A 122,724-nucleotide genomic window follows, 5' to 3' on the forward strand; every position below is an offset into this window, starting at 1 on the left:
GATATTGCATTATGAAAGCAGGGTGCTTCAGGAGAAGCATGCAGTGGTGATTTCCTCATCTCAAACACAACACAAAAACTGTCACTGTCTCAATAACTTGTCACACGCTTGTAAGCATCAATTGCAGCATGACAACAACATCCCATGCTGTTCACAAGTTAATTTGTTGTCTGCCAAGGCATCACAGCATCCCACTCTTCTTGAAGGGGTGAGGTACCAATGATCCATTGTTTGCTGCTTTGTGACCCATCTATTTTGCCTTTTTCCCCATCTACTTGTCAGACAGGTTGGCGGTGGACTGCCTCCCCAGGCTTTTGATGGGTTGTTCGTACAAGAGGGCAATTTCCTCTCCCATGACAATAAAGATGGTGGAATGTCAATGATGCTCAATAATTTGTACTTTTTTCTGGACCTGCTTTGGGTAGATCTGCTCAAATAATTCAGGACTGGGTCTTATCTCATTGATATCAGCCAGCCATCTGTAGCATCTGAATGAAATGGCAAATGTTAAATAACTGTAATCATCATGCCAGTACATGCTTTTCATTCCATGTTGTTGGCTTGCCATTCTGTGTTTGCACTACCACCACTGAGCCAGCCTGTCCCACATCATCGAGGCCCCAATGTTTCCTCTGGGTTGCTGGTCTGGCAGCTCCTCCTTCATCAGCTGCACCAGCGTCACTGTGCTATACTGCTCCATTTTGGATTTTCTTTCAAGACGTTCATCTCTACTGAACACATCTGCACAATTTGCTTGGGTCTGTCCCATTGGTCACTGTTTTGTTGTCGGTCCTTCTGTTGAGACGACTCTGTCGACTGCCATAGTGCACTTCGATCAGCTCCATTGCCTCACTGCACCGTCCACATTCATCACTTGGAATCCTTACGTTCACCTTGCACTTATCCAGAGGCCTCAGCCAACAGTGTGCTAAAATCATCAAACAATATGTTAGTATGATCAACCTTAGTGTCTCTTTAGATTTCCAAAAACAGAAAAGAACAGGGTCAAAGCTTTCTGCAGCAGTTCTGGTTGTCTTACATACAAGATTAAGACTGGCTCAATGGATCAAAACAGCCCATTAGCAAAATCTCAAAGGGTTAACCAGATTTTTTGATGCAGTGTAAAGGAGCTGACTTAATTGAGTGTTTTCATTGAGGGACACTCTGTAGTGGTCAGCAGTCTCTCCTCATAGCAGCAAAACCAGGCTTACATCTTCTCTTTGTGAGGGCACTGGTTTTCTCTGGGTACTCAAGTTTCCTCCACCAGTTTCTATAATGTGTGTATTTACAATTAAATGCATGTATGAATGAAGATACCAATTCAGTTTGTTCAGTCCGGTCTCTACCATAGACTCAGGAACAGTCCAAGGTGTGCACTGACTTTTGTGCATCGTAAGCTGGTATCCCCGCTCGCAGAACCCTGAGCATCGATAACTGGATTCAATAAAAACATGACAGTGTCTTTATTTTTATTTTATTCAAACATTAATATTTTGCAACATATTTATTCTCATTTCACTGAATAAATATCAGAAGTCATTGCTTACTCAAGTCCTACAGTACTGCTTTTCATTCAGAGCCAAGCTGCTAGAGGTTTTGCATAAATGTGGCATTAAAACAATTTTAGGTGAATCACAAAGATTGCTTATCGTCAAATGAAAAAGCTAATCAGAGTTCCAACAGTTTGTTTGAGAAGTCCATTCATTTTATTTCAGATAATAGCCAAAAGCTATTTGTTGACTGGTGGACAAGCTAAACACTTTGTCTTTTTGTATCCGTTTCATTCTTACATGAAATATATAAAAGTTTGGGACCCATAAAGTACAGATTTGTGGGAGATGCCACAAGCAAAGTCCAAGCATGACGGAGTAAAGTTCCCTAATTTCACAAACTGCCCCCTGCCCTTTAAATATCTTTTGCTGTTTTGTTACAAATAAGTTATTATTTTTCTCATGGTTTTCTCATTAATTCACCTAGGTATCTGAAGGAATTTTCCTTGGCATCTTGGCCCATGTATTGAGAACAATTTTACTTATCATTCAGAGTCATTGTATCTGCTTGTCCTCCGCTGAGCCAGAAAGGACCAGAATGTTATTGGACAAAGAGAGCTCAATGAACCTGTCGATTACAGACTGATATCAGTGGTTTCATACTTCAAATGTCAGGAGGAGGAAAGGAAACCGAGTACAGTTGCTTTCAGACCTGACAAGAGGACTGTCCAGTGTAAAACTGTAAAAATTATAAAGATCCAACCATCCATATTGATCTTTCACCAAATAAAATGCAAAGCCATTTGTTGTCGCTTCAGCTGAAATAAAATTAAAAGCAAAAATAAATGGTTCAAAGAGATGACCTGATTTTTGACCATTTCAGTTACACCAAGTGGTTAATGTATTTCCCCTCATATACATATTTAATTTTTCTTTTAAAAACTGTGAGGGACCGAGTGGTCACCCCATCTTGGGATGTGTTCAGCCTGGATGTTGTTTGTTGGATGACGAAAGGATGAGGTAGCAAGTCGGCATTTCAATATAATTTTTTCCAATATTTAGCCCTCTATATATCAGGCTAAACAGTGTCTGAGTGCCAGTCAGTCTCATTCTGACCTGAGCTGAGTCTATAAATAAACAGAGGAATTGGTTATCAGGAAATCAAGACTTGCAGTGTGAATGCAGCCTGAGACTGCAATGTGTTGGGAACAGCCCTGATTTCATTGTAGGGTAAATTTGTGTGCGTTTGGAGTCATCTCAGCTCTCAAAATTCAGTTTCACCACTCTGTGGCAGCATACCCAACTAGTTATTTACTTCATTCAAATCTATATATTAATATTGCAGCTATGATATCATTTTTAGTTCATCTTTTTGAATTTAAAAAAAGAATTAATGACATCCTGTTGCATGAGACGATAAAAACTGTAAAAACTGAAAATTTAATGAAAACTCACAGACGTTGATTACATTTTCTCTTTACTGTTCCAGGTTTTAATGATTATATGTTGCAGTTTTCAAAAAGTCATTTCTTGATTCATTTCCTCGAAGAAAAAAAAAATCTTCCCTGGGAGGAAAAAGTTGCAATATGTCAGTTTCACTCAGTCACTTGGTCCCATTGTTTTCTTATTGATATTGTTGTCTTCTTCATATTGTTCTATAACTTGGTCTCTGTTATTTTTTCCACTGGGGAGGATTTTCCACACACAGTGATGGCTTTAAACTCCTCCGTGATCTCCAGCATCGTCCTTCCTTTCGTCTCCGGCAGAATGAAGAAGGTGTAAAGAGAAGCCAGCAGGCACATACAGGCAAACAGCACAAAGGTGTAGGAGCCAAGAGATTTCTGTGAGAGAAAATACATCTCAAGAAAATTAACAGGTTTATTATATGAAATTTGGATTCCTGGAGGTCCTGTTTTGTGTTTTTACTCACAATAAGAAATGGAAAGACGAATCCCATGACTGCAATCGCCAACCATCTCAGCATCCCCACAATGACAGAAGCTGCCAGCCGGTCAGACTGGATGAAGATTTCACTGCAAAGTGTACCTGCTCCTGCACCTAGTTCAATAAGACAGAGGATGCAGGAAATTATACACAGAAATTCTATAGGCATAGTATCTGTTCAGCCAAATCCCGTCCCTTTTAGATGCCAGTATTTTAAGTGAAAATGCATGGTTTTTACGTTTTCAGTATGCAAAAAGTTTTGTATTTACACAGCAGCATTTTGAAAACATTAGTCTGTTTACACAGAAACTGCAGAAATGCTAAAAACAGTGTTGTTAGCATGCCAGGCCATGGGTGGGGAATGAGTGACTTGGAGCACTTTGGAAAAATTCCAACTTGTGAATCTTTTTCAAAAAGTTGCAGTTTCCCCTGTCTACAAGTAGTCAGAGCGTTTTCGAAAAGTTGTGTTCTCTATCGTTTTCACGAAGATGGAGTGGGTGCATTTTTCAAAAGTTCCACCTTGGGAACCATTTGAAAAAAGCAGTGTTTTCAGTGGCTCCGAGCACCGTTTTACTGTGAACTGACGCATGAAACTCAACTGAAGTTTTCCTTTTTCATTTGAAAACGTCGTGTGAATGGGGCCTCAGTGTGTTATGTACAAAATCACAATTAAAGTGCAAAGCACATACCAGGTCCTCCAGAGAAGAACACAATGATGAGGATGATCATGATAGCAGCAATGTATGAAACCCAGTCACTGGAGCCCTGTATGAATGACCACATATGTAAATAAATATAGTCACCACCAATCTGTCCATCCATCCATCCATCCATCCATCCATCCATCCATCCATCCATCCATCCATCCATGCATTCATTCTTTTACACCTTCCTTGTTTTCAATGTGTTTTGTCACGATAAAAAAAAGATAGAGATAGACCATAAATGGTGCATTCTGGACTACTAACTACTACATTGTGACATGCAGATTGTGCTTCTTCACAGTAATACTTTCATTTTCTCCTTGACATTTTTGCTGTTGCATCAAAAAATACTTTCTTGCTTTGTTAAAAAGTTGTCTTGTTTCTTTGAAGGTAATAGATTCTTTTCAATGGTGATGGTTTTCACTTGTACCTGTACCTGTACCTGTACCTGACTCACCTCACTCCAAACATCAATACTTGTACTTGTTTAGGCCCACTTTAGTTTCACATTCCTTCTATCTGCGCTCCTAAACTGTGCACCTGTAGACTCTGAACTCTTAAGTAGTTTCTATTATCCTCTTATTAGTTTTTAATTGAATATTCAATGCTTAATAGTTATCTGCAGGCTTCCTGTGGTTTGATCCCAAGACTTTAGAATGTCACAGTCACACATAAAACATCAAAATCAGCATTTTCACAGCAAAGAATATTTAATTCTTCAATGAAAACCATGAATGATGTGCCGATATCCAAACATGTGTCAACATTTTGTAAATGAAAAATTAGATCAATCATAGGTCCATAGATTTAGCTCAATACTGCGTGTAATACTAAACCTGAAGTCAGTTGTGAGTTGTGTACTCGTGCTATATTTTGTCTAAAAAGGATTAATTTAAGTAACATTAGTGATGGCCATTATACACATATTTTAGACGGCATTGAGCAACCCGGCTGCTATTTCTTTGGCTGTCTTTTCCAAAATTTGACCATCCAAATGACGGTTGGACAGCTCGCTGCCTAAAACCATGGTGTGTGAGCTGGACTGGCTCCGCCCACACATTCCCATCTTGGGAAGAGAAGGAAGTACTTCCTCTCCTGGTGTCATGTGACAGAGCAGAGCTGCCTCCTTGTGGGAGAGTCAAAGGGAGGAGCCTACCTTGACTGGAATTGGCTAAACCCCCGATGACACTATATAGAATTTCATTTCCGATTTGCTCATTGGAGCAACACACTTTTTAAGAATTGAAACTAGCCAGAGACAGGACAGATTCTCTTCACTTCTGGGGCATCATTCCAGGTATGGGGACAGATATTACTCTTGCAAAACCATTAGAAAGTTAATTTCGCACAATATGACCCCTTTAATTTGAACCCGGTTGCATGATAGGGTCCTCAGTCCATGCATATTGACATGGAGACCAATTTTTTAAAACAACATCATAACAGTCTGAATTACTTTTGCTGGGGTCCTGACAAGCATGTTCTTATTCATCACTCGTGATTAAGATACTCACATTTCCACAGTTTGTAGGTTCACTTAAGAAAACTTACCTTCACGTTGAGTAGAATTGTGACCACCACCCAGGTAGTGCACATTGCACCATAGCCGCCCCAGAACAATGGCCGCCTCCCAACACGCTCAATCAGAAAACTCTGAATTAGGGAAAATCAGAAGACAATGATTGCATTCTAAATACAGGCAGACTGTTGTGAGGTAAATGTTCTTGTAATAGGAAAGTCAACAATGCTGAACAGCAGGTCAGGTCTTGCTCACAGAGGACATTGAAGTGACGAGCTGGCAGAGTCCCAGGCCGAGAGTAACATAGCGGATCATGTCTTCCGGTACACCCGACTGCATAAATATGTCAAAAGAGAAAGTGGTGGCCTGAAATGGTTAAAGAAAGAATGTTGAGGTTAGCAAACACCACAAATACCAACTTCATTGATGAATGTGTTGCTGCACTAAAGGTTAGTCGACTTTGCAACAAGACAGATGAGAGGACAAAGATGAAGAAAGATGTCACATTGTCTTATCTTCCAGTATTGCATTATTTATTGCATCACATTATTCAAAGTCACATTGTGTCATACTATGTATCATGTTTCATTTCTGTGAGATATCGAATGTTTATTTTTGCTTGACTTTTCATGGCTTTATGTTATTGGATCTATATGCTATATGCGTACAGTACGTATTTTTCATAACATCCTGTATATGATCATTACTGACACTTTGAATAATACTTCCCTAACAATAGACTCACATTAGTCATTATTGTATTGGATGGCATTGTATCAGTGTGACATATTGCTCCGCTGCAGAAAATGCATCATTGCATTGGACTTCATCACATTGTAGGTTATTGAATTACGATATCAACGATCGTTTTGTATGAAACATGATAGATGTTCATATCAAGGAGTAATCTCACCGCAGACATGCCTGACAGCTGGTTGAACCAGTAGATGAGGACTATGGTGACCAGCTGCCACCGGACAGTCCTGTCCTTTAACAACTGCAATGGGCTTTTTGAGTGGGCTGCGTCAATGCTCGCCTGCTCAGTCAACATCTCATCCATTTCTTGTTTGTAGTCGCCGGGACCCCAAAGTGTCTCCAGAGCTGAAAAGAGTGTACAGACATAGATATAAAAATGAAACATACTTTGTTTGGCTTGTATGGGATATATACATTTTGTGTGATGTTACATATATTTTGTGGCATTCTGAGTGAACGCAAATGAAACACAACAGTAGTACAATTAGAGATGCACCAGTATCAGGTATGGGGTCAGACACTGCATGGAGTACTCATACTCAGAAAAAAATACTCCGTATTCCCTGTCCTATGTGTACTGTAGGCTGTAAGGTGTGCATAGCTTCGATGCGGAGACTGTGCGGAGGTGGTTGGCAGCAATGCATAGTCTTCGCAATTCATTTGCGTATGGAGCATAAATTGGGCTTTATGGCATTTGCTAAGTATCAGTACTCTGTATCTGCAATTGGCTACAGGTTAGTACTCAAACTTGTACTCATTTTACTTTTAAAAATGGTATCGGTAAATTCCTGAGTTCAATCAACAGTTTGTAACCTCATAAGTGTCTATTTGATCAGGTTCAAACAAAACTGCGTTATCCAGGAGGAACATACCAACCTTTCCTGCATGCTCCTTTATCTCTTTTCTCTATGAACAAATATCTGGGAGATTCAGGAAGAAACGGAAACACTAAAACTTGAAGCACTGAGAAGCATGCAGGGAGAGCAAGGGCTACGTTCCACAGCTCCTCACGACCGAGGATCTCACTGAAAAGCCAAAGTGAAATGTTTTGTTAAAGTGACAAGCATGTTCTTCAATGTTTAATAAGTATTTGTATCTATTGCAGAACGTTTCAGAATAGGACTGTCAGTGATGGGTTTCAGTGTTGATATAGAAGATGAAGCCACATCCCACGCATGCATAACGACATCGTAGACATACGTCAGTCCAAAAAGCTGCCCAGACAACCTCCCGAGTGACATGAAGTTTGCTGACGTCAGAGTCACTCTCCCTCTTATGTTTTTGGGTGAAATCTCAGAAAGATATATAATATGGAAACTCCATCCAAAACCTGGAGGTCAGACACAGTATGAATTATGAGTAACAGCACAAATAAAATGCCATTATCTTTGAAGTTTTGTCCCAAATATGGTGTTTTACCTGCCGAATAGCCAGCCAGGATCCTTGCCACAATGATCATCTCAAAAGATTTTGCAGGTTTACTTGCCAGCATGATCACAGCTGCAATGACTGCAATACAACCACTGCAGATGACTCCTTTTTTTCTGATCAAGAAATTACAGCATTTGATTTTTCTCTGTTGGCAGCATTACTTCTCATCAATGTCAAAGGCAATATCATCCTCACCTTCCCGTGATTCCTGCTAAAAATTTGACACACAAAGCTCCACAGAATCCACCAACAGCAAATGAGGACACAATAAGGGACCAGATGATTGTGACCGTCTGTGGAGGTGGAATCTCTTTCCATCGCTCGTACCAGCTGCTGTTGATGAAGCTATGTATGAACTGCAGGGAAGGTGCTACAATGTTAGCATCCCAAATGGAAAGTAGAACATAAACCATAAAATAAGCTCTGAATGGACAGAGTGATGTGGCTCACTGGTGTGGGCGAACTCAGTGCAGTGAAATGGTAGCCAGACTGAAAGTTTCCTCCAAATCCCAAAATGATGACGAGGAGCAAAGCTTTGCCACGAGCCTGTAATAAAGAAGAAACTGAAGGTCATTCCAATCCTCAAAGATGGACTTCTGACATCACAACGAGCCTGAAAAACGGTGAGTCCAATAAGAACAATACTGAAATTATAAGCACGTCCTTTCATCTTCTATAACACTGTAACGAGTTGAGAGGGTGATCCTAGCTGACTGTGGATGAAGACAGGTTGAACCCTGGACAGGTTCACAATCACAGGGCAAACAAAAGGAAGAGATAACCACCCACATACTCACACAGGCAGTGGAATGTAATGAAGTAGCTTTGGTTGTTGGTTGCCACAGAAACACATACGCTATAAACTTTAGCAAGGGGGAGTACAGGGACATTCATATGAACAGAAGACAAAGTTTGATTGCTGTTACGGTGACTGTCAATTATAAATGTACCAAGTCCCAGGACAATATGGACTGAGAGTCATGAGGCCATCAGAAGCCTGTACTACGACATTGGATTTTCTCTGCAAATTTGCTCTGCCTCCTGACCAGTTAAATCTCTTGGAAAATGCCCTGCTCAGTCTTAAATGATGGTAATTGATGTGCGGGTTTAGCACTGAGCAGAGATGAGAAATTTAGAATGATCATTTTTGACATAATAAAATAAATCCTGGTCACTGGGTCTTTGAAGGATGTTTTTCTTCTAGACTTGTTCCAAGTCTGTTTAGTTCCACTCGGGTTGATCTGGAATAATGAAGTCAATGATCACACCTGACAGAATTGCAGAAACATGAATTTATGTAACGCAGAACTTCTCCTGCCGTCGCGGTGGGGAATTAATATTCCAACACAAAAAACACTCACACAAGAGAATAACTGCTCCTTCAGTCATCAGTAAACTGAGCTGCAGAGTTTCTCTGTGTGTGTGACTGGTCAGACGCTGCAGACTCTGCCCCTTTTATGTAAACAAGCACGTAGGTCTGGGTCAAACCACCGATTTGATTGCCTGCTTTGTAGTAACGGTTGTCAAAATCACGAGTGTCTGGATAAGTAAACCCAGGAAACAGAGAAAGATCCTGGATATGTTTATCACGATTCGTATTACAGGCCTCTGGAGGTCGCCAATGTTATTGTTGATCTACTCTTGTCTGTGCAGAAAAACTATTCACTACAGCTGTGGTGTGCATGCACTTGCAGTGTACCCAATGTCTTCATGGAAGTGGACCCAGACCGCTCTCAGAAAAGTAGCTTTTTCCCCATTTACACGTCGACAGAGTCAGAGCATCTTCACAAAGTTCCACCCACGGAGCCATTTTCAGAAAACCACTGTCGTGGTGAAAACAGGCCCAAAATGCAATGGAAGTTTTGCATTTGCACTTGAAAACATTTTTGTTCAACCAGTATCTGACATGTAAAGAGTACAAAGAGAGATACTGAAGTTTGAAAGGAGCACTCAGACCCAGGTAATGACATTGTTCCTGCTATATAAGAAGCTTGTAAACTCAGCCTACAATATAGTGCTGACTGAAAACACACACCAGTTAAACTTTCTGATTAAATCAGCAGATTATTCTTTATGAAACTTAGAGACTATTCAAGGCAATACAGAATATGCACTGGATGAGGAAAATATGGTAGTTTTTACATTCTTACACTGATTGTTCAGTGAAATATTCAGTTAATTCAATAAATACACAATACTAAAATATCAAGAGCTTAAGAAGAGATCCATTGAGTTTCTATGTATGTATATGAAAAATGCAATGTACATTATACCAATTCAACACTCACATAAGCACTTCTTTTCCTTAAGATGTTCAGAACATTATTGTTCAAGAAACTACCAGGAAAATACCAACAGAGTGCAATGATTCAGCTGAATCAAAAAACACCTTTTGCACATGGTTTTACATAAATATCAGTTCATGTATTAAAAAACAACCACAAACCCTAAAAAACAATCAGATAATCATTCATTGAAAACCTACCAGTCGTTGAAGTAAATTCTCCATTGTGGCGCCTCAAACTAACCACATAACACTTATGACTGCCGTGCATGGAGACACTTATACCTACCGTGCTGGTTATCATTAACTTTTAAGGCTACACACCATCAAAAGGGTCGTTCACACTGCTTTTCAGACATTGACTACCTCCAGTGTGAATCATTAGGTGGAGTGACGTTGTAGTGTGTCCACTCAGTTTACAAACTGCATGCAGTTACACAAAAAAGCAGTTTCACTAACAGCTGACTGACTGTAGAGCATTGTCCGCTGTGCAATCTAATCCAGTGCTTCCATGAAGCCAGAGTCTTTGTTAAGTCCCTTGGTAGTCTTTATTTCCCATTTAGAGTCACCTTCCTTTTGAGCCTGGCGCTTCGCCATTTCTTCTCATTGTACACTGCACACAGGGTGTTTATGTTCAAAATACCCATGTCCTTGCAATATTTGAGAAGTTTTAAATCATAAAAGAATCCACTCGTAATCCAACATTTAAAGTTTGTAGTTTTTGTTGTTTTGTTTTTTTTGTCACAAAAAAGGAACTAAATTGTCACTCATCTATATTCAATACATAAAAAATAATTATATCCTTTAAAATCAAGAGGGCATCATGACCCCCCTTGAATCTTTGGAGACCCCGACGCTCATATTCTGGAGATTAATGGAATTTAAAGGACATAAACCTATTGTGACCGATAAACAAAATAGTTGAAATATGTTCAGATTAGCACATTGAAACAGACAAGATACTACTGTTTAGACAAAACAGTCAATTGAGGCTCAACTCCAGAACAAACAGACTTTAAGGATATTTCTAGAATGACAGGTTGCTCCAGAAAGAGATAAAAAAAAACAAGCCATTAGTAAAGTCAATACTGGTCATCATTACGTATCTGAATGCCACAAGATCAGACCGACCGCGTAACTTGAAACGGAGTTTTGGCACGTTGCACAAAATCAGAGGTTTAAAGACAAGATGTTTGAACTGAGTTTATTTTTCTCTGTGATGTTCAAACAAAAACAATAACAAATAAAGAGAGCTGATAATCAAGCAGAGTAACAGGTGAACCGAATAACCGTTTTCCTTTTTCCAAATAAAATGGTCTTGCTTCAATAGTTCATGAAAACAAGCATAGCTATTGAAAAGGCACAGCTACTTATTTATATTTTTGCAGATGGAATTTAGTAGTTCAAAAAAGTTTATTTTCACCTCTTTATTAATGTACTATTAAGATTAGAATGTCACAATGAACTGGTATAAAAATGAACATCTGTGTGAAAAGATGAGGAATCAAACATACATAGCAGTGTTGTTTTGAACATATTTATGCTGTTTCGATCAGAATGTTTCATAATTTGGTCTCTGTAATTTCTTCCTCTGAAAGGAATTTCCCACACACAGTGATGGCTTTAAACTCCTCCGTGATCTCCAGCATCGTCTTTCCTTTAGTCTCCGGCAGAATGAAGAAGGTATAAAGACAACCCAACAGGCATACACAAGCAAACAGCACAAAGCTGTACGAGTCGAGAGAACTCTGCAATAGAAACACACCAGAGGGAAATAATTGTTTTGATTCGTGCAGTTTATCACGCACACAATGCAGAAGCATTACTCTGTTTTCACTCACGATAAGAAATGGAAAGATGAAGCCAATCACTGCCAGAGCCAACCAGCGCAGAGTTCCCACGATGACGAAAGCTGCCAGCCGATCAGACTGGATAAAGATTTCACTGTTGAGTGTACCTGTAGCTGCACCTGGGTGACCGGGGAGATGATACATATCAGTGTTTTCCAACAATTTTAGGACCTGATCAATCCTTCAACATTTTTTGCAAACACATATGTAAGCTGGTTCACAGAGCACAAGCAAGAGACTACAAGACCAGACAGACCAACTTGTGCTCTGCTTGGATTGATTGCAAGAAAGCCTATGACTCATTGTCATACATGTAGATTCTGGACTTTCTGGAACTGTACAAGATCAACAAGGCACTAAAAGCCTTCATAAAGAACATGGGATTGATGAAGATGACGCTAGAAGGCAACTGTAGCACAAACCAAGGGGATGTCGTCTCACCACTGCTGTTCTGCAAAAGCCTGATTACAAAGTGGAGCAACAATCAGCCACTGGCTGTACATGAACGACATCAAGCTGTACACCAAGAATGAGCGAGAAATCGACTCACTGATCCCTATCGCCAGGACCTACAGTGCTGACATAGGGATGTCATTGGAGTTGGACATGTGTGTCAGATGGTATCAAAGAGCTGAAGGATGGTTAGAACTGAAGGGGTCAATGTAGCAGAGGGAAACAAAGTGGATATCCAGAATAACTACAAGTACCTTAAGATCCTGCAGGCTAATGGATACCCTGAGGAGGCCACAACGACATCAACTCAAAAGAAATTTCTTCAAGAGATCAAGATAAGTCCTCAGAAGTCAGTTGAATGGGAAGAATAAAGTTGGGGCCATCAACATGTCAGAACATATCAGATCGCCAGCTGGGATCATCAGCTGGTCCAAGGAGGAGATAGAAGCCACAGATAATAAAATAAAGCTCCTCACGATGGATGGAGAGTTCCACCCCAAGACCAGCATGCTGACACCATACATTATGTGATGACTAGCGATCATTTGAGCCCCCTATCCAAGATAAAACATTTAAAATCCAAGAATACATTCGGAAGATGGCTCCAAATGATGAGCTACTCGGTGAATGCCTCAGACAGCCGAAACCTAATAAGAACAAGGGGGAGCAGAAAATAAGAGACAAGGCCCTACATGGTATATTTCACCACCATCAGATAGAAAACCTAACAATGGCAAAAAAAAAAAATGCTGTATTGACAGACTTCTCAGAGGTACTAATCACAGTGGCACAAGAACAGAAAGCAGCACAAGAAAATCTAAACTTATTACATAAGCAGAAATTCATGTCAGTATGTTATGTACAGAATTGCACATGTCATGTGTAAACTGAGAAGCACATACCAGGCCCTCCAGAGAAGAACACAATGATGAGGATGATCAGAGCAGCAGTGATGTATGAAAGCCAGTTGCTCGAATTCTGTGTGAATGAAAACTTTATATGAAATGTGAGTTTAACATCAAATGGTCTCTGCACCCCAATGCTCCAAGAGTATCTACCACAATAAGAGCATCAAGAACAACTTCATAACCCTCCAAATGCATAAATCCTGGAGCCTGAATTGTCAAACTCTCATTCCTTGGGTTGCAAATCCAAAGGAAATATAACAAAGGTTAAGGCTATCGTGCAGATGTTTTGACTGTTAAAGCCCTAGAATGTACAGTAGTTGGGTGTAATATTCCTGGACAAATCTCATTGAATGCTGGGATCTTGGATCAAAGTATTTGAAGTATTTTTTCTAATTAACACTGGGAAAATTGATGCAGATACTCCAAAAGCCTTACTACTGCAAAGAAAGCACAGTTTCGACTGTTATATATTCTGTATAAACAGATTCTGTTTAGCCTTGAGTTAGGTCTCAGGCAAGTCTGTTGTTTGCTATTTTATTTTGGTCAGTCAGCATTTTCTCAATTTCATCTTCCAAAATATTTCAACATTTGAAACATCTGAGCAGTCCTTTGAAAACCTTCAGGTTGAGCGTAATCGTGACCAACACCCAGAGGGAGAACATGGCACCGTAGCCCCCCCAGATCAACGGTCGTCTCCCAATGCGCTCAATCAAAAGACTCTGAATAAGAGATGCAGAAAACACAGATTCAATCAGTGTTTAGTAATGTGTGTAAATATTATAAAATATATCAAACATTCAGCAAAATGATCATAAACATTAGTGATAAAGAAAGATTTACTCACAGAAGATACAGTGGTGATCATGTCACAGACTCCAAGACCAAGAGTGACGTAGCGGATCTTATCTTCTGGTATACCTGACTCCATGAAGATGTCAAAAGAAAATATGGTGATCTGGGATGGAGAAAAATACTATAAGATTAAAAAGAGGCTACATTCAATGTGGACAACTTGGACATTGACTTGGCTATTCCATCACATAAGTATATTTTGATTTAAGCCATTTCATTGTGGCTTCAGGTGCGGTGCTAGTTTTCAGTAGCATGTGGTGGTGTTACAGTCAGGGCCAGCAGTAACAACATACAACCCCCAACCCCCTCCTCCAAAAAAAGTATTGTTGCCTATGCCGATACAGCCAATGTAACAGCTGCACATTATGTCCTACAGTAAAAACACAATCCGAATCTAATGTAAGGCCACTATTATGCATCAGTACTTTGTCAACACCAACATGACAGCTGATCAACAACCACAGCGCATCAAGACACCACTGTGCAGCATCGCCATCAGATCATCTTCCAGTGTTCCCCACAGGTCGATAGCGTTTGATGAGGGGTTCAAACTGTCTGACAGTCTGGCGCACTACTATCATGCATCGTCTGTCTGTGTGAATGACAATAACGGAGAGAGAGCAATATGCAGAGATGAATGAATGGAGTGATATTGTGTTAATCGAACCAAAACCTGACAAAATATAGTCGTGGCGGCCGCCACGATTGTATGAGAAACACCACTTTACAATCAAAAATGGCACCAAATGCCAACAGCAGCGCCAATCTAATCAGAAGAAAGTTTCTAAACAAACTAGCACTCACCCGTCACTTGTAGATGAAATCCTTCCTTTTTGACGAATCGCTCTATGAGGCTGCTAAAACCACTGCTATTCCATGTTCAAGAGCTTGTACTGAAGAGTAAACATGGCCAGTAGAACAGCTTGTTGTGCTCCGAGCTAGCTGTCACCTTGTTGTCGTGTTGGTAGGTTCCTGCTGTAAAATGATTCCTCTACTCACAATTTCCATTTCTTCCACAAACGGGCACCTTGAAAAAGGCCCCCGAAGCAGGTCAGCTATCATCAGCCGATCTTACTTGCCGCCACCACCTTTCCAGAATAGTAGATAATAACAATACTTCATCACACACCTGCTCATGGGCCAATCAGTCAAGCTCATTTCAATATCGACAGCAAGACCAGCACTAGAAACTCCTCTTGGCCGAGGGCGTTCCATCAATAACACATCAAAATTTGCTGATGATACTGTCACGCAACATTTGAACCCAATAGCAGCATCCAGCTGCCATCAGAGGTAAGCAATGAAGTTACTGCTGGCCCCCAGCACAGGAAAGGAGTTGTGATGCATAGGAGAATTGAGTGCCACAAAATATAACTACGGTAGTCATTTTCTGGATACATTTGCATATTGAACAAGCAGCCTAATTGATTTCAGACACAGTTTTCAGAATCCTTTTTTAATTATAAAAAAAAATTAAATTGTAAAACTCATTTTCACTGCTGCCCCTGACTGCACACCACTGCTAGTTTCCCACCACACATAGTGTTTTGCATTTAGGCCAAAAAGTTGAATTTTGGTCTCATCTGAATGGAGCAGCTTCTTCCACGTGTTTGCTGTGTCTCCAACATGGCTCGTGGAAAACTACAAATGAGACCATCTGGTTATATTTTAACAATGGATTTCTTCAACACACTCCTCAATAAAGGCCTGATTTGTGGAGTGCATGACTGATAGTTGTGCTGTGGACAGAATGTTGAAATATTGTCTTGTATTTCATCCAGTGGAGGGATGTTGTATTGCATGATCACAGTATTTTATCTCCATTTGAAATGATCCTGAAAACAAATGGCTTTGTTCAGATGTCCAAATTAAGAAGCAGACTCACCACAGACATGCCTGACAACTGATTGAACCAGTAGATGAGGCCCATGGTGACGAGCTGCCACCGGACAGTCCTGTCCTTCAACAGCTGCACGGGGCTTTTTGGTGGGGCTGCTTCAATGGCCGCCTGCTCAGTCAACATCTCATCCATTTCCTCTTTGTAGTCACCTGGACCCCACAGACTCTGCAGAGCTGAAAAGTGTAGGAACACAGAAAACAATACAACCATGCATCTGACATTTCTGAGATGGTACACATTACAAAAGCCCAGTCAGTGAAGCATATAGGGAGTACACATAATCCCAAATAACAACAACAACAAAAAACAGCTTGCGATGCTACAAATAGTTATTTGAAGAGATACTGTATTATTTCAGAGAAAAATAATAACCTTTTCTGCATTGTTGTTCATCTCCTTTCTCTATGAACAAATATCTGGGTGATTCAGTAAGAAAAGGCAATACCAAAACCTGAATAATGCAAAAACATGCAGGGAGAGAGAGGGCGATGTTCCACAGCTCCTCGCGACCAAGAATCTCACTGTTAAAACAAAACAGAATTTGATAAATGGCTGTAGCGTGGCACATTGGTACTTTATTGATAGATGCTGATATCATGCACTAGTCTGGGGGCTCATCAATTGTGTTACCTTTGCTTTATATAAGAGTTTTAAAAAAATAGTATCAAGAGATTAAATTGTCTTTGTGACTTGCAGCAGATTGCATTTTGTCTGATATTCAAAACCTGAAGCAGTTTCACCTGAAATGTTGTATGAACTGGGCCAAAAATACTTTCTTGTTACAGTTATGGGAACACAGAAATTCTCTGCAAATGTATATGTAGGCATATTTCCAAGTGAACACAAAAGTGGTCTCTAATTCATTTCAGCAAGATTACAACATAAAACTTTCACACACACAAAAATGTACACTTTAGAATTGTGCTGCATGTGTGTCTGGCAGCCATCAAAGGTGCAAGATAGAACTTGGATTTACTCATATTGAATAAAACCTTGGATTTGTTATTCTATTTTGAGGATTTCCACTTAATTATGATAGTTTTAGCAAATTCAACCTGCTTCAGGCATTGGATTCACTGTTTTCCAAATATAAACAGTTTTTTTGTCCAAACTGCCGCCTGTTTCTTGAGTTTTCAATGGTACAATAGGTCCCTATTTTCTTCTCCAAATCTGGTGGCTCATTCTCTCAGCAGCAGTGTTGCCACAGTTACCTTTAAAAAGTAATATGATTACTGATTAAAAAGTAGTTTAGTTACTTTACTGATTGCTTGTATTTAGTTAGAACCCAGCAGGTGTTGAGTAAGGGATCAATAATGTTTTCAGTCTTCCTAATAATAAAATTACGATAGATTTTTTCCCAGACATATACTTGTTCGGTAAGACAGTACTATAATATAAGCTTTACAGTAGGTACATTATGCTTTGTTTAAGTGTGGAGAAAAAAAATCCTCAAAGTGAGCAATATGTATTTATTTATTTGATTTTTAGCCAATTGGCCTGGAGTTTTCCAAATTTGTAAGAAAGGACCAATTGAACAGAAATGTCAGCTTCTGGTCTGAAATGAAATGAACCCTTTAATAATGAGAGAGCATACCTACTTTAATCCCAAAAGTTGCCCAGCCAGTTCCCCAAGTGTCATAAAGATCGTTGCCGTCAGAGTCACTATTCCTCTTATGATTTTGGGAGAAATCTCAGTGAGATACGTGATGTGAAAGCTGTATCCCAAACCTGAGTAGAGAATAACGAGTAAGAACATTCAAAATCCAAAATATGTAAATGCATTCTTTGGAATACCGTAGTTTACCTGCCGCAATGCCAAATAGCATCCTTGCTACCATGATCATTTCAAAAGAATTGGCAGTTTTACTTGTCAGCATGATCACAGCTGCAACAATTGCAATACAGCTGCCGCAGATTACTCCCTTTTTTCTGATGAAGAAAAACATGGCACTCTATATATTTGTGAGCAGTATGACTATTGAGTCAATGTTGTCCTCACCTTCCCAGGATTCCTGCTATGAATTTAACGCTCAAAGCACCGCAGAGTCCACCGACAGCATACAAGGAAACGATAAGAGACCAGATCATTGTAACCGTCTCTGGAGCTGGGGTGTCTTTATATCTCTCATACCAGCTGCTGTTGATGAAGCTCTGTATGAACTACAGGAAAGGTTTGAAAGAATTAGCATGTTGAATAAAAATGATACATAAATCATTAAATAACTTCCAGTTGAAAAAAAGTGATGTGTCTCACCGGTGTGGGAGAACTCAGTGCAGTCATATGGTAGCCAGTTTGAAAGTTTCCTCCAAGTCCCAAGATAATGATGAGGAGCAGAGCATTTCCGCGATTCTGAGAAACAGAGCAACAAAAAAAACAAAAAAACAAGTTCATTATGGATTTGTAACACCACAAGTAGTAGTAGTAGTAGTTTCAAACGTGAATCCATGTAAAACACTTCTTGATATACGCAATCAGTCTCAACCCTTTCTAAGTATTTCTCTCAAAATATTTGCAAATGGATAATTTCAAATTTGGAGTTTGTCTGTGGACGAGAGGGTCACTCCTTTTGGCTTAAGGTGATTGCCCTAATGGACTCCATGGTCTCACTAGGTGACTTCAATGATCGGGTTGTCAACAACTATCCAGGAAGGGGGTGATTGGGAGGAATTACCAGCCCGATCTGAATGCAACCAATGAGATAGGACCTCTCTGCTGGCCACGGATTGTCCATAATAAATGCCATATTCAGACACAAGAATGCTTACACTATAAGTGTGCTTGGTGCCAGAGCTCCTCAGGTCTCAGGTCAATGATTAACCTTGTTATTGTTTCACCTGAACTATGACTGTATATTCTGGACACTTGGGAGAATAGAGATCAGCTGTTAACTGATCTGTCTGGTGGTGAGTTGGATCCATGACTCACAGAAGAGAGTATACCTCTGGTTTGGTCTGGCAATGACTTGGGGTCCCGCTATGAGAGCTGAAGAAGTTGCAGAAGACAGAGATATCTGGGCTTCTTTGGTCTCACAACCCACCTAAATTGGGATATTCAGCTTGTTTCAACTTGTCTGATGTCGACCTTCTTTTGAGCCCCAGCTTTTGATAATTCTTGCATTGCTGACAACTGAACCTGTGCTGTTGTGAGATTATTAATAAAGTGACTTCACTTCACCCTGCATCAAATGTCCATGAAGCCTGCCAAAGGCAAGACCCAAATCTCTCCCCCCTACGAGCCATAAGTTTCTTATCCAGTTTGAGTGCCCAGACAGATGAGAAAATCCAGATCACCAGGACCCATGTGGTCCTTTATCTCCTCTGAGAGCCCCTCTTGGAAGGCAAAAACAAAGGTGCTTTTATTCCATCCACTGTCTACAGCAAGTGTACAAACATGAATAGTATAGACTGCTATGCTGTCTCTGCCTTGCCATAATTGGAGGATTTTAGTTGGGCAGGCTCGGGTCAAGAAGAAGTACGGTCAAAAAACTTTCAAAGGGGAGCATACATTTAATCAAAAGTTTGACAAATGGGTCACTGCCTTTACCACCGAATTCTGGCCTTTTCTCTAATTCACCCTGTCTGAAAAGTGATGATGGCAACCGCATTGATGCTCTCATCAGCATTGGTTACAGGCTGGAGTTTGAACGGCAAAGAACAGTTCACCAGAAAAGAGCAACAAGTCTCCAAGTCCCTACCATATCTCTCAATCTGAATTCCTTGTGTTTCCCAGTTGGCGAGGACTACGTGGTATGTTCACTGGCAGTGAAGGCGCAACCCTGGCCCTGGCCTAAAATGGCCGTGCAGGTCAGAAACTCACTTTGACTGATGGGAATCCATCCATCTTCTACACTTTATCCTGTGCCGAGTCACTGGAGCCAATCCCAGCCAAATATGGGCAAGGGAAAGATGCATCCTGGACAGGTCAACAGCCAATCACAGGAAAAACACAGACAGACAACTGCCCACACTCATATTCACAACTCGGGGCAATTTAGGTTCACAAATTAACCTCACAGCATGTTTTTGGACTGTGGGAGGAAACCAGAGTACCCCGAGGAAACCCATGCACACATGGTAGCAACATGCAAACTCCACACAGAAAGGCTCGGCCAGTACTTCTCACTGTGAGGCGAGAGTGCTAATCACTGACGGGACATCTGTGACATCAAAGGTAGAAAAAGCCGAAAGACAAAATCCAAAGGGCAATCCAAAATCACAAAACCAAGAATCCATGTGAGAAAATTCCAGAAGGACTTCAAATAAAAGCAGAGTGTATAAGTAGACTGAGAGACTCAGGTGGGGTGAGGTGAGGTGAGTGGGACACAAAGGAAATGAAGCGTGACGCCGTGTGCACGGCGTCTGGGTACAAAATAAAGCAGGACAGGAGATAAAAACAGATAGCCGTCACATTATGCCAGCCGAACTCCACTTTAATGTTTTTCATGAAGTGTGCTTATACTAAAGGTGTTTGGAGTGGTTAACAAAAACTTAAAGCCAACAGTGGTCACTGACGACTGATTTTAATGTCCCTTTATCAATGCAATGCCGACATGCAACTAAAATTCATGGTAAATCAGTGAAAACCTACCAGTTGTTGAAACACAGTCTCCATTGAGCGTGTACTCCTGCTGAATGTCTAAACTGCATGGACTTTGTCATCTGTTTCATGCTGGTTATCATAAACTTTTATCAACACAAAGAAATACAACTGCCAATTACATTGACACACTGACGTGTGTTGAAATAATAACCAGTCTCACTGAGGTGAGTGAGACTGTTACATCATGTACAATGTCATACCAAGTCTTCTGAAAATTACTGAAAATGAGTACTTTGTTAGCATTACTGTCTGGGTACTGTTTTCACTACATGTGAAGTAAAAAATGAAACATATGTAACCGGATGGAAAACATGAAGAAAGGCACTTAAAATGCATCGGCCTGGCAGAAATGGTTTCATGGAGTTATTCTGCACTGCAGATGGAGTATTCTTATGCCGAGTACAGTTTCACCAAATAGAAAGACATCCTTGAGAAACCAGCAAATAAATGATTTGGGCATTTTTTTTTTTTGCACACTGTACAAAGTACTTAAAATTTTATGTGATTGTTTTATAAAGAAAAAGAGTTACATTAGCCAAAGTTACTGTCAGGAGAATTTCCTTGTAAAAAAACAACAAAAAAAACCTCAGGGAGACAGAATACACAGTGAGTGAGACTGAGAGCGATTTGAAAAAGTTTAAGACAATTTTATTACATTATTCTTCCAAGAAGAGACAAAGTCACAGCACAACCTTTGCATGATTATCCAGGAGTTTGTCTATAAAGTCAGACAGCACCTTCTTAAAGGCTGGATTGTTTTGAGGAAGATCCAAGTGCTTCCTGCACTGAAGGACACCAAAAGTAGCACAAAAGTGCTGACACGGGTCATCCTTGAACACAGACTGCAAAATCACACATCATTCTTTATGAGACAAAAATGAGATTTCTCTAACAGTTACAGTCAATCAAAATGGTCTAAAACAATCTGGAATAAATAGTGACATCAGCTCGCGTCTCTATTAAATCCTCCAGACCAGAGGTGGCCAACCAGCCAGAGACCAAGCGGCACAAAAATGACATTGGTACTACAAAGAGCCACGTCATTCACACTGGGCTTCCAAATAAACTTCCTCTCTCACACAGACACGGAATGACATGAAGTGAAAATTCATACATAATGTATCATACATTTCCATATGGAATTACAAAAGTCAGACAACAGTCGGTAAGGCGTGGATTTACAGAATTGACAGGAATAATTTCACCCTCTCAGCCCACACAAGTGAGCCAATTGTAAAAATTGCAAATTGACCGTCTCATAACTTGGTCTCTGTTGTTTTTTCCTCTGGAGGTGATCTCCCACACACAGTGATGGCTTTAAATTCCTCTGTGATCTCCAGTATCGTCTTTCCTTTCGTCTCCGGCAGAATGAAGAAGGTGTAGAGTGAAGCCAGCAGGCACGTACAGGCAAACAGCACAAAGCTGTAGGAGCCAAGAGCTTTCTGTGACAGAACACGGAAAATAAATCACAATGAGTTTCATGGTACAATTAGCATTGTTTAGCTCAAGTTCTGTTTGTTTATACTCACAATAAGAAAAGGAAATACAAAGCCAATAAGTCCAACCACCAACCACCTCAGCAGCCCCACAATGGCAAACGCAGACAGTCGATCAGACTGGATGAAAATCTCACTGTTGAGCGGACTTGACGCCGCACCTGGGTCAACCACACAGAGACATCCAATGTTGAATTATTTTCAGAACATTGTATTAATATTAACTACAAGACTACAACAAATCAGCTACCAGGTCCTCCAGTGAAGAGCACAATGATGAGGACGATCATAGCGGCAACGACGTATGAAACCCAGTAGCTGGAACTCTGTATGAATTAAAAGCTTGTGTTATTTACACATGATTCCTGAGGATCTGTGAATGCCTTGCTAAAGGTGATGTACTACCAGAGGTACCTCCATGTTAAGTGTGATTGTGACCAGCACCCAGATTGAAGACATGGCACCGTAGCCCCCCCAGAACAATGGCCGCCTCCCAAGACGGTCGATGACAATACTCTGAATGAGATGAAAGCAAAAGATAATGATCAAGTTCAAAATATATTTAGTCGGTAATTATCATGAATTTCCTGGTTTTGCAATGGAGAGGTTATAAAATATCCAAATTAAAACTACACAAAGATCAACTATTTACAAGGAAACATCGGCACAGATGAAGGGTTTTGCTCACGGTCAACATAGAAGTGATGATTTCACAAACTCCAAGGCCAAGAGTGACGTAACGTATGAGGTTTTCTGGCATACCCGACTCCTTGAATATGTCAAAAGAGAAGGTGCTGATCTGGGGATAAAAACATGACTAACGTTAAAGAACCGTGAGAAGTGCAGATTTGACCGAGATCTAGTAAGTGTTGTCATAAGGTATCACCGTGTATGAATGAGCCTGCTGGGAAAATATGCCTCCATGAGGACGTCCCCCCGGGGGTTAATAATATTTCTATTCTGAACCTGAAGTGGTTTATTCCAGACACACCCAGCTGGATCACAGTGTTGCATCACTTCCTCTGATGAAGCCCTGTTAGAGCCTGATATGTAACAATGACCAAAATTGTTATAAATTAAAATGTAATAAAACCTGAAATGTAAAAGCTGGCCAATAATGTAGAAAGATTTAATAATTTAAATGTGATCTTAATATGTTTAATGCTGATGCAATATTTTGTATGACTGGAGAATGAGATTTTTTTTAGAGAACTGAAGACTATGTATGATGATCATACATGAATACCATAATCTGTATACCTGTAAATACCATAATTAATCAATGATTAACTTTAGGATGTAATAAAGTTATTTCACTATTAGGTGAAACGTATTAGTGTCTTGGCACATTATTTATCAGTTACTACATTTCGGACTCAGCACTTTTGTTACATTATCGACGAGTTATCATATTTCATTTTTTGCGACATTTTATTTTATAACAATTCGGGTCGTAGTTGCATATCAGACTCTGGGGCGTCGTTCACACTGCTGGGAAACGGGACCCAATTCTGATTTTTGTACTCACAACTGACCCATATCCGACCTGTTTTGTGGCTGTTTGAAAGTGTCATGCGAGCATGGCGTGGCCTCATGTCGTCGTCTGCGGTCTAGGGCCCCAAAACATCCAGTCCGATCATGTTCACACGGCAGGTCGTACTTAAATTGATCACACACAAAAATCTGATCCCAGCAAAAAAAATTGGAATTGAGCATCAAGATCTGCGGCGTGAACGGAGTCTAACAAGCCCACCTCAGTGATGCATTTGTGACCCAAACCTTGTTTTTAAGCTAATCGTACTTTGTTAATCCCCTCGGGGAATTTCCTTTTTACCCACATAGACCTATCATATTTCTAGGACGAGGTGTGGCCATGCTAGGGCACTCCATGGAGCTGATGAGGGTCAGAGGTCATACAGTCAGTGGTGACAAGTCAGCTGTGGGATTCAAACCTCCAATCCCAAGTCTACTTCAACATCTAGGAAATCCCTGCCCTTTATAAACGTCTGTATTTCCATCTAATGTTAGGCAGCTTCACCCTTCTTTTTTAATACTGGTTGGTTTTCTTTTGTGTGCATTCTTGTTTTGTTCTTGATTGTTCTATTTACACATTTTTAAAAAATCTATTATTTATGTTGAAATGTTATTTTTCCACTTCTGTGGTATACACACTGAGTGGATGTGTCCTACTTCTGTGACAACGCCGATCAAAATGTGGTTTCAGGTTAGTAGTAGTTCGTTAGAGTTGTGAAAGCTTGAGTTAGTTTAATGAGCTCCAGAGTGCGTTATGTGAAAACTCGGGTCCTAAAATGAATGTTTGATCAATACGTTTGGGACTTGTCTTTGTTGTGATGACAACTTCAGGGTTAGATCAACACCCCGTGTACATGATAACATTTTCAGGTGAAAACTGAAGACTTTCGTTGTGTTTCGGGTGTCCCTTTCCAGGACAACAATGCTCGGGGCCACTGAAAATGCAACTTTTTGGAAAAAAGTTCAGAAGGCGCTGCAAAACGCTGCTGACTCTGATCTCCATGGAAGTGATCGAAATAACCTTTCTGAAACGCTGCTACTATGCATGCACATCAAGTACACGATGTGTACATGCACAGCCTTGACTTCACTGTCTAACTAATAGATTTCCTCCAGCAGCAACACATTGATCTTTCTATCACAACAACAGTGGGCAATCAAACTGTTTTCTTGAGTATGTTGACTGTACTTGTATATGCTGAACTCAATCTGGTGATGTGCTTTGCCTCAGAGATCTTCCAAGATATTGGAATGAAAAGCAGGCTCACCACAGACATGCCTGACAGCTGGTTGAACCAGTAGATGAGGACCATGGTGACCAGCTGCCACCGGACAGTCTGGTCCTTCAGCAGCTGCAGGGAGCTTTTTGGAGGGGCTGCTTCAATGGCCGCCTGCTCAGTCAACATCTCATCCATTTCCTGTTTGTAGTCGCCGGGACCCCACAGACTCTGCAGAGCTGGAATTTAATCCAGAGACAGAGAGAGACATTAGCTACAGTCTTCGTAAGGGAGTCAAGTTATTAAATTGTTAATTAAATGTGCTCCTCATTGATGAAAACCTTCCTGTTGTCTCCTTTTCTTTTATGAGTTAGTTTGACCCATTTTTAAAAGCTAGTTTTGTTTTTGTTTTTTATAATTACTTGAAAAAGACATAGATGGTTCCACACTACGCTCTTTACAAGTTAAATTAAATGCATATATTTGTTTAATTCAAACATGGTTTAAACAAAGTGACTCGACTCCATTCTGTCATTAACTTGTGTGAATCTGATCACAATAATAGTAATAATTCAAAATTCTGCTTTTTCCCATTTTAAACAATGGTACAAGTTGCTCTAAAACAAGTCTATCATATAGTACAGTGCAACAATCACATTTTAATTCAAGTCAAAATGGTGGTTGGAAATGTCAAGATTGTCCGTTTTCATTTAAATTATATCTTATCATGATTCAGTATATACGTCATGTCAAACCTTGTTATGTTTTATAATCTGGTCTGTCCATGGTGAGTTCATTTTGCAAGTACCGTCATTTCATCCCGCATATACATCCCCAGGGCTTTATTCACTTTTCACAGACCTCCATCCAATAGAACTAAATACAACACTGATTTAAAGCTGAGCAGAGAAGAGAGAGAGTTTTTAGAGCAATCTTTTTAACATAACAAAATAAATCCTCGTCACTGAGGCTTTGAGTGTTTTTGTTCTTGTTCTTCATTTGTTCCCAAGTCTGTTTAGGGATGCATCTGAAATAATGAGGTTAATAATAATGGTCACGCCTGACAGAATTACAGAAACATGAATTTATGGACCGCTCATTTTCTCCTGTCGTCACGGTGAAGAAATAATATTCCAACGCAAAAGCCACTCACAGAGGAAAGTGAGCCTCAAAACAACAAGGTGGAATATCGAAACTAAAAAGAAGAGCAGTGAGGAAGCACTGCCTGAAACATTTCTGTTTTAATAAAGTGAAGTTGAATGATCACAATGCCATGTCTGCCAGTCTATATGTCCAATTAAGTAATATCATTTAATCTCACAAAGTCACGCATTGAAAAGTCGGTAACTTTCTGGCTTTAAACATGGCAACAGCTGCTTCCAGCCCTGGTGGGTGTGTGTAATTTCTTCATATTTTTTACAGAATAACTGCTCCTCTATGGTAAATTAATCTGTTCTGCAGGGTTTCTCTGTGTGCGATTGGTCAGACGCCGCAAGCTCCGCCCTTGTGAATGTGCTTCGATGCTGAAGGGAAAACTCTGGGTTGAACTATCGAGGTGTTAACAATGCTTGTCTGGGTCAGTCAACCCAGGTAACAGAGAGATATCCTTGGTACATTTCTCCAGAGTTGTCTGGCCCCTGGTTTGTCTTTTTGGTTATAGATTTGGGTTTTACCATCACCTGCTGTAGTTGTTGCTTACCTTTTCTGTGGAATAATGTAATGCAGTGATACTGCTGTCACAGACCATTTGATAAGACAGGAGAGATACCAACCTTTTTTGCATGCATGCTTATCTCCTTTCTCTATGTATAAATATCTGGGAGATTCGGGGAGAAACGGAAACACCAGGAGTTGAACCACTGAAAAAAACACAGGGAGCGAGAGGACGATGTTCCACGTGTCTTTGCGGCCGATGATCTCGCTGGAAAAATGAAAGGAATTCTTTTTAGTCTTTTAATTTTTGTGATATGATCTGTATATGAATCAATTCTAGATTTATCTCTAGACCTTTGAAAAGTAATGATTAAAAAAACATTAATGAATATTTCTACAGGACATTTTTCATGAAAAAGAAAAATTGTAAAGCATGTTATATTCTTTGTTGTTTTTTTTTTTTGTTTGTTTTTTAATCTGCATCCTGCATCCTTACAGAATGATTGGCTGTCAATCAAATCTGGAACGTGCCCTCTACACTTTAAAAAGTTTTTACCAGAAACTACACGATCAAATGCTACTATTGCCACAAGGCATCATCAGTAGTGTAAAACTAACCTGTCTTGCAATGGTCTCACCCTGAGCTCATGCTCCCCATTAGTGGGGGGACAATTTACGCGGGGTGAATTCTGCTTCAAAAGTATTTACTATAAAGACAACTTTTTATAAAGACAAACTGTTGCATTTTGCATGTTTTAACAAAGTCAGTCTGACAGAATGACTTTGAATTGGATCGTGTGTGGAGCAGATTACAGATCATCTGTTGAATAACAATGCTGATTTCAACATACCTTAATCCAAAAAACTGTCCGGACAGTTTTCCAAGTGACGCAAAGTTTGCTGACGTCAGAGTTACTTGGCCTCTGATCTTTTTGGGCGAAATCTCCCCGAGATACATCATATGGAAACTACCTCCCAAACCTGCAGGTGAGGTAAGGTGTGCTCCATGAGTAGGAACACTGGAGATATTCAGGGTTCATCGACATAGTGCAGAACGCTGACATTTACCTACTGCATAGCCGAACAGCATCCTGGCCACAATGATCATTTCAAAGGATTTGGCAGCTTTACTCGTCAGCATGATCACAGCAGCAACTATTGAAATACAGCTGCAGAAGATGACTCCTTTTTTTCTGAACGAGACAAATACAGCACTCCGTATGTTTGCAAGTAACCTGACTTTTACGGTGGGTTTCACACTCACCTTCCCATTAATTCTGCTATGACCTTGACACTGATGGCCCCGCAGAGACCGCCGACAGCAAAGACAGACACCACGAGAGACCAGATCATGGTGACTGTCTCTGGAGGCGGGGTCTCATTATATCTCTCATACCAGCTGCTGTTGATGAAACTCTGTATGAACTGCAGGGTAAGAAATGGACAACGATCAGTGTTTCAAATGAAAAACACAAAGATCATTATAAAGTGCTGTGGCTCACTGGTGAGGGGGAACTCAGTCCAGTCATGTGGTATCCTAAATGAAAGTTTCCTCCAAATCCCAAAATAATGACGAGGAGCAAAGCTTTGCCGCGGGTCTGAAGATGAAGGAGAACAAAAAGAGTCACAGATCATTTTCACTGTCTTTTTCAACAGTGTTCTTTTAATATTTAATTTAAAGCTGATCGAGCCATCCGATGTTGAAAAGTGACAATATAAAGAGTTTGGACAACAGTGAATGGAATACACCTGACGCAGTGGCAGCAGGTGGTGAATTTCTTAGTTGGGGCTCTTTGTCATTCTTTAATTTCAGCCATTATTCTGAGCGTTAGCTTAAATACAGTGCATTTATAACTGTTGCCAATCTTGCCTTTTTTACATTGAGGGAGCCCCCGAGTGCTGAATATTATTGTCCTTGCAGGGGTGTCCAACCCGGGTCCTCGAGGGCCCCCGTCCTGCAGGGTTCAGCTCTCTCCCAGTTGCAACCCACCTGATTGCAATGAGGGGCTCGTTCGTGAGCTTTTTCACAACCTTGGTGATGACATCATCACTAGAGTCAGGTGTGCTGAAGCAGGGAGAGAACTAAAGCATGTAGGACAGGAGACCCCTGGAATAGAGCACTTAAACGGATGAACTCATGGTGGCCATTGGACAGTTCACACTTCTGCTTGATGGTGAAGGCCAATACAGGATGCAGACAGTTTCTGATGCTGACAGAGACAAAACAAATGTACTCGGGGGATTTCATTCAAGAGTGTGAAACCAGATATGATTCTCTCAAGTCATGCGATCAAGTCTTAGTATTTGATTCTTTAACATGGCCTCCGGAAATGCAAGACCTCCACAGTTATGGCAACACAACAGTTTGCAGCATTCTACAGAAATATGAAGCCATGTTGCAACTGGACTTCACTGAGGAGGACAGTGAGGAAGACCGCACTTATTAAGACGACACTACATATGGGGTGAGTACCACCATATCATCTTCTGGTACTCACCTGAGTATTTCCCTGAAAAAGTTATGTGCACCCCTGGATAGAAACATATTGGACATTATTAAAGTGTATGTATTTAGTAACTTGTCTGTTTCTGGTTGGGGAATCACCCTCGCGCCTTCTGTTGGCCAGTCGCTACTAGGACGGAATTTCGAAGACTGCAAAAGAGAACACTTTTTTTTTTTTTTTTTTTTTAAATTCTTTGTAGATCTCTGTATATTTGTGGCATTCATACACATTTTTGCTTCAGAAAAGTTTCGCGTTTACACAGCAACTTTTTGAAAATGTCTTCCACAGAAATGGCAGAAATGCTGAAAATGATGTGGTTTTCATGACGGGCCACTCGTGGACGCTGTTGGTTATTGTTGTAATGAAACTGCCTGCATGCGCTCAAACACTGTCATGTAAACGGGGCCCAATTCGGAGCCTCCAACCCGCCGTCAGGAAGCTGATCAGCCACCACCATTATAGGGAAGCCTTTTAAAAAAAAAAATAGAGATCAATTACTGTGGAAAGTATGAAAGTTAAACATTAAAGTAAAGGATTAGGTTTATTGTGTCTTTCAATTCACTCAGAGGATTTTCTTCTTCTTGTCATTACATAAAAGTAACACCATGTGATAACTGGCAATACTGAAATAGCTGTGTAGCCTACTTGCTTTGCACTCTGGGTTCAGGTTGATCGCTCACTAACTGCACTGCAAGACCATCTTTTGAGGAGAATAATGTAAGCAAAGGGATGTATCAGAACTTGTATGAAACAGTATATTGATCAGATGTAGTACTATAATCAGTCAAAGTCAAAGTCAGCTTTATTTGTCAAATGTGCCGAATGCATGGCATACAGCCCAGATGAAATTCCGGTCCTCTCAGACCCACAGTGCACAGCGTAATAATATATTAGGAACAATTATAAGACTTAAAAATCTATACATCTAAAATCTATACACCTTATAAACATATAAACAGCATAGTAAAGTGGCATGTACAACTGAGGTAGAATGTTCGTTCAGTGGGGGGGGGGGGGGGGGGGCATAATGTCAGCATGTTATATTAGACTGAATTAAATAAACAGCCACATTTCACCATTTCTATGTGTTACAAATGCGAAACTTTTTCTGTTTATTGTCCCATCAAAAAAATACAAATAGGATTTCTGCCCTTGCACAGCTTCTGAGTGTCATGAGAAGGTTTTTTTAATGAAAGGATTTAAAAAATTCAACTTTGAATAGTGCAGTGACTCAGCAGATACTGCATTTCTCTGACTTACTGAGCTGTGACAAACCAAAATGCAGCTTTATCCAAAATGTGTCATTTCCTTTCAACAACTTTCACCTCAAACAAGTTTTTTATCTATTCAACACTGTTCACCACCACAGCATTATACTTTTTAATGAAAATAGTGACTTCTGTATAAGATTGGCACATTTTCCCCCACTGCTTCTAATGTCTTTTAACAATATTGACATTTACAGATAATTATCACAGTGAATACATTTACATATGAGTAAAACCTTACCAGCTGTCGAAGCAAGATCTCCATTGTGTGTTTCCCAGTACTGATCAGACAGGATGTGTGCACACTGCACTTACTGTCATGCATTTCATGGTTATCATTAACTTGTTGTCGTAGCAAATGAAGAAGAAGGGAGATCAAAAAGTGGGAAAGAACCACAGTAATGTTTAATGATTCCATGATGTGGTTACCAAACCTTGGTATAAGGTCCATCTGAAAAAAGGTTGTAATTGAGTAGATGCTGCTTTAGAATAGCCTCCCCTCTCATTTAAGAGCTTGTTTATAACATTCAAAGATTTCAGTGTCCAGAAAACCTTTGTTTGTATAGGAAGAATTTTGAAATATATTTAGCATAAAATTTAAGCATTGCATGTGCTGATGTAATAAGACCGTATAGTCAATTTTAAGTACAAAGAGTGAGGCCTCTTTCACACGGCACAGTTTCAAGTGAAAACGCTTTGTTTTTATTTCAGAAAAATTATGGCCAATATCTATTGAAAAGGTATGAATAAATTACACGTTTTTATATACATCATAAATAAAACATAATGTGCAATCATGATTGCGGAATAATACTATTGGAAATATAACAAATAGACATGTATCCTCTTACAATAAACTAAATATTTCCAGACATGGATATCCATGTACAGTGCTCACATATAGAAAGAGTCACATTCTCACAGACATGATCTGTCATTGACCTCTACATTCCAGGTTTTCTTTTAAAGTGCAGCAATTAAATCCATGAAACTCTAATACCTAGAACCTGATTATTAAAAATCCAACAGCTTTTGAACATTTTACTGTACAGGCATCTGACAGTTTTTCCCACCTTCTGAATAGGAAGCGCACTATGGACAGATTACGTATATTAAACGTGGCTTCTGGCAAATCCGGTTGTTTGCATTTTGTCGTCCAAATAAAACAATTCAAATTATTTCCACACTTTTTCAGGACCAACTACTCCTCGTTTCGCCTCCAGCCACGCCTCCTCGTCACATAACCAAAACAAACACCTTCATAATTCCTTCATAATAGCCACTGGTGCCACTTTTTGCGCTTGGCCCGGCTGATGTCAAGCGGGGGCAGTTGTCGTTCATAAAAATGTCCAGTAGGTGGCGGTGACCACGCGCTGCTCGTCACAGGGAGAGGCCGCGCGCCGCTCTCTTCGGCTGTCGTCGACAGCCGCTCCACCGGAAGCAGCCGTCCAGTGTTTTCCGTAGTCATCGTTGCATAGCTTCTTGTCACTGTTGCCGCACAAAGGAAGCCTTCCGTCTCTTCTAGTCTCTTCTCTTGAACTTTTTGGCCCAGACATGCCGCTCGAGAATCTAGAGGAGGAGGGTCTGCCCAAGAACCCCGACCTGAGGATAGCGCAGCTGAAGTTCCTGCTCACCATGGAGGGACACCGGCAGGACGCGAAAGTTAAGACCGAGCTCATGGACGCCATCAGAGCTAACAGTGAGTTAGCATTTCACTTCAACACACTCTTCATTTCTTACTCACACACACCTACATCTAATAGATGTCTGTTTCTACCTAAAGTAACACACTAACATGTGTTACTAATTCCTGAACGTGTTTATTAAAGCTTATTTCTTGGCTATTACTGTAGCATTAGCTTGTGGCTAACCGTTGACTGACGTCGGGTGGCTGGACAGTTTGTCAAAATTAACTTCTCGTCATGGTAAATGTAAATCACCAAGAAACCCCTTTTTGGCCTACAACTATATTTTAGCCCACTTGACTTTAGCAGTGACCAGTAACGTGGCTTTATGCGTCACCGGGGTTCCCTCAATGTTTACCTGTCTGCTTCAGACATGGCGCCCTACTACGAGGGGCTCTGCAAGGAGCTGAAGTGGCAGCTGGACTCCGACCTCCTGAGTAAGATGAAGAAGGCCAACGAGGAGGAGCTGAAGCGTCTGGACGACGTGCTGGAGGACGCGGAGAAGAACCTGGGAGAGAGCGAGATCCGAGACGCCATGATGGCCAAGGCTGAATATCTCATCAGGATTGGAGACAAGGTGGAGACTCACTCTTTCTGATGTGCAAGACAAGTAATCACTGAATTCAGGTGTTCCAATCACTCGCATGGCCACAGGTGTGTAAGGTCAAGCACCTAAGCAGAGATGTGTGCTCTCTGTGCAGCAGGAAAAGTCAGCGTGTTGCTTTTAAAATGATCTCGCCAGCAGTAATACATTGATTTCAAGGATTTGGATCACTTCATGCACTGCCTATCACACACACGTGCACGTCAGTAGTGGAATACAAGGTGTTTACACAATTCTGGGCAACGTATTATTATTATAGACAAAGTCTTGTGTCATATCTGTAGTGTATATGTTAGGGTCACAGTAATTGACACGCAGCAGTCGTTATAAACATTCAACATTTTTTTGTATTGAATGTTTTCTTCTTATTCTTGCTAATATTCGAGATTGTTCTGTTGCAGTTCAAACGTTTTCAGTGGAAAGTAACAAATCGTTTGTATTTGGTCTGACACGCTCCAACAGTATAAGAGGTCTAACGTGCTTGCGAAATCCAATTGAGTTTTGCTTCATTTTTTTGCAATTGTGCAGTAACTGAGGTGTGTGAAAGAAATGTTTTAGTTGGTTTAATTTACAGTGAAGGAAGTGTTTGTTTTGTTCTTGAGCTATCTAAACAAGTCAACTCTACCGTGCAGCTTAGTGGGTTACTGTAGCATTCGAGTGAAACCTTGTGATTTCAATGTTTTAGTTTAACAAGAAAAGTTTCATTTCGTTTCTTTTTTTTTTTAACTTGCAAACGCCCAGGAGTGTTGAAATTGCCTTTAGGGTTGGTAGATTTCTGGTCTGAGCAAAGTAAAGTAGCAGATGGTTTGACAGTTTCCCTTTCTTTCTACAGGAAGGCGCTTTAACAGCTTTCAGAAAGACCTACGACAAGACAGTGGCTCTTGGTCACAGACTAGACATCGTTTTCTACCTGCTGAGGATCGGCCTCTTCTACATGGACAGCGACCTCATCACACGCAACTCTGAGAAAGCCAAGAGGTAAACGAACCCCAGCGGCGTCGGCCCTGACGCTTCTCCTCTGCAACGTTCGTCTTTCCAGTACTCACGTCTTCTCTCCGCAGCCTCATCGAGGAGGGGGGCGACTGGGACCGAAGGAACCGTCTGAAGGTCTACCAGGGCCTCTACTGCGTGGCCATCAGGGACTTCAAACAGGCTGCAGAGCTCTTCTTGGACACGGTCTCCACCTTCACCTCCTACGAGCTCATGGACTACAAGACCTTTGTCACCTACACCGTGTATGTCTGCATGATCGCCCTCAAAAGGCCCGACCTCCGGGAAAAGGTAGGAGAGGCAGTGTTGTGCTGGCAGAGGCCATCCAGTGTGGATGCATTGGCACCTTTAAGAGTCCGTTTCCCTGCAGGTGATAAAGGGAGCAGAGATCCTGGAGGTGCTGCACAGTCTTCCTTCTGTCCGTCAATATCTCTTCTCGCTCTACGAGTGCCGTTACTCTGTCTTCTTTCAGTCTCTGGGTAAGAAAATACAAATGAGGACTTTTCACTGTAGCGCTTTCACATTTTGCCTCTTCAGTGAAGTGAATTCTGACTGTGTTGTTGCAGCCATGGTGGAGCAGGAGATGAAGAAGGACTGGCTCTTTGCACCGCACTACCGCTACTATGTGAGGGAGATGAGGATCCAGGCCTACAGCCAGCTGCTGGAGTCCTACCGATCCCTCACGCTGGGCTACATGGCCGAGGCCTTCGGGGTCAGCACGGAGTTCATCGACCAGTGAGTTCCTGAACACTAAAGTTGTTCATCAATACGAGAGCAGAAACTGATCCACTCAGATCCTCGACCATCCAGGAGCAGGTTCAGGACAGGCCCTGGTTTTCTCCTGTTGTATCAGGAACGTCCACCTGGGATTCGGTTGTGAGAAGGTCGGGATAGAACCTGCTGAAGAGATTCTCTCTGTCATTTAGTCTGATAGAAGCTGGAAGGGTTTCATAGAGGAGCTGCAAAAACACTGGATTCCCGTTTCCATGACAACGGTTTTAGAGTCGAGTCACTGAACAACAATCCAACTTGGTCGTCTTCAATATGAATGTCGCTGAACTCGCCATTGTTAATGTTTATAACATATCGTTCCATGTCAACCCATGGCCTGATAGGAAAGCTACATTTTCATGGTTTCAGTGTAGAAAATGCAAAACAATGCATTTTTACTTGAAACGTGTAAACCTGGCAAAGTCTTTGCTTTTGCAAATCTTTCCAATGTATAAACCAGGGGTGTCCAACCCTGGTCCTCGAGGCCCCTGTCCTGCAGGGTTTAGCTCCTCCCAGCTGCTACACACCCGATTGCAATGAGGGGCTCGTTACTGAGCTTGGTGATGACATCATCATTAGTCAGGTGTGCTTGAGGACTGAGAACAAAGCATCGATTCACTTGTTTCTACCTGCTCATCTCAAAATATCTTTGAATAGTTGACATAACTGAAATGATTTAAATGAATAACTAAATCATCATTTACTTTGAGATAATTAACTTTTGACTTCAAATGTCAAAGATGGGGAAAATAAAACTGAACTCAATATTTCTGGGATGAATCCTAAAATAACAAAGTTGAGGAAAAATACCTTTCCTACAGTAATTAAAAGCGATGTAACCGTCTATGGGCATTTGAGTTTTTAAACATTAAATACATTTTCACAATATGAAACACCATTGTAGTTTTGGTATGTTTTAATGTACAACCAGCAGATTTGTCTCGAAGTTACCAACTGAACAAAGTTTATAACACAAGTGTGTCTTTTTGGATGTCAAGTTCAGACGTTGCTCTTAATTTAGTTCAAATAGTCAAACTTGCATAACATTTAGATTTATTGAAGCCACTAATTTATATTGCTTCTACATCATGAAAATTAAATAGAATCTCATCAGTTGATATTTCATTAGACAAGATCTCACACCCACTTTTATTAACTTGATCATAATTGAAACTATTTAACTGCACTTTACTTTAATCGAGTGCATTTTTGTGTAAATGATGTAACAAATAAAACTAATGATCTGCCTTGAACTTAAGCCCAGTCTGTTTCTTCCCCTCAGGGAGCTGTCTCGATTCATCGCAGCCGGGCGCCTTCACTGTAAAATCGATAAAGTCAACGAGATCGTGGAAACCAACAGGTGACGCTGCTCTTCTACAAACGGCTGCGCTTTAATCAACACTCTCGATCTACGACTCTATAACGTTCTGTCTCTTCTCTGCAGACCTGATAGCAAAAACTGGCAGTACCAGGAAACCATCAAGAAGGGCGACCTGCTGCTCAACAGAGTCCAGAAGCTGTCGAGAGTCATCAACATGTAACAGCCCCGAGAAAACCTTGTTCTACACAGTCCTTCTTATATTGTGTGTATATAATAAAACCTGTTTAACTGTTCACACATCCAGGCTCTTCTCTTCTTCCACAAATGAGGCAGAGGCAAGATTTCATATAAATAGCAGTATAAATTATTTTATTTACAGAAACTTGTTACAAAACAAATATACTATACAATCTTTTTCTTTAAATATTAATTCTAACCTATGTTTTGTTCATGAATTACATAGCAGCCAATACATAAGTCCAGCTGAAAATGATTCTGATAATGTATACAAAAAAAAAAAATCTATACACGCTTTTACATAGTACGAATGGTGGATTTTTTGTTTTTGTCTTTATTCCCAGACACGAATTATATTCTCTCTCCCGTACGTTCACATTCCACGTCTGTGGTGCTAATAAAGAAAACCTCCTCGCATTGTTTTTTTTCCCCCGCGTGCTGGAAACAAAATCAGTGGAGTTTGAGGGTAAACAAAAACACTTGATTGAAGTCTCTACATATAAACCCCAGTAAACCAGAGGAAAGGCTCACCGGATCTCGACATCTTGTCTACAAAACCCCTCCCCAAAACCAAGAATACAAAATTAAAAGAAACTGAACATTTTATACTGGGCAGCTGACAAGCTCAGGGTTATTTTTTTTTTTTTTGTTTTGTATTTTTTTTTTTAAAACCACATTTCGGGTTCGTAGGCAGATTTGAAACCAAACTCCTAAACACTTTAAACATTCAAGTAAAGGTAAAAACAACCCAAAGAACACTGTCCTCAAACAGTCAGGGTGAAACAAATTCAGGCACTTTCTCTTAATTTGATTTTTTTTTTTCCCCTTAAAAAAAAAAAGAAGCTGCGATTCAAATTACTTGTTTGGCAACAACGACGCAAGCAGTTGGACTGAAGTGTTCCTCTCCCTTGCAATGATTGCTTAAATCCCTTCAGCCTTACGTGTCGGTGGGGTGAAGTGAAATGTGTTTTAAGGTCTACGGAGCGGATGTCCGGGATCACAGGCTGACTGCAAGTAGTGTCGATTGGTAGGCAACGGAAAACGTCTTGCTGAAAAACAAAATACCACCCCCCCCCCCCCCAAAAACAAAACAAACCTTGTGAAAGTAAAGGTTCCCTCCTGCCGTGCGGACTCATGCTACAGAGGCGAGCGGCCTCGGCGCTCCTCAGGACGCACGATTCATGAGATGCTTCAGCTTCCAGGCGTATTGCATTAAGTTAGACATGGCAGTGAACCACTTTCAGATGTTCCTATCGACGTTCCACTAAATAAATACAATTTTAAAATTGTACCAAAAGATTCCGCGTGTACGAAAATGCCTGTGCAAAAATACGTATTTCACTATGTACAATTTATTCTCTCTTTTTTTTTTTTTTAACAAAATATGTATCCTCAAGTAGAGACGCTTCAATGCTTGTTTGATACATCGGCTACCAGAAAGAAAGAAAAAAAACAAAAATGTCTTCTCTACTTTTTTTTTCCTGTACTATCTGACATCAGCGGAGAGTCATTAAATTGACGAGTGTTGGTGAAGCCATCATCATGAATCTCGCACCCGAGGCTACTTGGAACTGGGGGCCCGTGTCCATGAGGAGATTTTGTTTTTATCTGGTAGAAAACAGGAAAGCCCTCGCCCAAGAAAAACAAACAAACAAACATAAAACAAGGCAATTTATCATCTACTGTTAAAGTTCCCAAGAAATGGAGAAACACCGATATTACCTCTTGATCCGAGTCAATTACTGCAACATCAAATCCTTTATGGTTTAAAACTGACTTATAGTCAACCATCACACTTAAGCTATTGCACACAAAAAATTGTCGAAATGTATTATTTCTTCTACAGATTGAAAGGGGAAAGGCTGGAAAGAATTTCGCTCGGGGGATTAAAGAAGCATTTTTATTCTGTGGTGCCCCTAAAGGAGGAGCCCCACATTTTGTGCTTTATACAAGCGTTCGGGGGTCTCAAATGTGGAACACGTCCCTTCTATTTGGAGGAAATGGGGGGGAGGGGGGTTCAACCAGGATATAGTTTCATGGGAACTTTAACAAAAGTGTGATCACAATCATCAACAAGCTTCCTCAAATACTTTATAACCTGTGCAATGACACAGAAACACCCCTGATACTGCATTTCAGTGAAGTCAAAGTTAGAATTACAATAATCAGAAGAATCGGGTTTTGAATTTTCCAGTTGATCACAACAGTAAAAGTCAAAAAGCGAAAGCGTCCTGAGAAGCTTTTGTTTTTACCGATTAAAAACATTTTTTTCCTGGTTTATCCGACTAGACGCATGATGGCAGAGCTCGATGTGCACGAGACTGAAAGTGTCCGTGGGGGAAAAAAAAAATCCTTAAAACTTGATTTATACATGGCTTAATGTTAAAAACACACCTCTTGGAATTCATTAATGTTGTGGGTAATTGGAATGTACATCCAAGTCTGAAGCGCCGTTTACACGGCGACGTTTCAAATCAAAACGTATCGTGTCGTTCAGTAGTGGGAGTTGTTGTTGGGCAGTAGCAGGGTTTCTGAAAAGTTGCATTTTGCCTGGTTTCCACAGTCCCAGCGTTTTCAAAAAGTTTGCAGCGACTCTGAGCACCGCTGCCGTGGAAACAGAAACCCGAAAGCAAATTAACATTTTGCATTTTCACTTGAAAACGTTAAACGAGGCCCGACTCTTTTGAAGCTTTTTGGTTTTCTATTCTTCTTGGGAAGTGCTTTTGACTCGTGCTCAGCACCTTCTTGTTTTGCAGTTTTGTAACGTTGTGATCAACTGGAAGGGCAGACATTATTCCCCCAGATACAAATTCGTGGGCGGCCATATTGATCCTCTCCTCACGGGACGATGCCGGGGTGAAACGAAGACGACGTTTGGACACGGGCCCTAAAGCAAACCTCCAAACAAGCCGGGTGAGTATTGCCTGATTCAAGACTGCGGTTTGACCGAGGAGAAAGAGTGACATGCCGTGGACACTGCGACGAAAACGTCTCGCCGCGTGTCGGCATAGCCTTACATTAGAAAAACTTGGAACACCCACGGCTGGGATAGCGTAGTGGTCACACACAAGAGATGAGGGGGGGGGGGGGGGGTTGTTGTTGGGTCGGGGTGGGCAATCATACCCACAGAAGACAGGTGACGTGCAAGTTTGCTCCAGTTAAGACGTACCATACCTGATTCCCTACGTGGGAGGGAAAAAATATACAATTCACATGTGCCCACGAGGCTGTGGAGTTCTCACAGCTGGCATGGGTTAAAAAAAACAACAACAAAACAACAAAAAAACACAATAATAATTGTGTAAATTTGTGATTAGAACAGCACAGCTTGCACAGAGTTTCTTCATACCATAATGAACCATCACCACTTCTTGAGCAAGACTGCCCACCTTTTTCGCTGAAATAAAAGTTCAAAAGAAGAAAAGAAAAAAGAAAAGCAGTTGCAAAGCTGACAGCAGCTTTTGGCTAGCTTTGTGGACGACGAAGTGGCGCCTGTGGAGAAAAAGTAGTTACTTAGTGCCGTTCACAGTCGGGGTGGGTCTGCTGTGGCTTTCGCTTCGCACGATGAAAAGATTGGAGGAAACGTGAGCAGGCGTCCTCGAGAGCCAGGGTTCGATCGAAGGGGCACATCAGGTGTCCTTTTCACATTTAAAAGCACAACCGTCTTCACCAAGTCTACAAAGACTCTTTGTAGTTCAGTGTAAAAAAGCTCGTATAAGAAATCATAGAAAGGTAACACTTTGCATAATTATTCTGGGCGATAAAGTAATTGACCAGATCGTCTCTCCGGGCTCGTCTCGGGCTACTGCGTCGGAGACGGCGGCGCTCCGACGCGTCGCCGGAGCCTCACCAGCCAGAAGTGGAACCACAAGGTGATTGTGTGTTTAAGGGGTTGCAAAACAGTTTCCTCCTCCTCCTCCTCCTCCTCCTCCTCCTCCTCCTCCTCCTGTTCTCCTTGCAAGGCTTCTGAGATCAGGCGCTGGGTGGTGAAAGTCAAGTCGGAAAAATTCCGGTAGTCCAGCAGAATCTGACGTGAGGAAAACACTTGTGTGCGCCGTCGCACACTCGTTCTCCAACGGACACGGAAGAGGCGGGCTTGTCGTCTCCCCCCAGCTCCTCCGCGAGGCGACACGTTGCCGCGGCAGCCCTTAACCTGAAGCCAAACCGCTGCTGGACCACGGGTGGAGAATGGAGAATGGAGAAGCCCCCCCCCCCCCCCCCCCCCCCCCACCCCCCCACGTGGTCACTGCAGACCGCTGCTCTGACCTCCCATCAGACAGGAAGACCTCTCGGGATACTGGGGCGGCGGCGGATCTTTGGCTCGCTCGATAAGACCTCCCCTGACGCTCCGCACTCTCGCCGCCCCCGCCCCCATCCCCACCCCCCACCCACATCCCACCCCACCAACCCCCCCCCCCCCCCCCACTCCACCCCACAACACATGGCTTTGGGAGAAATAGTAAGGACCACGTACATCTACTTCACTGGGCAGTCCAGATCATCTCCACCCTGAGGATTGTGGGAAGCTGAGAGTAATGTGGGTTTTGATTTTAGAAGGCCTCGTGCGGTCCGGAGCAGCGCGCCGACCGCTCAGGACAGTTTCCCCCCGTCCGTCTGCCAGTTTGGTGCACGGAAGCCGGACGCCGCTGTCAGGGACGAGCCTTTGGCTGAGGAAGGAGGAGAGACGGTTCAGGGATCTGTATGATTATAACTATAACTATCTACATTAGAGACGCGCCGATAAAACCTTTTAGAGGACGAGTACTAACCTTTAGCTAGTTGCCGATATGAGTACACGTTAAATAGCATAAAGCTTCATTTATACTCCATATGAGAGCGAGATGCAAAGGAGTAACTCCGCCTTGACCAACACTGGTGCCCAGCGCAAATCTTCCAAAATAAGGGCGGCTGATGTGCACAAATGTGTGCAATGAGTGCCATTATTGGATGAATAACTAATCCAATTCACCAACACACTGCAGATGTACATATATATACAGTTGCGATACCTGAGCTGTTCGACGTCTGAGTTTAAAAGGTACAAATTTGGGAATCACCGCTTTAAGAAATCGTTCAGATAGAAAATGACGAGATAACCATATAGTTGATGTTTTCTGACCAGCATCCCTAAAACTTCACTAACGTCATTTTCAGTGATGCAGCTGAACCCGTGTATTGGCGGCCTGAAGCTCGTTTTCCCCTAAAATTCCCCCAAATTAGCCACGTCGTCGTTTTAAGAAAAATCTTTGAAAGCAAACTTACAAAAACCTTTCCATATTCGATCTGGTCAAACTCGTGACTGGTGCCGTGTGAAACTGACCTGATGTAGATGGGAGTTGTTGGGTAGACCCGGCGTCCCTGGAATGCTCCGCCCATGCTTTCCATGGATGTTGTTGATGGCCGGCGACTTGGCCACTTTGGCTCTGCCGGGTCCCGGCCCCCCGCCGCCTCCGCCTCCCCCCCCACCCGCACTGTTGATGCTGCTGGAGACAGAGGAGCTCTTGCGCTTCTTGCCCTCCATGCGCCCGTCTGAGGAGTGGTGGCTAAAGCTGGTGTGGTGGTCGGACGACGACGAGGACTGGTGGTGCACGAAAGGCCCCAGGGAGAGGGTGGAGTCACTGCTGTTCATCATCACGCTCATACGCTTGATGGACTCGGCGGGGCTGCCCGAGGGAGGGCCCCGCGCCGGAGGCCCCGACGAGCCGCCCGCCGACCCTCCGGACGGCTCCGCCTTGAGACTCAGCGAGTTGGTCCGCAGGGTGGGGCCGCAGTTCAGCCCCACGCTGTGGACTCCGCTGTGGGAGGAGGACAGTGAGGACGAGGAACCTAATGAGCTGTGGTGGTAGGTGCTCCCTGAGCTGCCGACATTTGCACAGTTCTTCTTGAAAGAAGAGAAGTTGGCATTTGAAGAGGAGGAGTCAGAGGGGCCGTGGGACGAAGACAGGATAGAGCTGTTCTTCCGCTTCTTCCCCGAGCTGAAGCTAGCGTTGCTACTGTTGCTGTTGGCTCCGGTGCCCCCTCCGGTGGCGGGGCTGGGGATGACGGGTGTGGAGGAGATCTCCTTGGGCCTGAAGGAGGATGACGACTTGGTAGTGCTGCTGCTGGAGGAGCGGGACTTAAGTGCCCGGCCTGAGGCGAGGGAAGGAGCTGAAGAAGAGGAGGATGAGGACAAGTGGGCTGAAGGCATCTGTGGCGACGAAGACACTTGTCGGGCCTGCGTGGTGCCATAGGCCGGGTGCTCAGCCCCACCCTGCGGGGAGCTGCGGGCATTTAAGGTGGTCCCATAGGAGAGCACTGACTTGCCCTCGTAGGATTGGCTATAAGGTGTCTGGGGCAGGGTGGCGGAGGGGGCCAGGAAGCCTGAAGAGGGAGTGCTACTGTGGGAATTTGTGCTTGTCCTATGGGGAGGTGCGACAGAGGAGTTCTCCAAGGCCAAAGGGATTTTCCTGCAACAAAAATAATATATGATCCGTTAGCTGTGACTATTCACGGCTCATGCAGTGACGTCCTGTCCAGGGGGTCCCCTGCCTCTCCTCACAGCCAGAACCCTGCAACTCTAATAGGGCTTTTCCACCAAAAAGAACCAGGTTCTAGTTCAGGGCCAGTTCTTAAATGAGCACCGTCAAAGAACTGGTTCCACGTGAGAGCCACATCATTGCGTTACTCCAAACATTCTACGTTACTGACTTCACCAATGTAGCGCTGATAGCGGTATACAACAATGAGGACATGGACTGTATTCATCGGTTTGGTCCGGGTCGCTCCATCGAGTCTGGCCTGAACCTCAGATGCCTCAGAAAAAAATCCAAGCTTTCATTTACAGTAGTGTGTTGTAGTAGTAGTGCGCTGCTCTGCGATCATGGATTAAATGATCTCGTTCCCTCACATTATTAACTTGAGGAAGTGATTTATTATATCATTAATTCTATTTTTTTCTCTCTAACCACTCCGGGGCAATCCGGAGAATCTCTTCCGTCATATAGGTAGCGATAACTCCGCCCCCATCTGATGACGTGTCTGGCTCCGCTCTGGCCCAGCAACAATGTGGGATTAGCGTAGCAGCAGTTGAGCCCCTGATTGGCCGGAGCTTTGGTGGCAGAAAGACAAATAACTGGCGCTAGATCTGGCCCTGGCTCTGAACTAGACCCTGGTTCTTTCTGGTGGAGAAGCCCCCCAAGAGAGATAAAGCAGGAGAAGATGGATGGATTGATGTTATCAAATCAGAATAATCACAATCGGTATCATATTTCTCTTCATAAGCACCATCTCACTATGTCAATGGTTTGTCTTAGCCATGTGTCAAATTTAAGTTTCAAAGAAAACCTCCGGCCTGTGGACTTTTAATCATCCCAAACTTGGAACAAAAACCGATGAGCAGGCATCGTTTCATCACCATCGAACCTGAAGGCCACTAAAGGTGCCGTTACGAAAAATAAACCCTCTCATTTTCTGATTGAAGTTATTTTCATTTCAAGTTTTCATTCAGCCTCTGGAGATCAACCTTTTATAACAGGGGTGTCAAACACAAGGCCTGTGGGACAAAACTGTCCGCAAGAGGCTCCAATCCAGCCGCCAATCCTCCACGCAAATGAGAAAAATTTCAATGAAAAACATTATTTTAACAACTTTCTAAAGAATGGCGGACACAACATAACACTGAGACCCGAGCTGAGATATTGGTGATGCTGCCTTGAGAGCTCGCCTGAGTTTGTAAAAACACCCAGAATGCAACAGCTATAAAAGTTTCTTGGACATTTCACTGTGTTCTGCACAATATTTTCTGTAGTAATTATTTAGCTTTGTGAAAATAGACATTTTCATCACATATACTCTGCAACAAAGCAAATAAAAACTTTAAAGATTCAATACAATGTTACAGGTCCTGCCCACTTAAGATGTTTTTGGCTACTTAATTAAAATGTGTGTGACACCCCTGATTTATAATAAGGTTTCTTTAGTTGCTCTTTATTGAGTATTGTTCTTGTTAGATTGCGCCTTAAAAACAATAACACTTTTAATCGTGTTCATATTTTGACACTTCAGACTGGAACGTTTCACAGTGCACCTGAGAGTTAATGTTGACAACAGTAACGTTATTAAATAAACAACCATGACTTTTGTGTAAACATGATTGATATGTGGAAGGGGGGGGGTTGCTTTCATGTGTTTGTGTAAAGAATTTTATGTTGCCTTCTTTCTGTCCTGACCGACTGAGGCAGTTTTACGTAAATATAAAAATAGCAGGAGCGACACACTTACTTCCACATTTGGGAGTTGACGTGTCTGTCCATCATTGTGATCAGGGCACATCGCACTCTGTCCCACTGCCGATCGAAGGAGTAACAGCCTCTCCCAAACAGTTGACTCCCAAAGGTACAGTACTGGGGACAGAAGAGAAAGCTGGGTGAGAAAAGCTTTGATCTTTGAAAGAAGACACAGTCTGGAGCTGGACGTCATGTCGAGTGCACTCACAGCTGCCGGTCGTGGGTGATAACCTGAATAGTGATAGTCCAGTTTGTCAGCGTCCTCGCGCTCCTCGTTCTCTCCTTCGTCGCTTGAGGGCCTGGATAACCCGTCGGGGGCAGTTTGCGGGTGGTGTGGGGGCTCGTGGACTGCTGCAGGGTCTCCGGAGGGACCACCTCCGTGACTGCTGTTCAATCCCACGGACAGAATCACGTCAATGGTCACGTTCCCCCTTTTAGCACACAACAACCCCCCCCCGGTGAATGCGGTGCGTCACTTACCGTGGAAGACCGGGGCTGAGAAATTTGGGCTTTCCGAGCAGCGAAGGCTTAGTGGCGTCGGGGGCGGGGCCGTTTCCATGAGCCACCTGGTGGGCGTCATGGGCGGGGGCGAGGTGGGAGGCGGGGTGTGGGTCCCTGAGAGGGGGGGTTTGCTGGGCGTGGGTTTGGTGGAGGTCGCGCTCCCTCTCCCGCTCCCGCGTTCGGTTCTTGTGCTCCGCCAGCAAAGTGTCGAAGCGCTTCCTCCGCCCCGGCACCGCCCTTCGCTGGCTTAAGGAATGTGTCTGTTGAAGCAGTGGAAACAGTTCTCACACCCGGAAGAGGTTTTCTCGGGATACACTTTGTAGGGGGGGGGATGCAGCCTGTCGCTGACAGACATGAGGACAGTTACGCAACACATCAATTTCCCGTTACACAAAATAGAAAATAATAGTGTTGTAGTAACATAGCACCATGTGTTGATTATCACCACAGCAGTATTGTAAAAGCTTTTTGAATACCTCCATTGTCTTTTGTCTTACGTCATCAGATTATTACATATAAAATAACATTTAATTAAATCTTAACTTATAAATTCATACGTATTGAAATATTCTTTATCCACACCCCAGTGTTAGAATTTTTTATTTCCAAATATTTCAATGTGTGTGCATAGTAAAGACCAAACTATATCATTTGTTCAACATTGTTCCCCAGATCAACCTTTGTTCCCTCAAGCTTTTAATTTGAAATATGAGATATTACTAATGACTTCAGATTGCTGTTGTTAGAAGTAATTGATGAAACAAAATAAAATATTCACAGGTAAGTCATGGGGTACAAGAGAGAATAGAAACACTTGGTTGATAGTGTATTGATTTTCAAAATGTATAATAGTGACAGCACAACTGAACTCAGTTTCATATTTGATCGAATTCTTCTCCAGAAGAAATGGTTGCACAGCACTGCCACCCAGTGGCCAAATGGTATTGCCACATTGGTATTTTTGTTTGACAAAGGCTGGTAAGTGTATTTTTAACAGCACAAAATTAGGATTTGTTATTAATATTGAACGTTTGAAGGACACTCAGAAAAGACAGACCACATGCAGTGTTCTGATCATGATTTTACATTCTGGTTTTTTTTATCATAATACTTCAATATATTGTTACATCCAGAATTGGCAGCACAACTCCGTAATCTGCAAAGGCACTACATATCATCTTAAACCACAGGATGTAAAAACAAAAGGTCTGTAATAAACTCATCCTTAAATCTGAAGCAATCTCCTTTGCTAAATTGTCAGGAACATGAATAATACAAGCCCTAAATAACATGTTACTTTATTGAACACAGGAGCTTCTGTGTGATTAAACAAATCGCTGTTGCTGAAAGCTCCATTTTCTCCTCGAGTTAATTTTCCATAATGAACTGAAATAAGTGTTGATGTTGAAGTAGAAGGCTTCTGAAGTTTCAGGCGAACGACAGAAAGAAACAAAGTGCTCACCTTGCATGTAAGGGATCTTGTGCAGGGTTTCCGTGCCGTCATATCCACAACGCCACAATGGACATCTGGATTAAACTCACGTTCTGAATAAATGGGAAAGAATTAAAGGGAGAACCATATTTGTCATTGAGAATTATCAGCTGGCATCATCCGGACATTGTTTTCTCTGGCACACTAGACTTTTTGACAACGGCTCCCAAGGTGGAACTTTTTGAAATGCTTCGTCTCTGTGTAGGCCGCGGTAAAGCTGCTAATGTGCACGCACACCACGGCTGTAGTAAACAACTTTTCTGCACAGGCACTAGCAGATGGACAATAACAAAGACAGAGAAGAACAATCCGTTCTCGTTTGAAACATCGTCACATATTCAGGGCCTTGGACTAAATGCCCATTACAATTGCTCCAACCCGTGGCCTGGCATGCCAACTACATCTTTTTCAGCGTTTCTGCCATTTTTGTGCAAATGGACATTGTCTTCAAAATGCTGCTGTGTAAACGTTAAACTTTTCCGAAATGAAAACACAAAAACTATGCATTTGCACTTGAAACGTTGTCATGTAAACGGGGGGCCGAAGCCAACATCTTACGCAGATTTCATTTTAGAATACTGCAAACGACTGCAAACAATTTCAGGCAAAATCAGAGCATTTTGAAGGACTCGGTAATAAAAATACTCTGATACTCCTTCGTGAATTACACACACACACAGTGTCACCCTCTGCCCACCCCTCCAGCTGACCTGTCAGTTTCTTGTTTAGGTGGCGTCTGCTACTGGCGCTGCTGCTGCTGCTGTCCTGCTTCTTGTCTGACAGGACAGAGAGGTGGCCCTTGCCATTGGGAATCTGACCTGGGGCCGGTAATGGTGGCTTTGGTATGGAGGGACAGTTAAGGCCTGCTTTGAGGGCTGATGAGGAGTAGGAGTAGGAGGAAGAAGAGGAGGAGGAGGAGGTCATGATGGCGGTAGTGTTGGAGCTCACAGTGGTGCTAGAGGAGGATGTGGAGGAGGATGAGGTGGTGGCAGGGGCAGATGGAGCCTGCACCAGCTTAGCTGAAGAGTCCACCCTCAGATGCATCTTCTCCACCTTGACAGCCGGGGTGAGGCTGGAAGAGAAGGTTACAGAGATGAAGAGGGCAGCAAGGAGGAAGCTGAGAGTTAGAAACACTGAGCCAGTGAGAAGCACATGGTAAGAGGCAGATGTGGACGTATGAATGGGGCTGGAAGGGCAAAAGGTAAACCCAATGAGTCTACTGCCAACGGCAGCCATTAACCGCAGGTAAAGACGGTCATCGGCTGCGGCGTATTCAGACACGCACGTTTTTAAATATTTGACCGTTTTAACAGTTGCTTGGTATCGTGTTTCACAACACTGCACACACACACAGAGAGAAACTTACATCTTGTCCGACTGCAGCATCCTGAAGGGGGCGAACGGAGGTCTCCGCTGAATGCTTGGCAGCTTCTCTTTGGGTGGTTTGAGGAGTTTGGGATTGGAGGACGACGACGACGACGACACGCCGGAGGCCGCAGTGGAAGGTCGGCTGAGGATGCCTCCGCTTGCCACTCCGGCGACGGACCCCGAGGTCAGGCCGGGCCCAAGCCCAGTGCCGCCGCTCCGGTTCCTGCCCGACACCGGAAACGGCGAGGTGGAGGCCGGTTTGCTGGCCGAACTGTGTCTTCTCTCTGGAGGCGACAGCAGAAACCAGGCAGCCATCAATACAGAGGTCCGTAGAAACGTTGTTAAAAGAAATTACGAGCGAAGAGAAACAGAAAAGGCACCAAATACCACACAGATCTTCTTCCGACAGTCGTGAGCGGGGTACCACGACAACAAAATGAGCTGCGTTTGTGATTCATGCCAACGCATCCCGAAATAGAACCAGCCAACAGGTCAAGAGCTTTACTTCCTGCCTGAGCTTCTTATTACAGCTGCTGAGTAAACTGATAAAAGGCATTATGGCAGCAGAAAAGGTTGGCACGATCCTTCAGCTGTGGCTGGAAAGATGAAAACGGGGGAAAAATGCTCATCCCAGAGTGTTTGCACCCTAAACAACATGTTCACCCCGGGGTTTCTGAAGGGAACAAGCATGGACCACGTGTTCTGCACAATCCAAGCAATTAGTCTAATGTGGAGGCTTCTTTTTGCACTTGACCGAGAGGTCGGCGTTTACAGATATCCCCGAGTGACCGCTGCATAGGTTGGTACTTTACGTTTGGCGGATCTGTATTTCTCTTAAATTTAATTTGTATTCAATCTATAGCTTTTACAACTTATCATGAATGACAATTTAATAGTGCCCAACAGATACAACCATTTTTTTTTATGCCCCTTTTGTTATGAGTGTCTTTGTCTTGTATTTCGATTATTTGCTTTTAAATGCTCTTGTATTAATTTGTGGCCTATGCAAAACTCAATATAAAAAAAAAATTATAACCGCGAACAGATACTACCACACAAGCATGCCTACAGATGCCACTCAATCCCTCGCAACATCATCAACCTTTTAACTGTGGAGTCCTCTATAGATATTTTCATTTCATTAAAGCGGGGTTAAAAAAACCCAAACAACAACAGTCTTTTAAGAGTGCCTCTTTCACACCCAAAGGCCTCCTCCTTCACACCCATTCACCACACACCCATTCACCACACACCCATTCACCACACACACACACACACACACACACACACACACACACACACACACACACACACACACACACACACACACACACACACACACACACACACACACACACACACACACACACACACACACACACACACACACACACACACACACACACACACACACACCTTCATGGCTCAACAACCCAAGGCCTTTCTTTCACGGCCATCCTCCCTCCCTCCCTCCCTCCCTCCCTCCTTCGACTGATGTCTTGTCTTGTCCCGGTCCTGGTCAGTTCCGGAGCACACACTCCCCGCGCACACACTCGCACCAGGAAACCCCAGCGCGACACACTGCGCTCTGTGCACAAAGCACCGACAATGGGAAAAGAAAGCCAACACCAGTGGCGGTGGTAGAAGAGGGAGGAAAAGCACAAACAAAAGACTCAAGAAATAGGAGGAGCCTTGATATCCTCTTTCATGCTGCCAATCAGTTGGCTCAGTGGAATGGGGAATCCCTGGCAGTGAGAGTGACAACAGAACGTGAAACACAATTACTTCACTATGATTCCCACAGGCGCTGTGTCCAAGCCATATCATGTCCAAATCATTGAAATGTGATTCTAAAACAGTAAACACCCCGATCTTAAAGCAATTACATACACCTTGGGGTTTTTTTTTTTTCCTCTTTCTTTCTCGTTGTGTGATGAGCAGTTGAATGATCCAGAAACGCATTTGCCTGCACCAGCGCCGAGTTCATCAATTCATGTATAAAGCAAGAGGTGAGCTTTGAGCTTCCCGTTCCGCGCCGAGCGTCGCCCCTGCTGGGATCAGCCTCAAACACCTAACAGGAGACAGATGGGCTCAAAGAGGCACGCTAAAATCATATTGAGGCTATGGCAATGGTGCTGGGATCAGTGCCTTTTAGCTTGTGTTAACGCCACACGGGGTCTTATCGTAACGATATCAGAGGAGGGGGTGAAACACAGCATGGGCACTTCTTCTCTGCACGGCCACATTCAGTGGCAGGTCAGCAACATGCCATGGACATGGAGACAAAGTAATAATACAATCCACAAAAACTATATCAACGATCAGTCAACTCTTCGGGAACAAATCTCAAAGCTAAATAATTCTAGTTGACTTAGAAATGACCTACTTTTGAAAAGTTCCCAGGGTGGAACATTTTGACAAAGCTTCGACTCCGTCGTGGTGTAAATGAGGGTGGGAAACTAAACTTTCTGAAAACACTCCATCTCTCTGTAGACAGCAGAAACACTGCTACTGCGCATGACGGCAGTGCAAGTTGATGGACAACAACAACAATGTTTGCATCCAGAGTGTCATGACTCCCAGGTCATATTTTCCCTGGACTCGGTAGTTTTAGAGTTGACGGTGACCCAGAACAGCAATCCAACTTCATCGTCTGAAATTGCAAGAAAAGTTGTATATCACACGTATTCTTTAAATGAGGCCTCATCTGCCACAATAATACCAACATATCCAAGATCTCCTACAACACAACCTTGACTGAAGAGGCACCATATAGCCCTCCGGTGTTTGCCTACCGCTCATTTACGGGGGAAGCCCTGTCGGGTTTGGTAAATAAGTAATAATCCAGTCCAGAAGCTTGGGGGTAGTTTAACAATAAGGGCAGGGTCCAGTCTGACTGCTATTCTTGCAGTTGGATGTGTCATGTGCGCTTATATCGCCCTCTTGTGGCTGGCCTTGAAAACTGTAAGTGCTGTCAAACCTGACACAGAGCAAACACTGAAAAGATAAGTCAGAGATGGTTCCAAAGGCTGAATCCCCACATCAAACAAAGGAGGAGACACAGTGGGAGTCTGTCAAATGTGCTTTTTTTTTTTTTCCCCCTCAGAGTGAAACGCTGACTTCTTTTAGCAGCTGTGGGACTCGAATCTCAGAAGACACACAGTGACAAAATCACCATGCTCATTGATCTTTAACTGTTTTTGGAACACTTAGTCAAAGCCCCATCAGTGTTGTTGGAAAAAAAAAAAAAAAAAAAGAAACAAAAATTGGTCCTGATCTGAAGCATCCATAACATAATGGTACATTGCTGCGAAGACTTGAGAGAGACAGGTCCAATATTAACTAAACACAAACACACAGTGAACAAAGTAAATAAAGAAATTATAAACAGAACACTGTATATACCAGTGAAGGTATATACAACAAACAAGACATTATATCAATTGAACAAATCACCACCAGCCGCAGCACAGTTAACGATGTGACTATAGGCTTCCTGGAGAGAATATCTATTTTTCTTTTTCGGGGCTCTTTCTTAGTAGTGTTGTATTCATGATGTCTACATGGATCTCCTGATTCTTCCGGGTTATGGGTCCTGTTTCAAACCGTTAAGTCTATTGTATTAAACATTGACAATAAATGCATGCAAACACAAGGGGGCATTGTGTATGTGTGCATTTATTACTGCTGTGGAGATCTAGGTAGGTTTCCACCTACATGTGGGGTTTTGTCTTCCTTGAGGGGAAAAATACTGAGGCCCTCTTAGGAATATATTTTATTTATGTGAAGATATCTATAAAATTTGTAATTGCGATTAATTGCATTGTTACATGCTACATTTGACAATGAACGCATTTTTATTGTAAAGGTAATGCAATAGAAAAAAAGTGCAACACAAGTGGTCTACCACTAATTACGCCAAATCATTTGCTCTTAACCCTCTGGGGCCTGAAGCATTTTGTGCCGTTTTTCACTACAATTGATTTTTCCTTTATATCTCAGATATAAAATTCTTAAACCTTGCCTTTTTTGGTGTCATTTTGTTCAGGACAACCTCATAAATGCATTTCTGAAGTATTTTCATCACTTTGGCATACTGTATTAAAACAGTGGATCTAAAAACACCATAAAATTACAAATTCGGGTGGTAAAAACATAGATTTATTGACTATAAAATTCACAGACATGGTTAACGAATCATTTTGTTTACTTGTAAAGTAAATCTAAACTATAATTAACTCAAATGTATCAAAACAGGACTGAAAAAACAATTATATACAGATATTTACAGTGAAATAGAAGCACTGCCTCAGGCGTTTTTGTAAAACTATTTGCAAAAGGTCACACATATAATGTCAGGTGAAGACAAATGATTTGTGCCACTCAAAAAAACAGATTGTGTCCAACACAACACAGAGGGACACATCACACATGGCATTTCCATGAAGTGTTTTTCCTTTTCTTGTGTTCCTGCAGGCAATGTTTACATTTTAGCCTTTGGCTGTTGTGGTGGAGCTGGAATGATGGGGACAGGGGTGGGGGACACGTCTCCTGGTCTGGGGGACACCTGTCTCCCCTCTAACAAAAATAAGATGAGGTGTTCAATATTGCCATCAGAATCACTCTCAAACTCAATGTCAGACTCGATGCTCTGCTCCTTCAAAAAAAAAAAAAAAGTCGGAGCGCCTGATTGACGTTCATAAGGCGCGTCATTGTTTTGATAGGAGAAAAAAAAAAGAGTTCACTTGAAACTAAAAAACACTCTAATCTCACTCACTACACACTCACTACACACTCACTACACACTCACTACACACTCACTACATGGTCAAATCATTATAATAGTCGCTTTTTCTCTGATATAAATCTCAACTCACTCTCTCTGTCTCCGTCTCTCTGTTTACTTTTTCACGGGTGAACTAAACAAAATGACACCTCCCACTATGGAAACTTTTGATTGGACATGGGCTCTTCTTCTCAACCAATGAGTGAAAGGTATACTGGCACATTACAAGTGTTGTTTTTTTTTGCTGCTCAGTTACTTTCACTTTCACTCCTGACCGGTCTTCTGCACCTGACGCACTAAAATGTCGCGGAAAAACACGGACACAGTTTTCCTCATATCTCCGCTTTTATTTGGGCGATCAACATCATTTAAAAACGAGCTTGTAGTTTTATATCTGCACTTTCGACACGGATTGAAACACTGGACCAGATGACGCTGTGCTGTGACACTACTGCCTTTTCAAACGGTCATGTGATTTTGACGCTGCAGAGCGTCAATCGGCCCCAGAGGGTTAAACTGCATGTTTTCTTTCCCTTTTCCCTCAACTTTTGTTCCTTTTACCATCGTAATATCTGCAGTTGGGCACAACTGAGCTTCATGAGCTTTAACAGAGTGTTATTATGTTATACAGATACTTTTACATGCTTATTTTTTAACACCACAGCTCTGAGTGAAGCTCCAGCTCGCTCTGTTTGACACCTATTCTCTCCTCAGTGTTGCATTTGTTTTGTCTCCATGTCTTCACCTGCACTTGTGTCCATTCGGACACTGATGAGAAGTTGAGCGGTGGGGTCTGTGGTACCGTATTCAAGTTATACCCAAGACCTGAAATACTCTGGTGATAAACAACTTTAGAAATAAATCAAACAACAGCCCCTTTTTATGTCTGTATTAAGCCAGCTCCAAATGCTCTTATTGGGTGTGAGGAAGCATTCCTTCATTCTCGAGACAGTACTGCTCAATATCCCATCCCGTGTCCTGTGTTTGGCATCTCTCAAACAAGGTGATTAGAAATAAAACTGCAATAACAGTCGATGATTGGCAGTAATTGATGTGTTAACGCGGTAGTAATGCGGTAACTTGCCCACCAATAGAAGGTATGTCTTCAGGCAGGACTAGTAGGATGAGGTTCGGTAAATGTAAGCGTCAGACAAGTGATAGTTTCAAATGAGTTCAGAGTTGGTGAAGGAAATCACTGCAAGTCAATACAATGTCTTTATATAACAACGTGTGTATGTTTTCTCTACGTCCCATCCGTGTTAACACACTTGCATTGTGAGAATGTGTCTGACGTGAAGATAAAAGTCAATTTTTGAGGTGAGGAAATATTCTAATGTTAAACTGAGGTTGCATTAGGTTGAAGTTAACTGGTAATTATGGCCTGTACGTCAATACAACGTGTCCTGAAAGGTGTACGTGTGCGTGATTCTTACCGTAGTGTGCTTGGAAGGCTTGTGGCTTCACCACCTGACCACAGTGGCTGCACATCACCAGGTAGAAGTCGTCCTGTGCAGGACACTGGCCAAACACGGGCATGTCTGTACAGAGGAAGAGAGTCAACCAGACAGGGCACGACCCAAGGAGAGGAAAATTAAACAGGCCTGTATTCACCTGGTGTCCCAGCTGGCAGAAGACTGCCAACCGCAGCTCATCCATCATATTCAATCTCAACTGAAACATCCATCATTTGTTGTCGTAACACTGACTGCTCAAGATTGGGTAGTTCCACTTAAATTACATACTTATTCATAAATACACAAAAAAAACAAAACAACAACAATTAAAAAAAAACCTCAGCAGGATATGAAGATAAAAACGATTCCTAGATGTCCTGGAAAGTAAGCCACTATTGCTGTGTTGCATAACCCACACCAGGGAACACTTAACCCATGTTTGACTTAATGTTCGGTTGCAACATTTCAAAATTGACTTGCTCATTCTATATAACTTGAGGAGGAAAGTCTGCACGCACAACTTATGTAAATACAGGTCACTCGCAAATCCCCAAATCACCATGTTGGTCCTGGAGTTAAGAACCAGGAAAAACAGACATCCAAAGGTTGCTTGCTCTGACAGAATGATATCTCACTCTTATATAAAAACGTGGTATGTACATAGGGTGGAAGGTTCATGATTTGAAATAAATAGATAGCTTTTACTGGGGGGCAATGTTTAATTATTATTTCTCCTCTCTTACAAAAAGACCTAGAGAACTACTTGCTGCTGCTGCAGTGCACCCTGCTTCCAGTCGCTCTGATCATGTGACCTCAGTGAGGTCTTATGCACATTTCAAATCCATGGACATACACAGCTGTTGTGAGGCTACACTTGTAACACACATTTTAGAGGTATATTACACATTTCAGCTTTCAAGCTTCCATGTTAAAATGTTGTTGCAACTCTTTCTCTTGCCCAAACTCTCAATTTTCTTACTTTTATTCTATTGTTGGTGATCTATTTTGCTACTATTCCTTACTTTGGGTGATGTACTGTTTGTCTACACACCATAAGATGGCAAGCAAGACAACATTTCAATTTCACTGTACATCTTATATCTACAACTGGTTTTAAAATAAAGCTCATTTGACTACCGCCACAAAATATGAGCGGTTCAACTGTTCCCCTAACCCAAAGTTGGGTTGGTATAAACCTGGTGCATTAGTGAGGTTTTGTTGCTGCATTTTTATAATACAAAAATGTCAACAAAAAAAAGGACAGGAGGAGTTGAAAACTGACATTTACATTTTTCAGAAATGATTGCTATCTAAATATACAATGAGTTTGACAAATATGAGGTCTTCAGGCATATATTAAGGGGCATGTCGTCCTTAGTCCGACATCAATGTAAAGTTGCTGCTTGTGTGGCATTGTGACATGCATAGTCCGAGTTTAACTTTCCATATGCAAGATTTGGCAGCTCTGCTTTGTCCAGCCTGCTGGTGAAGTAGATTTCAAAGTAGCTGTTCGAGGTGGATGGATTTCATCCACCCGGCGATAAAAAGTTTTGTGTCGACAGGTAGATTCTCCTTGCAAACTGCCGCCCGGGCCGAGCTCCAGTGTCGGGGGTGAGGGCTCAGAATAAGTGTTTGCATAATAGAAATGTTGCCAGTCGCTCCCACGGCAAGTTTCAAGATACACAGACGACAAACCCAAGTCTCTTTTGATCCCATTACAACTTCATTCCTCCGTAATATCACGCGGGAACCCAAGATGCGTTCACGCAAATCCAATGAAAATGCACCTTGTTGCAGATGGGAGGGTTTTAACTGAGGCCTGACAAGACCAAGAGTTTCAAAACTGAACTGCTTTAAAATTTACACTTCAGTTCAAAACTGTTAAGCCGCCGAACAAATATCCTTCCAACTCATAATGAGTTGAAGCAGTTCATTTGAACAAAGCATTCTGTATTTCACGCTGCATCTCAAACTGACCTGACCGACAAGGTACTGGCAGTAAAAGATGTTCAACCAGGTGTTTAAAACCAATATTTCTCAAGATTTCAGTGCGTTTAAAACAGCTAATAACTCTACTGATTATAAAGATGAAGATCAGATCGTATTTCAAGACTTCTTTTCTAATTATTTTCTAAAATGACAACAAAAACATGAAATGTATTCAAACAGAGCAGGTATTAACAATCACAAGCTGCAACTTTTGATAATGAAGACATGTAGAGACGACCTTACCCTCTACCGATATGAGTTGCTGTAAAGTTTGGCTTTGTGTGACTGAAAATGTCTTTGCGCTTACTGTGGTTAAAAAAAAAACAGACATTTGGTATTTTTCCCTACACGTTCAGCAATCATACAATTCACCTGCCTGAGGAATTAATCCGGAGATTAACAAATAAATAAAATTAATGAGTTCTTGTCGCAGCTGTGAAATCTAAACACGGCAATGTTGGTGTCTGTAAAGTTGCCAGAGTTGAATGTTAGAGCTGACAATTGCACATTGACGCATTAGTAATCAAGGTCACCTTCTTTTAAGTCGAGACTCATCTGAAACCTGCTATTCTAAAAACCCGCACTTAACATAAGGCATCATAAGCTCACTATAGGAATGTAGCCTCCCACGAGAACATGAACGTCTTTTGAAAAAATGATTTCTGTCGTTATCGGCGTCTTCTTCTCATTAAAGTGAATGAAAAGTTCTCCAACAGCGCAATTAGAATCTGCACAACCAGAAGAAAGCACAAGCAGCATGCCTGCCAAGGTGCTCATACTGGCACATCGACTCAAGCACATCTACCAAACCAGCAAGTCCCAGACTGGAGAGGCCACTCCAAGGCAAATCAGAAGGGAAGTGCAGCTCCTCACCAGAATGTGATCAAAATTTACCCTGGCGCAGAGAACCAGAAACCACCTCATTAAGGAGGCTAATTAAGAGATTGCCTGGGGCGTTACGACGAGATGAGGAGAGGCGAGGATACAAGTGGAGGGAAGAGGAGCCCCTCTCCAATATGTGCTCCGCCAGGGCTGTCAAGGGTTCTCCAAACATCGCTGGCTCAGTCTCTAAGGGACGAGGGCCATTAAGCAAGGACCAAATAAAAGGATCTACCTGGTGGCTTTCCTCCAGGGGAGGTCAGTGGCAGCCCTGTGTGGATGAATTGACAAGCTTGATGCTACTTAATGTGCGTCAATTGTCTGAGGCCACTTTGTAAATGGTCTCCCTCAAAAGCAGTGGGGCGAAAAAGACTTCCACAGCACTTGCCTGGTGTCTTCACTTTATGGACAAAGGCGGTAAATTATATAGAGTCTGAGTAGCAAAGTGCACTGCTGATAGGCATAAGCGAGTGTGTGTCCGCCGTGCAAGTAAAGCAAGTGCACAAACCCAACATGGAAGGTAGCATTAACTGTCAGCCAAATGTAAATGCCCAAGCCATTACAGCCTTGCTCAAATGTTGGTCTCAACCTTGTGGGCAGCTATATTTTGCTCTATATATTCCCCCCCAATTCGGTCCTTGAGGCCACCTTCCTTACGAGCGACAAATTTAAGTTATAATGACAGAGTAAACATATTTTCTGAATCAATAAGTTCCTCTGTATTCTTCATTAAACTCCACTTTCTCCCTCAGATCTTTTACTGAAAGAGGCCAAGAATTGCAGCATCCAACGCGGTCAACCGCATTTCTTTGCTGGATCAATAGCAAGGTCAAACAAGACTCATTCCCAAACTGCAGCTGCTGTTCACTTGGAGTGTTCTCCGAATCGGTCGCTTAGCGAAGAATGTAGCTTTGCCACCTCGAATCGCTACTCTACATTCAGCAGCACGCTGGTACTAACTGGACTGTACCGCTAAACATGGCCCGACTTCACAAGTCAGCGGCTGCCAATCTGTTTGCCTCTTTGCTAATCTCCATTTTCTTCTTTTGAAAGGAGGAGGTGGAAAGGATGCAGAGAAGGGAAGTCACGATAGAGAAGGAAGAAAGAGAGAACAGAGCCTAGAAACAAGCGCAATGGAGGGGGGAAAAAAAAAAACAGAGAGTGAGGAGAAGCAGGCCGAAGCCTCTGCGAGACAAAGCGAGACGGAGCAGAGGACCTGTGCTTGAAGAAGAGGAGGAGGAAGAGAGCCCCTGAGCACGAGACGGAGAAAGAGGGAATGAGAGTCCAGTTAATTTCAGCATCCTCATCCGTGGCAGTGATGAATGATCTCAGTAGAATGGTAGCGGCTCTGGCTGCCTCTGAGCAGCACACATACACACACACGCACGCACGCCGGCAGAATCTGACCTGTAGCTGACATTGACACTGCATTTCCCAGCCTCCCTGACTGTGACGGCACCACTGTAACATTTTGAAGAAGAGCGAGACAGGCCGATGTATTCATCAGTCATTGATTGCCATACATTTTTTTTTTTTTTACATCCTGTGCATGTGTTAATCATCTGTGTGGTAGCATGGCCGTCACGCCACGGGAGGAATGGTGGTGAGTCATGGTTGGAGAGGTGTAGTCATCCGCTTGTAATACCCCGACGAGAAGAGAACACAGATGCACCCAGAGTCGCTCCCAACACAAACTTCTGCCACACGCGGCATGTGCTGACCGGCCACCTGACACAAACGGTCCGTGGCAGACGGTGATCTATGATGAAGACATGTTTCGAGCGAGCCGCATGTCAAATGACTGAGCAGGCTTGAATTTTTAATGGCCGGTCTGTGTCACCCACCAACCACATCTGAAGACTGCTCCTGCACGCAGTACAAACTCTTTAGGCCGGCCACCTCCTACAACGCGTGCATTCTGTTAGAAGTCATATCCCACTAAATAGAGAATCCTGCTGGAACTGAGCTTTGGTCCAAGGGTATCAACACAGGCCGCCATGTTGGCAATGTCAAAGCAACATAAGCGATAAGAGCGCCTATGAGCAGCCGTCTCTTAAACCCAACTACGTGCAATGAGGAACCACAACAAAACTGAAACCGAACACAGTGATTATATCATAACACCACAACACCAAAGAGAACCGTGTCCTCTTACGGGATACTTTGTCTTTGCAATAACAAACTTTATAGTCAGTTACGACATTTACCCACAAACCTGTTAAATGGGGTGACAATCACAGACACACAGTCAAGAGAATTAAGAACCAGACGGTTTCTAACTAATCAGTCAAACGAGAGATCAAAACAAGCTTATTTCAGCTCAACAAGCTCGATCAAAAACAACAACAAAAAAATGCATCTTGGCGTCACTGGAATTACTGTCCCAATACGGCAAGGTCGCATGAGACGAGCCCTGCTTGTGTGTCCTTGAGAACAAGAGATTTATAAAAGTCTCTCGCTCTCTGAACTGTAAATACTGAGCCCTGCACTGCTCAAATGCAGACGAAATGTATATGTGTACAAATGAACATTCAAGTCGAATCTCTAATGACGTAAAACAATGCAAAGCACCAACAAAGCCCGAAGCGTTTCACGAAAGAAAACAGTCAATTACAATAACCGTCACTGGAGCAACAGAACTGTTTCATCATTCAGTCACTAAACTCACAGTTGTCAAAACAGGTTGGTCCAAAAATCACCTTGTCAGTACACTAATTCTGTAGCATCCAAATAAGATGCCACTTTGTAAATCCAAACAAGTCAGCTTCGCGATAACACTTGTTCCAAATCCAGATCTGCCAGTGGCACTATTCAGTTCATACTAATCAAAGTTATTCGATAAATGAAATTGAAAAACAAGCTGCATCTCAAACATCTTAAGGCAGGTGACGGGTGAGTCGGAAATTGATGGTTTTCCCTCTTTTAAAGGATCTTAGCGGCCCTCGACTAAACACGGGCAATATATTTCATCGTGGCTTGAAATCCACAGTCCTTCTTGGACAGCGCGAGCGCTTCACGGATGGCCGTTGAGCTACGACAGACAGACCGAGATCATTTTCTGATAGTGCCACGTTTTCTGTCGACACCACAGTGTGGCGGCTCCAGTGTACCAACAACAAACGGAAATACAAATCAAAGCGACACCAGCGCTATACTTTAAACGATCATTTAAAGATTCCCATGTATGTCAAATTCCATCCACATTCTCGATTCACTTCACTCACGCTCAAGTCTTACCTTATTTATTGAAGGCATCTATGTAATGATGTACTGGTTAACAGTTATTCTTGTGTTTTGTAGTATGTCACAGAGGCCGTCACTTCAAAATCAACGGAGTTCTTGTACTCGTTTACGTTTATGAAATCCGTATCACAGTGCAGCAGGTAGGAAAGTACAGAAATCACATCTATTTATTGTGTCATGGCTGTCTATTTAGCCAAGATGAACTTCAAATGAACATCAGGTCCTAATTACAGGCACTTTGTCAGCATTGTTTAGTTTGTTGCTTTTATATCAAGTGAAAGCAGACAGTTAGCTTTAGGTACATTCTCTGTAATTCACTCAGAATATTTACAAACAAACAAAACGGGGTGTTTATATTTTGTGTTGATGCAGCACATTATTTTAACTTGATAAAATGGGACAGTGACAAGAGCAAGCTCAGTTTACGCCAGCATTTACATACAGCATTTTTGTTATAAATGACCCGATTTTTTAACAAGTTATTTTCAAACTCTGTGCTGAAAAATCTTCTTTTTTTGTGAGAAGGGATGAGGATGAGTGAAATGTGATCCTCTTCACTTGATAAAATGGCTTGGACAATAAAGCGTATTAAATATGTTTCAAATATTACTTTCTTATTAGGATGTCTGGGCCTCAACGTAACTACAGCGAGTCCAAGTTGTTCACCATCAAGTTATTTTAGGTGCAGATGTAAATGTCAACAGACACGTTTCAGTGATTGCGTCCGGCTGCCCGCGTCATGTGCAGGAGTTACAGTAGATTTTGTCCCAAGACGCGAGTCAAATGTTTGGATACGTGCGTGCGTGTATGTGTGAACCAAAATACACCTTTGGCCCTGGAAGGGGGGGAAACACTCACCTTCTCTGCACAGACGCATGGCTTCTCGATTTTTCCCGAAGTCTTTGAAACTTTCCTCCGATTCAGCACCTGAAACCGAGGCGATCCGACACAGGGACAAATTAGTAGTTGCACTTGAAACTAGCGTTTCTTCATATTCAAGCAAAAAAAAAAAAAAAAAAAAAAAAAAAAAACTGCATGCAATCGGCCAAAAAACAGGACAGGACTGGCAACTGTCGCGGCTCGTCCTCGCTTCCTCGCGCACATTCGGGACGCTGGGGGACTCACCGTCGTTGCCGTGGAGTTTGGCGGCGTCAACCCAGTTGCTCCAAGGCTGTCCCAGCATTATTTCTGGACTCGGCAATGATCTCCGCTCCGCAACAGTCGCCATTGCTGTGGAGCCTTCTCCCCGCTGGATCTGCTGCTGCTTCAGCTGCTGCCTGGCCGCTCGGCGCAGCTCCCCCCTGACGTCATCCTCGGCCCTTTCCGACATTCTTTCCGCTACAATGTAACAACATGAGAGTCAGCGTCGGTCGCGCTCGGGATAGGAGGACTCTCGCATTGATTGACGCGGCCGAGCGCGTGTTATTCCGAAGCACCCGCCCCTTAAAAAAAAAAAAAAAAAAATCTTCCGTGTTGTGTGCGGCCACTTGACAAGCAACAAGTACAAGGCTTTCACAATATTGTAAAATATAATGCGCTACCAGCTCTGGTTAACTACCTTTCCACAGGTCAATGCACAGAATATTATGTTTAGAATATTTATGACAGAATATAAACAAATATGAGACCTTTTTCCATTGGGAAAAATCACCCCGATGCATAACATTTACCAGCTAAATATATATACCAACAGTAAGCAGCTCACTTTAATCATAAAAGTGTTTCATAGGATGATTGTAAAAGATTGAAGGCCAAGTTGTGAAAATGCACTTCTTAAAACACCCTAACACTTCAGTCACCATTGTTTTAATGTTCATTCTAGTTATCCAACACAAAGCAATGCCACACACTACAGCAGGGCTGTCAAACATGAGGCCTGTGGGCCAAACCTGACCTGCAAGAGGCTCCAATTTGGGCCATGAAACCACCAAGCCAAGCAAACCAAAGAAAATCTAGATTCTTTTTTTTTTAATCTTTTATTTTAATTTAATAAATTTCTCAAGACTAGTGGACACAACACAACACAGACCTGATCTGAGATGCTATGAAAGCAAGCTACCTCGTTGCACGCAAACAAGCATCAAAACCATGATGCCAGGCTGAATGTGTAAAAACATGCAGGATGAAACAGCTATAGGAGATGAGTTTAGGACATTTCACTGTATTTTGCAGCAGAAGGTACCAGCATCAACAGCCTGAGTCAGTGGTTCTCAAACTTTTTGCAGTGAGCACCATCTGAGAGAATGTTTAAAGATCTCCTGTTATACAGCTTTTTAACAATTTCACATGGGCGTCATTGACCCAAGAAACATTGTATTTAGGCCATACCGCTTTGTGGATGCCTGATCCCGTCAGATCTCGGAAGTTAAGTGAGGTAGTGCCTGATCAGTACCTGGATGGGAGACCGTGAGGGAACACCAGGAAGCAGAGTGATTGGTTGGTGGTGGTCGGAGCGGCCAAGCTTCCGTCAGGACAGCTGTGGCTATATATGTAGCTTACCACCATAAAGTATGGAGGGAATGAATATTAATTGATTTGCTTATTGGAGCAACACACTTTAAAAAAACAAAAAAATAAGCCAGGGAGAGGGAGGACAGACTTCCTTCGCTTCTGGGGCATCATTCACAGGTATGGGGACGATTATTACTGTTGGAAAACCATAAGAAAACTAATTTGGGTTAATATGGCCCCTTTAAGCTTCCTAAGTACCACCACTATGACCAACCTGATTACAAAGTATTGGAAACTTAACCGGCTGGCTATGGATAGTTCACAAAGGAGACAAAATAATACTAATACGAGTATTATTTAGTGATTATTTTTCCCAATAATTGTATAAAGTAGCATTATCACAGACACTTAAAGTCATCATAACAAAGGGCAGCAACTCTTTACCTCACAGGGATACGGCAGGCAGGAACAATAACCAAAACATTTTTCATCAAATGAAGAAGAATACATATTAATATGAATTACTTGTTTCATACATATTTATTTTACTATTTGGAAAAAAAATTTTTTTAAGTATGGCTTTCCTGTACATACTACTATTTGGGAGCTCGTATAACAGTTTGAGAATCAACAGCTGAACATGATTTGCAATGCCCTTTCCAGTTCAATAAGACAAATCTAAAAATCTGTATTACATGTAGATAATATGAGTCATATTGATCACTCAAATGAAGATTTGCTTGTCAGACCTTTTTTCTTTAACACAGAGTTTGTTTACTGAATATCTGTGCACCACAAACACGTTTATCATTAGTCTTTGTACAAAGAGCATGGTTTTATAGAAGCCGAAGAAATTGAACCCTATCAAAACAAAACACTTCAGCCGTGGAAGGCTAAACTTTGACCACAAATATAATCCAAGATCGAATCACAAAGAAACTGGTTGAAATGATGTGACAAGGGTTTAAATGTTCATCCGATATGCAGTTGATCAAAAGTACTCATGATACTGATATCAGCGTAATACAATGTCAAGTTTTGTATGTTGACATTTCGGTCTTGCACGCACACCAATAGATAGTAATCCATTACAGTTGTATTTAATTAAGATCCAGACATTACATAAGCAGTGTTTAATTGAGCAGAATATCTAAGATATATTCACTCAACCACTAAAATCATGAGCAACTTCTGTGATCCTTCAGTTTGAAAAAAAAAAAGTCCAAAGACCGATGAACAAACAAGTTGACTTTACTTTCACTTTCAAAATGATGCCTTTCTCATTCACTCCTCAAGAGAAGCAACTATTCAACTGATGAATAGGAACATAAGCTGACGTTCGTGTGGAACATACAGAGAGAACTTGGAATAGAGACAAAGTGCAACGAAGACTGACAGAACTTGCAAACAGGATTTCTAGTCCTCATCGGTGGCTATCTCCTTTTACATGAATGATTATATTCAGTGACTCCTCATCTGAAATTCTGAGATGACCACCATCTGTCAGTTTGACAGAATAGCAAAATCCAGATGAAGTAGCCTTCAAAAAAAACTCTTTCTGATACCGAATGAAAGAAGAGAAAGTAAAAAAAAAAAAAAAAAAAAAGTGGATTCTCCCAAAAGACGGCATCAGACCTGGACAGGTATTCTGGCCTGGCATGTGTTCTGGGAAGTCCTGAAGAACAGAAAAAGCTCCATACAGCTCAGACATTTGGCTTTGTCTACAGACGGAGGCTAAATTTAGACATTCCAATTTAAAAGCGTGTCCTGAAGATGTTGTCAGTGTGCCACAGAGAAGGAGAAGTGATGTCTTATTTACTCCGGGCTTGTTTAATTCATGGCCATACGTCGCCGTAGCAAATTGATCTTTTATATGAACTGGTCATAGAGGTATCAATGCTTTCAACTGCAACACTGCCTGAGGAAACTGAGCCACAGAGATTCCCAGTGAAAGGGTGTTGGGTTTCAGACTGCAGTCTACATGAAGACCAACGACTGTAGGAACTGTAAAAATAGTTCAACCCGGGATTCCAGTGAAACAAACAACAACTCTTGGAATTGCTGGAAGCTTAAATTTACTGTAATCCACATATCTGAGAGTGGACTCCCAAACTGAACCCTGATTGGTCATGATCAAACACACACACACATATATATATGTATATATATATATATAGAGAGAGAGAATTTTTTGTCTTTGCTGCACATGCGTGAAAAACATTGCCTTTTCACGTGCACTGGTAACACCCTGCACACCGCTCAGTACGGGATGTCCGCTCTTATCGGGGCCGATATCTGTGGTTCACCTGAGAGCTATCGATGCTGACAAGCAGACGAGCTGACGGTTGTGGTGCACTTGTTGACTTTTTCTTTACTTCACAGGAGAAGAGCATTGTGGTATACGAAATAAGGACGTTTCTGAGCTGTTATATATTATCTAGTCCCCATCACTTTTTTTCCCCCGTCCACTATGGGATGTGGAAACCGCTAAATAATGCGGGAATTCGCTGCCCTCTGTATCTGCTGATAACTCTTGTGCTCATGTATGACGTCCACTCTCTGTGTCCGTCACTTTATTTGGCCAAAATGCAAGTATGGAATCAAGTGTTTGATCAGTCTCTGATCCAGTCTGCTCAGACCCTCCGTTGGTACACATCTGCTTTTTGAACTCCTCAGAGTAAATAACTGGAAACATCTGAAGGCACTCATAATAATGAAATAGAAATGAAACAAATACAGTAACACCTTATGTAAAGTGTATTGCACATTCATATAGCATTATAATCACAATACAAATTATACTTGGTTATTAATGTCTGCATCATCAATTAAAACAAGGTGCATCTGTGATGCTATATACTCATTTATATTTATATATCTACTGTCTCTATGGCAAGGTAACACCAGTTGTTCTGGGAGATATGAAGCTACGTGTTGTACAAATTGTGAAAAAATCCTGAAATGTGGTAACACGTAAAAGAAAAGAGACTAGCAGAACGCAAAGTTATTAATACCAACAATATGTCAGCAAATTACTTGGTTTGTCTAAAGTGTCAGTACTTCTAATCAACATCAGTGTTATTGGCCAACATTGAGTAAAGTGACAGCACCATGTAAAGTTGATATTACAACATAATGCATGAGGTGTTATGAACAGTCCTCACATGTTGTAAGCGCAGCTTGATTTATTAGTCTTCGGGTTACTTGATTTACTTTTAGAATAATTATTTGTGTAATATAACATGATACACAACGCAGGGTCTCAGAGTCAACTGAATAAAGTATTTATCACTTTGTCACCGATATATGAATGATTGGCTAAAAACACATCAGATCAACCGCCAACAATCCTTATCCCGTTCAATAAGTTATCGTATAATATTCTCTACATTCAGAGCGTATTTCAAAAAGTGCTATGAATGCGTTTCAATGCCTTCTGAGAGTCGGTGCAATGCATTATACAGTAGACCTTCAAATAAAGAGTTCATGAATACACTAATCGCTCATAATGTGCAGTAGTGAGGATCTTACCTTGGCAAAGAAAAGCAACAAGGAAACCTTTTTTTTAACTCAATCAGACGATCCTCATCAGTTTGGGTGACTGCTGGCTGGCACACACACTGGAGAGGAAATCTGGACACACACACACACACACACACAGGGAAGATGAGTTAGTATCAGGTTCCTTGTTGTGCTGTTTCTTGATGCAGTTAAACAGTGGAATTGTTAAAACCACGTCGATGAGGTAACACTGTCCTCCCCGAGGTCTGCCACGGAGCTCCTCACCACTGTGCAGTAATCCAGTCTATTAGGCACCACCTCTACTCATCCACATGAATCATTTCAAAGACTTGGAACTTTTATCATCTGGTTTGCTGCCTTGACATCAGGTTAGTTTTGCGGAGCATTCACAGACTGACTTTACACTCAATTGCATTTGTCAAATAAAAAAAAAAAAAACAACTTTGGAATTGTGTGCACACCTTGGCAGTTTAAATTGACCAATTTTGTTATGTAATGCTTCAAAAAAGTTAATAAATGACGTAACTCCAATATATTGCTGTGTCGTTCACTGCAACTACAGGACATGGCGTTCAATTATATTGGATTTTAACACTTGGTTTGCTCAGGTAAGGAAAAATACAATCCTTTGATGGTTAACTAAATATGGGTAAGAGCAGACTCCGTCATCAGCTGTTTCGATTCATAAAGGTAGTTTGTACCTGAGAGGACAAAAATAATAAAAGAACCAGTGAATTTCTTCCTTGATTTCTTCCTAAATCACTCAAACAAACCATTTGACAATGAATCTGTCCATACAAAGGTTTTTAGGTTTTTTAGTTTTTTTTACACGAGGCCTGTAAAATAATCTATAATGTGGTATCATTGTAAATAATACCAAATATAAGTTGTCCTTCCACTTTAACAACAAGCCACGACACTGCCGCAGGCCGGCAAGGTCACATGACCACTTGAAACAAGAGCCCGGCTGCTATATTTTCCCCAAAATATAATGGTCACCACTGTAGTGCTGGAACGCAGACACTCGCAACGTGTAACCATGAACCCAATCCTTCATTTTTGACACCATGAAAAATCATTACAATTCTCACTGCCAACATGTGTCAATGATGTATAACCCTAACCCTAACTTTGTCATGCAAGCAAATAAGCTATTGTCAGTTATTACCTTATTATCATATTATTTCACTACTCTTTTATAACTGTCTGCTTCCTACTGAAATTTTTTTTTTAGAAATTGTCAACGTCAACTTAAAATGACACTTTTAACCAAATGTATGCAATCATTCCAGTGGTGGGGTGGGGGGGGGGGGGGGGGGGGGGGTCTTCTCTCATTATGACGGCCCACTGACAGACATTAGCAATGTTTTCTATTTTAAACATTCATTACCATAATTTTGATTATTTAACCTTCTTAAACAGCCTCAAACGATGACGTTGGTGCTGAATTAGCTGCTGCCAGGATAAATCTGACCCATTTCAGTCATTCAAATGCCTCGGCCTGTCACGTCAGCGCACAAGTTCATTCTAAGAGGATGGGACTTAATTTTAAAGAGATGTTCAAATGACATTGTGTCAAAAATGATGGGAGGCAGGAGGAAAATGACATGGTTGAATTGAAATGTCACAAAAAGTGTTTGAGTACCTTCTTATCCTACATTGCAAGACAATAGGATTTGGTTTGCGTTCTCGCCACACAGCGAGAGGGTCTGGGTCCAACTAAATATTGGGCCCAGATCGCCTGGGGCCTCTCTGCGTGGAGTTTGCATGTTCCGCCCATGTGTGCGTGGGTTTCATCCGGGTACACTGGTTTCCACCCACAGTCTAAAAACTCAGTTGTGAAGTTAACTAGTGGCACTCAATTCGGAATCAGAATTGACCCGATGTGTGAATGTGCCCGTGCTGTGATGGACTGGCCTCCCGTCCAGGGCGTATCCTGTCCTCACCCATAGTTAGCCGGGACTGGCTCCAGCGCCCCGCTGCTCTGAATAGAATACAAGCAGTATAGAAGATGGATGGATGGATGGATGGATGGATGGATGGATGGATGGACACATGTACCCGTCTGTCCAATTGACTCCTATCAAACACAATGCAGGAGGATTGAAAACTTCAGGTGTTACTGATTATTAAAATAAATATTTGGTCGGATCGGCTCGTGTGATTGAACATTACTTCCCACAATCCATTAGAAATCAATAAAATAGGATTAGTTGTTAATGCACTTGTCAAAGCACTTACAGTGACTGACGATGTAACTTCAGCTTTGTTTTGGCCTCTATAAAGGCGTCATTTCAAATACGATGAGTTTTACAAGATGTCATTATGCAATTAGAGCGTAAATTAAACACTTGTCATTGAAGAAAGTAGGAGCAGCAGTTTGGAGCCAGCAGTCTTAATGGCTATCGTCTCTCTCGCCCTCTCTCTCTCTCTCACCTCTGCCAGACATAAAGCACGTTGTGGCGGATGTTGTTTTAAATACGCGAGGAGGAAAAGCTCCCGAGCTGGACGAACGCGAGGTCTCGAGGGCACCGACGGGGACTGTGTGAGGTGTCGTGTCCCGAGGAGAGGCTCGGTGCAGTGAGGCTCGGTGACTGGTACAGACGCTAACTGCTCCATTAGCCTGCTAGCGAGCCTGGAGACAGCCATGACAGCACAAGTCATCAGCCGTCACCACACACCGACACCTGCTCGACTCTTACCGGGACTCTGGATGCCGCACGCCTCACTGGGCCACCGGGCCGGTGAAAGTCAGCTGGATGCACGGAGCGAAAGAGACAGACGGCGGTGTGAGAGAGCGGGTACAGCGCTCAGCCTCTGTGGAGGTCTTCACCTGGTGCTTCCATGTCTGTTTACCAGACTGCATTCTGGGACTCTGACGTCACGGCGCGTTACGTACACAACGCACGTCCGAACGTACGTACGTACTGGTTGCGTACTGAGGACCAGTTTACTTTCCACAGGTACACTTTTTTTTTTAAATAGCAAATTACGAAATATATACGGCGCAGTAACATTGTTTTACATTTTCTGTATTTTGTATCTTGTGACAAATAGAACAAACAAACAAGACAACAAAATATAAAGGAAGAATAAACAAATAGTTCAGTGGAAAAAAGAGGCTAGGCTTTCAATGTAAGGTTGAAATGCTCCACAAAAGTGTATTCCTCTTCCCCATACATTTAAAAGATGTAAAATAGTGAAATAGTTCTTTATGAAAAGCGTGAAATGTTGGTCTCGTTTTAATAGACAATAGACTTTCCAGTTATTACAGTTGTGTTCATGGCCAAATCTTGAATGGAATTTTTAAGAGGTGTACCACTAAAAACCCATGGAAACAGGAATTTCTTAATGGGGATTAATAAGTAAGTAAGTAAGTAAGTACGTAAGTAAGTAAGTAAGTAAGTAAGTAAGTAAGTAAGTAAGTAAGTAAGTACGTAAGTAAGTAAGTAAGTAAGTAAGTAAGTATGTAAGTAAGTAAGTAAGTAAGTAAGTAAGTAAGTAAGTAAGTATGTAAGGAAGTAAGTAAGTAAGTAAGTACGTAAGTAAGTAAAATGTATTTATATAGCGCCTTTCACAGATAAAGAGATAAAGATCATAAAGAGCTGAACAGCATTATTAGCAGAACAATAAAAACAGAAATCAAACCTGTAAAAATATGAGTATATGTAGTAGAACTGATAAAATGGGAGTTATAGATAAGATACAGAGAGGCAAAACACATAAACAAAAACAAGTAAAATAAATAACATTGCAGATAATAAATAACATTAAGCAGCTACAGGTCAATAAAAGGCCTGTCTGAATAGAAATGTATAAAAATAATGTGTGATAGCTAGTTAGTTAGTTAGTTTGTCTGTTGTTCCTTATTATTTGCATGTTCTCCCTACACAGCTACTCCTTCCACAGTCCAAAAACATGCATGTAAGATTAATTAGGGACCCTCAATTGACAATAGGTATAAATGTGAATGTGCGTAGTTGTCTCTCTGTGCTTGTTTAGTGATGGACTGGCGACGAGCCCAGTGTGTATCCTGCCCTCACCCACAGTTAGCTGGAATTGGCTACAGCATCCGACTACTCTGCACATGACAGAATAAAGCAGTATAGAAGATGAGTGGATGGAGGTTCATATCAGGTGCGTGAGAAGAAATCAGAGTGCACAGAGAAATTCCCAGCATGTACAGGAAGCACATGCAAGTTGAACAATTACTCAAATGAAGTTCAGTTAAATAATACCAGGGATGAGAACGAGATTGTGAAATGTTGGAACTTTCTCTCTCACTCCACACGTTTCAATTTTCTTTTTTGCAACATTATCCTTGATTGCAAAATTGCAATTCCAAATTTCAAATAAAACATACTACTACCATTTACCATTGTTAACCATTAACAATCGAAATAAATACTGACTTGTATTACTTAGAAGCTTTTACATTGGGTAATAAGGCATCTGTTTCCCTGTTAATCTCTGTCTTCGCCCTCTCATTATCTCTCCTCTATCTCCCAGTTAAACAGGAGTGTTCACTGTTATGTGATGCTTCCTCGTGTGGAAATGAATGAATCAAAAATGTATCACACTGAGCGGACCGGTTTATGGGATTGAACCTGTAGTTACTACTCCGGACCAGATGGGGGCGTTGTGCAGCTTTTGTGCTGTGTTGTGCGCTCACCCGAGCATTCACCGCATCCAACCCTGTCGAGAAGAGGAAGCGCAGACATGGGTGCTGTGACTGACGGTCAGTAGAAGTTAGATTCACCGATTCTGTCTCTCCCTTTAAACCTACGAGTTTCGGTGCTGTTTTGTATATTAAAGTGTAATCATCCACACGGTTCCTCTGACCAAAATGAACCCTTTATCCGTAAAAAGCGGTTATTTTCCGAACAGCAGCCATGTTAGCAGGCTCGCTGTTAGCACCCTGTTTCTGGGTTGTTAGCTGATGCTACACGGAATGTGTCCAGTTTACTCTTTGTTTTATATATTTTTCCAGATGAAGTAATTCGGAAACGCCTTCTTATCGATGGCGATGGCGCTGGAGACGACCGTAAAATAAACGTGTTCCTGAAGAGTTTCATAAAATGGTGTAACTCGCCTACTAGCACAGAAGACGGGTGAGAAAGCTGCATTCTCTGATTGTTTTTCTATTGACAACTTGTGTGGGAAAAATGTCTGATTTTCTTGTTCAGATTCACGCAGTATCAGAGGATGTTGGGCATCCTGACTCAGTGTGAAAACTCCATGGGAAAGACGTTGATGGTTTATGACATGAACCTGCGGGAAATGGAAAATTATGAGAAAATATACACTAACATAGGTAGGTGACTGATATGTTGATCCTGGGATTATACTTTTTGGCTCTTGACTTCTTCATGATCCTCCTGTGTACTCACACTTGGGTTGTTTGTTTTTATTTTGCCTCCACAGAAGAAAACATCACATCTGCACACGAGAAGATAGCAGAATGTAAGAAGGAAATCCAGAGGGCCAAGAGGATACGAAAGAATCGTCAAGGTACAAACAAGTTTCAATCATGTTCTGTACTGCAGTTTGCTGGAGCCAATCCCAGCTAACTATGGGCGAGGGCAGGGTACACCCTACCTGTACAGGTCGCCATTCCCTCACAGGGGGACACGTCAACAACCACACACATTCACACTTAAGCAATTTAGGGTCACCAATGAACTTTTTTAGACTTCATGTTTGTTTGATGACAACCGATGTCTGTCCTTCAAGTGGGCCGGTATGCACCGGAACAGGAGTTGCGTCAAAATGTGATTCCAGTCCACGGAGGCAGCTTTTATGAGGATTTACAGTCGTAATGTAGAAATGCACTAAGCTGCATCACGTATGAAGTATTTATGATAATACAAGTGGTATAAAATCTATAATTTCTTTATTTTACGTGTAACCCATTGGTGAATCGAGCATCTTGATTGCAGTTTGGTTTACAAGTGCAAGCAAGGAAAACGGACAACTCAAAACACATAAACTTAGACTTTCCCAGAATACATACAATTTAGTATATCTGTGCGTTATGGCTGTAAATACTCATAAAAGCAGATGGAACAGAACGGAAGTCTCCAGCGACAGACAGTGTGCGCTCTGAATTTTTTTTTTTACTCATAAGTGAACTCTTAGCAGCATTCTTAGGAGTGATTCTAAGAAGCTTTTTATCATTACTGTTATTATTCACCAATGTGTTGGCAGGATGTTGGTTGTCAAAATAATATTTAAAAATATGTTTCCCATCTTTCTTTCTTTTTCTTCTTTTTCTTTTTTTTTTTAAGAGTATGACGCTTTAGCCAAGGTTATCCAGCAACATCCAGACCGGCATGAAACACTCAAGTAAGTCAACTTGGCTCTTGTTTTATTGAAAGAATTGGTTGAATTGCTCTGTTTTAAGAGGGAGTTGTTGTTTCTGCCTCGTCCTTCTGCAGGCAGCTGGAGGCACTCGACAAAGAACTCCAGCAGCTGTCACACATCAAGGAAAATGTGGACGCAAAGGTAAGACCTTGTGTTTTTATCCTGGCAAATATTTTCATCAACCATCCGGATTTTGTTCTTTGAATTTGCTTTCTGTTTCAATCAGTTGGAGTTGAGGAAGAAGCAATTCCACGTGCTGCTCAGCACCATACAGGAGCTGCAGCAGACTCTTGACAGTGAGTACTTTTTGTTTTCTCAAGGTTTTGCGGGGATCAACAGAGCAGGAAATGTTTCACCTGTTCAGATCGTGGAGCGAGACTCTTACTCTTTCTGGTTTTTAAAATCTTTTGCAGATGATGAGAAGTCAGAAAACGACGACAACTGTCAGGAGAGCCTGATGGACAGCAGCGAATGAACACCTTGAAATCCTGAATTGAATTTCTGCAACAAACTGCTTTTACAATTTAGCTTTTTCCTCAGAATCCTTTTCTATGTATTTTTGAATAAAGTTGATTTGGCCGTGGTTCGCCTCTTCCATTTATTCACCTCAATAGTGAATTGTTCTCGCCACGTACCGAAAGGTTAGAACATTTCTGCATTCCAGCTCTGCACACACCCATTACTCATTTGAAATGAAACGATCAAGAAGTGCAGACTTTCAGCTTTGAGTGTCTGAATGACGCCAAGTCTGTTATTCATCGTTTCATTAAATGAGCAGGTTAAAAGTCGATTTAATATCTGCTTTTAAAGTTCAAAAAGTTACTCTCATCAGCAGAGAAAGTCATGAAGAACAAATATTTAAAAAGCCACCAGTGAGAGGGAAAACGAGTGGATAAAGAAATTGTTTGGTACTGTAATTCTTAAAAGGAAACGCCAATTCACATGAGACCACGGAAAGGTATGGTAGATAAAAGAATAACACTTAACCTGGCTTCACAATCAGAATCAAGATCAGCATAGAGCAAGTTAGGATCGAACTGATCAACAATTCTGCTTAAGAGAAAAATCCCAGAACAAATGGGAACTGAGGAAAGCTGGAAGAGCAGCGCATGATTGATCTTGATCATGGATTTAAGACTTCAGGTCGTCACTGACTGAAAAGGATTTGAAACCAAATGATAAGAGTAACAATTTGATGATGGCAGCCACATATGACACCTGCTGGAATTGTATCTAAATGATTCTTGAGGATTTCATTTCAAATCACCTGAGCCAAACTGCCGAGAATGTCATGTTTTGAAATTGACGGTAGCTCAAAAACAGTGTTTTACTGGTGTAGTGGTTAGTGGTTACAAATGCACATTTGTGGAATTGGGTCGAAAAAAATCCACTCCTCGCATTGTGTTTACAGGTTAATCTTCACACAGAAACATCTGGCCAAAGTTGAAACCCCTTTGACAACCGTCAAGCAAAAGGGCAAAACGCTACACCACCTCAGCATCTGTATCCCATTGAAAAATGATTAAAAACATACTATATATGTCAGTGGTGTGAATTAAGTGTGGGTTTGAGGAAACATCAAATCATTGCATGCCCACTTCGTTTACATGCCACTCAACTTAAAACCAGTGGATGGAGCCAAAACACCCACTTTTTTTAATGGCTCTATCATTTTTAATTCTTTCACTTCAAGTAGAACTAAACATAAAAATCGAATAAAGAGCGATTGGATGGATTTTAGTAAGACTAAACAGAACTGATATTTATTCTTTATTTTTTATTTATGTCACAGATTTTTAAAACAAGACTAGTTGTTTTTTTTCCCTTTATTAAAAACAGTAATTCATGACCTTGTCTCAGGAGAGATTATATCTGTGGTCCAGAGGAGCAGGAATAAGTTGCGGGTAACGGAAATGCCTGGGCATTACAATGCTGTCACCACAACCCCATACGGACTAAGTGGAAACAAAGTACACATTCACTGACCAATACATTTCTACTCCTCTTATATGACCCGACGTGACCTCATGGAAAATCTAGATCTAAAACTGTGAGTTCAGCTTTTGAGATTTATTTCCAAGATGTTGATGAGGACGGATCCTAAGATGTCTTTGTAATATTCCGTAATATTACACTCTCAGGTAATAAAAACTACAATGGTCCACCAACAATAAAAAGAAACTCCCCCAAAAAATCCATGAAAAACAATGTAAGAATGTTGCTATTCCGAGTATAAAAACAACATTAAACTAAAAGACAGCTGTTGGAGTGTAACCTTATACAACTCTAAGTGCATTTCTAAAGGCTCCTCAATGCCCTGACACCGACATGCTGTAACTAAGGTGCTGAATCTCTGCCTTGTGATCGATGCTGCAGAACCGTGGCTTTTAAAACTCTACCAGGTATGATCGGGCCTTCGTGAGGCGGTTGAGGCGACTCTGCAGAGACTCCCTCTTGATGCCGATGTCAAAATCCTCCTTCAGCAAGAACTCCACGTTCTCTTTGTCCTGAAGCAACTGCAGCATCTCCCGCTGCAGCTGCAGCGCCGACTCCTGCAGCATCTGGTAGCGGATCACCAGCGGGACTTGGTCAGCCAGGCGAAGGCCAGCGATCTGTAAGGAAAAAAAAATTTTTAAAAATTAAAGAACAATCATTTCACAGACAAGAATGGCTTTGAAAGAACTTGTGATTAAGCAGTTCAGACCCATCGCTTTACTGATGTAGTTTATGAATCTCGAGGTAAAACTTACTTGGTAATAGGATTTGAGATGCAGCATCAGCTCCTGAAAAGTTGCATTATTTTGTGGTGTGTACAATGCTGGGAGATACCGTAGTGGCTCCTCGTCCTCAGCATCAGACTTTATCTCATCTCGCTTGTTGTCGTGCAAACTGCTGCTGTAGGTCTGATCCTGGGAGTAAACCAGCAGCTCCATTTTGAACTGAGTTCTGAGCATGGCCTCAGCAGTAGTCTCTTTTTCCTTCTTGATGGCTTCGATCTTCACCTGAAAGAAGCGACTGCATATCATGAACAGGGTCAAAAAGTCATATTTTAGAAGAACCAATACTTGGGCTGACTAAAACCGCAGGAGTGTCTATGGCCACACTTGTGGAGGGTTTGTACCTTGGCTGTTTTCACAAGGTTTGGAAATCCAGCAAAGCTACTTTGTGCCATGTGCACCAACACCTTCCTAATAGCATCTGTAAGAAACAAGACAGAAAAGATATGTCAACTATGGTACTTTCTTGACACTGTGAGCTTTATTTGGCGGAACCCCATGAAAAAAAGCTAAACTGTGTTCATCAGTAATATAATGCTGGCCATGTATAATATCTGAGTGTACTTTTTTGTTTGTTTGTTTTAATCTAGAGCAATGCAATGGAAATTTTAATTTCACACAAATACATTTAAGATTGATCAAAAAGTAAATGTTTCACCCAAGCTGTTGGTTTGCAAAACTAAGGATGTGGCCAAACACATCAACGCACTTACGGATTAGATCAGAGCGATAACAAATACCTCCAATGTCCTTGAGTTTCCGGACAGCTGGTTCTTCCAGCTGTTTGATCTGCTCCTTGACCATGAACTCAAAGGTCTTGTAGTTGATGAAACCTGGCAGCTCCCTGCCGCGGTATTTCTCCTCGTATCGATCCACTTCTTTTTCAATCTTCAAGTTAACTACAAACCAAACATGCATCAGAATGATCAGAAATGTACTGACTATGGTGCACCAGGTAGAACTGGTGTGTCAAACACAGTTAAAAACAAAAACAAAAGAACACAGAAGGTTTTTCTGTTTAAGCGAGGAAGGACTGGGGACATGCTCCTGTTAAAGGTATAGTAGAGGATTTTCTTCTTCCGGGTGGATCATCAAAATAACTGGTCCTCCCAATTGTCAATCATTCTGGTGATATATGACGTAAGCCCGTCGTACGTGCTCGTCCCTGCGCGCAGCTCACTCCACACGGTCCTCATCAAGCCGCTGGCCGACCCGACGCATTATTCTCGGACATTTTTACAGTTTCACCCCCTCTGGTGCAAATCTTCTTGTAAAGCGAGCTTATGTGAGCGATGTCGACTTGTGACTTGTAAACAGAGCGTGCACGAGGAGAACTGGGCTCGTGCATGTCTCTTGCACGCGTTTTAGTAGGCGTTCCGTCTCGGGAGCAGGTACAGCGTTGCGCATGCGCATTTTTTTCAAAAGGTGGAGAGGGCGGTTCTTTCCTAAAATTCGGGAAAATCCTCCTGTATACCTTTAAGATACTGAAAAATACACCAACAAAAGGAGATTACATTAGTGTCAGCGTTAATTCTAAAAGTCACTTCAGGTATTTGATGACAGCAATTGTCTTTGGTTTCCACACGAATGTGCTGTGTTGGTTTGCAGTACCAATCATCAGCATGTTTTAATTCCAGGTCGGAGTTCATGGGGTTTTTCTGGGTATTCTTGCCTCCCTCAATTCAGACACATGGGTTTTAGTTATTTGATTTCTCAGCTTCCCTACTTATTTGAATAGATAAGCATAACTGTAATGGCATTTTTCCCCATTGTCCCAGTGTGCAGTTCTGAATTACGAGTGAACCAACGCAGACCCTGAAACAGAATTTGATGAGATTGAATGATGAACATACCAGGGTTAGGGTTTCCCTTTAACAAGTTGTCTATTTGGCCTCTGGGGAGAATTCCAAATTGATTTGACCACAACCACATCCTAACTCACAATTCACTGCTGAATCATCCAGGTGGGTCTTCCATTTCCCGAACTCTTGTCTCAGTGTGGAAAATATGTTGCACCTGTCTCCACACTTGAGTTCCTCTCCCTCGGTCAGACTGATGGCATCATGGATGAAGGCTGAGACTTTCTGTGGCACACAAGGGTTGCAGGGATTGATTTCGTGTAGACAAACAAAATGTAGCCCAGTAAAGATGATGTTACGAGCGGGGGCAACTCACATCGATGAGGAAAAGGAGTTTTTCTGCTGCATCAGATGGTGGGCCGTCTCCATATCTCTCCAGCTCTGCCTGAGTTTGTGCAATTTTCTCTTCGATCTGCTCCTCAAGTCTCGGAAGGGATTTCTGCAAATCACACCGTCGAGGGGAACTGTGTCACAACTGAGCATTCATTTTATTACGATATTGCACTGAAGGAACCAATAAGAAGAGTGCACCTCGATGTGATGCACCAGCTCAAGCGTGAGTTTCTCAGCCAGTTTGGGAACAGTGGCGTGGCCGCCGTCGAAGAGCGTGCTGGATTAAAAGACAGAAGGGCTTCAGTACCCGCAACAAGACCCGTCTGAGGCTTTACTACGTTGTCTGAAAGAAATACACTTACTAGAAATGTGCATGTTGTTCAAAAAAGGCCTTCTCCCTTTCTATTGCCTCAGTAAGAGACACCTTATCTGCGATCTCCTTCTGACCTCGGCACTTGACGATCATGTAGCCCTTCGTGAGGTGGATGACCTCGTTGTGGACAATATCAACAACCACCTCCTCTGTGCCTTTGTCCACCAGGTCAGGTTTGGTCAAGATCCCTAAAAGGACAGTCAAATTAGAAATAGAGCGAGCCACCTTGGACTGCCTCTCACAAAGTCGCATTTCTTTACCCAGAGTCCTCTCGCCATCAGGATCCACCTGCTGAGCCATCTTCAAAGCCTCGGTGGTTGCAATGTCCACGTTGCATGGAACGACCACCAAGCTGATGGTTTCTTGTTTTGTGATGAACTTCTGGATCAGCCTCTTTATCTGAAAGTATCAATTGACAAGTGGAACTCAGAAGCGTTGCAACTATCAAACTTGAGTTTTGTACCGAACACAACTACAGCTGCTCGTGCAAAGGCTGTATTGCAACCGAAGGCAATGAGTTGCCGTACCTGATCACCGATGTCCTCTGGTTGTCCTTTGACAGCCACCCTGGCGATGCCGGGCAGGTCAATGAGAGTCAAGTCAGGAACATCAGGGGAGGCGATCTCCAGACTAATGAGTTCGTCACTGATCCCCACCCCGACGCCGGCCATTTCATCCTGAGCTGCAGACAGAGGATACCATGTTACACAAAAAACCTAGGGCGTCCATGACACTCCATCAGTCTGTAGCTCTTCTTAGTGGGACTTAAAAAGTAGCGTCCTGCGAACATTACCTTCTCGGATCTTCTTCTCCACATCCGCCGGGTCGTCTATCTCTTGCTCAAAATCCTGGTAGCTTATCTTTCCATACCACTCATCTCCTTTTTTCTTCCTCTTCATCTTCAACTCGAGAGGACATCTTGTGACAATACCTGCATTAAAGATAAGACAGTTACAAAATGTGTGCAGATATTTAAAACACTATCAGTTCTTGGAATGAAGATCACTATAATGAGCATTAGATGAGCATGAGCAATGTCCCTGAACATTTTTAAAACATCACATTGGCACAATTAATTGACGGATAAGCACTGTAACAAGTTTTTTATTTCAAAAGTAGCTGATCGAGATGATTTCTGTCTTTAATTAAATAAACAAACCCGGAGGCATAAACCGGCTGTAAAGTATCACAAATGATCATTCTGTAAACACTGATATCATTTACAAGCAGTTTCTATTCTCAGGAATGACTTGACATCCAGCCAATACTCGGCAGGGAGGCATTTCCCAATGCAAAACCTGCTCAGACAACAAAAGGGGACAATTGTGTTGAATGTGTGGGCAGGTTTTCATGAAAGTGCTGAGCTGTTCAGAAGTCATTCTACTTCCAGTTGTGCACATACTTTTCACACTTCATATTTCACAACCTTCTAAGCATAACATGAATTGGTAAGTTAGAAACTTGTAAAATGATATTCACATTAGTACCTTATAAAACTACTTAAACACAGTGAAGTCAATATTTGCAATTCGTTACTTCAACACCTACCCAAAGCCTGTTTTACTACGACTCTGGAATTTTACAGGTATTAGAAACATTAACACGGAGAAGGTTTCAGGACTGTGTGGACCAAACACCGTTCACATTCACACTTAAGGGCAATTTTAGTGTCGACAATTTACCTCACATGCAACCAGGAGGAAACACACACACACACACACACACACACACACACACACACACACACACACACACACACACACACACACACACACACACACACACACACACACACACACACACACACACACACACACACACACACACACAGGAAAGACATGCAAACTCCACACAGAAAGATATTTGAGCCACCATGCGGGTCCTATGAGTGTAGTGTAATTTTATAAAAACAAAAAAAACCTACGAAAAAGTATTTCCTTCGTCATACAAGTTACCCCAAAGTCACTCTCACTGTATGTTTTATTATCCCCTTTTCTTTAACAGAAGACACATTAGGAAGAAGTTACTTTTATTATTCATAATGACATTAAACGTCTTGAAGTCAATGTGCAGATGTAATCGATATATAATCGATTTCACGCCAAGTCGTAATTATGGTTATTATTATAATTATTAGGGATTTTTGCCCTCTATGGAAACAGAGAGAGAGAGAGAGAGAGAGAGAGAGAGAGAGAGAGAGAGAAGCAGAATGAAGTGAAGATCACGTCACCGTTTCCTCTGGGCAGAGCCACTCCAGACAGCGCCTCCAGCACGGAGCTCTTGCCCGAGCTTTGGTCTCCTATCACGGCGATGGCGGGCAACGCCAGGTCCTTCTCCACACCCAGAGAGCGCAGAGAGTCGATGAGGTCGATGCAGGGACGCACTTTCTCCTCATACTGCTGGTTCAACGTGCTCATGGTGGAGGGGAGAGACACTCTGGAGTGAAATCCCGGACGACGAGTTTGAAGCGAGCAGCCTGATCGAGATCCGTCGGGAGACTGAGAGCAGTGATGGAGCGACATCCGCTCAGAGGAGGAGAAAGCGGTCTCTCTTTAAGTTTCGGTTTCTATTTTCCCTGCTTGGACGTGAGAAACGAAACTCTTCCACTGGCGTGTCCTGCTTGGGACACTTCTGACTTTCAAGGAAACCAGAGAGAGAAACAAACTTGTATGATCTCTCTAATCTCATATCCGTTTCGAATAAAACTCACCTAAGTTTCGTTATCCAACATTTCCCCTGTGCAGTCAGTCATTTCACAATGAATGGCAAGTTAACCTTGCCTAGTGCATGCCTTTTTTCGAGAAGAATATATATGTCTTTGTTTCTTTTTAGACCAATTGATGTGTGTGCGCAATGGAGCTCATGGGCCACCAGAGGGGAAGCTCAACACCCCCATCCACTACATCCCAGACTGGCTCCCCCCTTCTGGACCACCAAGACTTGAGGGTCATCACCCCCACACCACCAACACCCACCACGAGACGTCACTGAACAATAACCACCAAGGCACACCTCTTGCACTTTCTGCATTTTTTGAATTTGTCCCCGATCCCGCTGCTCCTCTCAGCAGGTTTATCGACACCAGGGCAGCACGTTCCTGTTCTGCAGTCACGGGCCTGTTCAGTGTGTATTTACACTGAGCTTTACCTTAAGTCATTACTTTTGGGCCTTTATTCACTGGCCAGTGAGGTGGAAAGCCCTCCCAGATTTACTGGACATCGTGGTTAACATTTCTGAAAATCACACTATTTATACAGTATGATGTCTGTATGATCAGAATTATGTATGAAGACACTTTGAAGCTCAGAACATCTGGATTGATAGATGGATAGACTTCATGGTCTGCCCCAAGCGGTGACACAAATTTATCGTTGACAAGGCACCAACCAATAAAATACAACACATATTTAAAACACAAATAAGACACAAGTACGATCATAAAGGAAATGTTAAACGGAAACAGGAAACAGCTGAAGCCCCAGCTCAGTTTGTCTTGGGGCAACCCTGAAACAGGATGGGAGAAGCAGGCATGCTGTCGGTGCCATTTTATTAACCTGTGGTCTCTTGAGTCACTGCACTCATTATTGTGGTGGAAACTGTAATTCTAGATAAAGAAGTGACCAGCTTGCTCAAGATCTGTCCGGAGACTGAGAGCAGTGATGGAGCGACATCGGCTCAGAGGAAGAGAAAGCGGTCTCTCTTTAGATTTCAGTTTATATTTCCCCTGCTTGGATGTGAGAAACGAAACTCTCAAGTCACTGAAAGTCTTCTTCTCAAATGGCGGACTAAAAGCCTCTAAGGGGGTCGGTCCTGCGCAACTTTTGATTTAGGGAACCACCTCCATGGAAGAGTATTAGGGCCACTCAAGAAAGAAAAAAAATGATTCATCCTGTCCTTCTGAGAAAAAAAGCGACACACAATGTCAACATTTTTATTTATTTATTTTGAATCGTGCGCTTAGAAAAAAAGAGTACAAACTGGGAACTTCTCCTCTGGTCCTTCTCTCATCATTTGCCCCTGGATGCCAAAGTAATCACATTAAATCACATAATTATGACCATATAGGGTTGCTTACTGCTTCTGATAAACAAGATTTCCTTGGTCAATACTAATACCTTTTATTATATTGATATCTCTTCAAAGTCCTAACGCTTAGCACTCCACTGAGCTAAAGCCTATTCTGATGTATAGTTTCAACAGTTCATCAAACTGCCTCCAATGCATTTCAAAGAAGCAGTCACATGCGCCGGTTGTTTAGAATTTCTTTCAAAATATGTGATGAAAAAAAGAATCTTAATTTTCTTTTTCAATTCAATTAAGTCACCAAATAAGCAGCCTTGTATAAGAAAATGTAAACGCAGTTTGGGTGATTGATCACCCAAACGAGTCAAAATAATGCAGTTTAATCTGAAAATGAAAAAAGTATTTCTGTTAATACATTTCAAATTGATTTTTCAGCCACATTAGCGAAAGTCTATTTACCTTTACCTCATGGTGGCTAGGCTAGTTAGCACGAGGCTAGTTAGCGCATGGCTAATGGGTAGCCACAAATCATAGTACCGGTAGTCTTCAGACCAGATCAATGAGCGCCTCTCTCACTACTTCTTCCTTTCTACTTCTTCACTACTCCACGTCTGTCCATGAGATATTTTCAAACTTTTTCTTTCTGCGGCTGCTTCTTCTGATTTGTGGCATTATTTCTGTTTGTTTACTACCAGTGATGCTGGTAACATGTTACTCTCATACAACCACTTTTTTCAGCAACAAAGTGTCTCCGCTCTCGGCCAATCACAGACCAGCTCTCTCTATGGTGCGTTCAGGTGACAGAAAAGAATTGGAACCAAGATATGTCAACACAAACCATATCATTGCAACAATAACACAACTGCATCGATGTTGAATTCTTTTTGTAATTTTTTTTCTTTTTCAATCAATCAATCAATCAATCAATCAGCCATAGACTTTTATTCGTCCCAGAGGGGGGTAATTAAAAGGTTGCATAAGGAGATAGTGCAAATATATAAATAGATAAACAGTGCCACCACAGACTACAACTACATCACCGGGTAAATAAATACCAGTAATGGTAAAAAATATGATAATAAAAGTGTGAGTCAGATATAAATGCAACAAAGAATGAAGGTCAAATGTTAAATATGTATCAGCAGGGTGCAGGAGGCAGGGATCGGCATAGTTTGCTAAAACGAGTTTTCCTTTTTATTTTGAGACGATGGGACGGCGTCGGCAGTTGTTGAACGTGACTAAAAAGTTACTTGTAATCTAACTTAGTTACTTTTAAAAACAAGTAAGCAGTAAAGTAACTACTTTTTAAAGGAGTAACTCGTAACCAGTAATCGGATTACTTTTTCAACTGTCCCAATACTGTTTACTACCCAGAATGCCTTGCGCTCTACTTCAAGTCCTCTCACCCTGCCCGGTAGAAAGACTGTCTGCGTGAGAACCGAGACCGAAGTTTCCAAGGGAACAAGCGATCCGGTTCAGAGTTTGGGGGACAATTTGCAGACGTCCAAACAGAAGAGAAGCCAGTAGCTGCAGCGATGATGACCTCAACGTGCCTCAAGGTGGGCCGAGTCAATGTTGAAGTGTGTTGGGTTTGTGGGAGCTGTGCTTGGGCAGCGTGTTGCTCCATGTCTTAACAGTAAAGGTTGTGTCATTCTCCATAAGAACAAGAAGAAAGGTCGGCACTCCGGGGGTCCTGCATTGCACACGGCGCCATGTACAGCCACCAATTAGAGCCCCGACCACAAAAATTACCAACAATTCTCCCACGATCTAATATTTCATCTCCAAAAGGCCAAAAATTCGCACATTGTATTTCAGCCTTTAGTATTATTGATCAGTAATACTAATTTTCAGTGACCATTTCAAATCACCTGAACAAAGGCAGCTGAACATATGGCAAATGATGCAATTGTGAAATATAGAAATGAATGCATAAGTTGTTAAAATCCATATCAAAATTAAGTGAAATAAATACCAACTGGAATCACCTGTATTAAAACAAACTACAATGAAATCACAAATATACACACACACACAAATTATATATATATATATACTGATACTGCGCAGGACCCTCAAGCTCCCAGGCCTCTGGCAGACGACCCAAGCTTGGAATAGAAAAACAGGTGACCGCCCGCGGAGGGCGAGAGGGGAATTTCTTTATATATATATATATATATATATATATATATATATATATATATATATATACATATAAAGAAATTCCCCTCTTGGGGCCACCTAAAACACATAATTATGTTATCTTAATTTGGTTTTCATAATTTGGACTTATGACTATCTTCTAAAAAGTGTCTTCAAAAGAAAAATTGGATCCAAATTTAAAAAAAATATAAAAGACTATATTTTGAGGTGGCCCTAATTCTAACTCAAAAGTCAAATTTAAAAGTAATGTGAAACTTTATAGGTCGTCCTAATCCTCTTCCATATATATCTATCAAAACATTGCTGTGCTGGTCGAAACAGTCCGTGAACCCTCATGATCCCAATTAAAAAGTAGGGTGATGTGCTGAAGATTTGCTCCAGTCTCTACTTCCCAGTGATTTATTGTCAAGAAACATTGTTACAACAAAGCATAACCTACCCAACAGAATGTTCAATACTTTTTGTGCTAATGCTAGATAACGCGCCATGAAAATCAAGGACACCACACAGTGGGACAAACAAAATCATGAAAACATAGAACTACAATAAATGTGAACATTAACAGATAAACTAACATATAGGCAACTGATCCCTTACTTTCACACAGTAGAAACAATACAAGACAAACAGAAAGCTAAAACAGGGGTGTCAACCATTTGGACTTTGGGCTAAGAGTAGCAGCTCCATCGCCAGTAGAAAGAAAAACCTAAAAACGTATATGTAATGGCTATTATGGCATTATTTTAATAAACTACATTCTCAGACTGAATCTAGCCAACAGAATGCGTGCTGCCTTCAGACGCTTGAGACTCCCCTGAAAGTGGGTTCTCTGTGTGTCGATGCCACAATCCTCACACAGCATAGACTCTGATAACTGCTTGTCCTGAATCATCTGCAGCATCTCCCTCTGCAGCTGGGCGGCTAACTCCTGCAGCATGTGGTAGCGGATCACCAGCGGGATCTGGTCTGCAAGACGTTGGCCAACAATCTGGGAAATGGAGACGACAAAGCATTCAAAGCGACTCCCAGTAAACCACAGCTGAGACTTTCTTGAGAATTTAACTATTTGTGATGTCAAATGTTAGTGGACAGTCGGTTCGATTAGAGAAGTTTAACTTGCGGTGAATTCTAGTGAATTAAGCATGCATTAGATTGACACATACTTGGTAGTAGGACTTGATGTGCCTCATCATCTCTTTCACGGTTGCTCTACTGTCAGAACCACCTAATAAAGAGGCGTTCCAGAGCGCATGAGCTTCGTCTTCCCTCTTCCGCTTGCCTAGCTTCTTGCCGTATCTGTTGTCCTGAGTGTAAACAATCATCTCCATCCTGAACTGGGACTGCAGCATGAACTCTGCTGCCTCTTGCGTGTCGCTTCGGATGGATTCAATCTTCGTCTGAATCACACAGAAAGAAAAATCTATATTAATATTTGTGTTAGGGATTCGACTGATCTGATCCAGTATCGGTATCAGGTTCCGGTGTCAACATAATTCACGGATCGTACACGTTCGGTCCATGAAGCCTCGTCTGTGCTTTACTGTTGCTGAAATGACTCCACAAGTGTTTCCCTGCCACTGCTCTGCAAAATGTGGAATGGATTCCTGAAGGGAGGCGGGTCTCAATGAGACGCGGAGTAATGAGTCAGGAAATTCATTCCAGTTTGCAGCCAGCATGCAGGCCAGGGAAGTAGCACTGAGGCCATCCAACTCTTCATGACAACATGTCCCTGTTTGATCGTATTTTACACTCCAAACACCGCAAAACAACACATCAACGTGGGCGTTTGCAAAGCTGTTGTACAGCGAGGCGGACACTCTGCAGCCAGACGTCACCGCTTTAAAACTCCAGCTCACCGAGGAGAACGACACTGACATCAAAACAATGAGCAGCTCACTCCTCCGCTGTAGCAGGCGATTCACACCTCCGTGAAGCTGCGTCATACTCCGCGCTAAACTCCCTGAAAATAGTTCCAATCACTTCTGCCGCATTACTGCTGGAAACACTGCTGTTTGTGCTGCACTGCTAAATAATTTCTCCAGGAATTAATAAAGTGATTCTGAGGTTTTAAAGACATAAGAAGTTCATTATGAGACGATGACGTCACGCAGACACCCACATTGTCCAAATTGAACAAACGTAGTTTGTACCGTTTCCTTTTCTGACCTTATACTAACCTCAAGTTGTCTTTTGGGAGAATACATTCCAGCATACATTCCTACATTTCATACTTTACTGTAGACAGGATTTTATTACAGCCTCATATAAAATCAACAATAATGATGATAATAATAATAATATTAAACCAAACAGCTCTGGTATCAGAATAATATCGATATTGGCAGGCATGTAAATTCGCATATCGGGATCAGCTCGGGAGTGAAAAAACTCCATAATTTGTGTACAGTTGCATACATTCCTGTTGGCTTTAGGCTCATTACCTAAGCAGGTGACTTTGATGCAGTGACAGTCTGTTTACACGTTTTCAAGATAAAAAGCAAAACTCATTTTGGGAATCTGTTTACATGACAATGGTGCTCGAAGTCACTGCAAATGGAACTTTATGAAAACAGCCCCAAGGTTAAACGTTTTGACAACGCTGACTGCTTTGTGTATACGATTGTTGTCCATGTTGGCATGCTACAGTTATGCTCTGCATCCATAATGCCAAAGTCCTGTTCCACTAAGTACCAAAGGTAATCCATTGGATTAAAGAAAGGGTGCTTGGAAGCCAGAATGTTATTTTCATTGTTTCCAATTCATTCACTGACTAGAAACAGTTTTATTAAGAGTACTGTAAAATAACATCGTGTCCCAAAAGCAGCAAACTTCTTGCTTTGAACGTAGCACTAGTGCCTGTGAGGTTAAATCTGTGAGTGCATGGCTGCTAAAATCTGAGAAGTGACAGGCTTTTGCCCCCATTAGCTTTGAAGAGAAACACTCCTGCATACGTTGAAGTTTCAGCTGATTTGCCCTCAAACGCAGTTATTTGGTGCATTTATGAATGCAACAGCCTGAACTGTCACTACAAGGCAGGATGGATACATGCTGGCATCTGCTACGATCATTGTCGTTTGAAGTTAGGGGTTTCTTAGGGATTATATGAAAATGTATTTCACCCTGTTCTATGTAATGCAAGAAATATTAAAAGCAAAAAAAAAAAAAAAAAAAAAAAAGCACAAGAAAACAACCTGCATATTTCTTGACAAACTGCACAATGAATATGATAAGTAGCAAATGAACAACGGACAGTTGCAGGTGATACCTTCGCTGCTCTGATGAGGTACGGAAATCCAAGCAAACTGCTGTCTGCCAAGTCAAACAGCTCATCCTTTATGATTTCTATAAAGGACACACACACACACACGCACACACACACACACACACACACACACACACACACACACACACACACAATAAACAACACAAAATTTGAAATCGTGCGTCCTTGTGGTTTGTGTCACTCTGTAGATGAAGAGACGTGCCTGCCACCTCCTGGAGTTTTCTCACAGCAGGTTGCTCCAGCTTTTTGATCTGGTCCTGGATCATGGTCTCAAAAGTCTTGTAGTTGATGAACCCAGGCAGCTCTCTTCCACGATACTTGTCATTATACTGCTTCAGAATATTTTGATTGACTGCAATACAAATGCACCTAAAGTTATTTCATGTTGTACGTGAGAGAGAATGTTCACTTTTCAGTGAGAAAGACAATAAAAAGCTGTTTTACTTTGCACAGTTGTCTGAAAGCTTTATGACCAAATGAGCAATTTTTGTGACTTCCCACCAAATTGAAGATACAAAACATGTATAACCTTTAAAATTAGGCGTATATAAGGCACCTTATTAGCTTTTGATATAAATGTATAAGCAGCATTGCATTTTTTCCCTTCCATTCTTAATGCTTTTTTTGTTTAAAAAAATTTGAGTATTTTTAGATTTATTTTTTTTAAGGGTTTTTGTCATGTCGGGCCACTAGTGGGTGTTGTTGTTAGGTTTTGGTAATGAAACAACACATCCATGCAGAGAACAATATACTAAAAACATTAACAATGGCGAGTACACGGACATTTGTACAGACAGATGACAAAGTTGCTGTTACAGGTGGCTCAATTGGAAAACTACTAACACAAACATACTAACCACACCTTTCCACGACGCATTTTCAAAATGTTGTGTTTTCACCAACGTTTATCATTTCCACTTGATTGTCTAAACCAGACCTTAGTTGCTGGACTGAGCTCATTGTGACTGCTTTCTTTTACAATGTAATTCAAGTCGAAGGGAAACAATTTTTGACCGAGATCCATTTCAAATCCCTGCTGGTGTTTGACAAATGAGGAGAAAAACGATTTGCAGTGAGCATTCAAAGCAGGAGTGCGAGATACTGCTGCAGAACTGTATTTTAGAGATGGTAGCACATCATAAATCAATTAGGTTTTCCTTCTGGACACTTTTTGATCACAACTTGTATGTACATCACAGTTGTTGTAATGACATGTTCATTCTCTTACATTTCAATCCAGCTGTCTCAATGGTTTCTCTCCATTCTTGAAACTCTCCCCTGAGCACGGAAAAGAGGCTGGACCTGAATTGACATTTTAGGCCCTCCCCTTTGGTGAGACTGATAGCATCCTGTGTGAATGCATTCACTTTCTAAAATAAGAACAAGACAAATTAACAAATCAGTTCGTTCAAATATTTGGTTAGGAGCCCTGAAGTATGGCAGACACTCACGTCAATGAGGAAACCCAGTCTGTCGCCCGCCTCCTGTGGGGGTCCACTGCCCAGCTTGTCCAGCTGTGTTTGAGTTTTTTTGATTTTTATCATGGTCTCCTCTTCCAGATGAGGCAGGCTTTTCTGAAAATGAAAGAGAGTGCAGTCATCAACAGCTTGATAACAGCAATGGCTTTTCTTTAACCTACTTATGTGAAGGATTGAGAAGTTGTTACCTCAATATGTTGCACCAGTTCCAGGGTGAGCTTTTCTGCCAGTTTAGGAATAGTAGCCTTATTCTCTTCATAGAGGATCCTACAACACACGTATATCAGAGAACTCTTGGCACAGACTAGAAAAACAAACACACACAGCAAAACTGCCTTGAAGAGTGAACTCACTGGAAATGTGCATGCTCTTTAAAAAAGGCTTTTTCCCTTTCGAGCGCCTCAGGAAGAGACACCCTGTCTGTGATCTCCTTCTGACCTCTGCACTTGACGATCATGTAGCCTTTCTTCAGGCAGACGACCTCGTTGTGGACGATTTGAACCGGAGTGTCTTCAGTGCCTTTGTCCACCAAGTCAGGCTTGGTCAAGATACCTGACAGAACAGCCGCATGCCAGATTTTGAATTTTGGGAACTGTAAGATTAACTGCATTGATATATTTCTAATCCAGTTTAGATTTGTCCGGTTCACAAGATGAACATAGTTTGAACGACAAAAAAACTAAGGTCAAGAAAACTGGCATCAAAATTTCTTCCCAAAGCTTTTCCAAAATGCCACTTTCATTCATTTGTCCCGTGTTGAAGCAGGACATTTCCCAGTTACCCTCTAATGCACCATTACATATACGTCCTCGAGGTGGAAGAGACTCAATCACAAGTGCAGATTAACAAGACACTCAATAAGAACAAGGCAGAAATGTCCTACAGGCTCTTGTGGCTCATACGTCCAAATCTTTTTCAGAGTTAAAGAGCAAATGTAATGAAAGCCACTTGAGTTCGATATTCCTAGGAGCGAATTGTGACGCTAACATACAGTACATCCTTTCACTGAAAAACATGGTTCTGGTTGTCGTTGGCAGAATGGTTTCTTCCGACTCCCAGAAGCAAATTGGAGCAGCTCTGGGCTTTACCCATGAAGTGAAGCTATAGTTGTAGATAATCACTGACGTATATGACGTATGAAGTGGCGTCATGCCAAGTTAGGAATTCCAAACATTGGTTGCATATGGAAAGCAGCACAAATGATTTTTTTCATTTTGTATTTCTGACATTACATCCAACCTCTAGTAGTCACTACGACAGGTGTGAACCATGCAAATTCTTCCATAGTGACTCCATTTACCAACAGTCCTTTCTCCATCTGGATCCACTTCCTGTGCCATCTTCAAAGCCTCTGTGGTTGCAATGTCCACATTGCATGGAACAACCACCAAGCTGATGGTTTCCTGCTTTTTGATGAACTTCTGGATCAGTCTTTTAATCTGTAAGAGTGAAAATGATAACAACACAGAGAAGTGTTGAGTGTGCGGTTGTTCTTGTGGCGCTCCCAGACGCTCTAATGCATCCACCATTGAAAAGCTGGAAAAAAAACCCTCTCTGCAGTTAAACTATAAGTAAAGTAGAGTTATGTAAACACTAAAAGTTCTATGTATTTTTAATGTTACTTAAATTAAAGGTGCTTTTGTTCAGGAGTATGGAGTGGGAGTATGTTCACCTCCGAGATGGGAACGTTCAAACGACAACAAATGGCGAAAAAGGCAGTTAAGATTTTTTTTTTAAATAAACAATGCAGTCATCATGCATGTTGACTATCACACAGATGAAATGAAGCTCGGTCAATGTTTTTGAAAAGGCTATGTCTACACATATAGGCAAAACAAATCACGTGTCATGTGGTGGAAAAACGCTGCCGAGTCGAGTTGCGTCAGGTTTGCTTCCGAGAGATCACCGAAACGTTCCCCTCACACGAACTCGTTGCTTATGAAAGCACCATAATTGAATTATCATGAACAATTACAAACCCGATCACATTATCGCAGTGAAGACTTGTTTCATTGGACATTTTATTGCTGATTCTGATTCTAAAGAAGTGAAACATTGGCAGGCAATCGTGAAAACTGGGGCTGCAACAACGAATCGATTAAATCTGATTATTAAAAGTGTTGGCAACGAATTTCATCATCAATTTGTTGTGCCATTTATGGGCGTTTGCTCTCTTGGAAACATCAAAGTTGCAGCGTGGCACTCGAGCGAAACCGCCGGAGTGCGCTCCGATGCAGGGAGACAAAACAAAACAACTAGTGCAAAGCGGAGGATGTAAACAACAACAGAGGATTCATAAGGTCCAGATCTGCTGCCCCGGCTGAGATTACTGTTGCAACGTCACATACAGTATCTGTAGAGCGCTAAGCCCCGCCTACATTTTAACCTACTTTTTGCAGAGAAAACGCACCAGATTTGGCTCTGGTTACACTTTACCTTACAGTTCCACACTGCTGTTTCATCTGGCAGAAATATAGACAATTTCATTCCATACACTGTGACCACAACAAAGAAAAACTTTGAAGTGTAAATTTAAAGGTTATTATAGCAATATTTTACCTGTCTGGTCCACTGGGGATGAAACTGGACTGTATGTCCTCCCTGAAGTGCATTAAATCTTATTTAATCTTTATCTTGTATACATATTCTATACATGGGTATATACAGTATGTAGATATATTGTATACATCGTTGTATTGGTTAAGTTATGTGCTTTTAAATAATCATAATATATTTGAAGTTTGGTTTGTTCAATATCAACTGGTCCTTCAATTTGAAATGTTGTTGTTTTTTTAACCGATTCATTGATTAATCGAAAAAATAATTGACCGATTAATCGATTATTAGAATAATTGTTTGTTGCAGCCCTAGTGAAAACATTAACATTTCTCTATTTGAACACTGTCAGTAAGTAATAACTGTACAAATGGCTGGACAAACACACCTGATCACCAATGTTCTCTGGTTGTCCATCAACAGCCACTCTGGCGATGCCGGGCAGGTCGATGAGTGTCAGGTCGGGAACATCAGGGGAGGCGATCTCCAAAGTGATGAGGTGCTCACTGATCCCCACACCGACCCCAGCTATTTTATCTTGAGCTGAAAGGGAAGTCAATTATACACCCAAGAACTAAGACAATGTTCTAGCTGGATCAAACCTGGCTTCAACTGTACCTTCTCGAATCTTTTTCTCCACCAATGCAGGCTCTTTGATCTCCTCCTCGTAATCCTTGTAGCTTATCTTTCCATACCAACTCTCTCCTCTACGCTTCCTCTTCATCTTCAGTTCCAAAGGGCATCTTGTGACAATACCTGATTTTGAGAGTGGAGACGGTGAGATCAGAAATTTTAATGAAATCAAGTGTAGTTGAGTGTATTTGGAAATCCATTCCACAGTTTGCAGCCGGCGAGCAGGCGAGGGAAGTAGCACTGTGCTATCCTACTCTTCATGACAACAGGTCAGTGTTTGGACGCATTTTATACTCAAAACACCACAAAGCAGCACAGCAACGTGGACGTTTGCAAAGCCGTTGTACGCCAGATGTCACCGTTGTACGCCAGATGTCACCGTTTTTAAACGCCAGCTCGCCGAGGAGAACGGCGCTGACATCAAAAACAATGAACAGCATCTCCTCCGTGCTGTAGCAGGCGATTCATACCTCCCTGAAGCTGCGCCCTACTCCATGCACAAACAGCAGACCCCCACATTGTCCTAATTGAACTAAAATACTTTGTACCGTTTCCTTTTCTGACCTTACGCTAATCTCATGTTCCATTTTGAGAGAATACATGCATACATTCATATACTTGACTGTAGGGAGGAGTTTATTGCAGCCGCATATAAAATCAACAATAATGATAATGATATTAAACCAAACAGCTCTTGTATTGGAATGGTATCGGCATCGGCATCCCTATACCTCGTTGCTATCAAACTAGCCTCAAGGCCATGCTGTCAGGATGAGTTTGTACAAATATGCATAATGAAATAGTTATACAAGGCATTTCACTGCGTTTTGCAGCAGAAAATCTTACATTTGGCTTTATGTTGATTGTTGTAATTTATGGTCATAAATGTTGGGTTTTAAGAAAATATAGACCTTTTAATCATATTTGCTTTGCACCACAACAAAGAAAGAATAAAAAGTTGGGATTTAATTGTTATTTTGGCACTATTTTAACAGTCTGGCCCACTTAAGATGGAATTGGGCAGAATGTGGCCCCTGAACTGAAATATACAAATTTAAAGTTAACACCTAATACGTATATGACCTGGATTGTTTAAACTCAAATTAAAGTCTTAAAAACTCCACTTTCCATTTTTTGAGCTCTCTGATTTTATTTAAGAGACCCAAACTCTTTGTACTGCATTTTAACTATTGCCCTGGCAATACATCAATTTATTTTAAACCAACCAAATAGATATAGAGAGCTGGGATACAAACCTTGAAGGAGCAGACCCTGGTTCAGGTAGGGGGAGGTAGAGAGAGAGGCGGGGGGTGTTTAGAAGGAGCCCCAACTGTAAGCTTTAGTAAATAGAAAAGTTTTGAGTCTCGCCTTAAAAGTAGAGACTGTTTCAGCCTCCCTAACTGAAACTGGGATCTGGTTCCACATAAGAGGAGCTTGAGAGACGAAGGCTCTGCCTCCATTCTACTTTGAGAAAACCTAGGAACCTCCAGTAAGCCAGCACTCTGAGAACCATGTGTTCTTCTGGGAAAATACAGGACTAACAGTCCTTTAAGATATGATGGAGCCTGGTTGTTAAGAGCTTTATAAGTTAGAAGGAGGATTTTAAATTATATTCTAGATTTAACAGGGAGCCAATGAAGAGAGGTTAGTATTGGAGTGATGTGACCTCTGATGCAGACTCTCATTGCAACATTTTGAATCAATTGAAGACTTTTTAAGCAGTTATTGGGACACCCTGATAATAGGGAGTTACAGTCGGCATCACTCTGACTCAGCATGTTTCTATTTTTGGAAATATTATGTAGGTGAAAAAAGGAAGTCCTGCCTGCTAAAATAAAAAAACCCAAGTCTATCAAATCTAAACTTTGCAGTCCTAATGACAATTTTCCAGTGTTCCAGTGTCCAGTTAATGTCATTACTGCTCAGATGGAGTAGGAATGAAATGACAGACTCACATACTGAATTTCAAGGCAGACTTTTTGGAGTATAGCGGATGGTTTATTCATTAAAAATGAACACTCTGGTTTTTACTATAGAGAGTTGTATCTTAATCCGAGTTGCCTGCTGGCCCTGTTCTGACGTGGGGGGCGTGGCTTCGACTGACAAGAGCTGAGATCGTGAGTGACAATGTCCATACTCTTTATACACTGTGATCACCTGATAGTTGTAAAAGAAGTACAGTGGAAGACACAGATCGCCATTGCAGGCTGTTTAGGACACATGACCAATATATAAAAACCGTAAAACATTCCAGATTGTCAAGTTTAACGTCAATACTTAAAAAAACCCAACAACGATGTTTCCCCTTTGTTATTAATAAAACGTTTCACGCTTATATTTTCAATACAGTTTTTTTTTTTTAATTCAATTTCAAACCTTGAACATTCAGTTTAAAATAAAATAAAAAAGTCTCTCACTTTTATTTATTTTTCTCTCAAATGAACAAATGTACATTTTGGCCTGGATTTAGCGCCACAGATTTTTGCCCTCTATGAAAACAGAGAGAGAGAGAGAGAGAGAGAGAGAGAGAGAGAGAGAGAGAGAGAGAGAGAGAGAGAGAGAGAGAGAGAGAGAGAGAGAGAGAGAGAGAGAGAGAGAGCGAGAGAGAGAGAGAGAGAGAGAGACAGAGAGAGCGAGAGAGACAGAGAGAGAGAGAGACAGAGAGACAGAGAGACAGAGAGAGAAGCAGAATGAAGTGAAGATCACGTCACCGTTTCCTCTGGGCAGAGCCACTCCAGACAGCGCCTCCAGCACGGAGCTCTTGCCCGAGCTTTGGTCTCCTATCACGGCGATGGCGGGCAGCGCCAGGTCCTTCTCCACACCCAGAGAGCGCAGAGAGTCGATGAGGTCGATGCAGGGACGCACTTTCTCCTCATACTGCTGGTTCAACGTGCTCATGGTGGAGGGGAGAGACACTCTGGAGTGAAATCCCGGACGACGAGTTTGAAGCGAGCAGCCTGATCGAGATCCGTCGGGAGACTGAGAGCAGTGATGGAGCGACATCCGCTCAGAGGAGGAGAAAGCGGTCTCTCTTTAGGTTTCGGTTTCTATTTTCCCTGCTTGGACGTGAGAAACGAAACTCTTCCACTGGTATGTCCTGCTCGGGACACTTCTGACCAGAGAGAGAAACAAACTTGTATGATCTCTCTAATCTCATATCCGTTTCGAATAAAACTCACCTAAATTTCGTTATCCAACATTTCCCCTGTGCAGTCAGTCATTTCACAATGAATGGCAAGTTAACCTTGCCTAGTGCATGCCTTTCTCGAGAAGAATATATATTTCTATGTTTCTTTTTAGACCAATTGATGTGTGTGCGCAATGGAGGCCAGCAGCCTGGACCAAGCTGCCCATGCACTCGGCACCCCAGCAGACCCGAGGGAGGCCCCGGCAAATCAGCAGAGAAAACCACACCTCAAGTGTGGACCCAGACCCAGAGCTCATGGGCCACCAGAGGGGAAGCTCAACACCCCCATACACTATGCCCCAGACCAGCTCCCCCCTTCTGGACCACCAAGACTTGAGGGTCATCACCCCCACACCACCAACACCCACCACGAGACGTCACTGATCCACCAACAATAACCACCAAGGCACACCTTTTTGCACTTTCTGCATTTAAAAAAAATTGTCGCAGATCCCGCTGCTCCTCTCAGCAGGTTTATCGACACCAGGGCAGTTCCTGTTCTGCAGTCACGGGCCTGTTCAGTGTGTATCTACGCTGAGCTTTGCCTTAAGTCATTACTTTTGGGCCTTTATTCACTGGCCAGTGAGGTGGAAAGCCCTCCCAGATTTACTGGACATCGTGGTTAACATTTCTGAAAATCACACTATTTATACAGCATGACATCTGTATGATCAGAATATTTTAGTAATACAAATATTACCAACAATTCTCCCACGATCTAATATTTCATCTCCAAAAGGCCGTAAATTCGCACAATGTATTTGAGCCTTTGGTATTATTGATCAGTAACATTAATTTTCAGTGACCATTTCATATCACCTGAACAAATGGCAAATTATGCAATTGTGAAATGTATAAATGAATGCATAAGTTGTTAAAATCCATATCAAAATTAAGTAAAATAAATACCAACTGGAATCACCTGTATTAAAACAAACTACAATGAAGTCACAAATACACACAAATTATATATATATATATATATATATATATATATATATATATATATATATATATATATATATATATATATACACATACTGATACTGCGCAGGACCCTCAAGCTCCCAAGGCCTCCCAGGCCTTCTCGGGTCGTTTACCAGAGGCCTGGGAGCTTCATCATGCACATAATTATGTTATCTTAATTTTGTTTTCAGAATTTGGACTTATGACTATCTTCTAAAAAGTGTCTTTAAAAGAAAAATTGGATCCAAATTTTTAAAAAATATAAAAGACGATATTTTGAGGTGGCCCCAATTCTAACTCAAAAGTCAAATTTAAAAGTACCGGTAATGTGAAACTTTATAGGTGGTCCTAATCCTCTTCCATATATATCTATCAAAACATTGCTGTGCTGGTGGAAACAGTCCATGAACCTTCATGATCCCAATTAAAAAGTAGGGTGATGTGCTGAAGATTTGCTCCAGTCTCCACTTCCCAGTGATTTATTGTCAAGAAACATTGTTACAACAAAGCATAACCTACCCAACAGAATGTTCAATACTTTTTGTGCTAATGCTAGATAACGCGCCATGAAAATCAAGGACACCACACAGTGGGACAAACAAAATCATGAAAACATAGAACTACAATAAATGTGAAAGTTAACAGATAAACTAACATATAGGCAACTGATCCCTTACTTTCACACAGTAGAAACAATACAAGACAAACAGAAAGCTAAAACAGGGGTGTCAACCATTTGGACTTTGGGCTAAGAGTAGCAGCTCCATCGCCAGTAGAAAGAAAAACCTAAAAATGTATATGTAATGGCTATTATGGCATTATTTTAATAAACTACATTCTCAGACTGAATCTAGCCAACAGAATGCGTGCTGCCTTCAGACGCTTGAGACTCCCCTGAAAGTGGGTTCTCTGTGTGTCGATGCCACAATCCTCACACAGCATAGACTCTGATAACTGCTTGTCCTGAATCATCTGCAGCATCTCCCTCTGCAGCTGGGCGGCTAACTCCTGCAGCATGTGGTAGCGGATCACCAGCGGGATCTGGTCTGCAAGACGTTGGCCAACAATCTGGGAAATGGAGACGACAAAGCATTCAAAGCGACTCCCAGTAAACCACAGCTGAGACTTTCTTGAGAATTTAACTATTTGTGATGTCAAATATTAGTGGACAGTCGGTTCGATTAGAGAAGTTTAACTTGCGGTGAATTCTAGTGAATTAAGCATGCATTAGATTGACACATACTTGGTAGTAGGACTTGATGTGCCTCATCATCTCTTTCACGGTTGCTCCATTGTCAGAACCATCGAATAAAGAGGCGTTCCGGACAACTTGAGCTTCGTCTTCCCTCTTCCGCTTGCCTAGCTTCTTGCCGTATCTGTTGTCCTGAGTGTAAACAATCATCTCCATCCTGAACTGGGACTGCAGCATGAACTCTGCTGCCTCTTGCGTGTCGCTTCGGATGGATTCAATCTTCGTCTGAATCACACAGAAAGAAAAATCTATATTAATATTTGTGTTAGGGATTCGACTGATCTGATCCAGTATCGGTATCAGGTTCCGGTGTCAACATAATTCACGGATCGTACACGTTCGGTCCATGAAGCCTCGTCTGTGCTTTACTGTTGCTGAAATGACTCCACAAGTGTTTCCCTGCCACTGCTCTGCAAAATGTGGAATGGATTCCTGAAGGGAGGCGGGTCTCAATGAGACGCGGAGTAATGAGTCAGGAAATTCATTCCACAGTTTGCAGCCAGCATGCAGGCCAGGGAAGTAGCACTGAGGCCATCCAACTCTTCATGACAACATGTCCCTGTTTGATCGTATTTTACACTCCAAACACCGCAAAGCAACACATCAACGTGGACGTTTGCAAAGCTGTTGTACAGCCGAGGCGGACACTCTGCAGCCAGACATCACCGCTTTAAAACTCCGGCTCGCCGAGGAGAACGACACTGACATCAAAACAATGAGCAGCTCACTCCTCCGCTGTAGCAGGCGATTCACACCTCCGTGAAGCTGCGTCATACTCCGCGCTAAACTCCCTGAAAATAGTTCCAATCACTTCTGCCGCATTACTGCTGGAAACACTGCTGTTTGTGCTGCACTGCTAAATAATTTCTCCAGGAATTAATAAAGTGATTCTGAGGTTTTAAAGATATAAGAAGTTCATTATGAGACGATGACGTCACGCAGACACCCACATTGTCCAAATTGAACAAACGTAGTTTGTACCGTTTCCTTTTCTGACCTTATACTAACCTCAAGTTGTCTTTTGGGAGAATACATTCCAGCATACATTCCTACATTTCATACTTTACTGTAGACAGGATTTTATTACAGCCTCATATAAAATCAACAATAATGATGATAATAATAATAATATTAAACCAAACAGCTCTGGTATCAGAATAATATCGGTATTGGCAGGCATGTAAATTCGCATATCGGGATCAGCTCGGGAGTGAAAAAACTTGGATGGATACATCCATAATTTGTGTACAGTTGCATACATTCCTGTTGGCTTTAGGCTCAGTACCTAAGCAGGTGACTTTGATGCAGTGACAGTCTGTTTACACGTTTTCAAGATAAAAAGCAAAACTCATTTTGGGAATCTGTTTACATGACAATGGTGCTCGAAGTCACTGCAAATGGAACTTTATGAAAACAGCCCCAAGGTTAAACGTTTTGACAACGCTGACTGCTTTGTGTATACGATTGTTGTCCATGTTGGCATGCTACAGTTATGCTCTGCATCCATAATGCCAAAGTCCTGTTCCACTAAGTACCAAAGGTAATCTATTGTCTTTTAAAGATTTTAAATGACATCAGGCACAATCAAGACTCCCAACAACTCACAGTCTTGATTTTATTGGATCTTAGCGCTGCTTTCGACACTATTGATCATTGTATTTTACTTGACAGACTTAGAAATCTGGTCGGCATCTCTGGTAATGTTTTTAATTGGTTCAGTTCTTATCTCACAGATCGACGCTTCTTTGTAAGTTTGGATACACGTTCCTCAGGTACCCATGAAATCCACTATGGGGTTCCCCAGGGGTCGATCTTAGGCCCAATCCTTTTTAATTTATACATGCTGCCACTAGGGGATGTCATCAGGAGACACGGTGTCAGCTTCCACAGCTATGCTGACGACACACAGCTGTATGTGGCCGTGTCTCCTGATGACACAAGGCCGATTGATGCCCTTTTTAACTGTATTTTAGATATCAAGTCATGGATGGCAGCAAATTTCCTCCAGCTCAACCAGGACAAAACAGAGATTTTAGTTGTAGGTCCTGAACACCAGAGAGAGAAACTTTTACCAAAACTGCTAGATTTTAACTCATCTTCATTTATAAAGAACCTGGGCGTAACTTTTGACTCTGAGCTTAATTTTATCTCACACATCAAAAATGTCACAAAGACTGGTTTTTATCATCTGAAGAATATAGCCAGAGTCCGCCCATTTCTCTCTCAGGCAAACGCGGAGGTGCTAATGCATGCTTTTATCTCTTGTCGAATTGACTATTGTAACGCCCTGCTCTCTGGTCTCCCCAAGAAAACTTTAGCACCACTACAACTCCTACAAAACTCTGCCGCACGAGTGCTGACGAGGACCAGAGGGCGGGCCCACATCACGCCTATTTTAAAATTGCTGCATTGGCTCCCCGTTCGCTTCAGGATCGATTTTAAGGTTCTTTTACTAGTTTTTAAGTGTCTTAATGGTTTTGCACCCTCTTATTTATCCGAACTACTTTTATCATATCAACCCTCGCGGGCCCTGAGGTCCTCCGGCACCGGCCTTTTAATTGTCCCTCAAACGAGGACCAAGACTCACGGGGAGGCTGCGTTCAGCTCCTATGGCCCCCGTTTGTGGAACAGCCTGCCGGGGAACCTCAGGGCTGCAGAGTCCATTGAGGTTTTTAAAAAAGGGTTAAAAACTCACCTTTTTAATCAGGCTTTTAACTGATTTTATACATGTATGTGTGTATATAGTTATGTATTTGATCAATGTATTTATCTACTTCTATTTATTTATTTCAGATAATTATCTAATTTTCTTTTTTATCTCCAGTGGTTCCTCTAGGGGGCGCTACACTGGTGGTGGCCGGTTTTTGCCACTGGTGGAGCCGTCCCATGGGTTTCCCTGCCCGGGCACCTGGCAGGTCCCCCGCGTATGCGGTGGGATTGGCTTGTCTGCCCGGTTGGGGGGGGATCTGTGGGGCGGCGCCCCCTGTGGTCGGAAGTTGTGCCGCCCCCAGTGTGGACGGCCCAAATATGTCCCTTTCCTCACCTTAGTCCTCAGTGTCCTGCCATGTCTCCATATCACTCGGCATGTCTTCATCTATGATGTGTGTCTGCATGTGTGCGTGTGTGTTCACCTGCTTTTTATTCATCTATTTTATCTTTGCACTGTTTTTAATTTTTGTGGAAGCACTTTGTGTTGCTTAATGTATAAAAAGTGCTATAGAAATAAAGATTATTATATTATTATTATTGGATTACAGAAAGGGTGCTTGGAAGCCAGAATGTTATTTTCATTGTTTCCAATTCATTCACTGACTAGAAACAGTTTTATTAAGAGTACTGTAAAATAACATCATTGTGTCCCAAAAGCAGCAAACTTCTTGCTTTGAACGTAGCACTAGTGCCTGTGAGGTTAAATCTGTGAGTGCATGGCTGCTAAAATCTGAGAAGTGACAGGCTTTTGCCCCCATTAGCCTTGAAGAGAAACACTCCTGCATACGTTGAAGTTTCAGCTGATTTGCCCTCAAACGCAGTTATTTGGTGCATTTATGAATGCAACAGCCTGAACTGTCACTACAAGGCAGGATGGATACATGCTGGCATCTGCTACGATCATTGTCGTTTGAAGTTAGGGGTTTCTTAGGGATTATATGAAAATGTATTTCACCCTGTTCTATGTAATGTTTCAGCAAGAAATATTAAAAGCAAAAAAAAAAAAAAAAAAAAAAAGCACAAGAAAACAACCTGCATATTTCTTGACAAACTGCACAATGAATATGATAAGTAGCAAATGAACAACGGACAGTTGCAGGTGATACCTTCGCTGCTCTGATGAGGTACGGAAATCCAAGCAAACTGCTGTCTGCCAAGTCAAACAGCTCATCCTTTATGATTTCTATAAAGGACACATACACACACACACACACACACACACACACACACACACACACACACACACACACACACACACACACACACACACACACACACACACACACACACACACACACACACACACACACACAATAAACAACACAAAATTTGAAATCGTGTTGAAATTGTGGTTTGTGTCACTCTGTAGATGAAGAGACGTGCCTGCCACCTCCTGGAGTTTTCTCACAGCAGGTTGCTCCAGCTCTTTGATCTGGTCCTGGATCATGGTCTCAAAAGTCTTGTAGTTGATGAACCCAGGCAGCTCTCTTCCACGATACTTGTCATTATACTGCTTCAGAATGTTTTGATTGACTGCAATACAAATGCACCTAAAGTTATTTCATGTTGCACGTGATAGCGAAAGTTCACTTTTCAGTAAGAAAGACAATAAAAAGCTGTTTTACTTTGCACAGTTGTCTGAAAGCTTTATGACCAAATGAGCTTTTTGTGACTTCCCACCAAATTGAAGATGCAAAACATGTATAATCTTTAAAATTAGGCGTATATAAGGCGCCTTATTAGATTTTGATATAAAACTTTATCTTACATTGCATTTATTAAGTTTCAAAAACAATTCAGGAAGGGAAATATTTGATATCAGCTGTTTTTGTACCTGATATCAGCAGTTTCACCCTTTTTTCCCAGCATTCTTTCTACAATATTGACATTGTAGCTGTTTTAATAAATGATGCTCCTTTTTAAGCAGTATTGCATTTTTTCCCTTCCATTCTTAATGCATTTTCTTGTTTAAAAAAATTCAAGTAATTTTAGATTGGTTTTTTTAAGGGTTTTATGCATTTTTCCCCTCCATTTGTTGTAGTTTTAGCTCGTTTTCTCATTTTAGTTGCTGTGCCTTTTTTTAATCCCTTTTTGGCACAGAGATAAAAGTCCTTTTGTAAAATGACTCTGGTGTGTAAATAGAATAAAAAAATTACAATAAAATACAATGTTTTTTTATGTATAATTATGGGACAACCTTCAGTGAGCCACTACTGAGGGGCTCAGGAGCCACAGGTTGCAGACCCCTGACTTGGCACAATACTTGCTAGGTACTGTGAGGTACATAGATTTAATAGGACATGTGAGGTACGATCAAACATTTCTGGGCCAACGACAATAAAAAGAAAATTTTTACTACCATCTACTTGCTAACACCGTCAACGATGTCCCTTCAATTCAGGCTGAAAGAACACGGTTGACCAATGTGGTCTACAAACAGTTTTCAAAACGCTGTGAGGAGTTGTATCGTCATGATGGATCGCCTAACTGGTCATAACTTCGTTCAAAAGAGAAATCAAGATATTCTGATGTTCAATGGAAATCAAGATTCTCCCTTTTATCTAGCTTAGGTCCTGTTTACACAACGTTTCAAGTGAAAACGCATCACTTTTATGCTTTCGTTTCAGAACCGTTTCGTATTCATGCTGCAACATTTTGAAAATGGCAACCCTTTACACAGAAATGCTGAAAACAATGTAGCTGTCATGTCGGGCCACTAGTGGGTGTTGTTGATAGGTTTTTGTAATGAAACAACACATCCATGCAGAGAACAATACACTAAAAACATTCACGCATCCACGACGCATTTTCAAAATGTTGTGTTTTCACCAAAGTTTAGCATTTCCACTTGATTGTCTAAACCAGATCTTAGTTGCTGGACTGAGCTCATTGTGACTGCTTTCTTTTACAATGTAATTCAAGTCGAAGGGAAACAATTTTTGACCGAGATCCATTTCAAATCCCTGCTGGTGTTTGACAAATGAGGAGAAAAACGACTTGCAGTGAGCATTCAAAGCAGGAGTGCGAGATACTGCTGCAGAACTGTATTTTAGAGATGGTAGCACATCATAAATCAATTAGGTTTTCCTTCTGGACACTTTTTGATCACAACTTGTATGTACATCACAGTTGTTGTAATGACATGTTCATTCTCTTACATTTCCTTCCAGCTGTCTCAATGGTTTCTCTCCATTCTTGAAACTCTCCCCTGAGCACGGAAAAGAGGCTGGACTTGAATTGACATTTTAGGCCCTCCCCTTTGGTGAGACTGATAGCATCCTGTGTGAATGCATTCACTTTCTAAAATAAGAACAAGACAAATTAACAAATCAGTTCGTTCAAATATTTGGTTAGGAGCCCTGAAGTATGGCAGACACTCACGTCAATGAGGAAACCCAGTCTGTCGCCCGCCTCCTGTGGGGGTCCACTGCCCAGCTTGTCCAGCTGTGTTTGAGTTTTTTTGATTTTGATCATGGTCTCCTCTTCCAGATGAGGCAGGCTTTTCTGAAAATGAAAGAGAGTGCAGTCATTAACAGCTTGAGTGGGTCAATGGCTTTTCTTTAACCTACTTATGTGAAGGATTGAGAAGTTGTTACCTCAATATGTTGCACCAGTTCCAGGGTGAGCTTTTCTGCCAGTTTAGGAATAGTAGCCTTATTCTCTTCATAGAGGATCCTACAACACACGTATATCAGAGAACTCTTGGCACAGACTAGAAAAACAAACACACACAGCAAAACTGCCTTGAAGAGTGAACTCACTGGAAATGTGCATGCTCTTTAAAAAAGGCTTTTTCCCTTTCGAGCGCCTCAGGAAGAGACACCCTGTCTGTGATCTCCTTCTGACCTCTGCACTTGACGATCATGTAGCCTTTCTTCAGGCAGACGACCTCGTTGTGGACGATTTGAACCGGAGTGTCTTCAGTGCCTTTGTCCACCAAGTCAGGCTTGGTCAAGATACCTGACAGAACAGCCGCATGCCAGATTTTGAATTTTGGGAACTGTAAGATTAACTGCATTGATATATTTCTAATCCAGTTTAGATTTGTCCGGTTCACAAGATGAACATAGTTTGAACGACAAAAAAACTAAGGTCAAGAAAACTGGCATCAAAATTTCTTCCCAAAGCTTTTCCAAAATGCCACTTTCATTCATTTGTCCCGTGTTGAAGCAGGACATTTCCCAGTTACCCTCTAATGCACCATTACATATACGTCCTCGAGGTGGAAGAGACTCAATCACAAGTGCAGATTAACAAGACACTCAATAAGAACAAGGCAGAAATGTCCTACAGGCTCTTGTGGCTCATACGTCCAAATCTTTTTCAGAGTTAAAGAGCAAATGTAATGAAAGCCACTTGAGTTCGATATTCCTAGGAGCGAATTGTGACGCTAACATACAGTACATCCTTTCACTGAAAAACATGGTTCTGGTTGTCGTTGGCAGAATGGTTTCTTCCGACTCCCAGAAGCAAATTGGAGCAGCTCTGGGCTTTACCCATGAAGTGAAGCTATAGTTGTAGATAATCACTGACGTATATGACGTATGAAGTGGCGTCATGCCAAGTTAGGAATTCCAAACATTGGTTGCATATGGAAAGCAGCACAAATGATTTTTTTCATTTTGTATTTCTGACATTACATCCAACCTCTAGTAGTCACTACGACAGGTGTGAACCATGCAAATTCTTCCATAGTGACTCCATTTACCAACAGTCCTTTCTCCATCTGGATCCACTTCCTGTGCCATCTTCAAAGCCTCTGTGGTTGCAATGTCCACATTGCATGGAACAACCACCAAGCTGATGGTTTCCTGCTTTTTGATGAACTTCTGGATCAGTCTTTTAATCTGTAAGAGTGAAAATGATAACAACACAGAGAAGTGTTGAGTGTGCGGTTGTTCTTGTGGCGCTCCCAGACGCTCTAATGCATCCACCATTGAAAAGCTGGAAAAAAAACCCTCTCTGCAGTTAAACTATAAGTAAAGTAGAGTTATGTAAACACTAAAAGTTCTATGTATTTTTAATGTTACTTAAATTAAAGGTGCTTTTGTTCAGGAGTATGGAGTGGGAGTATGTTCACCTCCGAGATGGGAACGTTCAAACGACAACAAATGGCGAAAAAGGCAGTTAAGATTTTTTTTTAAATAAACAATGCAGTCATCATGCATGTTAACTATCACACAGATGAAATGAAGCTCGGTCAATGTTTTTGAAAAGGCTATGTCTACACATATAGGCAAAACAAATCACGTGTCATGTGGTGGCAAAACGCTGCCGAGTCGAGTTGCGTCAGGTTTGCTTCCGAGAGATCACCGAAACGTTCCCCTCACACGAACTCGTTGCTTATGAAAGCACCATAATTGAATTATCATGAACAATTCCAAACCCGATCACATTATCGCAGTGAAGACTTGTTTCATTGGACATTTTATTGCTGATTCTGATTCTAAAGAAGTGAAACATTGGCAGGCAATCGTGAAAACTGGGGCTGCAACAACGAATCGATTAAATCTGATTATTAAAAGTGTATTAAAACTATTAAAAGTCTCGGAAACATCAAAATTGCAGCGCGGCACTCGATCTAATCAGCGAACCGCCGGAGCGCGCTCCGATGCGGAGAGACATCACCGGAGTGTGCTGGTTAGCGGCTAGTCACCGGAGCACGCTCAGATGCGGGAAGACAAAACAAAACAACTAGTCCAAAGCGGACGATGTAAACAACAACAGAGGATTCATAAGGTCTGGAAACTGGACTGTATGTGCTCCCTGAAGTGCATTAAATCTTATTTAATCTTTATCTTGTATACATATTCTATACATGGGTATATACAGTATGTAGATATATTGTATACATCGTTGTATTGGTTAAGTTATGTGCTTTTAAATAATCATAATATATTTGAGGTTTGGTTTGTTCAATATCAACTGGTCCTTCAATTTGAAATGTTTTTTTTTTTAACCGATTCATTGATTAATCGAAAAAATAATTGACCGATTAATCGATTATTAAAATAATTGTTTGTTGCAGCCCTAGTGAAAACATTAACATTTCTCTATTTGAACACTGTCAGTAAGTAATAACTGTACAAATGGCTGGACAAACACACCTGATCACCAATGTTCTCTGGTTGTCCATCAACAGCCACTCTGGCGATGCCGGGCAGGTCGATGAGTGTCAGGTCGGGAACATCAGGGGAGGCGATCTCCAAAGTGATGAGGTGCTCACTGATCCCCACACCGACCCCAGCTATTTTATCTTGAGCTGAAAGGGAAGTCAATTATACACCCAAGAACTAAGACAATGTTCTAGCTGGATCAAACCTGGCTTCAACTGTACCTTCTCGAATCTTTTTCTCCACCAATGCAGGCTCTTTGATCTCCTCCTCGTAATCCTTGTAGCTTATCTTTCCATACCAACTCTCTCCTCTACGCTTCCTCTTCATCTTCAGTTCCAAAGGGCATCTTGTGACAATACCTGATTTTGAGAGTGGAGACGGTGAGATCAGAAATTTTAATGAAATCAATTGTAGTTGAGTGTAGTTGGAAATCCATTCCACAGTTTGCAGCCAGCGAGCAGGCGAGGGAAGTAGCACTGTGCTATCCTACTCTTCATGACAACAGGTTAGTGTTTGGACGCATTTTGAGAGAATACATGCATACATTCATATACTTGACTGTAGGGAGGAGTTTATTGCAGCTGCATATAAAATCAACAATAATGATAATGATATTAAACCAAACAGCTCTTGTATTGGAATGGTATGGGTATCGGCATCCCTATACCTCGTTGCTATCAAACTAGCCTCAAGGCCATGCTGTCAGGATGAGTTTGTACAAATATGCGTAATGAAATAGTTATACAAGGCATTTCACTGCATTTTGCACCAGAAAATCTTAAATTTGGCTTTATGTTGATTGTAGTAATTTATGGTCACAAATGTTGGGTTTTAAGAAAATATAGACATTTTAATCATATTTGCTTTGCACCACAACGAAGAAAGAATTAAAAGTTGGGATTTAATTGTTATTTTGGCACTATTTTAACAGTCTGGCCCACTTAAGATGGAATTGGGCAGAATGTGGCCCCAGAACTGAAATACTAATTTAAAGTTAACACCTAATACGTATATGACCTGGATTGTTTAAACTCAAATTAAAGTCTTAAAAACTCCACTTTCCATTTTTTGAGCTCCCTGATTTTATTTAAGAGACCCAAACTCTTTGTACTGCATTTTAACTATTGCCCTGGCAATACATCAATTTATTTTAGACCAAACAAATAGATATAGAGAGCTGGGATACAAACCTTGAAGGAGCAGACCCTGGTTCAGGTAGGGGGAGGTAGAGAGAGAGGTAGAGAGAGAGGCGGGGGGTGTTTAGAAGGAGCCCCAACTGTAAGCTTTAGTAAATAGAAAAGTTTTGAGTCTCGCCTTAAAAGTAGAGACTGTTTCAGCCTCCCTAACTGAAACTGGAATCTGGTTCCACATAAGAGGAGCTTGAGAGACGAAGGCTCTGCCTCCATTCTACTTTGAGAAAACCTAGGAACCTCCAGTAAGCCAGCACTCTGAGAACCATGTGTTCTTCTGGGAAAATACAGGACTAACAGTTCTTTAAGATATGATGGAGCCTGGTTGTTAAGAGCTTTATAAGTTAGAAGGAGGATTTTAAATTCTATTTTAGATTTAACAGGGTGCCAATGAAGAGAGGTTAGTATTGGAGTGATGTGACCTCTGATGCAGACTCTCGTTGCAACATTTTGAATCAATTGAAGACTTTTTAAGCAGTTATTGGGACACCCTGATAATAGGGAGTTACAGTCGGCATCACTCTGACTCAGCATGTTTCTATTTTTGGAAATATTATGTAGGTGAAAAAAGGAAGTCCTGCCTGCCAAAATAAAAAAACCCAAGTCTATCAAATCTAAACTTTGCAGTCCTAATGACAATTTTCCAGTGTTCCAGTGTCCAGTTAATGTCATTACTGCTCAGATGGAGTAGGAATGAAATGACAGACTCACATACTGAATTTCAAGGCAGACTTTTTGGAGTATAGCGGATGGTTTATTCATTAAAAATGAACACTCTGGGTTTTACTATAGAGAGTTGTATCTTAATCCGAGTTGCCTGCTGGTTTGTTTCTGTTCTGTTTGCTGGTCTTGCAAGAAATGTGTGCTCTGCCCGTCCCTGTGCTCTTTAACACAATACCACGATACGTGTCCAACCACTGCCACCAAGTGTCCAAATCATGCAACCGCAAAAACTATGAATAAACTATAATCTACTATTATAGTACTACTAATAGATAGATAGATGAAAAAAGTGATAGAAATAATGTAATGTAGTGAATGTTCAAGGTTTGATCTTGAATTTTGACAAATTTAAAACGCTGCATTCAAAATAAAAACAAGTGTATGAAAATTTTGTTTTCAGCATAAATCAAATTTTGATTCAGCTCTGGAATTCATTTGATAAACTCATTAATTTTCATTTTTCACTCTTAAAATATATTTTTGTGTTTTGTTTTTTTCAGTTGCAGGTTTAATGTTTTGAGATTCGGATCTTATTTTTTCCCCACCTTCAAAGCTTGCTTTCACTTTCAGATCATATCTTTTCAGCCTCAAACTGCTGGCCCTGTTCTGACGTGGGGGGCGTGACTTCGACTGACAAGAGCTGAGATTGTGAGTGACAATGTCCATACTCTTTATACACTGTGATCACCTGATAGCTGCAAAGGAAGTACAGTGGAAGACACAGATCGCCATTGCAGGCTGTTTAGGACACATGACCAATATATAAAAACCGTAAAACATTCCAGATTGTCAAGTTTATTGTCTCAAATGAACAAATGTACATTTTGGCCTGGATTTAGCGCCACAGATTTTTGCCCTCTATGGAAACAGAGAGAGAGAGAGAGAGAGAGAGAGAGAGAGAGAGAGAGAGAGAGAGAGAGAGAGAGAGAGAGAGAGAGAGAGAGAGAGAGAGAGAGAGAGAGAGAGAGAGAGAGAGAGAGAGAGAGAGAGAGCGAGAGAGCGAGAGCGAGAGAGAGAGAGAGAGAGAGAGAGAGAAGCAGAATGAAGTGAAGATCATGTCACCGTTTCCTCTGGGCAGAGCCACTCCAGACAGCGCCTCCAGCACGGAGCTCTTGCCCGAGCTTTGGTCTCCTATCACGGCGATGGCGGGCAGCGCCAGGTCCTTCTCCACACCCAGAGAGCGCAGAGAGTCGATGAGGTCGATGCAGGGACGCACTTTCTCCTCATACTGCTGGTTCAACGTGCTCATGGTGGAGGGGAGAGACACTCTGGAGTGAAATCCCGGACGACGAGTTTGAAGCGAGCAGCCTGATCGAGATCCGTCGGGAGACTGAGAGCAGTGATGGAGCGACATCCGCTCAGAGGAGGAGAAAGCGGTCTCTCTTTAAGTTTCGGTTTCTATTTTCCCTGCTTGGACGTGAGAAACGAAACTCTTCCACTGGTGTGTCCAGCTCCGGACACTTCTGACTTTCAAGGAAACCAGAGAGAGAGAAACAAACTTGTATGATCTCTCTAATCTCATATCCGTTTCGAATAAAACTCACCTAAGTTTCGTTATCCAACATTTCCCCTGTGCAGTCAGTCATTTCACAATGAATGGCAAGTTAACTTTGCCTAGTGCATGCCTTTCTCGAGAAGAATATATATGTCTATGTTTCTTTTTAGACCAATTGATGTGTGTGCGCAATGGAGGCCAGCAGCCTGGACCAAGCTGCCCATGCACTCGGCACCCCAGCAGACCCGAGGGAGGCCCCCTCAAATCAGCAGAGAAAACCACACCTCAAGTGTGGACCCAGACCCAGAGCTCATGGGCCACCAGAGGGGAAGCTCAACACCCCCATCCACTACGCCCCAGACCGGCTCCCCCCTTCTGGACCACCAAGACTTGAGGGTCATCACCCCCACACCACCAACACCCACCACGAGACGTCACTGATCCACCAACAATAACCACCAAGGCACACCTCTTGCACTTTCTGCATTTTTAAAAATTTGTCCCCGATCCCTCTGCTCCTCTCAGCAGGTTTATCGACACCAGGGCAGCACGTTCCTGTTCTGCAGTCACGGGCCTGTTCAGTGTGTATTTACACTGAGCTTTGCCTTAAGTCATTACTTTTGGGCCTTTATTCACTGGCCAGTGAGGTGGAAAGCCCTCCCAGATTTACTGGACATCGTGGTTAACATTTCTGAAAATCACACTATTTATACAGTATGATGTCTGTATGATCAGAATTCTGTATGAAGACACTTTGAAGCTCAGAACATCTGGATGGATAGATGAATAGACTTTATGGTCTGCCCCAAGCGGTGACACAAATTTATCGTTGACAAGGCACCAACCAATAAAATACAACACATATTTAAAACACAAATAAGACACAAGTACGATCATAAAGGAAATGTTAAACGGAAACAGGAAACAGCTGAAGCCCAAGCTCAGTTTGTCTTGGAGCAACCCTGAAACAGGATGGCAGAAGCAGGCATGCTGTCGGTGCCATTTTATTAACCTGTGGCCTGATGAGTGTGTTGCATTTCTCTTGAGTCACTGCACTCATTATTGTGGTGGAAACTGTAATTCTAGATAATAGTGGACCTCTGGCTGCACTGCTTAAACACGACACTCAACAAAAGCCTATTGACATTATTTCTGAAGACGACAAAAGTCAACTGAAACTGGTATGTACTCAAGAGCTGCATCTCAGCAACAGCAGTCATAGGATTTGTGAAGACACAAGTCCTTACCAACATAACCTGCAAGCAGAGAACCAAGACTTCCTCACAGTCCCTAAGTGAGCTGCACGTGCTGCAAACATGAAGCCAGAACCATCGCAACAAGAATACACAAGGAACCATGAAAGTGTGATACAGGGTGACACACTGAAAACAAACCATGAAGACACAAGATCTCATCAATTACGACACAAAATACCAGGACTATGGCAATTTTGTTGTTGCTCTCTAAAAAATTACAATGGAGAGTAGAGTACTATTATGATGATGTTCAACTGTCAAATCACCAAGTCTCAGGAGAATATGGACTGGGAGTCGTGACACTCTGGAGGCCGCCATTGTTGTTAAATCTACTTGAGCATATGCAGAAGAATTATTTACTTGCACATGCACAGTAACAGCCTTTCTGCTATCTACAAGGAGGCGGGGCCCGAGCGTTTTCAAAAAGTAGCATTTCCCCCCTCCCCCCGTTTCCTTGGAGACCGAGTTGCAGCATTTTTGAAAGGTTTCACTTTGGAAGCCGTTTTCAAAAAGTTGCATTTTCAGTGGCTCCCAAAATGCGACAAAAAGTACAATACAGGCCAACTCAAGACAACAGCAAAGTATGATTGTAAAACATAAAACATCTAGTCAATCAATATATATTATTATGTGACTTAAAGTCTTGTGGAAGAGAAAAGTCTGAATGTACAGTTGTTGGAAGATTTAGGCCTTCTTTTAGAGTTTTATCTGCGGTATGAATATGGCAGCAAAGTGTTCATTGGACCTCAGTTTGGTGCATTTCAGCCCTCTGTTAAACCGAGCAGCGCACCTGCGTTGGTTATTTCAGCATTTAATATACTGAAATGTTGTGAAGTATTTCCAAGCCCTACTGGCGGCTGACCTGCTGTTATTAACACTGTAGTTTGCACATCTGGCCAGCAGCATGTGCTGCAGGCACGCATGCAAAGAACCGTAAATGGAAATGTTCAAGCTGCTCTTTCTTTGCTGTGGATTTGATGTCTCTTCATTGACGATTATATATAAAAACAAGGTATACGGAATAGGAAATACTGTACCATTTGTTGTTTGTTTTTTTTTTGGTTTATTGTGAAATCTTTAAGCAAATTTCCCTGAAAGTTGCCCATCTACCTCTCCATAAAGTGCATAAAGTGGCAGAGCTCCAGCTCATAAAATGTGGACCAACATTGATTTTCTTACTTGGTAATTCACGTACTTGGTGTTGGAGTTAAGTTTAGATCAAGTTCAAACAACACTATAACTCTGCTCAAATTTCTCCCAGTGTCTAAACACAGTAAGGTATTTAATTTTCTGACCACATCCAAATATTTTTAAATCCATCAGAAAAACTTTAGTATTGCTTTTTGTTCTTGTACTGAATTATGTTACGTTCCACCATTTTTGTATCTTTGCTAATGTTACTAAACTCTTCACAGACGTTTGAAAGGTATGAGCCATTAAACATGGGAGACATTTGTTCAAGCAAATTTTATTGAGGTAAAATTATTCTGTTCAAGATAAAACAAATAATAATAATAATTCAAAACAAAAAAATCAAAATCAACCGGTCACCATTTCAACCCCGAAAATGACTTCAGATCTTAAAATTCCACTGAAGCGTTTTCAATGCAATATACTAAAAGGGATATTTTGGATTAGTCAAAGTAATGTTTCAGAAGGTGCTACTCAGTCTGTTATTGAGCCCAAGTTTGGAAGTTTTACTGGTGTGGGAACTCGACAAAGCTTAGCCAGATGATCCAATGACGAAGTGACTAACCTGCATTGTTCTCTCATCTCCTCAAAGCCACCAGAATCACCTCTATGATCTGATTTGAACGAGGCCACCTGATTGGCTCGTTTTGCTATTTGTCCACTCTCACCATATTTGGTCCAAATATTCACCATTCAGGGAAGAAGCCCCCCTGCGTTTATTCACTCATTCCGGGCAGCGTCTTTAAAAATTATTCTGCATGAAGCGACACAGTGAAGCCCAGGAAACCTGGGAGCTCAGTCTGTCTTGGAGCAACCCTGAAAAGAGACGAGAAATCAGTGATACCCAAACACAACAAGGCTTATCAGACTCGAAGAGTCTGGACAATATTGGAAGAGCCATTTTCATCACCTGCGGCCTGACGAGTGTGTTGTATTTCTCCGGAGTCGCCGCACTCATTATTGTGGTGTAAACTGTAATCCTAGGAGGTTGTCAAGACAGGTACAAGCACATACAATCAATTTGGATTCCAATGTTAGAACTTGCTGGGAAATTTAAAAAAAATGTTTGTAAGAAATATGCCACATGGCTGCACAAAGTGTCTGAAACTGAGCTTTCATTGTTCAATATGCCATTTCTAGCTGTGCTGCTTAAGCGTGACAGTCAACAAAGGCCGACTGACATTATTGCTGAAGTGGACTAAAGTGAACCGACACTGGTCTGCACTCACGAGCTTCATCTCACAGCAACTGTCATGCGGCTGGTCAAAACAACAACGGGTCAATAAAAATTCCTCCTTACCCATTACACACTGGATACAGTGACAGAACCTGCAGGGTGAGACTGCATTAGACCACCAGACAGACTTTCGGGAGGTGAACAATCCCTGGCACGCAGCTCAGCAGGCCATACTTGCCTTGAAAAGCGTATCAGAGTCGATGTGCTCTTGTCCGGTAGCATTCAGTGCTTTGTTGGCTGCTTCTCTAAGAAACAAACCAAGAGAACGGCAGTGTCAAAATGGGAATTTCGTACCTGTGGCGTGGCTGGAGGAGTGTGGACTGGAACCAAAAGCTGTCTGAACATTTTCCTTGAGGCGAGCAGGGTTTAGTTCAACAGAAACACTCAGCCGTGGATAAAAGACTGGAGATCAGGAGTGACCAACGCATTTTAGTTCAGAGAGGTAAATTATTGCCTTTATAACCTTAAACCACCAGATTTAAACCGCTGGACAAAAAGTTAGACATCATGTATGTAGACATCAGCCACGAGATAAAACAAGAAATTACGCAAACATACTAAGCATTACCAGATCGAGAACAAGAAACAAAACATATATGACACAGGATCGACTGTGCCTGACGTCTACTTATACACCAAACCTCCCAGATCATGACTTTTCATTATTATGACCCCAAAAACATGTAATCTTTCAAATGAACAACACAATCTTGATATAGAGCTAAATAAACCAAACAAGCTTTTTTAATGTGGCATTGAGGAAAGGTATTCAATTTGCCAGTCCACTTTGTACAAAAAATAAGAAATTATGTTTTCATACATATAGTTTTGTATATTTGGATTTATTTATTTATTTAAACCTTTTTAATATTTAGCATTGCCTTGATTAGCTGTACTGAAGTTTTGAACCCAACATATTTTAATAAAGAGGACCCAAAAGGTTTTCATAAGAGATGTGCCAGTGGTTTTCATGACACTTGATTTGAATTCTGCGCATTAACCTCACCCTGACCATGCATCCATACAGTTCATCCTACTTTAAACTGCTGATTGGTGGAGCTGATACACAGTCCTTTCCGAATTCATGACAGGGTATCTAAGTTAATATTCCGTGGCTTCACCCAGGTAGATAGGGACTTCTAACATGCACTAATCATACTTGAACGATGCTGCGTTTTAGAGCTGACTGGCATGTATTTTAGTATATCTTATGATACTTCCCAGTTGTTGATACAGATTTTAAATGTAGAGTGGCTCACCTCCGATGGTCTCTGGCTGGAGGAGGAAGCCAGTGGTCAAAGTTCGTCTCCACTCTGTACCACCTGAAACACACAGGCTCAAACTCGAGACGCACCATCAGACAGTAGCTTCTCCTCAGATCTTTTCACGTTTCCTACCCGCCATTGACAGGATCCAGTGGCCAGATGTCAGCAGGGCCTTTTCGATCTCTGGTGATGACGACTCCTTCGCCTGGTTGCACGCCGCCCACGATGTAATACACCCCTGTGATGATGGGGACTTTTGACAGACGCATCACTGCATCCTGAAAGTCCTCCGCCTGCTCCAGGGTCTGCGCGGCGAGCTCACAGTTAGTTTTCACTTCCACTACACCGCCAATGTTTTTAATACTGCAGCTTCTGTGAGTGCCTCACCTCCCTCACCAGCCAGCTGACGGGGGATCTCCTGTACAGGATGGCAGACACAATGTTCTTCCACCAGTTCCACAAGCGCTCGGAGCCTGATCAACACGCATTGCTTAGAAATTCAAAAGCAAGAAAGGAAAAAAACTTCTCCCAAGAGTACGAGTATGAGTAATCTCACCTCGCTGGTCGCCAGAGACTGTAAACTTGTTCGGACTCTGTCCGGTCCACAAGCCCACGTAGCCCGCAAACGATGTCCCCCTGTAAGCCACCTGATATGGAAAAACTGGTTCTCAACATCGTATCATCACAAGATGACTTGATAAATGTTTACACATCCAGCAGGATGAAAAGACCATTCAAATCTTTTGAATGCACACTTTACCTCCCCCTTCTTGAGGAAGAATATGTTGATGGTCAGATTCCTCAGAACAGAATGTGGATAATCCAGATTCCTGCCGTGGTACAAGTGGCCGTCTTTGTCCTGAGCTATGATGCTAGTGCAAAACCTAGAAACGTATGGAGTGTGTTAGTTTACATGAGCCGAGTATGAAATAAAGTACTGATCAGCATGACATGTTTCATTTTTCTGCGATCACATCAACTCGCGTACGTCATATGCTGCCATTCAATTGTGAACTTATAAGACTTCTAAAATCGCAGTGTGTCATGGGCAGAGAGCATCATTTTTGCAACTTTGTTTTAGAATAGATTTGCGTCTACAAGGCAACCATTTTGAAATCAATGTCTGTTTACATGGAACAGCAGAAGCACTAACAGCAATGTAGGTTTCATGTTGGGCCACGACTGGTTGTTGGTTGTTTTTGCAATGAAACCACGCACATGCACGAAGAGAACAATACGCTATAAACATTCACAATGGCGAGAAAACGGCAAACATTGTTGCAAACATTTACTACGCCTGTGTTGCACACGCACGGCAACAACGTTTCAGAAAACATGTGCCTTCCCCCGCTTACACGGAGTCGTAGAATTTTCCTAAGGTTTTATTTTATGTGGCTCTGAGCAACAGTGTCTTGTAAACAGAGACACAAAATGCAACGGACGTCTCGATGTTTCACTTGAAAACGTGAAAAAGGGGCGTAGCACTTCTCCGTGCGTCAATAAGGCATCTCTTGTGGGGCGTTTCCGGTCTACGGTAACCCAACGTGCATTTCCACCACAGAGGTCAAAGTCCGTCCAAACTCATACGTACGCGGTCACTTCATACGCAAAGTTGAGCATGATGATGTCAGACAGCTCTCCTCCAAAGTGTGAGGCCAAGCCACGGATCTCCCCCGCGTAAGGCTGAGGGATGTAGCTCTCCAGGGATTCCACAACCGGGGTGAGTGCATGGTGCACCCATTTTGGAATGGTGGAACTGGAGAAACACAAGGTTAGATGTTAGTGTGTAGTCATTGTACAATTGTAACACCGCTCAGTACGTTCAAAAACACAAAATAATACTGGAGGGGTTTCAGATAGGCACATTGAACTTACCGGTAGTTTAACTTAGACTTTTCTCATTGAACTTTAATATAACTAAGGAAGTAACTAAGAACAAATCCTTACTTACAATGTATAGTAGGATGACAGTTATTCCAAGTGGCATTGGAACACATCGATTATAATGGATTCAAATTAGCCCCGTTTATATAATGTTTCTATTTAAAAAAGCATTGTTTTTACATTTAGACTTCAGAAAAGGTCTGTGTTTACACTGCAACCTTTTGAAAACAATATTGTAAAAAAAATGTAGTTTCAAACAAACCGCTGTAAAGATTAACAACGGGGACCAAGCTGGATTGTTATTACGGTGACTGTCATCTATAAAAGAACAGTTGATGTTCAACTGTCAAACCACCAAGTCCCAGGAGAATATGGACTGGGAGTCATGACACTCTGGAGGCAAACATTGTTGTTATTGCCCATCTACTTGTGCCTGTGCAGAAGAACTATTTACAATGGCTGTGGTGTGGATACACATTAGCAGCATTTCAGAAAAGTTGCATTTACCCCCCCGTTTACATAGGGTGTAAACGGTGTACAATGTTTTTGAGAAGTTTGACTTTGGGAGCCATTTTCAAATAGTTGCATTTTCAGTGGTTCCGAGCACCGTCGTTGTGTGAAAAGAAATCGAACAAGTTGTTAAGTAAAAAGGGAAAAGATAATCTGTCCCTTTTACTCAATGAGAATCCATAATTTAGTGAGGACGACATTTTACAGCCCTCATAGTGATCACATTTATCTGTCCCTGAGCCAACTCTAAATTTGAACTTTAAATATTTACAGTTTTCACAGATCATTTTTAGAGCTGAATCTTGTGACTGTGAAACTAAATTCTAGTTCGAAGCTCATAAAGGTCAGTCTGCACCTTTAAATTTCCGATGAAAAGAAAAGTCTTTTACAAGTTGCCTAAATGGCAGGTATGCATTTTTAAATGTTTCTTGATCGAGACTTAAGTGTAACAAGTTAGCAACATCCTATATGCCAGAATATGTCTATGGCAAAGTACTTTAACTACATATTATACACAATTTAGGACTTTTTCTTGAGTGTCCTTGATGTACACAAGTTGAACATCTTTAGTGTGCTGTGAATCTTGACTGAAATTCTTCAGTTCAATACAAAAGTGGTTTTCCAGTTCTGAATGAGTTGCATAAATCCCAACAAAACATGCTCAATTTTTATTTTAATCCAGCTCAATAGTTGCTCGTGTGGACATGAGATTAATGACTGAAGCTCAGTGCTCATGTGAACACACACTGAATAAGATCACACTGACATTTAAGAACGTCTGCCACAGTTGAGTCCACAACAACAAATATCTTAAGTAAAGTTGCATGTTTAAAAAAAGATAAATTGACTGAAACAACAAACTCAGAATAATTCACATCATGCTCACTGTTTTAATGAATTTTTAACTATAGTTTGGTCCAACGATCAAAAGGTTTGACTGCCAACTGTCTGAGTTTTAGTAGCCACTAATGGCTTTGTGCCACCGGTAAATGCAATGCAAGCCATTTTTAACTTAGAATAGAATTAATTCAACTGAATTAACTAAAAAAAAATAAGTCAGCATAGTTTTTTTTAAAGTTACAAAAGTACTATGTTATAACTTTGCTTGAACAATTATATTACAAAGGTTGCATCCTCCCCCCTCCTCTGCCTCACAATGGTCTGGACTGTGCCGGCACACACTGGCACAAAGTGGCACTGACCTTGGATCAGTGCAAGTGAATGAGCACATGCAGTAAATATAGTCTGAAAAGATGAACTGAAACTATCCTCATGATATTCAGTTGCTGTCATAAGAAAAGCGATACGCATATCCCATATACATGGCCACTTTTATACAGTTAATTTAGTCAAAGAGGAATAGAAACCTTAGCACACATGTCAATATGCAGTACGTTTTAATGTAAAGCAGTGTTTATCTATTCAATATCTTTTCTTTTGCAAAAATTATATCTATCTATAAATCATTGTTTTGACGCCCGTTTATTTTAACCTTATCCATTAAGCTGACCTTCCGCATAAGCCCATCAGTTTTGGAGATACCATTCAGATGCAAAGCAATTCACAGTGTTTTACAAGGAAATAAAGAAAATACATTAAAACAGAGAGACTCAGGAAAGGATAAAAAGAAGACAATTAGATTTCTGAGAAAAATTGAGTAAGTAAAATCTATTGTTTAATGGAAAGATTGACAAGTGAGAGGTGCGAGTCAGAAGTTTGCTCTGCAGGTGAGGGGCGTAGGAACTAAAGATTGCTTCACGTTGTTTTTTCTAACTCTGGGAACGTTTAGTGAACCTCTTCCTGAGGACCCCAGGAATATCTCATAATCTGCCAGTAAATCTGAGATGTATTTAGGCCCATCCAAAGCTTTACAGACCAGAAGAAAGAGTGTGAAGTAATTTGACACGCATGGCAAAATGGAAAAAGATATGCATAAAGTGCACACTTAAAAAAAGAAATAAAACGTTACAACTTTCAAACAAGTTACTGCATGCAGATTCCACCTGTAAATAAAGTCTGATTTAAGGGTTAATCCACTGATAAGGGGTGCCACTCTTAACATTTTTATTACTTAAATAACAACACTCACTAGGAATTGATTAAGTTACTAAACACGTTTCGACACATCAGTTCATTTTTTCCAGTATATTTAATTGTTTACACCCCAACCCCCCAGAAAAAGTTGTTTTGAGAATGTTGTTGTTGTTCACCCCCATCCCCCCCCCCCGCAATAGTAAAATGGAATCTTCCCAAGTCATACTTAACATTAAGTTCGCTTCTAAACCTTCTTATGTTGTGCAAATAGTGCGTAACACATGCAAACTTATTAAAACGTGCCATTTAGCAAGATAAATGTGTAAAAAAAACAACTCCCAACAAACAGAGGGGTGTGTGTGGAGAACTTACTCAATCACTTCCGCGGCGGCTGCTTTCAGGTACTTGACGTCGAAAACCTGCAGCAGAGGTTTCCAGCGCACCTCCGGTTCTTCGTCCAGGCTGATGTTGACCGCGGGCGGAGCGAGCGCATCCCGGAAACAGGCTCCGGGTCCCGGCACCAACAGCAGCAGTGGCAACGGCCACAACAGCAGCAGTGCCCCAGCCCGCAACATCACTCCCGACCGGCTATCACAAGCATCCAGCCGGACTGTCACCTCACCACACGGGGCAGAGTCCACCGGGACACCGAGGAGGAACCAGCGCACCACTTCCGCGTTCGGACCTTCAAAATAAAACCAACTTTCACAGTTCACATTACAGGCGGATTATAATCTGGACTATATAGTGTATAATAACGCTGAAGTTACTGAAAGTGAGTGTTTGAGCAATGTTGGAGTTTCTCGTTGAGTCACTGAAAAATAAAGAGTGTTGCGTTTTGAAAATCTCTAGTGTGGGTAGCTTTTTTTTTATGGGCATCCAAGAAGGCCAAGGGGTCAAATTCAGACAGACCTTTCTGTGTGGGGTTTGCATGTTTTCTCCATGCACCCATGTGTTTTCTTCAAGTACTGTATTTTTATCCCACAAGCCAAAAACCTGCATTTGATGCATTTGACATGGCCTTGAAATTTACGAGACAACCAATTTCCTGGTACTCTCACTACCTCCCAGCGGGATCTCCAGCAGTGGACCTGGAGGTTGGTGGTCTCAGCCTCCATCCGTCTGCAGAGAGTGGATTTATGTCGGTTTCTTTGTCATATCCTTTTTTCTCCTCTTTGCCCAAACCTCAACTGGAACAGCAGAAGATCTCCACCTCTGAGCTCGATTCTGCAGGTTTCTTTCTGTTAAAAGGAGGTTTTTTTGCCTGCTGGTGTGGAATTGTTGTGTTTTTCTCTGTAAAAGTGTTGTATAATTGTTAAATCCTTTTCGAAATGTAATAATGCTGCCAATATTGTAATGATATGTCACGTCAGTGGGTGCGCCCAGTTGGATCAGAGGTGACCAGATCAAAAAAAAATATATATATATTTGGGGTTAAAAGGAAAGAATTAAAACAAAAGCGGTCCCACTTCCCGGCTTGGCGGCGGCAGTCACCGCTACGACTTCAACTGGCTCAGCACCTCTTCAGGCCCTGGTCCCTAGGGGATCCCCAGACGTTCCTCTCACCAACCACAATGCTTCTTGGTGTGTGTGGTCGTCTCGGTGGCCTAGCCTATGGGGGCGACTTTGGGGAGGCCTGTCACCTCATGAGGCGGGTTTTCCTCCTCTCCTGTCTGCAATGGTCTCGGCCGTCTGCCGGCATACTTTGGCTGTCGGTTCACCTTTGACCTCCTCCTGGCCCCTTGGCTGCTGGGCCACCTCCATCTGCTGGGTCACCTGCCTGCACTGTCTCTGCAGGAAGCACATGGTTTTATTATTTTATTACATTATTGGTAAGTTACTACATTATCAGCTTTATTACATTCTAAAGAGCCAAAATTATTCCCTGACTGGCAGTTATTCAGTTATTGTTGCGACATGTTTTAAACCTGTTAACCTTTTCATTCTGCCTGTGTCAGTCAGTCACTATTGTTCTGCTTTTAATAGGGCAGTCAATATTATACCTCAGAGTGGAAAAGGACAACCCCAGGGACATTTTGAAAAGTATTTTAGCAGTCAGTTTTTATCCAAGACTTATTTGAGTCACAAAATAAATTATGTGTCATCTATTTTTACCAACATTTGGGGCGAAAGTGTGAAACTGGACAAATTTGCACAATTTGTTTCATTGAAAAGAAATGTATCCAGATGGGACTTTTTTTCCCAGCGGATTATTAGGTAAAAATCTAATGATCTCAGGTGATATTCACTGTTCTCCTGCGTGATGTATTTGTAAATACCCAACTGGATCTTCTATCACTGTTTGAATAAACCTTGTTGAACTTCTAATCTAATTATTTCATGAAATTCAAAAAATGACAAGAAATATAGGATTTCTGTTGCAACTAAAAATCAGTTTTCAATCAACTTCCACTGTGTTTATCAACAATTGTCAGATGTGTTTGGTTTAGTCATATGTAACACAATTTCTTCCTACTTTGAATGTTTGAGCTGATGCTGCAACTCTAAAGATGCACATCGCCACCTACTGAATATGTAATAGTTCATGTTTCCATGTTGAAGTAAAAAAATGATAAATCCCATGTTTTTAGTACTAAATACTAACTTATCTTATTCACTGTAGCAAATCGTCAAGACATTCAATTTCTCAATCAATAAAATTAACATTTAAAGGACTAAAATTAGTTTTCTTGGTTTTTGAAATATAATTTCAAAGAATAAATCAACAGAGCTCATAGGGGTGTTCAAATACCTCTGTATATGTTTTTTTTTTTTTTTTTAATTTCATTGGTTTTCTCCATGAGTGTTTACTATGGATTTAGGGGCCTGGCGGGAATCAGTCCCGCAGCATGCAAAAGCACTCAACCCATTTTTTGCCACTGTCTGTGCACATAATTTCCACTGTTGTCTCAGCAGCTATGTAACACAAAGTTTTAAGGTCGACTGTCACTGTATGACGATCTACTGATCTATTGATGCTATCATGCTCCTGTGGTTGAGACTTTCTTGGAAGCCCTCTCCCTCTCTGCCCCCCTCACTGACTCGTTTTCACTGGTATTACTATTTCCTGGAAGGACCAACACATTAATGGAACAACTAATTCAAGCAGCAATGCTTCAAAGGACCACATCCTTTTTCCATTAAATGACGAAGTTGCGTTCGCTGTCAGGAAATGGGACACTTACACAATTGTAGGGGGAAAAAATTAATGAAAAGATGAATTCTCAATATAGTTGAGGCATATCAACCCAATTAGTGGGATGATTATTCACATCCTCAGGTCAGCCATTAATTTTATAACATGAGAGAAGTGGGACACTAACCAGCTCATTCTTTAGCAAACTCAACAGTTAAGGCTATGTGTCTTTTATAGGAAAAGTGTCCCACAGGGCTCTGCACTGGGCCCATTGCTTTATAACTGAGATGATGATTTGTCTTCAGTATGTCTTGATAGCAACATTATACTGTATGTAAAGGGAACGTCAATTTGTGAAGATGTCAAAATGAATTAAAACTCATTTGAAAGAAAAAGCAGATAGCTTGCAATCTTCTGTTCTTGCTCTTGTCAGTCTGTCCTCATGTATATGCATTTTCGCTTTATCAGTGTGTCATATTCTTCAATCCAGCCTCCCCATCTTCTCTTCCACTTTATCCTTCTCGTGGCTGTGGGGTGCTGACAGGAGGCATGAGACACTCAGGACAGGTCAGCAGTTCATCACAAGATAGAAACACACTCCCACAGTCACACATATGGGAAATTTAGAGGAAACATTAAATCACACATGCATGCGTTTAGAAGGAAACCTGAAAAAAAAAAATACAAAACCATGTGAAGAACATGAAAACTGCACAAAGAAGGGCCCATCTTGGATTTGAATGCAGTCTTCTCACTTTAATGCTCTATATCTTTTTGTAGTAATGTAACCTGTTGCCACTGAGAAGTTATTAT

General features: G+C 41.7%; 9 protein-coding genes across 10 annotated transcripts; 2 read left to right on the forward strand and 7 right to left on the reverse strand.

The window, feature by feature from the left end:
- Positions 1-3,145: 3,145 nt before the first annotated feature.
- Positions 3,146-7,602, reverse strand: LOC308128750 (solute carrier family 2, facilitated glucose transporter member 9-like; the record flags this gene model as incomplete). Its single annotated transcript, XM_080494415.1, has 8 exons — positions 3,146-3,331; positions 3,421-3,548; positions 4,124-4,199; positions 5,690-5,791; positions 5,913-6,023; positions 6,571-6,758; positions 7,290-7,438; positions 7,598-7,602. The coding sequence occupies 8 exons, from the start codon at positions 7,600-7,602 to the stop codon at positions 3,146-3,148; spliced, it is 945 nt and encodes a 314-aa protein (XP_080350541.1).
- A 4,088-nt stretch (positions 7,603-11,690) lies between these two features.
- Positions 11,691-31,830, reverse strand: LOC308128751 (uncharacterized protein; the record flags this gene model as incomplete). The annotated part of the gene is made up of 24 exons (XM_080494416.1): positions 11,691-11,876; positions 11,970-12,097; positions 13,334-13,409; positions 13,957-14,058; positions 14,184-14,294; positions 16,077-16,264; positions 16,464-16,612; positions 17,690-17,819; positions 17,896-18,020; positions 18,091-18,251; positions 18,346-18,441; positions 20,680-20,727; positions 21,999-22,133; positions 22,257-22,348; positions 22,438-22,513; positions 22,602-22,703; positions 22,876-22,986; positions 24,989-25,176; positions 26,710-26,858; positions 27,442-27,571; positions 27,659-27,783; positions 27,855-28,015; positions 28,093-28,188; positions 31,747-31,830. 24 exons carry the CDS (start codon positions 31,828-31,830, stop codon positions 11,691-11,693), a joined length of 2,949 nt encoding a protein of 982 aa, XP_080350542.1.
- psmd6 (proteasome 26S subunit, non-ATPase 6) lies at positions 31,822-36,028 on the forward strand. Its single transcript, XM_080494501.1, has 8 exons — positions 31,822-32,061; positions 32,419-32,624; positions 33,484-33,629; positions 33,713-33,932; positions 34,012-34,120; positions 34,208-34,376; positions 35,695-35,772; positions 35,857-36,028. The coding sequence occupies exons 1-8, from the start codon at positions 31,917-31,919 to the stop codon at positions 35,951-35,953; spliced, it is 1,170 nt and encodes a 389-aa protein (XP_080350627.1). The 5' UTR covers positions 31,822-31,916; the 3' UTR covers positions 35,954-36,028.
- A 4,417-nt stretch (positions 36,029-40,445) lies between these two features.
- atxn7 (ataxin 7) lies at positions 40,446-68,762 on the reverse strand. 2 transcript variants are annotated; one of them, XM_080495489.1, is made up of 13 exons: positions 68,622-68,762; positions 65,929-66,030; positions 61,072-61,284; positions 60,805-60,873; positions 53,815-53,919; positions 47,594-47,879; positions 46,938-47,299; positions 46,198-46,280; positions 44,715-44,995; positions 44,443-44,617; positions 44,230-44,351; positions 41,291-42,416; positions 40,446-40,637 (listed from the first exon to the last, which is right to left on the reverse strand). In XM_080495489.1, exons 3-13 carry the CDS (start codon positions 61,274-61,276, stop codon positions 40,620-40,622), a joined length of 2,832 nt encoding a protein of 943 aa, XP_080351615.1. In that variant the 5' UTR covers positions 61,277-61,284; positions 65,929-66,030; positions 68,622-68,762; the 3' UTR covers positions 40,446-40,619. The 2 variants fall into 2 exon arrangements, with proteins under 2 accessions (XP_080351615.1, XP_080351614.1); XM_080495488.1 differs by having other exon boundaries at positions 44,443-44,620.
- Positions 68,763-70,613: 1,851 nt separating this feature from the next.
- On the forward strand, positions 70,614-72,865 carry thoc7 (THO complex 7). Its single transcript, XM_080494512.1, has 8 exons — positions 70,614-70,657; positions 70,910-71,030; positions 71,106-71,233; positions 71,344-71,430; positions 72,207-72,264; positions 72,357-72,423; positions 72,509-72,578; positions 72,696-72,865. The coding sequence occupies exons 1-8, from the start codon at positions 70,639-70,641 to the stop codon at positions 72,755-72,757; spliced, it is 612 nt and encodes a 203-aa protein (XP_080350638.1). The 5' UTR covers positions 70,614-70,638; the 3' UTR covers positions 72,758-72,865.
- Positions 72,866-74,093: 1,228 nt separating this feature from the next.
- Positions 74,094-80,105, reverse strand: LOC308129622 (interferon-induced GTP-binding protein Mx-like). The gene is made up of 12 exons (XM_080495610.1): positions 79,855-80,105; positions 78,418-78,555; positions 78,152-78,306; positions 77,885-78,023; positions 77,614-77,812; positions 77,450-77,528; positions 77,235-77,357; positions 77,002-77,143; positions 75,800-75,958; positions 75,404-75,480; positions 75,033-75,284; positions 74,094-74,894 (listed from the first exon to the last, which is right to left on the reverse strand). Exons 1-12 carry the CDS (start codon positions 80,039-80,041, stop codon positions 74,670-74,672), a joined length of 1,875 nt encoding a protein of 624 aa, XP_080351736.1. The 5' UTR covers positions 80,042-80,105; the 3' UTR covers positions 74,094-74,669.
- A 4,090-nt stretch (positions 80,106-84,195) lies between these two features.
- On the reverse strand, positions 84,196-94,820 carry LOC308128925 (interferon-induced GTP-binding protein Mx-like). The gene is made up of 12 exons (XM_080494641.1): positions 94,472-94,820; positions 91,746-91,883; positions 91,516-91,670; positions 89,872-90,010; positions 88,925-89,123; positions 88,760-88,838; positions 88,545-88,667; positions 88,322-88,463; positions 87,296-87,445; positions 87,076-87,152; positions 84,974-85,207; positions 84,196-84,798 (listed from the first exon to the last, which is right to left on the reverse strand). Exons 1-12 carry the CDS (start codon positions 94,761-94,763, stop codon positions 84,562-84,564), a joined length of 1,965 nt encoding a protein of 654 aa, XP_080350767.1. The 5' UTR covers positions 94,764-94,820; the 3' UTR covers positions 84,196-84,561.
- A 1,556-nt stretch (positions 94,821-96,376) lies between these two features.
- Positions 96,377-109,219, reverse strand: LOC308128813 (interferon-induced GTP-binding protein Mx-like). The gene is made up of 12 exons (XM_080494484.1): positions 108,966-109,219; positions 106,212-106,349; positions 105,982-106,136; positions 104,583-104,721; positions 103,636-103,834; positions 103,471-103,549; positions 103,256-103,378; positions 103,033-103,174; positions 101,258-101,407; positions 100,981-101,057; positions 97,157-97,390; positions 96,377-96,981 (listed from the first exon to the last, which is right to left on the reverse strand). Exons 1-12 carry the CDS (start codon positions 109,150-109,152, stop codon positions 96,745-96,747), a joined length of 1,860 nt encoding a protein of 619 aa, XP_080350610.1. The 5' UTR covers positions 109,153-109,219; the 3' UTR covers positions 96,377-96,744.
- Positions 109,220-112,112: 2,893 nt separating this feature from the next.
- On the reverse strand, positions 112,113-119,382 carry LOC308129599 (N-acylethanolamine-hydrolyzing acid amidase-like). Its single transcript, XM_080495579.1, has 11 exons — positions 119,148-119,382; positions 115,939-116,103; positions 115,108-115,231; positions 114,904-114,994; positions 114,735-114,820; positions 114,480-114,652; positions 114,342-114,404; positions 113,261-113,327; positions 113,146-113,174; positions 112,756-112,825; positions 112,113-112,661 (listed from the first exon to the last, which is right to left on the reverse strand). Exons 1-11 carry the CDS (start codon positions 119,348-119,350, stop codon positions 112,641-112,643), a joined length of 1,092 nt encoding a protein of 363 aa, XP_080351705.1. The 5' UTR covers positions 119,351-119,382; the 3' UTR covers positions 112,113-112,640.
- Between the last annotated feature and the right edge of the window lie 3,342 nt (positions 119,383-122,724).

This window comes from Blennius ocellaris, assembly GCF_963422515.1.
Source record: "Blennius ocellaris genome assembly, chromosome: 4".
Classification (NCBI taxonomy): Eukaryota; Metazoa; Chordata; class Actinopteri; order Blenniiformes; family Blenniidae; genus Blennius; species Blennius ocellaris.

Coding starts and splice junctions, on each gene's coding strand:
- psmd6 (XM_080494501.1), top strand. CDS start 31,917: ATGCCGCTCGAGAATCTAGAGGAGGAGGGTCTGCCCAAGAACCCCGAC. Junction 32,062..32,418: donor GGACGCCATCAGAGCTAACA/GTGAGTTAGCAT, acceptor TGTCTGCTTCAG/ACATGGCGCCCTACTACGAG. Junction 35,773..35,856: donor GAGATCGTGGAAACCAACAG/GTGACGCTGCTC, acceptor TCTTCTCTGCAG/ACCTGATAGCAAAAACTGGC.
- atxn7 (XM_080495488.1), bottom strand. CDS start 61,276: ATGTCGGAAAGGGCCGAGGATGACGTCAGGGGGGAGCTGCGCCGAGCG. Junction 47,880..53,814: donor AGCCTTCCAAGCACACTACG/GTAAGAATCACG, acceptor TGTCGCCTCCAG/AGAGAAGACACAGTTCGGCC. Junction 46,281..46,937: donor CCTAAACAAGAAACTGACAG/GTCAGCTGGAGG, acceptor CCATTTATTCAG/AACGTGAGTTTAATCCAGAT.
- thoc7 (XM_080494512.1), top strand. Junction 71,431..72,206: donor GATACGAAAGAATCGTCAAG/GTACAAACAAGT, acceptor TTTTTTTTTAAG/AGTATGACGCTTTAGCCAAG. Junction 72,579..72,695: donor GCTGCAGCAGACTCTTGACA/GTGAGTACTTTT, acceptor AATCTTTTGCAG/ATGATGAGAAGTCAGAAAAC.
- LOC308129622 (XM_080495610.1), bottom strand. CDS start 80,041: ATGAGCACGTTGAACCAGCAGTATGAGGAGAAAGTGCGTCCCTGCATC. Junction 75,959..77,001: donor GGATGATTCAGCAGTGAATT/GTGAGTTAGGAT, acceptor TTTGGTTTGTAG/TTAACTTGAAGATTGAAAAA. Junction 75,481..75,799: donor GAAACTCAAGGACATTGGAG/GTATTTGTTATC, acceptor TGTTTCTTACAG/ATGCTATTAGGAAGGTGTTG.
- LOC308128925 (XM_080494641.1), bottom strand. CDS start 94,763: ATGTCGCTCCATCACTGCTCTCAGTCTCCCGACGGATCTCGATCAGGC. Junction 90,011..91,515: donor CAGAGAACATTGGTGATCAG/GTGTGTTTGTCC, acceptor TCACTCTTACAG/ATTAAAAGACTGATCCAGAA. Junction 84,799..84,973: donor ACATCAAGTCCTACTACCAA/GTATGTGTCAAT, acceptor TCCATTTCCCAG/ATTGTTGGCCAACGTCTTGC.
- LOC308128813 (XM_080494484.1), bottom strand. CDS start 109,152: ATGAGCACGTTGAACCAGCAGTATGAGGAGAAAGTGCGTCCCTGCATC. Junction 104,722..105,981: donor CAGAGAACATTGGTGATCAG/GTGTGTTTGTCC, acceptor TCACTCTTACAG/ATTAAAAGACTGATCCAGAA. Junction 101,058..101,257: donor AAAACTCCAGGAGGTGGCAG/GCACGTCTCTTC, acceptor TGTCCTTTATAG/AAATCATAAAGGATGAGCTG.
- LOC308129599 (XM_080495579.1), bottom strand. CDS start 119,350: ATGTTGCGGGCTGGGGCACTGCTGCTGTTGTGGCCGTTGCCACTGCTG. Junction 112,826..113,145: donor CTGTATCCAGTGTGTAATGG/GTAAGGAGGAAT, acceptor ACAACCTCCTAG/GATTACAGTTTACACCACAA. Junction 112,662..112,755: donor ACACACTCGTCAGGCCGCAG/GTGATGAAAATG, acceptor GTCTCTTTTCAG/GGTTGCTCCAAGACAGACTG.